The sequence below is a fragment of the Brassica rapa genome, chromosome A09 (genome assembly GCF_000309985.2).
Source record: "Brassica rapa cultivar Chiifu-401-42 chromosome A09, CAAS_Brap_v3.01, whole genome shotgun sequence".
Taxonomy (NCBI): Eukaryota; Viridiplantae; Streptophyta; class Magnoliopsida; order Brassicales; family Brassicaceae; genus Brassica; species Brassica rapa.
Window position 1 is genome coordinate 35,325,161 of NC_024803.2, and position 140,026 is coordinate 35,465,186.

The following is a 140,026-nucleotide window of genomic DNA, read 5'->3' on the forward strand; positions in this document are numbered from 1 at the left end:
ACTTTTGTTGACAATATCTACTAAATTTCTGCAATCTCCTTTAAATATAACCTTAGTGTAACCCTTATCCCAGGCTATTTGCATTGCATTAGTTAAACCTTAAAATTTTCCTTCTAAAGCTGAATTTGTAGGAGCTACTGCTGTAAATTCCGCTCCCTTGAAAACTCTTTCTGAATCCATGAAATGGCAACCTATCCTTGCAATATTTGTAGTGGCTTTAAAAGAACTATTATAATTGCACTTAATCCAGCCATTGGGTGGTCTTTTCCATTTGTTGATACGACATTATCTGGCTACCATCATGGTTGGAACTTGCGTTGTGTCAAGATAAGCTTGTGCATTTCTTTCAGCGTTGTCAATTTTTGCCAATGGAAGAGTTGTCGTCCATGTTGATCTTTTCTTTTGAAATATTAACATATTTCTAACTTTCCACTCTCCAAAGAATCCAAATACCCAATGTCTGAAACGCTTTAGGAAGTTTTGCATCGTCGGATAGCAGAGTTCTGAGTTTATCTTCATATGATGCCATAGGATCATATAGAACAGGAAGCGGTATATTTTATGCCCTCCATATTTGCTGTGTACAAAAAAAATCAAAGAAAGCATGTTGTGTTATCTCTGGTTCATGGCAGTGTGGACATTTAACCTCTTGAGTTATTCGACAGTATGACAGAATTTGACCAATTGGTAATCCATGTGAGACCATTTTTCATAGAAAATGCTTCAACTTTGGAGCAGTTCTTGTCTTCCATATCATTCTCTTTATTTCCACATTTCTTGGAGGTGGTATGATTTGAACAGGATCTGGTAGGTGAGTAGCCAACCAATACCCTGACTTCACAGTGTAGATTCAAAAATCGTTGTAATGCCAACCCAGTAAATCATGCTTTGCAGTTGACCTTATCTTCGGAAATTGAATCACTTCAGCGTCTTTCGACTCTACTTGTGTACAAACTACTGTTTCATTCCACCCTCTGTTGTATTAATCCATTGGTTAACTTGCGCTGGTTGGGGTTCGTTAAGTAAAAGGCTTTGGTGGCCTTGGTGGGTGCAGAGGCAACCACGGATCTTTTCAAGCATTCGCTGGTGTTCCATTGCCTATTACAACTCACATTCTTTTCACCAATAGGCCTCTTCCTTGGAGTAGAGAGCACCATGCATATGAATATAACTTTTTCATTTTAGCCGTCAAAATGGTTTCTTGTGCAAAGTATAGATCTTTTAGGTTAAACAAGTTGGGTTTTGAAAAATTCTCCAAGCATGCTTTTCTAAAAGTGCTAGACTGAAGATCTCTAAGTCTTTGAAGCCGAAACCACCTTCTTTTTTCGGTATACATAACATGTTCCAAGAAAAATAGTGCATTCATTTTCTTTCACCTTGACCCCACCAAAATTTAGCCATGATCCCATTGATCTCATCGCATATTGTCTTAGGCTTCGAATGTTTACAACCGCCCCGCACCGCAGTTAACAGTAACAAAAATCTCTACATATACCATATATCTATACGTTTTTATAACTGTTAAAACTGCACCGCAGTTGAACCGCTTGTCCCGCACCGCTCAAACCGCAGTCACCATTCGGAGCCTTAGGTAGCTTGAATATATTCATAGTAAAGACTGGTTTAGCAGTATCAACTGATTTCAACAAAATTTCCTTACCCCCGTGAGAGAGAAACTTTGCATTCCATCCTTATGTTTTGGCTTTAACAAATCCAATAATATATTGGAACATATCAGTCTTGGTTTCTAAATTGCTTAGGTATGCCCCGATATTTACCTCCCCATTCTTCATTATGAATTTCCAGCAGATTCTTCATGTATGTCTTGACCGCCGGTTTAACTCGATTTCCAAACATTATTGTAGATTTTCTCAGATTCAGAGAACTCTCTTTATTCCTAGACCATTTTTTTTGTTTACAAGAGTAATAAATGAAGAATCATCAGCAAATAAGAGATGATGTACCGAATGATATTTTCTATGTTGATATCCTGGATTTTTCTTTCATTTGCTGACTTATTCATTATATGAAATATAACTTATGCACATATAGTATCAAGAGATGAGGAGACAATGGGTCTTCTTGTCTTATTCTTCTCTATGGTTGTATGAGTCCTTGTGGAGATCCATTGATGAGTACAGAATAGCTAACCGTATTGACACAATGACACATCATATCCATCTGATCCATTTGAGATTAACTTCCATTCAAGTCGATAGTAAGCTTTTGTAATGTTTGTTTTCAAGGTCATATAGGAGTTTGTTGTCTCTTACGTGACAATTCATAGATGATACGACCCGATATGAAACTGAGTTAATTATTATAGTTTCTTTCTTTTTTTTTTGGTCAACGAATTATTATAGTGTCTACATGTATTATTTTTGGCAAAGTCAATTCGTTAAAAGCTACTGGCCAGACTTTCAAATTTACGTTTTCTCCAAGGACTCGAAACAAAAATAATAATAAACATTTCTAATAATTGAAGCCTCCTTTAAATTAGGACCCAGCCTCTTTCTCTTCGCCGCTAGCTTTTGTCTCTGTGTCGCCTTCCTCCTCCTAAGTTTGTAAACCTAATTTTGTAAGGAGATTTCAAATCGAAACAGTATTTTGAAAACCCTAGCTCTGTAATTATAGAAATCGTTGCGTTAAATTGATTCTCTAACCCTAATTTCGTCGCTGCAACATATCCCTTTTAGTTATCATCTTTGATAAAGATTTCACCTTTGCTTGCTTTGTTTACACGCAGGAGCAAAGTTCATAGCTTTTATCTTCCTCATGGCCACTCGTAAGTTTTCTGCTTATACTAATTGTGTGTGTGTGTGTTTACTTTACTCTGGAGATTGGCTTTTTTTTTAATGGGGTCTGTGAATATTGACAGGTCTTCAGTTTGAGAATAACTGTGAAGTTGGAGTCTTTTCAAAACTCACTAACGCCTATTGCTTAGTCGCTATTGGAGGCTCTGAGAATTTTTACAGGTTTTGCCTTCTTCTGTAGCTCTACATCAGTTTTAATACTTTGTTAATTAATGTTTTTTATGTTTGAGAATAGTGCTTTTGAGTCGGAGTTAGCTGATGTTATCCCTATCGTTAAGACCTCTCTTGGTGGAACACGAATCATTGGCCGTCTTTGCGCTGGTTATCTTTCTCTCTTTTCACCCTTTACTTCTTTTTCTAATCTTCTTGATATTTTTTTTTAATTAATCACTGCATCTATATTTTTTTTCTTTCCATAGGAAACAAGAATGGTCTTCTTGTGCCTCATACAACTACTGACCAAGGTATAATCTTTGTTATAACAGTCCGTTTCTTAGCTCAATTAAGAACTGTTCTTGATATTCCTGATAAAGAGAGAGATTTTGCTGAATGTCTTGTATACACTTGCTTTTTGCCTATACTTGTTTAAATTGATGAGTGGCTTCTTATATCTTAAATATTCTCTTGGGGAAGATTATATTGTCTTAGGATTCTGGAACGTTGTATTATATGCAGAGTCCTTTGATTTTTTTTTTTTTGAGAAATGTTATATTGGTTCCATGGTCTGTTGTAGTATATTGGTTTCATCTCCCAAATTTTAACTTATGTTTTTTTTTTCTTCTTCTGACAGAGCTTCAGCACTTGAGGAACAGTTTACCTGATGCAGTTGTGGTCCAGAGAATCGAGGAACGTCTGTCTGCTCTTGGAAATTGCATTGCCTGCAATGACCATGTCGCCCTTGCTCACACCGATCTTGACAAGGTAAACGTTTATGTCCTGATGTTTCCCAATGACTGTCAAGAAATGATTACTGCATGTTAATCGAGCTGCTGTACTTATTATACCAGTTGGTTTTGATACCTGATTCTTTTATTGGTCTGATAGGAAACTGAGGAGATAATAGCAGATGTGCTTGGTGTTGAAGTTTTCCGTCAGACAATTGCAGGCAACATTCTTGTTGGCAGTTACTGTGCCTTGTCCAACCGAGGTGGCATTGTAAGAGAACACAATACTTAGACCATCCCTTAAGCTTTTCATATCTCGCTAAAAAAATTGTACTGACAAAATGTTTTTTTTTTCTTCAAATAGGTCCATCCTCACACCTCAGTGGAAGACTTGGACGAACTGTCAACACTTCTTCAAGTCCCTCTAGTTGCAGGAACCGTGAACCGTGGTAGTGAAGTTATAGGTGCGGGTATGACGGTTAATGACTGGACTGCTTTCTGCGGGTCAGACACTACCGCCACAGAGCTCTCTGTTATAGACAGCATCTTCAAACTAAGGGAAGCCCAACCCAGCTCCATTGTCGATGAGATGAGGAAGTCTTTGATCGATACCTACGTTTAAATTTCGCTTTTTTTTTAATCACTACAACAACATCCCCGAAGTGTTACAATGTCTGAAAATTTCTCATCTTTTGTGGTCTTTTAAGTCTTTGAATGAACATCTCTTTACGTTTTGTTAAATCTTATCCATAAAATCTCTTGAAAATGCAAACTAGAACTAGACATATTATCTGGAATCAAATAATCGAACTGAAGAAATTGAAACCAAATTGAATTTCATGAATAACTAAACAGCTCCTATATAAAAAATTGAAATCGAACTGAAAACTGATTGAGTATCCGAATTTTTAAAATACAAATTATATATATAGAAATATTAACTATATTTAATTCTTTAATAATTAAATATTTTAAAAATATTATATATAAACCGAATTACCAAAAAATGAATTAACCGAATATTTTTATCAAATTATTTGAGTTATACAATTTTTTATCTAAACAATTTGAATTATCCGATGTTTTTACACACATCATCCGAAATTACCTGAAAAATTAGAACTGAATTGGATTTGAAATGTTTTTTTTATATTAACCGATTTCTAACTTTACCATCTGAACCAAACCGAAATAACCTAACTGAATTTTATGAATACCCAAATGGTTTCTAATTTCTAGAACCGAAAAACTGGAATCCGAAACCGAACCGAAAACCAAACGACCAAGCCTAATGCAAACTATTGTGTAATAGGGGTCCACATTTGGTTCATATTTTAGTGGAAATGAATCCATTAAGGAATGGATAACGGTTTTGTTCGGTATATATATATATATATATATGTAGAGATAAAAAAGCCAGCACCTTTATCGCTTAGATTGAATTGAAAGCTGAGACCTCTCATTACCAATCCCAATAAGATCACAAATCGCTTTTGGATTCGTTCTATGGCAAGCGGTAAGACATCTGTTTATCAATGTTCTATAATAAGATTTTGCTTGAACGTTAGCTTTTCTTACTTTATATATTCATCTGTGTTCTGTTTTACTTTCCGGCAAAAGAAGAAGATGAAGATGAATCATCAGCTCGTTACCAGAACGCATTGGATGCATTGTCGTCTCTAATCACAAAACGCAGCCTCTTTGTTAATAAAAACCAATCTCACCGGTTTCATCTGCTATTCCATTATCTCAAGGTTTCCCAAAAACCACTTCACTTTAATGTGTTATGAACTTCTTTGTAATGGTTTCATGAATCTCTTAGGTTCTTGAGCTTGAAGAAGCAGTCTCACAGTTGAAAATCATTCATGTGGCTGGAACTAAAGGAAAGGTAAAGGCTCATCAGTTCCTTGAGATTATATACAATGAAGGTTAAAAGTTTAGTGTGTATTTGTTTGAAGGGATCAACATGCACATTTTCAGAATCTATTCTTCGTGGTTACGGTCTTCGAACTGGTTTATTCACATCTCCTCACTTGATCGATGTCCGAGAGAGGTTCCGTCTGAACGGCATTGAGATAAGCCAGGAGAAGTTTGTGGACTACTTCTGGTGCTGCTTCCATAAACTCAAGGAGAAAAGCAGCAATGAGATTCCAATGCCTACTTACTTCTGCTTCCTTGCTTTGTTAGCTTTCAAGATTTTCTCAACAGAACAGGTTCTTGTGACAAAATCTCTTTTTCTAACTCATGTAGTTTAAGTCATATAATGTTTATTGATGTTTACACGCAGGTGGATGTTGTTATACTAGAAGTTGGCTTAGGTGGGAGATACGATGCGACTAACGTGGTAGGACAAAGCATTATTAAGATTCTATTCATTATGTTTTTCATCTCTAACAAAGCATTATGTTAATCATAGATTCAGAAGCCTGTTGTCTGTGGTGTTACTTCTCTTGGTTATGATCATATGGAGATTCTTGGTTAGTCTTTTTTCTCGCCATTGCTTTGGATCCAATGCGTTTTTTTTTCTCTTCTAATCAGCTATTTTTATTTAGGACACACTCTTGCTGAAATCGCTGCAGAGAAAGCTGGTATCTTCAAGGTGCTGACAAGAAGTTCTGTATTCGAGTTTCAGTTTCATTCTTAATGATCCGTCTCTGTTGCAGAGTGGAGTTCCTGCTTTTACAGTGCCTCAACCTGATGAAGCAATGCGTGTACTTAATGAGAAAGCTTCAAAATTAGAGGTATAAGGGGCTATACAAAACAACCAAATCATTAGATATGTAAATTTAGGCCTGTTATTTTGAACCGAACCGAAATTTCAGTTAGTTTGGTGAGAATTTCAATTCAATTCGGTATGTTTTCTGAAAAACTTTGGTTTTTGGTTCTGTTCGGTACGGGCAATCGGTTACTTCAGTTTTTTTTCTTTAAAAAAACTACCCAAACTACACAAAAAACCCGAACTAACCAAATTAATGGAATTTATCCGAAGTTTTTAACAAAATTAAGCCAAAATAACCGAAATCAAAAACTTCCTTAGGATTTCCAAAAACTGAATACCGAACCGAACCAAACTTTAGTTCGGATTAATTCGGTATGACTAAGGTTGAACCGAACCCGCAGGCCTACGTAAGGTCATTAATTAGTACTTGTTTCAGGTGAATCTTCAAGTGGTGAAACCACTGGACTCTAGTCAAAGACTAGGGCTACAAGGAGAACATCAATATCTAAACGCTAGTCTTGCGGTTGCGTTGTGCTCTACATTTCTTCAGAAGATTGGTATTGAGGACAAGAATGATGATACAGTACGTTGAAACAATGAATAAAACATTCTTGAGTAAGAGTGACTAACTATTACTTTTTGAATACAGAACGGTTTACCTGAAAGATTCATCTCTGGATTATCAAATGCTTATTTAATGGGAAGAGCTATGATAGTGCCTGACTCAGAACTACCTGAAGAGATTGTGTTTTACCTTGATGGAGCTCATAGTCCTGAAAGCATGGAAGCTTGCGCTACTTGGTTTTCACAACAGGTCAAGGAAAGAAACAAGAAAAGATCAGAGCAGGTAGAGTTTGTCTTAAATCTCAAAAATTTCTGATTTGATCTAATAATGTTGGCATTACAATATATGCAGATACTCTTGTTCAATTGTATGTCTGTTCGTGATCCATGTTTGCTTCTTCCAAGATTAAGGACTAAATGCATAGATGAAGGTTTAATTTGTTTTATGTTATGAGATTAAGCTTTTACAAAAAAATCTCAAATAGAGATGTTTTCTTTTGTCAAATGATCTGTAGGAGTTGAATTCAAGAAAGCAGTTTTTGTGCCAAACATGTCTGTATACAACCAAGTGGGATCTTGGTCAAAGATCGAGCAACGTGTTGATGACTCCATAACGTGGCAGTTCGGTCTTAAGAGGCTTTGGGATAATTTAGCACGTGGTGAAGCAAAAACTACGTCAAGAAGTGATTCCAAAGAAGAAGAGAGGAGTTTGGTATTTTCTTCACTTCCTTTGGCCGTTGACTGGCTCAGGGACAGTGCTCGCCGGAGTCAACAAGTTCGTTTTCAGGTAAAACAAAAAGGAAAACGTGTTAGGTCTTATGCATTTTTTCCTTGGTCTAATTGAGATTTTTATTGTGTATTTTTTTTGGGTGTGTGTTAGGTGTTGGTGACTGGGTCGTTACATTTGGTGGGTGATCTCTTGAGATTAATTAAGAAATGATTTTTTTTTTCAACTTGATGATTTGTACTCTTAAGAAGACATGATTTTATAATTAGTTTGAATTGATAATCTATTCTGTGTTTAGACGAAAAATAAACTCATAACTACAAACTGAGCAAAATCAAAACAAAAGCATGTCTGACTCTGTAATTTCTGAATCTGTTTTGATATAACTTAAAAAGGAAAGAAAAAAAAAAAGAGATCTTCGTACATGTTTTCTATTAACCAAAAGACACGTGCTAGACTTAGTAAGAGAGGTGACAATAAATATCTTCTAACAACGTTTTCAAATTCGTACCACCTACCCGGCTTTCAGATTGAGTGGATGTAAGAAAACAACTGTAAATCATTACAGAGCAACCATATTCCGACAAACGATAAAAAGGTAAAAAGGTCAAAAAAACAATTAAAGAAAGAGCTTAACGATCACGTGGCGGCAAACCGCTCGTTGCATCAAAACGCAGTCGTTTTAATGTTGCCGTGTAGGTGTGGCGTTGGAAACAAGCGTATCAGCTGAGAAAAGGAACCGAATAGAAAAAGAAATTGGAGAAAAGAGGCACACAAAAAGAAGAGATTACAGAAGACCAAAGCAAAACACCATTTCATACGAAACACACAAACATCTTTGATAGATTCTTCTTCTTCTTCATCAAAGTTTGAATCTTTCTGTGTCTGTTCAAGTGGGTATTGTATACAATCTTCTCCGGCGGTGAGATTGAGAAATTTCAATCGGTGAAAATGGTGATGCGGACGGAAGCTAGGGTCAGTGTAAGCTCAGGTCAAAGCGTAGTCGGCAACAAAGCCTCCTCTCATCGTCTAACGCAGGATCAGAGATCTCACATCGAATCGGCTTCTCAGCTCTTAGCCGGAGGAATCGCCGGCGCTTTTAGCAAAACCTGCACCGCCCCTCTCTCTCGCCTCACCATCCTCTTCCAGGTTTGGTTTCATCTCAGAAAGAGAGTTTCTTGATCTTCTTGACCGTAAAGTTTACATCTTTGAAATGCATAAAAATGGAGTCTTTTGTTTTTTTCTGGGGTTTGGACAGCTTCTTGATTAAGACACTGTGTGTTTGTTGTGTGTGTTTTAGGTACAAGGAATGCACACAAATGCAGCAGCTTTAAAAAAGCCGAGCATATTACACGAGGCTTCACGGATATTGAATGAAGAAGGGCTCAAGGCTTTCTGGAAAGGGAACCTTGTCACAATTGCTCACCGCCTTCCTTATTCTTCCGTCAATTTCTACACTTATGAACACTACAAGAAGGTCTGTAGAATTTTATATCCTGTTTCTGATTCATTCTTGTTTTTTACTTATGTATAGTTTCTTGTATTGTTTTTTTCCAGTTCTTGTATATGGTAACTGGGATGGAAAACCACAGGGAGAGTATAAGCTCAAACGTTTTTGTGCATTTTGTAGCCGGTGGTTTGGCTGGTATCACTGCTGCTTCTGCTACTTATCCTCTTGATCTCGTTAGAACTCGTCTCGCTGCTCAGGTTTGCAGTTTTTTTTATATGTTGATTTCATCACATTGTTGAATAGCTGGTTGTGGACGTTTTATCTTTGAATTGGTTGGCAGACAAAAGTAATATACTACACGGGTATCTGGAATACTCTGCGCACTATCAGTACCGATGAAGGTATCTTGGGACTCTACAAGGGACTTGGAACAACGCTTGTGGTATTTTGCACACATAATAAACGTTGTAGCCTTCCTTTTTCATATTTATCTTGACTAAGGTCTCATTTTTTTTTGTTTGATATAGGGTGTTGGGCCTAGTATAGCCATTAGCTTTTCTGCATATGAATCTTTGAGATCTTATTGGATGTCAAACAGGTAATAAATCCATCTTGAAGTTATAGTTCTGCATTTAACTATGTTGTCTCCTAATGTTTTTTTCTTTTTCTTTTTATTTTTTTCCTTTAAGGCCTCATGATTCTCCTGTAGTGGTCAGTCTAGCTTGTGGAAGTCTTTCAGGCATAGCATCTTCAACAGGTGAGTTGTTTCTGCTTTTCTTTGACCCTTTTTATCTCTCTTGTTCGCCATGGGACTTGATTGTAACTTATCTATCTATGCCTTTCTCTTAAATGCTAATTATATTAACATCAGCATCAATTTCATCACATCAATAGTCTCAACTTTAGGATTCTCTAGTTTCTACGTTGTTGATGCATAATAGGCTTCCACCATGGCCATATAATGAAAAACTATTGTCTGCTTCTCATATGAATGCTTTTGTCACTAGCATATTGTTATGATCAACTATGACCTTCTCTAGAACTCTTCAAGCATTGTAGTGGTTTTTAGTGTGAGGAGATTACTTCTTTGGGCATGCTTCTCGTTTAGTCTCACAGTTGCTTGATCAAACGCCTTGTGTTTCATCTTCTGATGTAAAAAACAAAACCGCAGCTACGTTTCCATTGGATCTGGTGAGGAGAAGGAAGCAGCTAGAAGGCATTGGTGGGAGAGCGGTTGTGTACAAGACAGGTTTGTTGGGAACATTGAAGCGTATTGTTAAGACAGAAGGAGTGAGAGGTTTGTACAGAGGGATTCTTCCGGAGTACTACAAAGTGGTTCCTGGGGTTGGGATTTGCTTCATGACATACGAGACACTCAAGCTTTACTTCATGGATCTTTCCTCAAAGCTATAGACAGGGTTTTATGTTGTAGAATTCTTAGGTCTATTTTTGGTGAAAGGTCAAAACTGTAAAAGCAGAGGATGGAGGATAATATACGAAACTGTAGTAGAAAATTTATATGTATTTTTGGTTATATCCAGTGAGTTTTTTTTAACATGTTACAGTCCTAGTTAATAGTCCATGTCATCAACAAACACTGTGCTTTTTGTTGAATTTTTTGCAAAGGATATGATGTTTTTTTTACCAGAAGGGATAAAGTATATGATATGAGTTGTTTGATCTTTGTTCGTAGTATCTCAATGGAATTTGATTGATTGATGAAATGAAATTACGATGCAAATGATGAACATGAAATTTTTAATAAAACGAAAAAGAAAACCATTTGCCAAGTAAGTAGTACACAACGATACTTTCAAAAACGTTCAAGAATGTTAACTTGCATAAGACAAGACAAGAGTTGTAACTAGGAGTTATGTTGGGTTCCACACAAAGGCAGAACCCTCCAAAAATAAGCGTATGTGATATCTTGCATATTTACATTGTTTTATCCATTCATCCATGAGCATTTTCATCATATAGATTAGGATTTAGCCATGTCTAGGTTGCATTTTGCATTCATTGTCCTTATTAGGTGCTGGAGTGTGCCATGGAGTGATTTGAGATGTTTGGGAGCATTGTGATCCAAAAGGGGGTGAAAGATGAGCATGGATGGAGCCTTTAGAGAAATCTTCTGTTGCTAAGATTTTGTGGAGACACAGAAAATTGAGTTAGCTTTCTAATGGAAGTGGTTTCAAGTCATTTGGAGATGTAATGAAGGAGTTATGATCAATTTACTAGAGGCATATCCATCCTGGTCGAGCATCGCAGAGTGACCTCTCAGAGCGACCTACCTCAAGTCACTCCCAGCCAGAGCGACCAGCTCAAGTCACTCGCGTTTTGACGCGTCGAGACACAAAAAAACGCGTCGGGAGTGACCTCCTGGAGCGACTATGCTAGGTCACTCCACATGTTTTGCTTGGACGATTTTTATGTTATTTCAGGGGCCTTTTGGTCATTTGTTTTGATGTTTTTACACTTTCTAAACCTAAGTTAAGTACTTTTGTAAGCCATTGGAGGCAAAATAATCTCTTTTCTAGAGAAGAACTAGTAAAAAACCTCTTTTGATTCAGATTTCATTGCTTTCATCTTGTATTCTTGTTGATTTCTTATCTATTTCTCTACATGGTTAATCTGAAATCCAATATGGGTTTAAGAGGAATCATGGAGATTAGTGAGTAATCACCTTTTGAATTCATGGGTTAGGGAGATTAAGGGTGATTAGGTTAGTTCTAGGATGTTTTAGTGTAGATCATTCTTGTTCCTTGCTAGTAGAGTATTCATAATGCATCTTCTGAGTTGGCCACTCAGTTGTTGATCCTTAGGCATTTCTCACCCGAAAGGTGTTCGATGAAATGCCCGAGACAACTCTCCTAGGCTTTTAGTATACTTTGCCAAAGACATTTGTTGTTAAAGGTACTAAGATAGCTAATAGACTTGTTAGTAATGATTGCTTTCATATTATTCAACCAAAGACATTTGATGTTTGAGATATGTTAGCAAATGAGCATTCATCTAGACATAGAGCTTGCTTAGAATTGTGTCTAGGCTTAAGGTTGATTGTTTGATTGATCATTTGCCATCCTTAGTTCGATACTTGATCACCCAAGGTCTAATCCCTATGCCCATGAGTTCTCTTTTCCTTTAGTCAAGAAAGTATCATTCTGTTATTGCTTTCTAGTTTTAGTCATAGTTTAAAACCCATCTAAATCATTGGTTGCACTTAGATTAAGTGAGTACTTGCATTCTCAGTGCTTTGATATCCCTCAGAACTGGTTCGACAATCTTCTATACTACAACATTTGTCTTAGGAGCCTTGAAAACTCCTAACATCAAATTGGCGCCGTTGCCAAATTCTGAGTAGATTTCAACATTGAGATTTAGTCACTTGCTTGAGACTAAGTCATTTTTATTTTCTTTTGTTACTGATTCTTCTTCACCTCCCTTTAATCTACAGGTATATGCACTTGAGGAGCAGGGGTCCATCAAACCTAGTTCCAAGAGTTGCAGATATCAGAGCTTTAGAGAGAGAGTGTGCTAGAAAGAGAAGAGAAGAAGAGCAACAGGCTCAATTGCAGAGATTGCACACTGATATGGGAGACATACATCAGCATGATGCAGGCGTAAATGGCGCTAATAACAATGCTCCAGCTAACCAACAGCGAGCAGCTCGACCCATTGGCACTTACGACCGTCCCAACATTCATGGTCATAGATTGGGAATCCGAGCACCCGCTGTGGCAGCCAACAACTTTGAGATCAAGTCAGGACTCCTCAACGTGATCGAGAACAACAAGTATCATGGCTTGGCTCTAGAGGATCCATTTGATCACTTGGACAGGTTCGACAGCTACTGTAGGTTGTCAAAAACCAATGGTGTGTCCGAAGATGCCTTAAAACTCAAGCTATTCCCTTTCTCTTTAGGGGATAAGGCACGTCAGTGGGAGAAGTCTCTACCCAGTGACTCCATCACTACTTGGGATGACTGCAAGAAAGCATTCTTGGAGAAGTTCTTCTCTACTTCAAGAACTGCTAAGCTGAGAAACGAGATTTCCAGCTTTCAACAGAAGAACTTGGAAGGCTTCAGTGAAGCCTGGGAGAGATTCAAGGGCTACCAAGCTCAATGCCCACACCATGGCTTTTCTAAGGAGAGCTTGCTGAGCACATTCTACCGTGGTGCTCTTCCTAAGTACAGAGCCAGACTGGATACAGCTAGCAATGGGTTCTTCTTGGGGAGAACTGAGGAGGATGCAGAAGAACTGGTTGACAACATGGTAAAGAGTGATGCAGTCTACAGTGGAGACCACGACAGAGGCAGTAGAACAATGATAAGCAGACGAGGAAAGAGATCAAAGCTTTGGAAGACAAGATCGACCTACTCATTGCTGAAAAAGCAACCCAAGAGCAGCTGAAGTTTGTTGGTAACTCCAAGCAGGAAGATCCACTTGCTGTCAATGAGGTTGAGGTTTGGAAGGTCAAGAGGAGTTGTGTTTCATCAACAACAATGGTAGCTGGTATAAAAAGGAGCCCAACTTTCAGTACAACAACTACCAACAGAAATCCTATCCAAACAACCAACAGAGTGGCTATCCGCCAAGAAACAACCAGCAAGGCAGCTATCAGCCTCAGCAAAACCCCTCGTCTGGTTCCTCTGCTCCTCAAGAGAGCAGCACTGATACCTTACTGAAGCAAATCTTGGAGTCTCAGACTAGAAGTGAGAAGCAAGTTGGTTATGAGTTGAAGAACCTTCATTCCAAGATTGATGGGAGCTACAATGAGCTCAACAACAAATTCTCACACCTTGCTTCTACAGTCAGGAATTTAGAGAATCAATTTGCTTCCATGAACACTCACCAGAATCGCCAGCAAGGATCTCTACCTGGAAAGTCTGACCAAAATCCCAAGGAGGCCAAAGCTATCACCCTTAGGAGTGGTAAGCAGTTACCTCCTAGAACCCTCACCAAGGATGCTGAGAAATTAGGTGAGGGGGTTGCCATCAACATAGATGATGAAGTGGTGATTGTTGATGAGAAGATCAATGACGAGATCTTGGAGAAGATAGTGGAAGCCAAAGGTAAAGGAAAGGTTGGAGAGGAGAAGAAGACAGTAAAGGATGGTGAAGTTGTTACTCCAGCAAGTGAAAGTTCTTTTGTTCCTCCTCCCTATGAACCCAAACTTCCATTCCCTGGTAGATTCAAGAAGCAGCTGCTAGAGAAATACAAAGCTCTGTTTGAGAAGCAAATGAGTGAAGCTCAGGTTGCAATGCCCATCATCGATGCTTTCATGTTGATTCCTCAATACAACAATTTCCTGAAAGATGTTGTAGCTGCAAAGAAGAAGGAGATGGAAAGCATGATGATTCTTACCCATGAGTGCAATGCCATCATCCAGAGGCTTGATGTTCCAGAGAAATTAGAGGATCCAGGAAGCTTCACACTACCTTGTGCTCTTGGACCTATGGTATTTGAGAAAAGTCTCTGCGATTTGGGAGCTAGTGTCAGCTTGATGCCTTTGTCTGTTGCAAAGAAGCTTGGATTCACTCAGTACAAGAAGTGTAGACTCTCTCTGGTGTTAGCTGATCGTTCAGTGAAGTACCCTGTGGGCATCTTAGAGGACCTCCCTGTGAAGATTGGAAGGTATGAGATACCTACAGATTTTGTGGTGCTTGAGATGGGTGAGGAGGCTCAAGATCCATTGATTCTAGGAAGGCCATTCTTAGCTACAGCAGGAGCTATTGTTAATGTGAAGGAGGGCACGATTGATCTCCATTTGGGTAAAGAGAACATCCTCCACTTTGACATCAAGAGGAAAATGAGGAAACCAACTGTGTTCGGGCAAGCCTTCTACATTGAAGAGATGGGCACTCCTGCTGATGAGCACCTTGAAGAGTTACCACCTGAGGACGACGAGGAGGGATCATCTCCCTCTACTCATTCCCCATAGAAGGTAACCCACCACACTCCCCTGTATATACCATTTTATTTTTGCATATTAGTCTTCTTTTCGGTATCTCTCTCTCTACTTGACGACACAGAGACTGTGTCACTCAAGTTTGGGGGAGGTACCAAGTATTTGATCATGTTTGCTTTGATGTTGTTTCATTGAGTCATGCATGGCATACCTATTTGCATATAAAAAAAAAAAAATCAATCATTTAGTTTGCATCATTTGCATTTCTAGGAGAGTCTAGAGCATATAGGTTGCATTCACTTGCATTGGGAGCAATGATTTTAAATGTCTTATAAAGAACACTACGTTGCACCTGAGTAGCTTTTGCACCTCTCAAAAAGACTTGTATGTTTCGAGCCTTGAAAACTCTTCCTGAAACTTGTTGATTGCTTAAACTCAGTCTTTGAAGCCAACTACAACCTTATTTGAACTGAACGAACTTAATGCTTCTTGCTCATGGTCCCTTGTGTACTGAGTCATGGCTATACACACTTGAGTTGTCACATCTTTTATACCAATTTTTTTTTTTTTTGACAAACTCTAGTGGTAGACCACTCCCAAAACCTTTTCCTCCTTTTAAGCTTTCATTGTTTGATGAGTGAGGCCTTTTTCGGAAAGTCTTACATGTGCATAATGTTGAGAGTATCGGGAACGACAATGCTTGATCTTCATTCTTGCTAGATTGGACACTCTATTGTCTAGCTATAGGTGGGGGTGAGTGTTGTGATTATGATTTGGGAGAAATGAAAAAGAAAAGAATAGACTCTTTGTGCTTAAGTGAATTGTTTTATTGGGACCAGTATAGAAGCCTCTAGCTCAAGTTTTGAAAAGTCTTGGCCCCCAGCCTAAAAAAAAAAAAAAAAAAGAGAAAAAGAAAAACGAAAAAAAAAGAGAAAAGAAAAAAAAAAAAGAGAAAAAGAAAGAAAAGGGGGCTAGCAAAGTTGTTAGGAGCTAAGAAATGTTTTGAGGTTGTGAAAAATCCCTTGTAGATTTCAAAGAGAAAGAGCTGATGTTTTTAGAATCTTTTGGTGAGAGATGTGAGTTGGGTTTGACATTGGGGAATGATTGTGTAATTGTATGTTTGGGAAAAGGGTAGAACAATGGAGATTGAGCATTGTATGCATGAGTTGATCCCTTTCTTAGATATATTATGTGCAATGTCAAGGCTACTTGTTTCGAGAGTAAACCACTTTAAAGATCATATGTTTTGAACCTCTTGAATCACTTGAATAAAAGCCTTCCCTTACCCAACCAAATGACTTGGACCAACTGACCATTTGCAAGAATTCACCTGATGTTTTGTGCTTAATGAATGTGAGAGTTGGTTGATTTGAATGTGTGGATGCTTGATGATGAGTGTAAGAACAAAAAGAGTTAAGATAGGCCTAGAGAAGCTAGAGTGTAATAAGAGAGTGTGCTAGTTGTGTTTCTTTTGGCTATGTGCTCCCACCTTCAACCTCTCTCCCTATGAGTTCTAGAAAGTTCACTTGTGGACAAGTAAAAGAACAAGTTTGGGGGAGTTGATATCTTGCATATTTACATTGTTTTATCCATTCATCCATGAGCATTTTCATCATATAGATTAGGATTTAGCCATGTCTAGGTTGCATTTTGCATTCATTGTCCTTATTAGGTGCTGGAGTGTGCCATGGAGTGATTTGAGATGTTTGGGAGCATTGTGATCCAAAAGGGGGTGAAAGATGAGCATGGATGGAGCCTTTAGAGAAATCTTCTGTTGCTAAGATTTTGTGGAGACACAGAAAATTGAGTTAGCTTTCTAATGGAAGTGGTTTCAAGTCATTTGGAGATGTAATGAAGGAGTTATGATCAATTTACTAGAGGCATATCCATCCTGGTCGAGCATCGCAGAGTGACCTCTCAGAGCGACCTACCGAGGTCGCTCCCAGCCAGAGCGACCAGTCCAGAGCGACTACCTCAAGTCACTCCCAGCCAGAGCGACCAGCCAGAGCGACCAGCTCAAGTCACTCGCGTTTTGACGCGTCGAGACACAAAAAAACGCGTCGGGAGCGACCTCCTGGAGCGACTATGCTAGGTCGCTCCGCGTGTTTTGCTTGGACGATTTTTATGTTATTTCAGGGGCCTTTTGGTCATTTGTTTTGATGTTTTACACTTTCTAAACCTAAGTTAAGTACTTGGTAAGCCATTGGAGGCAAGATAATCTTTTTTAGTAGAGAAGAACTAGTAAAAAACCCTCTTTTGATTCAGATTTCATTGCTTTCATCTTGTGCTAGTTGTGTTTCTTTTGGCTATGTGCTCCCACCTTCAACCTCTCTCCCTATGAGTTCTAGAAAGTTCACTTGTGGACAAGTAAAAGAACAAGTTTGGGGGAGTTGATATCTTGCATATTTACATTGTTTTATCCATTCATCCATGAGCATTTTCATCATATAGATTAGGATTTAGCCATGTCTAGGTTGCATTTTGCATTCATTGTCCTTATTAGGTGCTGGAGTGTGCCATGGAGTGATTTGAGATGTTTGGGAGCATTGTGATCCAAAAGGGGGTGAAAGATGAGCATGGATGGAGCCTTTAGAGAAATCTTCTGTTGCTAAGATTTTGTGGAGACACAGAAAATTGAGTTAGCTTTCTAATGGAAGTGGTTTCAAGTCATTTGGAGATGTAATGAAGGAGTTATGATCAATTTACTAGAGGCATATCCATCCTGGTCGAGCATCGCAGAGTGACCTCTCAGAGCGACCTACCGAGGTCGCTCCCAGCCAGAGCGACCAGTCCAGAGCGACTACCTCAAGTCACTCCCAGCCAGAGCGACCAGCCAGAGCGACCAGCTCAAGTCACTCGCGTTTTGACGCGTCGAGACACAAAAAAACGCGTCGGGAGCGACCTCCTGGAGCGACTATGCTAGGTCGCTCCGCGTGTTTTGCTTGGACGATTTTTATGTTATTTCAGGGGCCTTTTGGTCATTTGTTTTGATGTTTTATACTTTCTAAACCTAAGTTAAGTACTTGGTAAGCCATTGGAGGCAAGATAATCTTTTTTAGTAGAGAAGAACTAGTAAAAAACCCTCTTTTGATTCAGATTTCATTGCTTTCATCTTGTGCTAGTTGTGTTTCTTTTGGCTATGTGCTCCCACCTTCAACCTCTCTCCCTATGAGTTCTAGAAAGTTCACTTGTGGACAAGTAAAAGAACAAATTTGGGGGAGTTGATATCTTGCATATTTACATTGTTTTATCCATTCATTCATAAACATTTTCATCATATAGATTAGGATTTAGCCATGTCTAGGTTGCATTTTGCATTCATTGTCCTTATTAGGTGCTGGAGTGTGCCATGGAGTGATTTGAGATGTTTGGGAACATTGTGATCCAAAAGAGGGTGAAAGATGAGCATGGATGGAGCCTTTAGAGAAATTTTCTGTTGCTAAGATTTTGTGGAGACACAGCAAATTGAGTTAGCTTTCTAATGGAAGTGGTTTCAAGTCATTTGGAGATGTAATGAAGGAGTTATGATCAATTTACTAGAGGCATATCCATCCTGGTCGAGCATCGCAGAGTGACCTCTCAGAGCGACCTACCGAGGTCGCTCCCAGCCAGAGCGACCAGTCCAGAGCGACTACCTCAAGTCACTCCCAGCCAGAGCGACCAGCCAGAGCGACCAGCTCAAGTCACTCGCGTTTTGACGCGTCGAGACACAAAAAAACGCGTCGGGAGTGACCTCCTGGAGCGACTATGCTAGGTCACTCCACATGTTTTGCTTGGACGATTTTTATGTTATTTCAGGGGCCTTTTGGTCATTTGTTTTGATGTTTTTACACTTTCTAAACCTAAGTTAAGTACTTTTGTAAGCCATTGGAGGCAAAATAATCTCTTTTCTAGAGAAGAACTAGTAAAAAACCTCTTTTGATTCAGATTTCATTGCTTTCATCTTGTATTCTTGTTGATTTCTTATCTATTTCTCTACATGGTTAATCTGAAATCCAATATGGGTTTAGGAGGAATCATGGAGATTAGTGAGTAATCACCTTTTGAATTCATGGGTTAGGGAGATTAAGGGTGATTAGGTTAGTTCTAGGATGTTTTAGTGTAGATCATTCTTGTTCCTTGCTAGTAGAGTATTCATAATGCATCTTCTGAGTTGGCCACTCAGTTGTTGATCCTTAGGCATTTCTCACCCCAAAGGTGTTCGATGAAATGCCCGAGACAACTCTCCTAGGCTTTTAGTATACTTTGCCAAAGACATTTGTTGTTAAAGGTACTAAGATAGCTAATAGACTTGTTAGTAATGATTGCTTTCATATTATTCAACCAAAGACATTTGATGTTTGAGATATGTTAGCAAATGAGCATTCATCTAGACATAGAGCTTGCTTAGAATTGTGTCTAGGCTTAAGGTTGATTGTTTGATTGATCATTTGCCATCCTTAGTTCGATACTTGATCACCCAAGGTCTAATCCCTATACCCATGAGTTCTCTTTTCCTTTAGTCAAGAAAGTATCATTCTGTTATTGCTTTCTAGTTTTAGTTATAGTTTAAAACCCATCTAAATCATTGGTTGCACTTAGATTAAGTGAGTACTTGCATTCTCAGTGCTTTGATATTCCTCAGAACTGGTTCGACAATCTTCTATACTACAACATTTGTCTTAGGAGCCTTGAAAACTCCTAACATCAGTATGCCACTTAAGAATGGAGAACACACGGTATTCTTTAGTAAAAGGCGAAAGAATAGTTCGCTTTGTGTTCACCACATGGCTGCGTGAGTGTTCCATGAAAGGTTGCTCCTCTATTTATATCAAGATTTACAGTACCAAACTTTCTCTCCTCTCCGATGTGGGTGCTCTTAAGCGTCATTACTAATTTCCTCACTGATAACAGCCCGTTAGTAATCTCCTGACTGATAAGGGCCCGTCACTAGTTTCCTTATCGCTAACAGCCTATTCACCACATGTATGGAGCTAAGATTGGGTTACTGTAATTTAAAGTAATTATCCAGAATTGATCAAAAGAATAGCATCCAATAGTTGAGTAACGTGTAAGAAAATGGCCAAATATCTTTACAGTAAACACTAAAGATACTCAAATGTAATGTCAACCAAGATCACTGATTCATATTGGCAGTTTGGTCCCAACTTTCGAACTATAGGAGCAGAGAGAATATATGTTCAGCTATGCCTTTTTGATTTCTTATATAGGAGAAGTGTGGCTATGCTTCTTTCTTTAGCATTCTCCATGTCAATATATAGTTATGGTCTCCTTTTTATGAACAAGTCATCTTGTTATACAGTTGCAGTATTTGTATTCTGGATGTAGTTAATAAAAGTTATGTCCCAACCATACTAACTGCATATAATTTATATATTGTGGAACCACCACTTCGGCATAATAATCGGGCTGGGCCATGTTTACTTCAGCATAATAATCGCACCACTGCATGAACTAAATATAAATATTATATTTTAGATGTAACCACCATTTTTTCTCCGATCTATACTTAGAGGTTTCTGTCATCTTCTATTTGGTACCTAATTATATGGTCAATATCAAATTTAAATTCTGAGTATATTTTAATGTGTATTTGATATTTTTTTTGATAATCCAGGTAATTCAGGTAATTCGGACACTCCGAAGAGGACCCAACTAGAGCTTAAGTACAGTTTCACCGAAGGCATCCTGAAAGTATTTTAATGTGTATTTGATATAATTATGGAAGTATTATTTATAAAGATATATTCTAAGGACTTTAATTTAACAAGTTTAAAAAAAGTTATTTGATTAAAAATATTTATTAAATGTGATTTTACTTAAAATTAGTGAAAACCATATTAACCCATTTACACACACACATATAACATAATATATTACAAATTATGTTTTTCAAGTACATTTCAAAAAATTTGTTTGGTTTTCTGTGCGGGTTAGATTTAATATTAGTTTTCGGATATAATATTTTAAGAACCGCTCGAGTATATAGACCAGATCTAATAGAATAAGACTGTATGAGATTTTGATTTTAGGGTCGATTTCGAGTTAAGTTTTTTAGGTATGAATATTCTTGACCAATTATGTTAGGTAACTACTAAAAAAATCTAATAGGTTGCACACTTTAGGAATACAGTTTAAAAATAATTTCTGGAATACATATGGCATAAGTGTATAATTATGTAACTTGACATATTTAATATAGTTACCAAAAACTAAATTAAATTAATATTAAACACAAATATAATTGGAAAATTCTCACAAATACCACATTCATAGTACCACTTTTCATGTTTACACTAAACACTTTTATCCTCACTTTTGATGAAGGATAAAAGAAACTTATATCCATAGGGTTAACTAATATAGACTAAAAATTTTTGAAATGTGAAATTTATGATTATAATAAATATATAAATAAATACTTAAAAAATATAATTGTTTTTAAAAAATAGTTTCAAACATAATTTTTGATTTTCAAAAAGAATTTTTGAAAAAAAACTCGAAAAATTTCAATTTTTTTTTTAAAAAAATATCGAATTTGATAAAGTATAATTCGAAAACAATTTTTTTAATTTAAATAATGATTTATTATATATATAGAGAACAAGAATATAAGAGTCTTTTGCCACTTAATGAAGAATATATTTTTGAAAATGTCTCTTTAGTGATAACAAAGATGAAAAACGATATCATGTAAGTGGTAAATATGAAATTCCCCCAATATAATTACAAAAAATAACACAAATATAAAAATTAAATTTCTCAAAAAATATATATATATATACCCGCCCTTGTAGTATTGTATGTGTTTAAAATGCTATTCCATCCGTTCTTAAAAGATCCATATTTTAGAATTTTCACACTTTTTAATAAAACTTATTAAAACTTAGCTATGAATGCAAAGTTTTTAGTAATTTTATATTTCCTAGATTTTTAAATCAATAAGATTTTAAGAAATGCAATTAATGTTCTTGAACTTCACAACTTCTCATTATTAGTTGACAAAAATTACATTGGAAATTTAAAATATGTATCTTTTTGAAACAAAAGTTTTCTCTAGAATATTGATCTTTTAGTAACGGAGAGAGTACATTATAAAATTTCGAGCATTTTCAAAAGACTATATATTTTAGAGTTTTCAAAAATCTTTTTTTTTTAAGTTTCAAAGTGTTTTTCTCCAAAAGCAAAACTTCAAATTTAACTTTGAAATCATTTGTACTTTACACTATGGTTTTTATATTTGTCATAATTAATATAAATCCATAAAACTTTTATAAATAATAAGCACGTATAAGAAAATACTAAAGTAATGTTAATTAATAAAATCTTACACTAAACTATAAAATTATAAATAAAAATATATAACTAAATATTAAACTACAAGCAAAATACCACATTATTTCATAAAATTATTTATGTAATTCTTCATCTTCGGTAACACAAAATTTGTTTGGACAATGTTTTAGAGATTTTGGAGATTCCGGAGCAAATTTACTAGACTATTAAAATTCTTGCAATGTATAAATTTGTGTAACAATTATATCTTCATGTATCTTCTTAAAATATTTTTTTATTAAGTTTCTTTTGTAATATTCTTGCTGTTTAATTGTAGTTTTAAAATATTAAAAATCTTATTTAATTTTTTTATTTAACTTTATGTGTAAAATTTGTATCCAGAAAACAAATTTGAAATATTTATGATATACACAAGTTTTAAGGATTAAAAAAATAAATGAAAAATACTTAATAGTCATAAATCTGATGTGTAATTAATTATAATGACCAAAATGCAAATAAAAATAAAAAAAAACTTCAAAAGTACGAAACTTCACTTCTTAAAACTGTCAATTTGAAGTTTTGAAGTTTTTTTTTGGAGAGTAAAAAACTCTACTTTTAAAGTTATAAAGTTTTTTTTGGAGATACTCTTATACTGATAAAAATTCTTCATAAACCTTATGGTATTTTGAATTTTTTGCTTTTGCATGGTAATCTTATAAAATAAAACTCCAGATGTGGTATTTTTAAAAAAATGCTCTTGTTCTATGTATATGATAGCCATATGTATATCGAATACAATATTTGCTATCCTTTTTCTGTTGTGTTGATTCCAAGTTCCTTTTGTTTTGTATTATTGATATGTATCACAAGTTGCAAATTGCGAAGACAACAATAGAGTCAGCCCTTTGTTATTGATGAATCTTACATCACTTTAGCGAATCTAACTTGACCTTGATCTGGTCCTTTATATACTTATATTCCCCATCATATATACAGTTTTATTTTATTTTGCGCTCATCAGACTATAGCATTGATCAGTAACAATAGATTGGTATACAATGTCACCCCCTAGTTCTTTTCAAACCTCCATATAAACATCATTTTTGTCGTTGCTTCTTCAGTGTTTTCTTGTTTATAAACTAAACACGTTAAATTTTTATTTTGTTTTACATCAATGATCCTACTTATATGTCAGTCTCTTAAGTCTTAACAATGATTTTCAGCTGATACGTACTTAAGAATTATATTGAAACATGAGACGTTCATGGTGTCTACGAACGTGAGAAAACACGTACTGCCTAAATATAGCGAATGTAAGATTTACTATACCTGTTTTAGTAGTGACAAAAAACAGAATAAACAACACACACATAACATTTAAATTATGATTCTTAAAAGTACAATCTCTTTTTTTAAACACAAAAAGTATAATCTCATATATGCAATATTCTGTTCTGATGGAACTATACCGAACTAAACATAACAAACTTCACAACGAGCAAAAGGTTATTCTCTACAATGTTCTAGAACGAAAAGTCATTTGCAAATACTTTGGAAAGCATATTGCATATTATCTGCCTCGAAAATATTCATTGACTTTAGTGTGTGGGCACGCAATATGTCCCTCACGGGAATGATTTCGAGGATTCTACTTCAATTGATACGATTACCACTTTTGGCAGCGTACGTCCCGCGTAACCTTTTGGAAAGTATTCTCACTATTTTAGAAAAAAATCATAACTAGACACAAAACTAGTCTAACTTAACAGAAAGATAATTATATTCCCTCTTCGATGCCTGACTAGATCGAAAAGGCCCATCAAACAAGCAATGTATGAAGTCCACAAGCAGTTAGGCTAAGTTCGAAGTCAAAACGTACCTCGACAACCACACATAGTATGGGTTCAACAGTATGACAGTATCGCCTGCACGTTGGGATCATGCCCAACTGCAGCCTCTTCACGTGGGGAAAGTACATCAGAGAGCTTAACCTCATAGAAAATGGCATCAAACACATTGATATTGAATACAAACCACTTTCTAACCAGGTCATAACTAAATAAAATATTGACATTCAACTCTAAATTGTAAATTTTTTTTTGTTAATTGTTAAAATAAATTTATCTTTAACTCCCAAAATTATAAAACGGATCCTGTTTCGAATCACACACTTTAATATTACGAGATTTCCGATCTACTACGTGTCTTTTTATTCTCGAGTTAAAATTTACTCCTATAAACTATAAATTTCAACTTATATAAAAGACAGATCACAGATGTAGTCAAAGTTTTTTTTTTGGTAAAAATGTAGTCAAAGTTTTCAACTATAAATATGAAGACACGACTGTTAATAAGAGTCGCATAAAACAACTGTGAAATCTTCACGTGTCTTCTCTTATGTTTCATCACATGTTCTCTCCTTTCTTCGCCTCTCTCACAAAATTTAATCCTTTCTCTTTTTGGCATTCCTAGGCCCCTTTCGTAATCCATCTTCCGAAAACAAACCCTTTAAATTTTGCATACATACATATCCATCTACACAACTTTAGCATGGACAAGAAGAAGACTGTTGCTCCTCAATCTTCCTCCTCCTCATCTTCTTCGTCCTTTGACCATATATTTGGTCCAAGAGTCTCTTCTCCGCCTTCTTCATCAACCACTGGATTGTTCAATTCCATCTTCCCACGACCCTCTGAGGTACTTTTTCATTTCAGGCATACATGAATCATTCTGAACTTATGCATGTTACATATTCTTACGGGCTCTAGATTAATATATAAAATCATGGGATCTACTCTCTAATTAAATTTCTTTTGTTGTGAACTAGAAGAGGATGTTGGGAAGGCAAATGGACTTTGCAAGCCGAGGTGGACATGTGAAGTATCAATCTCCAAGTAATTTATCCTTTCATGATTTTTTTTGGTAAAATATATTATTAGAACTAGCTAGGTTAGGTTCCTTTTTAGCTTTTAAAATTTCAAATCAAGGTTGTGTTCTCTATTACAATAATAGTTGGTTACTGTAAACGATTCAAATAGTAAGAAATTTCAACTTATACACAGTTAAAATACTATTTACATATTTGTGATATATATAATCATCTTGTTTTTGGAAAAACCTTAATGAGACAAGAGTCTATTACATATTTGACTATAATTCTATTAAGAGTCTAAGCTTAGCTTTTTCTCTCATACCGAAAACTGTAATACGTTTGCGGTATTAATATGTAGGTGAACGAGGAGAAAGAAGCAACAAAAAGGATAAAAAGAGTTACCATAATGAGGAAACAGAACCACCATGCAACTTGAGCTCATCCATTTACTATGGAGGCCAAGAGAACTATTCCTCTACAACGACTACCACCAAAGATACTGTAAGTCGTATTCACATTTATCTCACACATAACACCTGCGTGACTGACAAAACTTATACTCTTTACATGTGTAGTCTCTATATGTACTAATTTCAAGATTTTGCTTTTCTCCTTTATATTTAACTAATTACTAGATTTTGGCGCGCGGGTGTATATTTTAAAAAATATGTTGATATTTGTTTTTCATGTAATTATTAGGATTTGGAAAAAAGAATCCGAGGAACATAACCGATACCGATCCAAAGATATAGTACCAAACCCAACCATAAATTGATTAAATATTCTAATTATTCAAAATTTTGTTATTTATAGAACCGAATCTGATCTGAACCGAAGTATTTGGGTATCCGAATTTATCTAAAAATAGATTTATATACTTATATATATTAATTATTTTTAGATTTAACGTATATAAAACATCAAAAATGATACTTTTAAATTGGTTTAAATACTTGAAAAATATATATAGATAGTCAAAAGTAAATATCTGAAATAGTTAAAGTATACTCAAATCACCAAAAATACTTAAAATAATTATTGATTTCGTATCCAAAATTTTAAATCAAGCCAGTTGATATGTTAAGCTTAAGTATTATGACATATGTTATTCAAATTTATACGTAATATATTATTTTATTTATACATTTTGAGAAATTTAAAATATATAATGATTTAAGACTTTAAAAATAATTTAAATTAGTTATCCAAACCCAAACCAAACCCGCAAAGATCCAAATCGAACTCAAACCAAAATTTAGAAACATTCTAATAAGGCTGAAATTTGACCCCGAAAACCCAAAATACAAACCGATCAGAACTAAACCCGTATGGGTATGCAAAAGCCCATCCCTAGTCATTATTATATATCGTATTTTATCATCATATAATTAATCGTATTTTATATGTACCATCATATAAGTAATCATATAATTAATAGTATTTTATACATACCATCATATAATAATTACATATATTATATTTTTAAAATTTAATATGAAATATGAAAACCATAATTTGAGTTGGTATTTCAAATTGGGCTTTGTATTATATTTTTCTTATATATATTGACAATATTTTTTTATAATGGTTATTGAAAAATAGTTTAGTAAAAATCCATTTTTGAATATATGTATATTTTTGAATCAATTTTTGATATAAATCAAATTTGAATTATTATTTTGATTTGAAATATGTATATAAAGTTTTTTTGTTTTATGGTTAGTTTAGAAAATTTTTTTTAGGGAATTAGATTGACCCATTTGGTATATTTTAAAAGTGGCCTAGATAACTTTCAATTTTTAAAAAAACATAAGTCCATTACTTTTTTTCTTAATACTACTATCCTTGTTTTCAAACAAAAGTATTTTTTTTAAAAGACTGCAATCCATGTTTCCAAACACTCTAAATTTTTAAAAGTCCTATTCAAGTTTCCAAACACTCTAATTTTGTATTTGAGTTTTAATATGATAGATGCAGTACAAGAAAGATGGAGATGAAGGCGATTCCAAAAGCGCATCAAGAGGAAACTGGTGGGAAGGTATCGTTTCGTTCCTATCCATATCTAAGATTTATATAATTTTTTTTTTTTTGGTAATCGATTTATATAATAATTACTGACAAGGTTCGTTTTACATTCTGTTGCACAATTTATCAGTTTATTTATGAAAACTCATTTATTTTGGTGCATGCAGGGTCGCTTTATTACTAACATGCACTGCATGTCTTGCAATCCTGATTTCGAGCAACTGCTAAGGTACCCATATACTATATACTAAATGAAATAGATGCGCCAAAAGCATTACGTAAGAATGTAAGATCTTATGCTTTTCGTAATTTCTTTACCTAAAAATATAAAAAAAATCCCAATATCGTGCATACAAATTAAATATCAGCTTGTCAAATAACCCGATGTTTTTTTTGGGGGGGGGGGGGGGTAAAAATGTTATGTTAATTGGGGGGGGGGGGGGGGGGGGGGGGTAAGGGGGTTTGTTATGTTTTAAATGTTATGTTAACAAATAACCCGATTGTTTATAAGTACTGATATATCTATGATCCTATCTTTGTTACCATTTTGCAGGATTAAGAGACGTCATGGTCTATCTTAATATGAAATGTAATAACAAGTAAAAATCATATAGCAACTATATATAACTCTGTTACAAAAAAAAACTATATATAACTACAAAATTAAAGAGTGTAGTATATATATTGTAAAAAGAAGAGTGACTTGTTCTTGACGTGTTGCTTTGTTTTGTTTACGGAAACCAAAGCATTAGGACACGCCTCTTTCTGATATATATAAATGGTTGTAATATTGTCTATGTGATGTGATGCTTTATGAATAATTGTAATAGTACTTTATATTTATATGGTAATGAATAATCATATTTTATTACTAGTATAAACAAGCACATGATCAATATATTTCTTGAAAAGGTCTGATAATCATTGTTTTGTTCTCCCTCCTATCCAATGTGTGATATTGTCCATATATATACACATATTCTCATTAAAGTTTGAGTGGTAATGTTTGGGCATAATTAACAAGAAAGATAAGATATCATAGATATAGTTGCGTCTTTAGCGAGAAGAGCCACTGAAGATACTCAACAAGTTCCTTCTTGAAGTTTCTGATGTTCTCGCTAGACCATTGTTTCCTTTTCAATTTCAACATCCTACAAGGGTGTCATCCTAAAAAGGAATATTAGAGTCGGACTAACTTAATATCGTAGGGGTGAGAGAGCTAAGTTAATGAGACAAGTATGAAGCTCCTCTGTTTTTGTATTTTGTTTCACTTATAGATATCCGAAAGTATATGCCACACTAGACTTGATCCAGTGGCTGAGAAGCAACAACTACAGAATAAACATGACAACAACATAAAGTGCATGTAGATCAAATATATCGTCATACAGTACATACAAGCGAATTGCTTTTTATATAGAAACAAATAATAAAATATGTTAAACTCAACAATATAACATAATAAAATAAAATAAAAACTCTGATTCTTCAGATTCAACCCCGGAGATAATTAGCCAACGCTTTCTTTGGACCAAACCCACAACGTTCTCTAATGTTCCTCCTAGAGAGAAACGGAGCTCTTTCTCCTCCTCCACTAATGGGGCTTATCAATGGCATTGGTGAATAAGTTGGAGTCGATGCAGAGAATGATGGAGTTCTGTAAGGAGTTGATGTGCCTGAGAATGACACAGAGAACAAAGATGGAGCCGAAAGTCTCTTCCTTAATGAACCTGCCGACCTACTTGATGCATCTTCTTTAGACAACAACCTCAACTTGTCTGAACAAGAATCATCATGATCTTCTTTGCTGATGTCATCCATATACAACACTTCCTCTATGCGTACACCAATGCTATACGCTAAACTCTCTAATACCCTCGAGTAGCTCTCAAGTATAGACTTTCCTACATCCTGCAAAAAAGTTCAAGGTTTAAAACTTGACACTGTTATGTTCTTAAGTATAGCTCTCAAATATTGTTTATATTATACTGGAACCATATATTTACATAAAAAAATCAAAAAATTATTATCTTATCAAACTGTGTCACATTTTACACCAATTCGGAACTGATGAGATTTTTAAATTTATCGTGTTTATTAATTTACTAGTATTAATTTATCGAGTTTTTACTATATGATGTGAAAAACAAACCTTGTTGAACTGGATCTTGCTTGTGTCCAAAGCTGTTTGTCTAAGTCCAGGGAAACGTTGCTTGAGGCTGATCAATAAGCTTTCAGCTCTTCCTGCAAATATCTGCCTCTTGTCACCATCGTTTTGATTCATCATCATCTCCCTCACTATCATCCCCCAAGTGGGTTTTGCACCCGTGGATCGATACAGTGAAATCAAATGCCTTGAATGACCTCTTCTCCTCCAGATATACATTGATGCTTCTACTCGATTCGCCATCTCCACAACCGCATGCTCAGATGAAAGATCTATTGACTCAAGCAAGTAATCCGCTGAGAAGTTATCTGATGTGATGTTTCTATAAAGAAAATCACCAAGACATGATCTCCCGTTCTGCAGACAAAACAATGTGATTCATTTCAGACACAAGTTCAGAAACTTGGCTATGAGTTTTTAAAAGCTTATTATTATTAATACCTTTGGGAGAGCTTCAAGGTATGCTTGTGGAACTTCCATGTCAGCTAAAGCAATGCTGTTGATTGACATACATGCTTTCAAGATTTGGTTAGTGAAATCTCGAGTGTGGTCTAGCTTCTTCCTGGTTTGCTCGGAGAGTCCATCAGATGGCACACGTGGCAGAGGGAGCCACCATTTGTCTCCATCTTCACGGAAAGAGTTGGACCTTGCGGATTCAGAAGCTACAACTCCTTGATCAACGTACCAGAACTCTGTTCCTTCAAAGCTATCTAATATCTCCTAAAGACATCAAAGAAGAAAACTCTTTTAAGCTGACGTTTCAAATTATTATTAGGCCATGTTAAAAATAATATTAACTGTATATCTAAAGATGTGACGAAATGGTTTTAAAAGTTAATAATTCTATAACACTTTTTTAAAATATTATAAGCTCTAAATTTAGCAGTATATCTAAAAATTTAAAGTTTAGACCATAATACATATATATATATATATATATATATATATTTATTTTGTTAAAATTCTTATTTTTATTTTAGATTCAGGCCCTGTTAGACCGCACCATTGCACATACTATTAGATGCACAAGGAGAAAGAGATGAGGTTTCTTACAATAAGCATATTGTCTAGCTTCCGAAGAGCGGGAAGACAAGTAGATAGATCTGATCTTGGTCTGCAGTTCATCACCTTAAACCCACCAAATCAAGAAACAAAACATACTTGCTCAGTTACAAACTATCCACAACCAACATGGACGTATTCTCACTAAAGTTATAAGTACCTCAATCTTGCTTCCATTGGGGATGTTCTGAAAGGAAGGCACCAATTCAACAATGTGATCACTAACGGAAAGAAGCACTTCGATTTCTCTTCTCCACATTGTTTTCTTCTCGCTAGGTAATGGCTCTAGCCTCCATTGTTGCCCCAGAATCGCAGCTTCGTATTGAAAGTTAAAAAAGTCAGAATCATGTTAATAATAATCATATAAACATCAATACTTTAAAGTTTAAGTACCGTAGAGATTGGTAATAGCGTTTGAGATGGCTAAAGCAGGACAAACTCCTTCACCAGATCCTGACATGTCTTCACCTAACAGAAGCTTCGCCATCCTCTCTTTCAGCAACTCAACTTCTATAGACAACAACAAAAATGTCAAAACTCTGTCGTTTTATTAAACAGAGAGATTGATTTTAATTTAACAAACCAGAAGTCTCTGTTCCGATTCTCTTGAACCCAAAGGTGTCGACTTTGGTCGGAGTTTTCTTCGTCATCTTCTTCCCTGAACTCTTCCTCCACGAGCTTTGCCCTAACGGCCATCCAAGGAGCTGCGATTTCGTCGGAGGAGAAGACAGCGAAGATACAGATCTCCCGGAGCTCGATCCAGCACCGCAGCTAGAGCTGCTAAGGCTCGAATCGGTTGTTGACTCGGTCACTGAGTCAGCAACGATTCGTTTGCTCTCACCGTATCGTTTAGATCCTTCAGACCCAATACAGCTACTCTCCATTTTTTGCTAACAAAGATCGAAACTTTTTTAGAAACCCAGAAAATGTATAAGAGGAAGGAGAGAGATCAAACTAGTAGTTATTGTTGTGGTCCATCGAGATCTATGGTTATTACAATTGTTTCTGTTGTTTTTTTTTGTTCTGTCTTAATATGTTTTTGAATTTTGCAAAGAGAGAGTGGTCACATGCAAATCTCAACGTCTCTCTGCTGAGTTTTTATAATTTTTTTTTTTTAACTTTTTTATTTGTGCGTGTCTTCAAAGTAGCCGTTATACTGCCACGTCAGATTTCAGACAAAGAGGGTTGGTTCCGTGAGCTTCCCGCAGTCTCAAGTCCAAAAATAACCAAACCAAGAACCCTTTCGAATCTCTACCATTTTATTGGTTTTGAGTTAATTAATTACTTTATAGGAATGTTTCCGTTAACAATTCTTGGTTACTTAGCTTTAATTTGGATTTTAATTTAAATATTATAAATATTTTTTGGATTGTAGTTTAAATATTTATAAATAAGATTATACGTGTCTTTGGACTTCGACCTTTTTTGAAGGGATGCTTCAAAATTTTCTTGATAGATCTATTGGTTTAAATGTTTTTATGAAGTGTAAAAACTAATTAAGATGTTAAGTTCAATGATTGAATAAGAACTTGTCAATGTTAATCCATGTAACCATGCCCGCCCATGGCACAAGCAGAATAAGCGACCGCTTAAGACCCACAAATTTTGTTGTCTTTTTTTTTCTTAACTTAGATTTATTTTTATAAAATGTTTAATTTTTTTTTTTACAAAGGAAAAATGACATATTTTGTAAATTAGAGTAGGGCCTCTACCAGGTATGGACCGTTAACTTAGTGTTGATGGTTAGTGTTAATCCATGGAGTTATGAGTTATCTTTTTTGTACGTGGAGATTTGTTTTCGTTTTATTTTGGAGCTCGTTGTTGAGATATGTCTAGCTAGATAAGTCCTTAGTTTGGGAAAATTGTATATCTTATTCCATCGGAGAAGGTTTCTTTATATACATACGTACATGATTCGAGATTTTCTCAACAATATTGATGCTTATCTACAATACTTGCATCATTATCAATTGTGCTCTCTGCGAAAATAAATATCGTAAAATTGTGCTTTCTGCGAAAATAAATTGAAAGGTAAATAAATTTGGACCATGTTGGGGTAATGGTGTGAGACCGATGTTGGGAGAAGGGTTTTATAGCTATGTTTTTGATATTTGGAAATAATAAAAATATAATATTACCATTTCTTATTTTGTATATTCTCTTATTTTAATTGGCCAGTTTACTTATTTAACTTTGTCTGTAAAACTAAATGTAAAAATTTAATATTATTATTTTCTTATGTTGTATATTTCCTTATTCTAATTTTCAAGTTTCTTGATCTAATATTTTATATATGAAATGGTAATATTGCATTATGGATAATGTCACATTGCTTCTTTTTAAGCTTATTTTGTATCGTAGATATTTTCTAGATCTTCAAATAGTTTATTTTACTAGGATAAGATTTGCGCCTTGTGCATGTGAGTTTATTTGTATATATTATCGATATTTTTTTATATATTTGTTCATTTTATTTTATACATATACAATGTTTTTTTGTTATTATTATATAATTTCTTTCCGATAGACCGGATCAATTTTTATTAAAAATTGTGAAACTAAACTATAATTAATATTTTTTTTGTTAAAGATAATTAATTACTTAATATATCATGGGTTGCTCGGGTTAGACATTAAACAAATTATGATACAAAATCTTGTTTTTTTCACCGAACACACTTTTGAAAAAAGTGAATAATATTGTTTCCAGAGTTGAATTATTTTGACATTTATCTTCCTTCTGGTTTTGAAAGGTTTCATATCAAACATCGAACTAATACATGTTATTTTAATACTTTTAGTCGTATGCTTAAGGAAATTTTACTTTTTGTAATTTAAAGTCGTTTTAAAAGTTTTAAATATAACATATAAGAAAAAATCTAACATATATGAAAAATATAACATATAAAGTTTCCTCGTTTTTGTAATTTAAAGTCGTTTTAAAAAACTTAATTAATAACATATAAGGTTTCCTCATTTTTGTAATTTAAAGTCATTTTAAAAAGAGAAAAAGACTAGGATAGCACCAAACCAAATTTTTGTTCTCAAACTTGCATTCAAGGCTAAGAGTCACAAAAATAGGTTTCATTAAAGAGGTAAATATACACTTATACCCCTTGGATTAATTAATTCAAACCTTAGAGTTTAGAGTTAAGGGGTGAGGTTTTGGAATTATGGTTTAAAATTTTATAAAATAAAAATAAATACTAAAAAATTAAAAATAAAAATTTAAAAACAGTTTCAAAAATTATTTTTGAATTATAAAAAGAAAATTTGAAAAAAGAATAATTTTTTTTTTGAAAAAAAAATAAAAAAATTAAAAAAAATTTGAATCTAAAAACATATAATCTGAACTATAAAAAAAATTCTTTTTTCATTTTTTTATTTTTATTTTATTTGTTTTTATTTATTTTTGTTTGTTTATTTAATTTTAAACCAAGGGTATTAGGGATATTTTACTTTTTAATGAATGTCGTTTTTGTGACTTTCTCCTTCTAGTGCCATTTTTGAGATAAAAACTCAAAAGATGCTATTATTGACAATTGCCATTTTAAAAAATTTAAAATATAACATATAAGAAAAAAAATCTAATTTTTTTATTATATGGTTAATGTGATTGTTTTTTTAATATTATAAAATTAAACAAAAATGAAGAAGGATGCAAAAATTGTTATCAAATCTTTATTATTCATAGTTATTAATTGTCATATATATGCTAATCATATTAAGTAATTTCATAGTTTTTATTTAAGGAAAAAATACATGCTTCTTATATTTTGGGTTAATATAATGTTTCATAATAACTGGATTTAGACCAACATTTTTTCAATTGATTCTTAAGATGCCACGTAAGCTAAATTGACATTCTAGTTAAATGACACCTAAATAGAGACGAAGACCAAAACAAATTATTCCTTCCCAAAATTATTCCTTCCCAAAATGACATTCTAGTTAAATGACATTCTAGTTAAATGACACTCTATTAATAATATATAGGGAATTAATATAGGTTAAAAAAGTCGTTAGTCATGACCAAAACAAATTATTCCTTCCCAAAATTATAAATCATGATATCTTATCTTACCAAAAATTGACAATTCATATTTTTAAAATAAGTAAATGTGTAGCTTCAAAAGAAAACAATAAAAACTTTTATGGACTAAAAGCATACATTCCTTTACACAAAGATATTTGTTTTTTTTTTTGTTAATATCTATTACTAGGGAACCAATATGAACTTGTCTAAAAAATCCAGTCCGCATGATTTACATAACAGTGGCTTTCTCTAATAAGCTTCATTGCATATCGATGTTCATGATCATCACCTATCTTACTCTTATTCTTTTTGCATCAGGGTTAGATGTCTCAAACACTGTGTCTGAAGCACAAACACAAGGATCGGGCCTCGGCGGCCTGTTTCCTCTATCACCTAAGCACGTTGTAATCCACAACACTTTAGCGAACGGGGGAGTTCTGAATGTATTGCAATTCTACTAATGATGATTTGGGGTTGCTCCATATCCCTTGGGATAAGGACTGGAGTTTCAGATTTCGTGTTAACATTTGGAAAAGTACGAAGTTTCGTTGCCATTTTACGTGGTGTGGAGGCAGATCTCATTATTTTAATATATTTACAGTAGCAAGAGATGATAGTCCATTGGGAGAGACTCCGGATTGTAGAGAATGCATTTGGGAGGTGGGAAAAGTGTCCACAGACGAGAAAACTCCTATGTGTCGTGTAGATGGTGATGGAGTAAAACGTTACTGTTTCGGATGGGACGATGATGAGTCTTCAGAACAATAATATAATATATTGTTAAAAATAATAATCTATTGTTATTGATATACTTTATTTAATAAATTTATCACAAATGATTGAGTAAAATAATACCATTTTAATAATTTTCGAATGTTCTAATTTTTTTCTTAGAATATTTTATGTTTCCACATAAACAAACTAAGGTTCTAATTCATTTGCATTTTTGCACTTGCTATTCCAATTTAATGGAACTAATTCAGAATAAGAGCTCCCATGACTATCTACAGAAACTTGATGAGCCAACAAATGTCACCCAATTTTCTCAAAAAGAAAGAAAGATGATAGAGAACATCAGAACAACCACTTTCGAAGGCTATATATTAAGAGACAAAAAGTAATCTTGTTCATGACTATATATACCTGCCTAGAGAGCTTCAGCTGAGTCTAATGTGACTTGATGCTTTTTTTTTTTAAATTTCATTCGATCTCAGATTTAAAATGATTTTATTCAATCTATTGTTTTCTGAAGCAGATTCTTGGCTATTCCTAGCAACAAATCTTTCTCGCTTCAAATCTGCTCTTGCAATTCCCTGTTTACACAAGAGGATATGTCATAGTGAAGTCTCTCTTCTCAAATTTTTATTACTTAGGCATTTCAATCCTGGGCTGAACCACTCTCTTGCTTCTTCCAGACGTAAATTAGCTTGCACAGGGCCTAAATTTGTGCGGGCCTAAATTTGTGCAAGAGGATATGTCACAGTGAATTCTCTCTCTTCTGTGAACCTTAAATCTGGTTTAAAAGAAATGAGCTTGCACAGGGATTATATTTACTTTGAGTCAGACGGGCCTATATATATATATATATATATATATATATATATCACAAAGAAGAATCTACACCAACCGTTATGGACCTAGACTCACTCTTTGGCATTCAATAGCATAGTCTTGTCTACAAATTGCATTGTTATCTTCTTTATTTCCTTTTCATCTTGAGGATGTTTAGTTACTTATGTCATCCCGATGTGATGGTTTTCTAACATACACGTTTTAACAAAGGACAGTCACATGCATAAACTAAGCAGCTGTCTAAAAGGACCACCATGCAAATTTTGACAAAGTCCAAAAACGTACGAGCGTTTCACTATCATGGTTACCGTCGAATTTTCACCGGCTTTTGTTCCAACTTTTTACACAGATGGCAAACTAATATTCATAGTAATCATAATATTATACTAGTGTTTCGTAGTATATTAGTCTCTAGTCGTAGTGAGAGCCTACAACAACGACATATCAAATACATCTTGAAAACCTAAAGTTTAAGAAGAAAAAATATGGAAGAAAGAAAAGGAAGGAGAATAATCATGTTTCCTGTACCGTTTCCGGGACACTTCAACCCAATGATCCAACTGGCTGGAATATTCCACCACCGTGGCTTCTCCGTCACGATCCTCCACACTTCCCACAACTTCCCCGATCCTTCGAGACACCCACACTTCACATTTCGAGCCATCTCTCACAAGAAAGAGGGAGAAGGAGAAGACCCTCTCTCTCGGTCGGAAACTTCGGGTCTGGACCTCATTTCATTCATACGTGTACTGAAACAGAAGTACGCTGAACCGTTTCGTGAGACTCTTGCGGCGGAAGTAGGTGGAGGAGAGACAGTGTGTTGTTTGGTCTCCGACGCTATATGGGGGAGGAACACAGAGGATGCGGTCAAAGAGGTTGGACTACGTCGAGTGGTGTTGAGGACAGGTGGTGCTGCGTCGTTTCGTGCTTTTGCCGCCTTCCCTCTCCTTAGAGATAAGGGCTACTTCTCTGCACTAGGTAAAATACATTTATAAAATTTATTTATATTACGGAATCCAATATACAAGTTTTTGACTGATAACCACCAGAAGAAATTTTTTAATTTGGAATTATGAGGTAAAAATGATGTTAGCAAAAAAAAAAAGATTGAAAAATGTTTGACAAAATCGAGATTTGAAAGTGAAGATAGTGAATTTTTTAATTAGTGTCTTGCTGGTAAAAGGGAATGAAACAAGGCTAGATACAATCTTCTTTCAGTTTCAGTTTCATTAGAAGAAAATATTAATTTCATAATTGCAAAGTTTTCAATTTTCTTTCTCGTTGTATCACTCAGGATAGCTAGAGACAGTTTGCAAAAAAAAAAACAAGTACTTGATGTAAAATCGATTGTCAAAATGTATATATATATTCACAAATAATTAGATATCTAAAATTAGTTATTTATCTTGTCACTAGAAATGTTGAGTTTGTTTAAAATAACTTTAGATTTATTTTTTAAATCCAAATTTTATAAAGCAATTTTTACTAAACGATTCTTAAACATGTAATTGGATCATAGAATCTAAAATTTCTTTCTTAGACATCTTTTAGAAATGTCAGAAATTTATTATTCTATTTATCCAGATTCTAGACTAGATGATCCAGTGATAGAGCTTTCACCATTGAAAGTGAAGGATCTTCCTGTAATAGAAACGAACGATCCAGACGAACTATACCGAATAATAACCGACATGGTGGAAGGAGTCAAGTCTTCATCAGGAGTCATATGGAACACATTCCAAGATCTTGAAAGAGACCAAATCATGGATTTGAGCAGCAACTTCCATGTTCCCTTCTTCCCAATCGGACCATTTCACAAACATAACAATGATCTTCCACCTAAAACAAAGAACAAAGAAGATAATGGAATAACAAATTGGCTCGACAAGCAAGAACCAAAGTCAGTGGTCTATGCGAGTTTTGGAAGCCTTGCAGATATAGAAGAGAAAGACTTTCTCGAGATTGCTTGGGGTCTAAGAAACAGCAAACAGTCGTTCTTGTGGGTGGTTAGGCCAGGGTTGGTCCGAGGGACCGAGGGGCTCGAGTCATTACCTTGTGGGTTTATGGACAACATTGGACACAAAGGAAAAATTGTGAAGTGGGCTAATCAGTTAGAGGTATTGGCTCATCCAGCAGTTGGCGTGTTTTGGACGCATTGTGGATGGAACTCAACGGTAGAGAGCATATGTGAAGGTGTTCCAATGATATGCACGCCGTGTTTCACTGACCAGCGTGTGAACGCGAGGTACATTACTGATGTTTGGCGAGTGGGGAAGGTGTTAGAGAGAAATATAATGGATAAGGGAGAGATTGAGCAGGTAGTACGAAGTGCAATAATAGATGGCGGAGATGGGATGAGAGATAGGTGCTTGGGCTTTAAAGAGATGGCTGAAAAATGCTTAGGGAAAAATGGGTCTTCGTCCAACTATTTGGACAAACTTGTGAGGCATGTCTTGTCTTTTGATTCATAAGCTTTTACAGGTTAGAAAAAATTATTGGGAAGCAATGTTTTGAAGCATTCATCAAACCTTTGGATGTTATGTATTTCATCCTTTCTCTTGAAATAATAATGTTAGTTTTTTTTTTTGAAACTGAAATAATAATGTTAGTTGTTCGAGTTTTATATGATTGTTCATCCTTGTGAAAATGAGTATTACATTTAGGGACGGGAAAGATAATAAAACCAAAGCAATTTGAATGTTGAAACAAATTTTATCCGGTATTACTTTTTCTTTCTAAGCTGAATCTGGTCCTGAAACAAATAAAGCATATATAAACTGAGATGAAAGTTTGAATCCTAGTTCCAACCTTATAACAAACCAATCGCTACAGTTATAGTGTTATACTTTCATCTATTATACCTCTTTGTCGGGGTCCACTGGCCCATCTAATTTCACTATCGAGTGTTTTGAGTGGTGCTCGGTAGCCTACGAAGGTGGCACAACTACTTGCCTAAGTGGTTCTTGGCGGCGTACTAGAAGTTTAAACCACATCAACAAAAAAATAAAAATACACTTCAAAGTCTCAAGAGAGAAGTATTTCTTTTTTTTTTGCCTAAGAAAAAAATGTTTTTTTGCAAAATTGACCCAAAACTCAAAGTCAAACCTAAAACTAACCTATGTTTTTTTTTGGATTTTTCGTTTGCCCTATTCACCCCACAAATTCATATTATTTACGAAAATGCCATTAGTTTTTTTTTTCTTTTCGAAAATGATATTTTTACTCTCTCAACCTCATCATCTTCAAATATTTACAAGATCTCTATTACCATCAATACATCAACCACCATGAACACTCAATTTGAAGCTCTTAATGCACCTCAAATCGATTTAAACTCATTATTTCTCAATTCTTATGAACTAAAAACAACACCTCTTTCACTTTCTCTCTATATTCATCCAAAAAAAATCCAAAATTTTGATTCTAAAATTTTTATGGTTCATAGAGCCATTGAAGCTTACGATTCTTGGTGGATCACTTTTGTTTGAGATTCTGGGTGCTTGCAGAAGACTTCTGTGTGCTAAACAAATTATCTCACTGGTTGAAACTATAAAATTAGTTTTTTCCAGATATGTTCGTCCAGACGACCTCCGGATAAGTCGTTTAGCTGTAGATGACTTACATGGAAGTCTTCTGGTCAATGTAGAGGTTAGTTTTGCAATTGACTTTTAAATGTGTTTTTCTAGACGACTTACATGCAAGTCGTCCATCTTTGTTTGTTAAAGAAAAATCCGAGACGAGTTCCATGTAACTCGTCTAAGGTAAACGGGTTAGTTTTGCATTTGACCGGATTGTGTCAGAAATTTGACTTTCTCTGGAAGACTTACATGTAAATCGTACAGTAAAAAATTAAAAAATCAATATTTTGTTATACCTAGACGACTTACAAGGAAGTTGTCCATCAGACGAATTACACGAAAGTCGTCCATTATTTTATTCCGAGATTCTGGTCAAACCTTGCTTATCTTGGACAACTTCAATGTAAGTCGTCGGACGGACGACTTCCGTGTAAGTCGTCTAAAAAAATATTTTTTTATTTTTTTTCAATTGCAAAACTAATCTGAGATCTTACATGGAAGTCGTCTAGGTATAACACCATATTGATTTTTTAATTTTCTACTAGACGACTTATGTGTAAGTCGTCCAGGAAAAGACAAATTTCTGATACAATCTGGTCAAATGCAAAACTAACCCATTTTTCCTAGACGAGTCTCGAATTTTTTTTAACAAACAAAAGATGGACGACTTCCATGTAAGTCGTCTAGGTTAAAAATCAATTGCAAAACTAAACTAAATGGATGACTTCCTAGAAATCTACCAGACGACATCCGTGCAAGTCGACTGCGTCAATGTTTAATAAACTTTCATTTTCTCTAAAACTATAAAGACTTTTAAATTTTTTGTTGTTAATTCATGTATATTGGGGCTACTGAATGAAATTTATAACTTAATTGGTGATATTTATGAGGTTACCAACATTCATGCTTAGTAAAGTTTCTAGCTAATTGAGAAGACTTCCGTGTTAGTATTCTAAGTTAGTTTTTGTAAATTTGTTAAGTAACTTTAAGATATGTTTATTTAATTTTCAAAAGTGTTAAGTACACTTCAAGAATATCAAGTAACATGGTTTAATGTGTCTTCTTAGATCATATGATATACTTTTTACTTATGTATCTAATGAAAATGTTATATCTTTGAACTTATGTAATGTTTTACTTTTGTGAATTTGACTAAGTTTTCTTGAGAATTCTTCTCCCTTAGTTGTAATAAATATGATTAATTTTTTGTGTTATTGTGTTTTGCTGTTGAAGTTGTATCAATAACTTCAATTAGGTCAAGTAAGTTTGGAAATATAATATTGTGGAAAATGAACAAATTTACCAAACATTTTCATTAATATCTCTTCAAATTTACAATAACAAATCACAACTAAAGGAGTACACATGCAAATCACAAAAACAGACAAAAAAAAACTAGTATAGATCATTCTTCTACAAGGACAAGCTTAGACTCCACTTGATATGGAAGAAGACTCCGTTAGAAGTCTTCTGGAAGACTTCCAGGAAGTCGTGTGGAAGACTTCTTTCTTCTTTGAAGCCGTGTAGAAGACTTCTTTCTTCTTTGAAGCCGTGTAGAAGACTTCTTTGAAGTCGTGTAGAAGACTTCTTTGAAGTCGTCTGGAAGACTTCTTTGAAGTCGACTGGAAGAGACTTCTTTGAAGTCGTCTGGAAGAGACTTTTTTGAAGTCGTCTGGAAGAGACTTTTTGGAAGTCTTCTAGCGCATTATATTTTAGAAGACTTCCGAGAAGACTTCTCATTAGTTTTCCAAAGTCTGATCCAGATCTGAAAAATATGTATATCAAACCCATATTTGAAAACTTGTAAATCATATAAAAAAACGTTCAAATGACTTAAAAGTTAAAACAGAGAAAATGAGTAAAAAATTAGATAGATATACTTTTATAGAACACACAAAGTACATATCCAAGTGGAAGATGAGAACCATCTGATTAAAAACCTACAACAAAAAGATAAATTAGTGAGAAAGACATGAGACAAAAATGAAAAATTCATATAAAGTTTAGTGTTTTCAAGTCAAAGAGATTAGAGTGGATTTGGAAAATTTTAGTTTGGGAAAAATGTATGAACTTTATGCAACATAAGGTTACCAAAAAAAAAAAATCAGACATAAAAACTTACCAAAACGCTCAGATCTGTTATGAAAGGGAGACATAAGAGAAGACTCTGTCAGAAGACTTCTTGGAAGTTGTCTAGAAGACTTCCTGGAAGTCGTCTAGAAGACTTCCCGGAAGTCATCTGGAAGTCTTCTATCTTAGAAGTCTTCCAGATCTGAAAAACTTGCATATCTAAATCAAGATCTGAAAAACCTGCATATCCAAAAACATTCAAATGGCTTTAAAACAGAGAAAATGAATGGAATATTAGATAGATCTACCTTTATAGAACACACAAAAAATACATATCTAAAATTAATAGATTTATCTTTAATAGTGGAATATGAGAACCATGTAATGAAAAACCTGCAAAAACAAAATAAATTAGTGAGAAAAACATGAGACAAAATCGTTTGACCAAAAAAAAAAGACATGAGACAAAAAAACAATAAATTGATATAAAGTTTGACGTTGATAAGTTCAAAAAGATTAGAGAGAGGTTGAAGAGTTATAGAATGAGGAACATTACATTTTTGTTGCAACCATTTGAGAGGAGGAGATAGAATGCGTAAATTTTTCTTTATATAGGGAGACATAAAATCCAATTAGGTTAAATATTTTCAATTCAGAAGACTTTCAAGTAAGTCTTCTAATAAAAGACTTTGTGGACGACTTACTTGTAAGTCATCGAGAAGACTTCAATATTTTTAGCGGAAAACTAAAATATTTTTAGCGAAAAACTTAAATAGAAGACTTCCTTGACGATTTACATGTTAGCCGTCTAGACCCTAAACATAACCTCTAAACTAAATTAACTAACTAAACACTTCATAAAATCAAATTAAACTTAAAAATGTTTATTATACACATAAATAAACACATATAGGTAAAATTTTAATTTTTCAAAAAAACATTTAAGCTTTCCAAAATTTAACCTTAAGAATACATACAATATTACAACATATGTTGTCAAACCCTAAACAAAAGAATATCATGAGTAACTACTTTCACTCATCTATGTTAAAAACTATTCAATTTTATTATATCTTAATTTACAACACTTAAAACTGTTTATAATTACATGATTTTAATTTTTCACTTGTCAAAATATTTTTTAAGCAATTTATAAATTATTTTTAAGATCAACAACACCAGACGGCTTACGTAGAAGACGACTTCCAGTATCTCAGAATACTCAAACGATTTACCGGAGATATATTCGTAAAATTGAGTTTTGTTTTTTTGTTTGGTCACAATAGGTTTAGTGTATTTTCACAAGGTTTTTAAGTTATTTTTGCATTTGATTCAAACATTTTAAATTAAGTTTTGAGTCATATTTGGCAAATTTTCCGGAAAAAAAAAGGAGACGAATGAGCAGAGGGAGACAAAAGAAAAGAGAATAAACATGTTTCCTTTACCATATGATTCATGAGAGTGAAGATTTTCCGGTAATGAAAACGAATGAGCCAGAAGAACTTTACGGGTAGTTAACAACATGGTGGAAGGAGCTAAGTCTTCTTGATGAATCATAATATCATATGGAAGTTAAATGGAACACACATTCCAAGATCTTGAAAGAATATCACTCATGGATTTTACCGGCCGAGTTCCAAGTTCCCATCTTCCCGGACCGTTTCACAAATATATAAATGTTTGATAAGTTTTATAAAAGATTGCTAATGTTCTATAATTTCTATTCCATGTTGGAAGCTTAAAATATTATATTTCGATCATGTAGCTAGGTATCTATTTTAGTACGAACTTGAAATTTAATATGTTCGATACTTTTATTTTAGATTGGATAATTAAACAAAATATTGGTGATTTATGGTTTATACGAAAGCGAATTTGGCGCTGAACACACACGTGAGAGAAAGACAAAACCCACGTGCGGAAGAAGGCAAACCTTGTTATGGGCGATTATGGTCTTGGGAACACATCAGTTCCTGCCCTCGTGTCAGCTTCATGAATCATCCGCAATCAGCGACACGATGGTCGGAACCTTGATTTTAATTTTTCAATTTTTTTATAGCGAGTGACTTTTCTCAGACCGCTGATTGTACAGAATTTTTTCTGCAAAATAGTGAATAAAATGCAAAAAATGAAACTTATATAGTTTTGTGTAACTTTATACATATTAAATTATTGTAATTTGCAAACTAAACTTACACACATGACAATATATGTAATTGGCATTTACAGAATGAAAAATTTCTTACACGCTATATAATTATATATTATTAGTTGGTTTCTATATGTATTATCAGTTAGGAATCTGATATTGGAACACATTTAAAATAATATATTTTGATAAATGATATGATAAATGATATAATGAATAGAGGGTTAATGGCATATATTGTAAATTTATAGTATATAAACAGTTGTTTAAAATGTGGTGTGAGAAAGCTTGCAGTGTTGACACATAAACATAATGATAAATTTGTTAATAATACATAAAATCAAGGTTGCGTTCTTTAAAATGATTCTCTTTTAATAACAAGAGGATTAAAAAAAAAAAGATGGTACAAAAATTATTGTCAAATATGTATTAGTCATAATTATTTTTTGGAAGACTGTTATCAGGATGCCCCCGAGAGACACCGGAAATCTGGGTATAGGCTGCCATGGAATCCACCGAAGGTATTTAGGAGGGCTGATGATCACCCCATGTTAAACCACCAGTGACCATATACAACTTGAACATGGGCTTCTCCGTATTAGGCCCAAAGGTCTCTCAAGATAATACCACAAATTCACCAGCAGCCGCGTTTCGAACAATACACATGTTGGGTGAAACCCTAAAGTGTGGTCCGTCCGCTTGCCACCGGACCACTAAGGCGTGGTTTATTGATAATCATTAATTGTCATATACTCCCTCCGTTTTTAATATAAGTCGTTTTAGAGAAAAAATTTTGTTCCAAATTATATGTCGTTTTCGGTTTTCTATGTAAAATTTATTAATAATTAATGTTGTATAATCAATGGTAATATATCTTCTATTTTTCTATTGGTTGAATTGTGGTTAGGCAAATAATTAATGATGTTTTTGTTTAGAAAATATAAAAAATAAATGGTTTTCTTAATCTACGTGCATAGCTGTAAAACGACTTATATTAAAAAACGGAGGGAGTATATGTTAATCATAGTAGGTAATTTCTTAGCTTTTAGTTAATGAAAGAAAGAATATTATTGTGTACAATATACTAATCAATTTGATAGTTAGTTTAATAAAAAGTATAATATAATTTATACGGAACAATTTATTTTTTAAAAAATTCTAAGAATTATCCTAGTAATGACACGTGTCTACGAAAATTTGTTATAATATTCTAGAATTAATATATTAGGGATTTTAGGCCTTCTCAGATTCTTGATATGGGGTTCTTAACAACTATTCACAATAATCTCATATATGCACCAGCTATTTCCATTAAGCAAATTAGCCCAACTTTTATTTGGTGGTTGAACATGCTAATAATGCATTTCGCTAATCAAAAATATAATACATTGACTTGAACCAAAACATTTAGTCTTTTCTTTCTGGTCTAGAGATCTAGGCTTTGTTTTATTGACATGTATGCAATGGAACTTGGTTAAAATCTTATTTAGCTCTTATTGAACATGGTTAAAAAATGGAACATGGTTCAAAATTGGAGATATATAAAGCACATACACATTCCAAATTTGAACTTAAACTATACGGCAGCATTTAGGGGTGGGCGTTCGGGTACCCGTTCGGGTTCGGATCAGGTATTTTGGATTTTCGGGTATTTCGGTATAGAGGTGTAGAACCCGTTCGGGTATTTCTGTACTTCGGGTCGGGTTCGGGTATTTTTAGTTCGGATTCGGATATTTCGGATCGGGTTCGGATATTTAGATTTTGAAAAAAAAAAATCATTTCTCAAGTTTCTTGTATTTAAAAATATAACTTTCAGTTAACTAATTTTTTATTTTTAATAGATTGAATGATTAATAGATTTGGACATACGTTTTAAAACTAAAAATGCACTAATTTAGTTATTTTTTTTTAATTTTAGATGTAACTTTTTGTTAATTTTTGAAATAAAAAACTTGACATGCATTTTAAGTGAGTAACAAATCATTTTTTTCCGTAATTGTATGTATATCATATGAACTTAAACTATGTGTAGTATCAATATAAATATTTTATATAAAATGAGAGATGTAAATTAGAAATATAAGGTTAATTATACATATGTTCGGCTATCTTCAAATATACATTCGGGTTTGGGTATTATCCGTTTGGGTTCGGGTATCCAATATCTCCTTATTCAATACCCGTTCGGATATTTTGCTACTTCAGTTTGGATTTCGGTTCGGGTTTTTCGGATCGGGTTCGGGTGCCATTTCGGATATCGGGTAAAGTGCCCACCTCAATCGGCACTGATACAAAGAATACAAAAAACTAGAAGCTATGAATTCAACTCGATCAATTAAACGTGCATAGACTATAAAGGAATTTACAATATTCATCTAATGATATAAAGTATAATCACCTTGTAGTACTCAAATATCAATCTGTCTTTTTCGTATGTCTAAGTTTTAGTACAAGTTCTTGGAAATCATACCATGGTCTCCTCCCGAGGCTATTTATGTCTATGTGTTTTTCGATCTTTGAAATTGTGTGGTTTGCTAGTTTATATCAAGAACTATAGGTCGTTCCAAACTGTTATGAAATATTGATAGTACATTACAAATCTTCATTATATGCAGCCTTTAAGAGATCAAACTAATATTGTGAAAACCGACTAGTTAACTGTTAAGGAGAAAGTACGATCAACAATCCTCAAAGCTCTTACTATGCTAACAAAAATTAAATCAATTGGATTTGGTAATCTCTCTTCCATAATTTGGTAGTTTGATTGAATTGATAGATTTTGTAACATATATTGAAGATAAATAGTGTCTTTGACCGGATTTTCCCCTAAACAATAACCAGTAACCATATATTATTATGAAGTCGCATTGTTTTACTTATAGACATTGAACTATTGTAACAACCTCACACGTACGTATAATCTTTAAGATATGATGATGATCAGGTCTAGATTTTGATTCGGATTTTCAATATCTGTTTGAACTGTTCTGGTATCGATAAGTGATCTTTATTCTACTAATGAGTTATGCAGACAAATTTCATATCTCTATAGAGATCGCCAACAGCGTGCATGTCATTATTAATCACTAATAATGCATTATATAGTATACGATACATTACTCTTGCGGAAAAAATCAAAAATATTATTTTTTACAAAAAATAATAAAATAAAAATATTGTCAAGATCATATTATCTAGATTGAACTCGATTGATGCATGATGATGCAACTAATAGACACAAGTATTTATATATTCGTTATAAATTATAATAACGTTTTGATTTGTTAATGTAACCGTAACGACAAGCAAATCAAAATTAAAGGGAAATATTAATAGTCGGTCTGATGCAACGCCGTCAGCCACGTTCGGCCGACAATTCATTTGCCAATCAAAGTGTCGTCTCTCTTCATTATCCATTTCTCATCGTTTTCTGCAAATACTATTTTTAGGTTAATTCATACGAAATTATGTATATTTAATAATTACTCTCATCTCTTACGACTTGGAAGTCACGTCCCTTGTGTATCGCTTTATGATGATCACATCTCTTACGGAACACAATTTACCAAGTTATAATATATAGAGGTACTTCGCATCACGTTAGCTTTCGTTTTGTTTTTATACTAAACACGCTATCGTTTTTCATTACAAAGCTTCCAGGTAACATCGTTTAATTGCGGAATCGCAAAAAAATAGTTAAGCTGTAATAAAAAATAGTTTTTTTCCTGATAATCAATAAATAAATAAAAGTTAAGTCACAATTTTTTTTAAAAAAATTACGAAATAATAGAATACATGTTAAATTGATTAAAATATTTTATACAGTATTTACTTTGTTATAATAAAAATAAATATCAATAATTGTTGCAAAATGTGAAAATATCTAAAATTTAGTAAAAATGCTTTAATTTTTATTTAAATATTTAGCTTATCTTTCAATACGTTTTAGTAATGGATTAACATTTTATAACACTATAAAATATATTAGTATAACTTTATTTACAACATAACTATTTATCTTACACCAAAAAAACATAACTATTTATCATTAAAAATTTAGTACTATTTATTTAAAAAATTAAATAGTATTAGTATATAATTTAATAATATAAAAGTGTTGATTTTGTAAATAATCTATTAAAATTCATTTTTTCTACTTAATAAAAATAATCTTTGTATTATTGTCAGCAATGCATTTTTTTTATTCCGCAATTTTTTTTGTTCATTGGTAAAATACTTGCGAAATCGTGTTTTCGCCATGCCGCAAGGTTCCCAATCAGAGCCAACGTAAAAAAAAGACTTTAAACTTCTTAACACAGTATATGGTTAGTAATTTTAGTCAAAATGGCTAGTAATAAAACGTACGCAAGATACTTTTTATATGTAAGGTTAAACATACGTGGAAAACAAAATTCAATCACCCTAAATAGGTTATTTTGTGAGCTATTTTTTTGTAACCTATATATACATACACATATATATATAAATATAAATATGTCCGTTAACAGTAAAATTGTTTAAAGCTTAAGAACCAAGTTGCTAAAAAGAAGCTTAAGAACCATAAAACTAATATTTTATATTGCTTAATTCATTGACAATACTAATTAATACATATACATAACCAATATTCATTGAATCTTATGAAATACATAATGAGAAATCATTGCGCTTAGAGGTCAAAAGAAGAAGCGGATAAAGGAGACGCATGATCTTTGCCAAATCAACCATTCTTGGTTTCCACTTCAATATATAAAAGTGAAGTCGTAGTTAGTTTTTAACATATAATATATTATATGAAAACGGTGAAACTTTCAGATTTTAGTCGAGAATCAGTTTTTAAAAATTCTAACTTAAAAATAATACTGTGCAAATAGTATTTATATTCAAAGGATAATAAAGTAACACCCTTGTATTATTCTACTAGACAAGGGAAACCTAGCTCCGTTGACAAATATATATATTATGAGCCAATTAAGCTAGACAGTTAAAAAAATAAGATTTCACATTGACCTTTTGTGATTAATAAAATCATATATGGCTAGTTTGTTCGGTGAGATACCAAAGTGTTGGTCGTAAAAGTCATTAGATGTGATAGACACATATAACTGCACCAACTGGCAATTGACACTCAGTCACTCATACCACATTGATATGTAACAATGTCAATAGTATTGCAGCAAAGGAAAACAGTGGTTCAAATACTTGTTGAAAATTCAAAACTGTGGAAAAGAAAAAAGGTTATTTCCACGCGTTTGTTTAGTAAATAAAAAGTCGACTTAGTTATTTACAACTAACCTTTCAATATGCGTTTACATCGGCGCCGTATATTGAACACGACTATATACATTAATAAAAACAAAAATACACATTACATTGAAGTGCACCAAAGGACAAAGTCCTCGTTCACCAATTAAAAGCTTCACATAACTCTTTTTTGTGCACAGTCTTCACATAACTTTAACCCTAATTTTCTAGTCAAGAATATTTTTGTTAAGAGGAAGGGACAAAACTCAAATGTCTATATCTTCCTCCACGACAAAAAGAAAATGTATTTCTCTTACTTTATATGGAAATATATATTATTTTATCTTAATATTAAATTGTTATAGAGAGCAAAGGGAGACATGAAGCGTGCGAACACGACAATACACAAATAGCGTCAGATCGGCTTCGGTCGGTTGGTCATCTCTATTTCTCTAATAATATTTTCATATATAAAAAGAGCCGACCCATGAGCTTATGTCATTCAATCTCTCATTACATTTTGAGCCTTCTCTTTTGCCCTTCGTTTATTTTAAGATTTATTACAAGAGTGGAAACATGAGAACGCTTTGTCCTAACTTCGACAGAGAAGATGGTCTAGAGACAGTGTTGGAAGTTCCCATGCCTGAGGAGTTGTTTTGTTCTGAGAACAACAAGACCGGCGCTTGGCGAAGTGTCAAGTCTAGCTTGCTCCGGTCACCGCCGGATAACAATAGCAGCCTCGCCACTCTGTTCGGTGGCCGTGACGCTCAGATTCAGATGCTTCTTGGAATCGTTGGAGCTCCGTTGATCCCTCTTCCTGTCTCCTCTGATCACGACGTTCTTGATCATCCCATCTCCAAACTCATCAAGAACCAATCTATTGTAAGTAAATAAATATATTCATTTAAACAGAACAAAATATTTAGACGTCGATTGGTTGTTTTTTTTATATATAATAAGATTTTTATTAGAGAAATGGTCTTATATATCACTAAACACACATTTTTGTTTCAAAATAGCATACAATGAAACTTTTTCTTAAAATATCATAATTTTTAAAAAAGATATTCATATGTAGGTTTCATATTTGGATTTGAGCTTAGCAATTTAAGTTTAGGATTTATTATTTAAAAATTAATATTACTTAAAGAGTTAAGGCTTGAAGTAGTTTATTCATTTTACCGTTTAATTAATATTACTTAGAGATTTTTTATTTTTTGTGATATTTTAATAATTATTTTTGTTATCAAAGGGATTTTCCTCTTTATTATAAGAAAAAAAATATTTTTTATATATGTAAATGCATAAATTAGTGTTATTAACTTGAGCAACAAGTTTTCTCATATTACTTTTGCTCTGTTCTTGGGTTATAATAGGAAGCAGCCATGGCTAAGTACATAGTGAAGCAATACACCGCAGCAGCTGGAGGAGAGACGGCATTGGCTGGAGTAGAGAGCATGTACGCGATGGGGAAGGTTAAAATGGGAGTCACAGAGTTTTGTGCAGCGAAAACCCTAATTGGAAAGAGGAAGAAGAAGATGTTAAAGATCAGAAACGTCAACGGAAACGGAGGAGAGGTGGGTGGTTTCGTGTTATGGAAGAAAGGCTCGAGTCAATGGAGTCTAGAGCTTGTGGTTTCCGGTTGTAAAGTCAGTGCTGGTTGTGATGGTAACGTGGCGTGGAAGCAAAGTCCTTGGCTAGAACATTCTCAAGCTTCTAATGAACCTTCTGGTCCACTTAGAAGGTTCCTCCAAGGGCTTGATCCAAAAACCACAGCGAATATGTTTGCTGGATCGGTTTGCGTGGGGGAGAAAGCGGTTAACGAGGAAGAATGCTTCGTGCTTAAGCTTGAAACGCAGCCTTCAGGGCTTAAATCAAGAAGCAAGAGAGGCATGGAGACGGTGAAGCATACAGTGTGGGGTTGTTTTAGTCAAAGAACAGGACTCTTGGTTCAACTAGAAGACACTTATCTCGTAAGGATCAAGACTGGTCCTGAGGAAGAAGATGTAGTCTTGTGGGAAACCACCTCTGAGACAATGATCCAAGATTACAAGAGCGTTGATGGGATTCAGATTGCTCATAAAGGAAGAACACGCGTATCGTTACTGAGGCTTGATGAGAGCTTAGAGAGTCACTCAAAGACTACAATGGAAGAGAGCTGGGAGATTGAAGAAGTGGGGTTTAATGTGAAGGGTTTGTCTTCTGATTTCTTCTTACCTCCAGGTGACTTGTGCGCCAAGGAAAATGAAGAAAGTGAGTTTAGTTTTGGAGACTATACTAGCCCTATGATGATTCCATTGAAGGTTAGCACAGATTCATGGAATCTCAAGTCCTCTAAAGTCACAGCTATTGAAGATTTTGGAGAATCTGAATGATAAACAATGAAGACGTTTCAAGAATACTTTTTGAAAAATTGTAAATTGATCTTCATACTCTGTTTTGTAAATACTTATATGTAAAAAGAAAAAAAAACTAAGGAGAAAAGTGCTTGTAAATGATATTATCAAGAAATATATAGCAAGCCTTCTTCCTTACTTCTCTTTTGTAATCTCTCTTTCCATCAAATCCGAATCAAAATGTCATCATCAGCTATGTGTCTTCAGAGTTTCAGCTTCTTGCACAAAAGAAATGTTGTCTAGGCATCATTCCAGAAAACCTGATTCGAGGATCACTGAAAGTGATTTGATCCATCTTCAAATTCTGTTCTGCTTCTCTGACAATGGCATTGTCAAGACCACTCTTTATCCACGCAATGTTGTTCAAATCAGTAGCTATAGATATCAGCTCTTGGTTAAAAACTGGACAAGGCTCTTCATAATCCACAAACTCAGCCCCCAACACCGACTTACCGTATTCAGCCGGATGAGTAGAGCAACCGTGACCACATTTCGAAGGTATGTTAGGTTCACCGCAAAGAGATTGTAGAAATTTACCAGCTAATGAGTCAGGCTTAGCCGCTTGAATCAACGGTCCCTCACAAGGAACCACATTGTGATCCCTGTACCCATTTCTCTGGCTGGTTGGGTTATACACCCTGAACGCGCCAGCACGAGCCACCGGGCGAAACACAGGAATGCTACTCTCTATAGGAGCCTGTTCTTGAGGCTCATTGGGCGATGCATCATCCATTGTAACATCATCAAGAACTTGTGTAGGCTCATCATACATTGTAACATCAACAACTTGTGGAACCTCTGGTGGTGAAACAATCTCTTCTTGAGGCAGTTGTTGTTCGACATTTTCGTTCTTGATGTAAGCAGTAGTAACTTGACTACTGTTCTTCCAAAGATCTGCGTATTTACGTCTAAGAGTCGAGTTCCAATGGTTCTTGATAGCGTTATCTGTTCTTCCTGGTAACAACTTCGCAATCACGGCCCATTTGTTACCGTGAATGGCGTGAGCAGAGATTATCATATGATCTTCCTCATCTGCAACAGATATCAAAAAGAAAAAAAAAGCATCAATTTCAAGAAGCCAAACCTAAGGAAATATGCAAAAGTTTTCTTCATTCATCTTTTGTATGCTTTATATTAACAAAGAAGAGACTTTTCAAGACTTATAGTTTTACATTTACACAGAGCCCGAGCTAAGATTTTGGAGACTATAGACGATTTAATAAGAATTTCGATAATTTTATATTTTTTTTATAAATTTGGGAGTCTATATTTATATTTATGGGGGCCTATGCTCAGGACCGGCCCTGCATTTACACTAAATTGCATCAGAATAACAAAACCTTTAACTAAACTCTCATTTACATCTCAATCTCTAACAAAACATCATCATGGAATCAATACAATCAGAATCTGATTAATAGATAGTTAACCGGTTCATAACCGAAGGTTTTTGAATTGAACTAACCGGAGAACGGTTTACGCTTAAGACAAGGGTCAAGCTGATTACACCAACGCAATCGACACGATTTGCCAGAGCGTCCAGGGATACCGCGAGCGATCAAACTCCAGTTCCTCGGACCTAACTTGCTCACAAGCTTCGTAAGCACCGCGTCTTCCTCCGTAGACCAGGGTCCTTTCACTTTGCTCTTAACCTCGTAACCACCACCGCTTGAGTCTCCGGCAGCTAACTCGGCAGCGGCGGTGGTGACATCATCGGAATCGGCGGATGATGGGAAAGGTAACGGCTCCGATCGATCCATTTTTCTTTAGAATTGAGTTTCGAAAAGAAAAGAATAATTGAATTTTGGGGTCTGTACCTGCTCCTCTCTCTCTCTCTCTCTCTCTCTTTGGGTCTTAACTGCTTTAGTGGGGAGGTTTTATTATTAAGGAGCAAGACTCTTGTTCGGTATTTTCTGCTGCTAAATTACCATTTAACCCTTTTTTGATTTTTTTCCGTAACGCCCAGTCTGTTATATGAGTCATCATTAGTCATAGACGACACAGAAAAAAACTCCACTTCCACGAAAAGTTTTTTTTTTCTTCTTTTTCGACATTTGCTTTTTATTAGCAAGCCCAATGGGCAGATACAACAGCCCATTCCATTTATATTTTTATATTTCCACGAAAAGTTCACTTTTTCAATATTTTTCATTTCACGCCTTTTCGTTTATTTTATTCTTTGTTAAATTTAAAAGTAAATGATTAATTTTACGTTTATTTTTTTATATAGGTCTAGTCTTTTTATTATTATTTTTTTTGAAGAATGATTTGCTATATAGGTTTAATCGTGTTAGATTTGAGTTTATTACGCACTTGTAACTTAAAATCAATCGTTGGTAAATGGATTGACATTAATTTTTTATATATTATTTAAAGTTTCATTGAGTTCCCGTTGTATGATAATTATCTATAATATCAATCTTTGAGATGATAGTTTTTATCGGTCAAAAATCTCAAAATTTGAAGACATTTATATTCGGTCGAATGAGTTTAATACGATAATTCTATCCCATCGAGAGGGATTTATGCTATGATACCATGTTAGATTCAGAATTATTATGTGCTTCAAAATTAAAATCAACGGGTAATAAATGAATTGGTTCTAGTATATATTAGTTAAAGTTTTTTTGAATTTTTGATGTGGGTTACTTATTCCTAATAAATCTTTATTTTTCGTTAGTGATAGTTATGTTTGAACCTAAAGCTGAAAACAAATTTATAGAAGATCTATGTTAAATTTAAAAGATATTCGTGTGAAGTTTTATAAAAGATGATCAGACGCTTAAAATTTAAATTAGTAACTAGGTGACCGGTCCGCACCCTGTGCGGACATAAGAACATGATCGGTCTGCACCCTGTGTTCTCTCTCAGCCCGTACCTCACGAGAGGAAACACAGTAACGTCAGTATGAAGAGGCAGATATTGTGTGCATGTATAATTGCAACGTCACAAAATATTTTGTGTGTTTACGAAGATACTTTCATTCAAAAAATGGAATAAATAGTGTATAGATTTAGAAGTAAAAGAATTTATATTATCATTAATTAGAATTGTATTGTATATGTTTCGTAATTCTTTATTTTAGGTGATAATATTATTTTTCCATAAATAATAAACAAACATTTATGTAGAATATTAAAAGAAAATATAATAAAAATCAAAATATTATCCATAAATAATATAAATATGAAGCACATTTCTCGATAAAAAAAAGCAAATTCAATTAGAAACTTGCAAAAAATTAAATAAATTTTGTAAGCAATTTGACGGTTTAACATTATTTGATAGATTTATACATTTCTAAATTTATTGAACATGAAATAATATTAAATTGACATACCGTCATCGGTCTCCTAACTCATCACAACCCATCTAGCAAATACAAAAAATAAATAAGTGCAACAGTTTATTCATTTTAAAATTTGTATTTGAAAAAAAAAAGTAAATTAAAATTACGTACCGTGACTACGAAATATTCTGAAAAACTTGTTTGTAGACAACATTCAATATTTTTGTCTGCGACTTCCCTTCTTTACCAGTTATTAGGATTTTTAATCCAGATCTCGACTTAACTCTTGAAAGTGAAACTTTGCCTTGCATTTTGTAAGCATTTTATAAATTATTTTAAAATTATGATAAATTTATTCTTTAAACAACGATAAATAATTTAAAATAATATTAATAAACATTTTTGGATTTTGTAATATTTAAAATAGTTATTATATAATTATATTCGAACACAATTCATCAAGTAGAGTATAAAACTATTATAATTATCTTATATAAAATTTCGTTCATTGTATTTTATAGTTTATAAATATTAAAAGTAATAAATAAAACATTATTAATCTTTGTATAATACTTCCAAGGTAAAGTGGGTGGCATAGTCGATGAAAGTGGGTGGCAGAGTCGATTCATCAAGTAGCATATAATACTTCCAAGGCAAAGTGGGTGGCACAGTCGATGAAAGATGAGGAGCCTTTGCGTCTAAACACATTTTTCTTAGCACACAAGCAACATCATCGTAATACCTTAATAGTATGGGAAAAGAGATTTGTGAATAATACTTTAAAGAATGAAAAGAAAATGTTTGTATTTTAAGACCTTGGGTGTCTCATATATATATACAGTCTATTTATTTCTCATATTAATGACGCACAATATTTTGCACAATAAATAATGAAATCGTTTAAAAAAGATATTAAATGTGTATTGTCAAAAAATGATTTGCATATGATATGATTTTAACTTGCGTAAGTAATCCATATTAGAAAGGTAAGTTATTAAAAACAAACAACCTAATTAGAAACATTAAAATATTTTGTAAGCAATGTAATAAATATGATATCAACATGCGCAAGTTTACCATTTGAATAAGAAGGAAAGTTTTTAATATTTGTCTTAATTCTAAATCTTACCCAAGGGTAAACTAAATCGATAATATTTAATGATTTCAACTTGCGCAAGTAATCCATATTGTGAATAAGTGATTTGCATATTTAATGATTTCAACTTGCGCTAGTAATCCATATTAGAAAGGTAAGTTATTAAAACAAATTTTGTCAATAAGTTATTTGCATATTTAATGATTTCAACTTGCGCAAATAATCCATATTAGAAAGGTAAGTTATTAAAAACAAACAATCTAATTAGTAGGGGTGGGCACTTTACCCGATATCCGAAGTGGCACCCGAACCCGATCCGAAAACACATGTCAAGTTTTTTATTTAAAAAATTAACAAAAAATTACATCCAAATTTTTTTTAAAAATAACTAAATTAATGCTCTTTTAGTTTTAAATTTTATTTCTAAATCAATTAACCATTCAATCTATTAAAAATAAAAAATTAGTTAAATGAAAGTTATATTTTTAAATATAAGAAACTTGAGAAATGAAAATATTAATTATTTTTTCAAAATCTAAATATCTGAACCCGATCTGAAATAACCGAATCCGAATTAAAAATACCCGAACCCGACCCGAAGTACAGAAATACCCGAACGGGTTCTACACCTCTATACCGAAATACTCGAAAATCCAAAATACCCGACCCGAACGGGTACCCGAACGCCCACCCCTACTAATTAGAAACATTATAATATTTTCTAAGCAAGTGTAATTAATATGATATCAAGTTATCAACATGCGCAAGTTTACTGTTTGAATAATAAGGAAAGTTTTTAATATTTGTATTAATTCTAAATCTTGCCCAATGCTAAACTAAATCGATAATTATTATTCCGTAGCTATATATATGGGCGTAACGAAATCGACAATAGTTTTGGGCTTGTCTACATATGCGATTGATTAAAATAAATGAAAAATAAAATTCAAAAAAATCGACCAATAGAATTATAACAATTTTTCTAAGAAGTTCTATATTAATGCCATGTAAACAGAAATCACTTAAGTGACTTCTCTTTTAATGTATAGGAGGATTAAAGGTTTCACTTGATTGAAAACGCAATTATTATTTAAAAAAAAAAGAGTCTAGATGAAGATGATCTTTCTCATAGTGGATTTTTATGGAGCTATCAATCCTATGATATTGGGATTGGGTTCGGCGGATCCCGGGACATGTAAGATGTGTAATTTCTTCAAGGCCCATCTTAAAGTAAGGTAAATCGAATTAAGGCCAAGTTGTAACTTTTGAGCTTTACTGATACGTAAGTATTTGGTAGCAATTGAACCCAATAAGAGAGAACGACAATAATTTAATTGTGTTTTCAACAGTAATGATATTAGCTAATTTTATATACATTTGTTTTGTTATATTTTTTCCCAATAAAATCAATAATGTAAATATGCGTAAAAAATACATATTTAGAAAAAAAATTGTTTTACATAATAATTTTCCAGTTGGTGATGTAAATAGATGATTTACATGTTTTTAAACATTTTTAGCTCTTAGGAATAAATAGTTCGGTATTGGATGATATCTTAAGACAAGATATTTTACATTAATTTTAAACATTTTTAATTTATAAAATATTGCACATTAATTTAAAATATTTTAGAGTATATCATATTTGGTTAGTTAAAATTTTATATTACGATTTTGTAATAGAACATTTAATTTTCTATTATAAAGTAGTTTTATAAAAGAAATATTAGTGTTTTATTAACGATTTAAATTGAAAATTTGACATTATTGTATATATGTGATTATATATATATATATATGAAAAGAATCTTGTTGTTCGTTTGTTTTTTAGGTTTTCTAATACTTATATGTTTATCTACTATATGGTTAGTCAAGAATATAGATTTTATACGAAAGATTTATTTATTTTTAGTTAATTTGATAGCAATGTATTAGGGATGTCTTAATTTGGAACGTCCTTGATATTATGAATATTTTGTGGGGTTAAATTTAAGATTTAGACATTTTTCTATTTAAAATAGATTTAGCACATACATTTATTAATATGTAAAAGACAAAGAAAACTTAAAGATAGATTCATTAAATATATCAGTGGTTTTGAAGTGTAAATAACTTATAAAACTAAAGGGTGTTTTTATTTTGTACTTATATTTTAATAAATTAGATATATACATATATATATATATATTATATTTAATCTTATAAAATAAAAGACAATATAAAAGTTAAAGAAAATATATGCATGGGTGTGCAGATAACAATCTAGTTGTCCTTTCAAACACGCGCAAATCCGTATAAGGGCCTGACAGGTGTAACTGCAGCTGTTGCGGTTGCGGGAGTTTGCGGATGCGCGGATGGTTGTGGTTTTATGCGGTTTTAAGAAATTTGTACGAGTGATACTACGGTTAGAAATTGGTGCGTTTGCAGGATACTTATGACTTAAAAACCACCAAATACAACATCAATTAAATAATAAATTAATAATATTTATATTTTAAATAATTAAAAATATTAAACAACATGATATTATAATAAATATAAAAATTACATTTTAAAAAAATTTAAAATATTATAGAAAATATTTTTATTTTAAAAATTTATAATAAAATTTAAAATATAATAGTTATATTTTAGTATTTCTATTATTTCAATTTATAAATATTATTTTTATTTTTGTATTTATACTGCTTAAAAAAATTACCTTTCCGCAACTGCAAAAGCTAGCTAAAACTAACTTTTGAATTTAAGAGGTTTAGAACGGTTTGAAACGGTTTAAAATGGTTTGGGTGATTGCTACAAAATATCAGCAACCACAAAAGCTGCGTTTGGTAGCATGAGTGCCCTAAATCATCATTATTAGCCTTTGAATAGATCTCCACTAGGCTTCACCATTTAATTAAAAATCCTTAAAAATAATCAAATTACTAAACCACGCACATTTAATTGATAGATGTAAGTTAGTTGTACCTCGTGGTTTAGCACGAGGAAGATGAACGCGACGTGTAATGGAGACTTCTAATCGACGCATTCACAACTGTGACGGCAAAAGGGACAACGACTGTGTCGAAATTAATGCTTTATGTTCGGGAGTTTTCAGTTGACAAAAAAAAAATGTTCGGGAGTTTAAATTAATCAGAAAATTTAAACTGTTTAAAATACATGTACTGAATAATCGAGATATATTTTTTGACTAGTAACATTTTTATTGTTTTATTATCCCGTTTACATTACTGAATAATCGAGATATATTTTTTGACTAGTAACATTTTTATTGTTTTATTATCCCGTTTGTTGTAAGTTTAGTTTATTGTTTTATTTGGAAAGTTACGAAACATACAAGTAATGGTTTGAAATTATTTAGACAGAATAGAAAACGACACGATCGAGTCTTACATACTTTTGCCCTAAATTTAGGACAACCGAATTTGGGAAGAAAATGACATTGTCTTCTTTTTATTAGACACTAAGTTAATGTTGCCATGTGGTATTAAGTCCTTATCAACTCTTGACACTTGCGTTTAGGTTCGAATCGTTTTGACTTTTGAAGAAAAAAGAGTACATGTTTACTCGATATATAACGCTAAGTTTCACAACCAAAGAGATTGATCATGTAAGTAAAACTGCACCTCCCTGTTAATTACAAAGTGTATATGTCCAATCTAATCTAAACAGGGCCGTCTCAAATTAATTTGAGGCCCTGTTTAAAAAAAATATTAATCGTACATTTTATCAAGTAATTTTAAAATTTAATAATTTTGTCTTATTCTTTTAATTATAAGTTCTAAATTTAGCATTATATCTAAAGTTTTAAAGTTTCTTACCATAATTTATCTATATATTTCCAAAAAGCTTTAAATTTTTTATTTTTATATTTCGGGGCCCTGTTCGACCGCTCCACTTGCGCGTGCTGTTAGACGGCCCTGAATCTAAACAATAAGAATTTAAACCTTACTAGTGTTACGTGTTAGCAAATTTGTGGATTATTCGTCGCACATGTATTTCCATGTAACATATAATAAATTTTGAAAAACTTATATATATAGTTGAGGAGTTGAATAAAGTTGATATCTATGTTAGAAAGTAAATCAAGAAATGGTCCCAGTCGAATTCATAGGTAGCTTTGAAGTTTGAATGATACATTTAATATCGTCATTCCGTTTCTGACCAAAATTTTTTCCTCATTTCTTTTCTAACAATCACACATCTATAGGTCCATATATATCTGCATTTATAATATATATATATATATATGTGTGTGTGTATATATATATATATATGTATTGCATTTAGTATAAATATATGTATTATCGTTGCCAGTAAACAGTTCGATGATAGTCGGTAGTCACTAATACTCATCTTAACATGCATGTATTATACATTTAACTTTTATTAAATCATAGGACATTTTTGACCTAAGTGTAAAACACTATTTTAATGTAATTTCTACACTCAAAATCTTTCTAACCAAACTATAAAAGTTACACTATGTTAGTGTCACACTATATAATTTTACACTAAATTTGGTGTGGTATTATTCATCACAGTAAAATATTGTTTACTCTATTAAAATATTATTCAATTATTTTTTTAATAACATATATAATTAAATAAATAAAAAATAAAAACTTAAATACATATAATATTATAAAATAACTTTTAATGTTGTGGTTGAAGAATAACATTTTTTAGTGCTGAAACTACATTAAAATAATATGATTTTAATATTAAAATACGTTATGGGTTAAAGATACTTGGCATATAACCTAACACTTCTTAACAAAACTGATACAAGATAACCCTAATAACGTTCGGAGTGGAGTTATATGCAATATCTTCCTTGTAAGTTAACACGAGTTTTTGAAAGCCTTTAAGCAAAAAAAAGTTTTTTAATACGAGCTGAGAATTGGAAGGTGGAAGAATTGATGTAGCAAGTAGGTCCATGAGAGTTGGTGCCGTCCTGTTCAGATTGTCCTTGTTTCGTTTCTGTGCTCAATACTTTTCAACATAGATAACCAAGCGGTGGTGAGAGGAGAATTTGATATAAATCGTAAAATTTGTCCCTCATGGGTTCCTGCCAAGAGTTGAGTTGTCATTTGCTTGGTCAAACGATATGAGATCATGTTTTCGATCTATAAAAAATCCAGAATTGAGCTATTCATTGGTATCAAAATTGTGAAGAATTATTTGGGCATCGACCAAGACATGCACAATTATCAAAAAAAAAAAAAATTCAACATAGATGTGTTCACTGCTCAATTTTATTTTTAGCTGAACTGCATAAAGGAAACCAAAAAAAAAAAAAAAAAAAAAAAAAAAAAAAAACCAAAATTATGCACGGAACAGGAAGTGCATGGTCTATCGAGGAAAGTCACCAGAAAAAAAAGCTATATATAATTAAATTAAAATTCATTTTGAATATGTTCATTCGATTTCTAACTATTCAGCTACCTGGAAACTTTGAACATATTAGATATGATAATAATCAGCATGTTGGTCGATACTGTGGAACAATCAAAAACGGAACTTACTGTTTCAACCTATAAAAATTTAATAAGTACATTTCAGAAACTAATCTAAAATCCGACTTAAATCTCTTCTAGTTTAATTTTTGTATAGAATGAGCCAGCCGAGACTAACGAAACTCCTATTAATGCAAATTTGTTTTCCAACAAACAAATTCAAGCTTATAATTTATAAACACCTATATATATTGCAAAGTTGAAATATATAAGACTTAACAAGTCGTGACGTGGTAATCAGTAACCATGGCATTCGGTTTTCGGTTCGATTCTAGAGGTTCAGGATCTATTCGTATATTTAGAAAATTCAGTTTAGTTTTGGTTCCAATGTTTTAGTTTTCGGTTCGTTTTGGGTGATAAAGTTGAGAAACGGCTAATTAGCTAATATCCGAGATGATGTTGGATTCTATTTTTGGTTAATTTAATTTAAAAAGTCAGAAAATTTAAATTTTCGGATTAAATATCAGATTTTTCAGGTTTTCAGATAAGTTTTAGATTATTCAGATAATTTTATATATTTCAGATAAAACATATTCTGGTAAAAAAAATTTTTTGGGTATTTCGATTTATAGATATTATTTGATTATTTAAAAACTAAATATATTTAGTATTTATAAGTATATAAATTATATTATAGAAATTTAGTTTTCGGTTTGATTATGGTTCAGTTTCAGTTTTTGGTTTTAGAAATATGAGATATGTTCGGGTAATTGAAAAGATCCAACGTGAACTGAGCCTCATATTTTGGTATGTTTCGATTTGGTTTTTCCCTTCCGGATAAATGTGTTCAATGCGAAATAAGGAAATGGAAAGAACGACAAAGAGGTGTGCAGAACTGGGTCCAACAAAGAAGAGACATATAATATTATGTTCTCTACGTTGGGATCTTTTCAAAGTGACCCACTTTTGTTTTGCTGTCTTTTTGTATATCTCAATTCCATGATCCATCTACAACTAGAAACCATGCATCCACATTTTACCCTACCATATGCTCTACATCCATACGTGCATCTCCAAATACACACTATATAATATGGTTAAATGGATTTTTGTTTTGTTTCAAATGAGAGAAGTGATTTAAAGATCACTAGATTTTGATCTACACTTTTAAAATGCGGATTTACTTTGGAAATTAATTCATAAATAATAAGGAAATCTTATATTTATAGAATCGATAACCGAAACTGAACTGGAATCAAACCGCGAACCAAATGGATATCTAAATTTTTTAAATAAAAATTATATACTTACAAATATTTATTATATTTGACTTCTAAATAAACAATATACTAAAATATTATTTATTAACTGAATTACCCTAATATTTTTTTATCCAAAATTTAAAAATTATCCTAATCATCCAATATTTTAATCAAACTATATGATATTTAAATTGAAAAACTTGAATATAAGTATTTTTTTAGTTATCCAATATTTTTATTCAAACAACCCTTTACTTTCTATAATATCAAACACACTAATATTCAAACAGTCCGAACCGACTTTATATTTCTGCAAAACATGTAAGTAATTGTTAATTAGTTTTTAGAAATGGAACTGAATTTAGATTGTTAGATAAAGATGACTTATGTCAATTATCTTGTTATGACACTCAGAATTATAGGGATGTTAGTAATTGCTAGTTATATGTACATGAACAGTTAGAAATGACAATATGAATATAAATATTATTCATTGTTATTTATATGTACATGAACGGTTAGACCCGAACCGTATAGTTGTATTTCAGAATGTCATAGTGGATACAAAATTTTCATATTGATATTATACATACCGAATGGTATCGGGCATGAAGAAAACAAAGCTGCTAATAGATGAAAATGCTTGCTGTCAATGATTGTCATGAATAATGTGATTAATTAGAAGTAGTTGTTAAATATATTGTAGTCGATCTGTTGATGGTCAATTGGTCATATTTCTTTCTTTGCTCAGATATATAATGTATATGTGAATTTTATCTATTTATAAATGAAAGTAATGGTCCTGATATTATAGGAAGTAAAGGAAAATTTATAAAACATTAAAGTCTTTAAATAGTGGCAGTTAGTATATTTTAATATAAGTCAGATGGCAGAAAAATAAATATTCCAAAGTTTTATAGGGGTAAAAGTTGACAGTAATCCTCTTTTAATGGAATATATTCAGTTCTATTGCGATTGCTTGTTCAATTTCTGTTTCTAATAACTTACATTCAAACAACTAGTCATTATTTTCTGAAAACCTTGCACATATTGGCTATGATCTCATTAGTTTATTTCCACCCGTCCCATCGTACGTCTTAATTATTTGTTTTCAGGTTTCAAATAATTTTCTAATTTAGTGTTCAGTGATCACTGTTAAATTCAAACGAAAAACTTCACAACTCATTTGCCGCAATTTTTCTCTTCCTGTATTTATTTGTAGTCAGTAATCATATCTTCTTTTCTTTAATAAAAGCTTTCAAATTAAAAACATAAACGACTACAAGATAAAAAAAAATGAATCTTATAGTTGGGTTAAGGTTAGCATGAAACAAGATTCCATTCCAATCATGTAATTTATTATTATTATATATATATATATATATATATGTTATCTACACAATAACGTTTACATATAGTTGTTTATTCTGCAGCAAAGTAAACAAGGTTCATGTTGTTGATAAAGGTTTCATTCCAACCCTATGGTAACACGTTTTTTAGTGACAAAATATAACAGCACAACAATAAATATTAAATATAATTAGTTAGTGACATATTTGATTGGTAATTTTTTTGCGGGATCAATGATGTTTACAGCACAAAATAAAATTAAAACTTATAAACAATAGTTTTCTGCCTACAACTGTGTAAAGTGGGCATATGAAACCGCCAAAAGCATCTCTCTACCACACGTTTTTCATATTTTGCTATAGTTATCTTGACATCTTGATTTTCACTAATTTTTTTCGCTTCATCAGTTGTTGGGTTGTAGATGTTAAGTTATAACTATAATTTTAATGTTTTTGAAGAAAAAACCTTACAACTGATATATATGTAATATAGTATTTATTTACTTATTCAAAAAACGAAGATAATCCACAAATGATGCGAAATCATTTTTAGTTTTTGATGAATACCAATCGTATAGTAATCATAAACCTAACAAAAAGATTGATGCAATTTTTTTTTGTTATTTAGAGTTCTTTCTAATTATATATTTTCCTTACGAAACTTGAATATTAAGCCCAGTTTATATCATATATATTAGACAAGGAATATATGGAATTCTCATGATTCATTTCAGGTACACGCTATTACCAAATACTTAAAGGCTTTGGAATGGTGACCATCGTTCGTTTAACAGTAACAAATTTTTTTACATATACTATATATCTATACATTTTTATAACTATTAAAACCGCACCGCAGTTGAACCGCTTGTCCTGCACCGCTCAAACTGCAGTCACCATTCAAAACCTAAGTTTTTTCCCTAACCCCATATGGGTTGGCGTGATGATGATTAGGCATAATCATGATGACCGCAAGAAGTACTAATTTATCTGTAAACAATGTTTTAGGCCCTTTAGTATATGCCTTGAAGATCTATTCAATAATTTATGCAGAGTGGATATGCTGAAAATAAACTACTGACTAAAATAAATGAATGAATTTTACCTGCCAAGATTTTAGGTCATTTCCACTAAAACACCAAAACACCAAATTTGATGTAATTTCATCTCTAACAAAATACTAAATTTGACATTATTCCACCAAATTTGGTGTAATATGAATAATGTTACACCAAATTTGGTGTAATATGAATAATGTTACACCAAATTTAGTGTAATGCTATTCATCACACCAAATCTTTAAAGTATATATTTTATTATGTTTCATTTAATATTATAGTTCTATTGCTATCAAATTTGTAATTAAACATAAATATATTATGTTATTTGTATTTTAAATTTATTTTTACATAACTAAAAAAAATTATTATTTTTTATTTTTGTTTTCAAACTAAATCACTAAATGGCTATTATTATATATCACTTGCAAATAATAAAAATATAAGCTTTCAAATAAAATAAGCCAAGAACAAATAGAAAGATAATATAAACGACAAAATATAATTAATAGTGACCCAACTTGCGGGGAATATCTAAGATGGGATAGTTTGAGAAAAGACAATTAAAATTTCAAATAATTTTATTTCTCTGTGATATGTTTTTTTTTTATTAATAGACTGCAACATCGATACACGTTAATATAAACTTGCACCGAATATTAATTTTTCAAAAAATAAATTTATATTGTTTCCTACAGGCTTGATTTTCAAAACTAGTAGTAATAGAACATTTTTATAATTGATTTTCCAACCACATCACTATTTATAGAGATTTGGTTTTGAAGAAAAGTATTAAATTATGTAGCCTTTTGTAAGTTTTGATGTTTACTTCTTTAATCCATCGTAATAGGTTTCCAACAATCCAAAAAACTGTAAAATTCACCACAAAAGGCATAAGTTTATGACTTAAATAAATTTGTCCGAATAGTAGAAATAAAGGTTTTGATGTAACTAACTGCTGTGAAAAATACGCATCTAACTTTGAACTTCATCTATACTTCTGCACCATCTGAGAAATAGAATAATTTTTCTACTAAAGGTTAGATGAGAAATAGAATATAAGTTTCAACACCAATATTCTTCTACTAAAGGTTAGATGATTGCACCATCTGAGAAATAGAATAAGAGAGAAATCTTCTCTCTGTTTGTTCTTTATATAAGAGATAATCAGTTAATCATCGGATTTAATTATTAGTTATCATAATCTGTTCCACTTATTTGTCAAGATTTTAGTAGAAGAATATTGGTGTTGAAACTTATATGCTAAAATCCTTGTGATGAATGAGATATGTGTTATGATTTTCATTGTAAAGGATAAAAGTTCAAGAAATATTTGATGATTTTCTCAAAAAATTAACATAATCTTATATCTTCTCAAAATCACAACCAGCTATGAAGAAAAAAAACAGATATGCCCTTATTTTACATTCTTAATGCGCATTGTGGTGATTTCGTAGTTAGCATGCACATATATGTATCACCACAGTATAATTTGTTTCACTGTAATGGTGACAAAATAATTTATGAATTGTTATAGTTACATGAATAAAGTTTGTTGGATGTATGGGCATTACGTTGTTGAAGCTTGTGTGACCCACCAAATTAGTTTCATCGGCAATGAAACCACTAGCTAGATATAGGTATCAAATGGCATCAACCAAAAACCACTTTAACTAGCGTCATTTATTTGATTGACAGAAAATCAGCTAACCCACTTCTATTTCTTTTCTTCTTTTTTTTTTAAGAAAGAAATGCTATTAAAAAGGTGAATATTTCTTCAATGTATAATTTTATAATAGAGTTAGTCTATTATAAAGGAAAATATAAAAGAATGGTATTCTTTTACTCTAAAAATAGAGACAAAAATACAACACTCAACCTGTTAGAGATTTGTGACAGATTGCAAGGACCTGATCGCAATGATAGAAGACCCACAAGCCTGGCTCAACTTCTCAACTGAGCTGAAAATCATTCAAACTCTTCGGTTATGGGTTTTTGGATTTTAAGTTTAGCTACATTCCAAAGACGCAAAATGAGATTGCAGATTCACTATCTAGGAATGCACGTTCTTTTCATATATCTTTATGTTTTATTGGTTGATCTCTTCCGGTCTGACTACCCAGACCATCTCAAGTTTGAGTAATAGAGACAAAAATTAGTTTTCCCAAATATTCCTTTCTACAATAGAGTTCCCTATTATAAATAACTAGATTTGGATCCGTGCGTTGCAACGGACTTTATTTGATTTTTTAATTTAATAAAAAATTAAAATTCATTTTAAAATTGTTTTTGCATATGTTATGTGAAATTTATTTTATAGTTAAGAACTCGTTTTCACACATAAGTTTCAGTTAATATTTTTTAGAGCTAGAAAAAACATCCAAACGTAAAAATTTAAACCGGATCCAACCCGAAATAATAATTATAATGAAATAAAAGGAATTTGGAAGTTAAATAAGACCAAGAAACAATGACAACATTATACACTTTCTTATGTACTAATTTAATGTTTTATTAAACTTGTTTGATGTTAAATAATTTTCTTGATTCAAGATTCATTAATGATATATTTTCATAATAATATTTTAATTAAAATTAATTATAAACTACTACATAGTAAAAATAAAAAATAAAATAAGATAATGATGAAGCTTGATTTGTTTTTGACTAAACATTTGTATAGTGACCAGGGTCGGCTCATAAGGGGGACAAGCGGTGCGACCGCTCCGGGTCCAAGCTCGTGTCCCACCATATAATAATAATTAAAGGGTCCATTTTTTTTACAAATCTATATATTTATATATATATATAATAAATAAAATTGAAAAGGGCCCAAAATTATTTGATTTGTATATAGTTTGTTTTCATTACAAATATACAAAATATGACTGATTAAATTTTAAAAATATTTTAAACATTATCAACATATAAATTTTAAAAGGTAAATTTTTTTTTTTTTGCTTCTAACAATGTTGAGCCTGCCTTAAGAGTGACAATAATAATATCAAATTTTTATGATTTCAAACATGAAAATATATATATCAAACATGTGTTTGATTTTCATATAATCAAACACATAAATACCAATCACGACAACATCCTAAGTTTTGATTTTTGTTAATTTAATAGCTTTATCATTATAGTTGTCATCAAATTCTTTTTTTTTTAATTACATAATCATTTATAATTATTTTTTCTAGGATTTAGAAAATAAAAATACTATCAAATAATTATTTCCAGCAAATATTAACCATTTTTTAAAACTTCCTATTTTTAAAATTCATTTTCTCAATATCATTAATATTTTTAATTAAATATTTTCATTATCATATTATTTTCAAAATTCGTTTTCTCAACATCACTAATATTTTTAATTAAATATTTTCATTATCGTATTTATCATTAAATTTTAAAAGTAATTTTTTACTTTTACAATTCTATATGGTCATGATTTAAAAGGAAAACAAAATCTTATTTGGTTAAGATTAAAAGACGAAAATTTTATTTTTCAAATTTCTTTTATTTAGGATTTTAAGAAAAAATTATATTTTCACATAATGATAGATTTTTATTAATACATACACAATGTTTCTTTTTGTACAAATGACACAATCATATCAGGTGAAATATTTAAAGTTGTTTTTGGTTTATAATTTTTTAACACAAAATTATCTATTAAAAAGAATAGTTAGTTATTTATAAGAAATAAGTTACTTTAAAAAAATTTAAAAGGGAAAATTCCAACTATAATTTATTCTTGTTTTTTAAGATTTTTATAAAACTAATATATTTTCAATAAAACAAATTATGTTTAGTTAATTATATATTGTGTCTTACATATACAAACATATATTCCTTATATTTACACATACTTATGTACGATAAAAACATCAAAATTAAATAAAACTTGTGTTAGCATCATAAGATGTAATAAGGATGATAAAAACAATTGAATTGTTTAAAAAAATAAAAAGAAAATACTCAGATAATATTTTTCTTGTCAATACTATTTTTGTGAAAATAATATGAAGAATCTTAAACCTAAATATAGATGTGAAAATAATATTTATTTTGGTTTATATTTTTGTAGCATACATTTATCTGTTAAAAAGGAAAGTTAGTTATTTATATGAAAATAATAAGAGTACTTTTACATTTTTGTTTTCTTAGTTTTTAAAAAGGAATCTCACTTATTTTATAGTTAGTTTTCTATTTGATTTTTATTAAATAATTTCTTGTAGTTGTAGGATTTTATAATTCGTTTTTATTTAATTATTTTTTTTTAAAAATAAATATTTTCTCTTATAATATCTTTCTTTAGTATCTTTAAAATGAAAATTATATAAAAAAATTTAAAAAGAAATAAAATACTTTCAAATAGCTTTTCACAATTATTCTATGTTTATAGAACTTTCAAAAATTAAATTTACTATCAAATATTTTTGAAAGATTATAAAAAGAGCCATACAAATATAAGTGTAAAAGGCTATGTGATAGTAATTTTTCTTTTCTTAACTCCTAAAAAGAATAATAAACTATATTTTGTAATAATTATTCTTTTATAGCGTCCAAAAAATGTAATAATAATTTTCTTTTTCTAAATTTTTTAAATCCTAATAAAAGAGAATTGTAACATATTTTTGACACATGTCACAATCTTAATAAATTAATTGACACTTGTCGCAATCATATTAGTTAGCAACTTTGAAAAACCAAGCCTTATATAATAAGATAGAAGTATACATTAAAGCAAATCCATATGTATAATAGTGTTTATCTATTTTAGAGGCAAATATATAAGAGAAAATAGTAGTGGGTTGGAGATGATTTAATTGATTAGAAAACAATGTCAAAAACTCATATAGACAATGTTTTAAATATGAATAGACATTATTTGCAAAATGATTTGCATGTCATCACCACATTCATTCTTAATAAGAAAAATAACATGATTTTTTTGAGAATTATAACATGGCATTAATCTAATTATGACTTGTACAATTTTCCAAATCAAACTTTATATTTTTGACAATGTTTTTAATATGGTAATGATTTATAACTCTAATATCATTATTAATGTAAACTTTTTGTAAATATATTTTTAGCAAAAAAATTGAAATATATTAATGACTGATAACTCATATATCACCATTAAATTATTACAATTTTGTTTAAATGTATCTGTTAATAATTTAGATATTAATTTTTACCAGTTTAACGTATATTAACTATTTTAACCAAAAAGCTAATTTTTTTAGAATTTATATATTTAAATAAAGTATATTTAAAACTAAATAATAAGAGAAATATTTATAATAAATATTCATTAAATATAACAAATATAAAAATAATTTTAACTTTACTAAAATTTAAATAAAATCAAACTAAAATAGTTAAACCTAATGAAAAACAAGAATACAAAAATAAATTTAAGATTTTTTTCTAAACCAGTGAAGTTAAAATATATAAAAATAATATTAGAATGTAAAATAATTTTAAAATAAAGTAAAATAATAGTATATTTAAAATTATTATATTTGCACATGATGGAGAAAAACCCTTAGGTGAGATAACACACTAGTATAAGAAAAAAGAATGTTGCCGTCAGACCTAATTAATAAAATAGAATATCGTTATTCGTTACTATTTCCTAGCTGTTAATGCTAACTCGTTTACTATCTGGATTTGTGTCAAATTGTATAAAACGGTATGGTAGTTGAGAGGGTCCGAATGGTAACCGCGGTTTTGCTAATAAAAACGGTACGAAATTGAAGTGTGGTACGGTCTAACTGCGGTTTGGTTTGCGGGATAAATGCGGTTTTGATAAAATTAACGGTGCGGATTTGTGTTTGATTGGTGAAAATATAATTTGCGGAATTGAAAATTTTACTGTGCATAATATAGCACATTTGTGGTTTTCAAAAAAGAATTATTTACTGTGCATAATGGTTCAAAGTTATTTATTATTTACTGTGTATAAGGGTTATTTTTATATGTGCTAGTAGTTAAGATTTTATTCTAATACAACAAATCAACAGAATGTATATTAATGTATTTCAAATATTTTATGAATATATAAAAAATACAATAGGAGAGAAGTGCGTTTTTTATTCAAATACGCTGGTTTGTTACGGCGGGTGCGTTTTTCATAAAATGTACGTTATCCAATAAACAATTTTATCATTTGCGGTTTTACTCTTTTTCTCTTTCTAATACCGCACTTTTACAAAATGATTTATGAATGGTGATCAAAAGGCGTTTTTGAGAATACCATTCACGCACTAAGTTTTGTAGAAATTACATATTCAGTATTCCCATACAGGGTAGTATATTGCTACGTGTATATTTATGAAACGGTGAAAGAAAAATAAGAACGGTAAAAAATATTAAAATAGTATGGCTTAAAGGCCATTAAGGCCATAAGAAATCGTCGACGTCTTTTTTACTCATTCGAGTCAATTATTAAAATTTTAACGAACGAGAGAGTGGAAATATTTTTTATAAACGTATTTTATCTATTTATTTAAGAAGAAGAAGAAGAACATGTCCATCCTTTATATCAATGACCTTAGAGAAAAAAACACCATTGCTCCCACTTAGAGAGAGAGAGAAAGAAAGAAAGAGAGTTCTTCACAGGCTCATAGCAACTAGAGAAAGGATCCAAAGGGATCGCATTGATCCTAATTAAGCTGAATTTATTCCCAAATAATTGTTATATTTTTCTCAATCTAAAGAAAAAGTCCCAAAAATCTGCTTCGTTTTCAGGATCATGCGATCTATTTGGATTCATCCTTTGGTTGCTTCCATTTTGGTCAACGTGTTTCACTGCCATGGTAAGTGGGTCGATCCATGGTAAGTTTGTTTCTAAAGATAAGCTTCAAAGATTTAGGATACATGCCAAGAACAGAAGAACCTAATTATCTTGTTTCCTTTTCTGGCATTGATTTGTGTATGTAGATTAGGGGTGTTCAATCTGGATATCGGTTCGGTTTCGGTTCGGTTTTTTCGGTTTTCGGTATTTCGGTTAGTAAAATATAACTACCATTCTAAATCCATATTTACTTCGGTTCGGTTCGGTTTATATACTGTCGGTTTTCGGTTTATTCGGTTTTATACCAAAAAACATAATTATTTTGTTTGAGATCATATTATATGAATTTTAGAGTCATATTGTCAATACAGTCATTTATTAAAAATATATTACATGTTCAAATAAATGAACAAAAAAGTAAAAATGCCTCTACCATCAAATAAAATAATCAAATCTATAACTAAAATCAAAGCTTGAAATTTTGAAAATAAAAATATGAAACAAAATAGAAACATGAAAGAAAAGTTTTTCCACTCTTCCATATTTAGTGTTCATTAAAGTTATACTTTTTCAATTGAAAATTTTCCATTAATTATTGTCTATCAAATTTATAATCTTCATATTAATTTAGTGAAGACTAAAATAAATAAAAAAGATCAAAAAAGACTTAGAAAATAAGATGTATGAATTACGATGTATTGTTATTTAGTTATAGTTCAAACGTTTTACAAATTAAAGTTTTTTATTACTATAAAATTATGGTAATAGTTATTAACACAAATTTAACTTATGTAACAAATAGATTTTCATGTATTGTTATAAAATAGATACATATTTACATGTTTCTACTTTTAATCGGTTTTGTTCGGTTTATTCGGTTTAATCGGTTATATACCAAACCATATCCAAATCCTACGGTTTTTATAAAATTATATCCATTCGGTTTATATGGTATATACCAAAACCAAACCATATTGTCTATTTCGGTTCGGTTCGGTTCGGTTCGGTTTTACCATATTGAAATGTGTGTTTTTTTTAAAACAGGGATTTGTTGTTGTTAAGCAAAATACATATCATGGATATATATTTTTAGAGTGTTTTTTTTCTGTAACTGATTTTTAGGGTGTTTTTGTTCTTTCTATAAACACACTATTGGAAAGTATGTAGTATAAACTCAAAATTAATTTTTATTAAACTAACTAATTTTTTTGAAAGCATTAAAGTTACGAGTTCGAAATCCTAGAAGAAGAAGTAATTGGATCCCGTAAGTTAGTTTTCACACTAGTGAGAATCCGGTCCATTTTGACTTTACACCATTTGTGTCGACATTAAAAAAATAATTAATTCAGATTTTTAACATTAACTATAAGTATAACTAATTTACAAAAAAAACTATTTATAGCCATGAAAAATTGGTGAAATCCAATGTAATGGGGCAATTGTTAGCCATTTTCATGCTTCTTTTTTTCTTTGTTATTCGTTTTAGACAAAAAAATTGCCTGCCTAGAGATTTTTGTAAATCGAATGTGACATAGCATTTGTTTTCCGTTTCTAAGAAATGACTGTCAGATAAATCTACTTGGTGCTAACTTATGTACAACTTTTTTTCTTCCGAATGAAAACTTTGAAAGTAATATGTTACATTATAGTAGCTATATATTATTTATTTATATACCTGTTTAATATTGTATCCCAGCCTTCCCTGTCTATTGTGTAAGTTATACATTACAACTTATGTTTTGCAAGGGTAGTTTAATACACAACTTGGAACATATAAATAATAAATAGATTGAATTTAGACAGGGAAGTTAAAATAATATTTGATTCTGCTAAGAGTAATTTATAAGGCTACGTTCGCTGTATTTTAAATGAAAATATGTGACCATTGGTATAAAAGTTTCCTCTAATTATGCGATGCTTTGTAAAAGTGTAAAGAGGCTTCCAATACAATGATTAATCGTAAATGATATTCACTGGTCAAGCTTTCTTTCCCCCCCATTTGATCCTTTTTAAAAGGATTTCAGCCACTTACTTTTCCCGTTGTGGGTCAATCCATTAGACGTAAGATCTCGATCAATGTCAAATGCATGTATATAATATATTCAAACTAAAGAAATGTTTACTGCTTTGTTGTTGCTGTTTTTTTTTTCTGACATCAAAAGTAAAAGAACACTTATGAAACTAGTTAGCAGCCTCTTGGCTAGCGTAAAGAGCTAGCCAACTTGGTGCAAACAGTTGACAAATGGGGACCCAAAAACTCGTGATCTTCCTCCTTTAGCAAGGGAGTCCGTGTTCATCGATTTTGGAATATATGCTACAGAGACCTCAGTAAAAACAGCAGAAAAGACTTTAATCTCATATACTACTTTGTTGTTTTTAAGTTTATAACTTTGGTTTTTCTTTCTATTTTATGTAATTTCTTATATGTTAAAAAGAAGCATTTGGAATAAATGTGTTCATACACATTGACACGTGTCAATCCTACAATCTTTTCAACTTGAGAATGCTTAGGTGTCAGCCTTACAAACTCTTAGCAATTATTATATTCACACATTAATTTTCTTAACTCTATCGCAGAAGATTTAACGTGTTCACACACTAAATATTTTATTCAACTCATTTTTAGTTTTCATACTTTTAACCTTTGTATTAGTGAATTGAAGTGCTCTCCAGACAAGTATTGAATAATATCATTATTAAAAGAAATAAATTACAAAATCATTAAGATACATCAACTAAAATACCGGAATGAGACTGTTTTTAGAAATTGATTGTTTTGTATCTTGTCGAACTTGGCCATGGTTGATGTTTTATGCATATGAAAGCAAAAAATAATTATGATTAGTTATGAATTAAAGAAACTGAAGTAAAAAATGCCACACACAAAGTTGGATCTTTAGTTTAGCTAAGTATTGCTTTTCCTTACAGAGTTTTCATATCAAATCAAGAATTAGAAACACAATCAGATTGTTAGAATCAGAAATCATAAAAGCTTTAAAAAAACTCGTGAAATCGATTGAAAAACAGAATTCATGTACCGAGTGAAGAGATGACATTATAATAAAGCAACTTTAACCCATTTCACTCGATTGTATCATGTTTTTCATATTTACCATAAACTTTTATAAGAGAGTATACATTATTGGTTATAAACTACGTCAAATTTTACATGTCGAAATGTATTGACACGACACCCAACCATTTTTATTGGTATTCTTAAAGTGTGTTCCAATAATTATGTATGCAAAATAATCTTAACATGTTTGTTTTACATTTATTTATTTTTCTTTACATTTGTAGAAGAAATTAAGTTTGGGCAAAATATTTGGATCTGAAGAAACGACCGAATTTGATTTGAAAGTAATACTAAACACAAACTAAAATTGATTAAGTATTTAAATGGATCTAAAAGTTTAAAATCCGGATAACAAGACCCGGATCCGATCCAAACTGAAATATTTGGATACCAAAAATATCTAAAACACAATTATTTACTTAAATATATTAGATATTTAAAAATTTATATCTATTAGATATTCATTAATATAAAAATATCTAAAATAACAAAATATGTTCAAAATACCGAAATATATATATTTTTATCCATCTAAATATTTAAATTGAACTAGTTTTATGTAAATTTTATATTGTTTTTATTTTCGGATTTTAAGGATTAAGTATATTTGGATTTTTGTTAGAAAATTACATAACTAAAATAGGTACGTGAACTCAAACCCGAACCAAACCAAACCTAGAATGATTCAAACCAAATCCAATCCAAATTCAAACTGAAATTTGTAAATATCCAATCATATTTAAATTTCTAACTCTAAAAATCAAAATCCGAATAGGTCAACTGAATCCGAACGAATATCTGAATACCCATGCCTTGAAAAAGTTATACGACAAATCTCTTATTACATCGTAAAATAAATAATCTAATCAGTTATTTTACTCCGCGCACAGCGTGAATTATTACCTAGTTCTAATATTACTATTCAACGTGCAATAAATTATTGAACAATACCAAACGCTTGTCTAGAAGTGATTAAAACGCAAACATGGTAAGATTGGTAATACTGTGTAACATAGATGCAACCTTCATAAACAAGCACGAAGAGGAAAACCAGAGATGCATCAACCAGAGAGTTGACAAACCAAATAGTAAAAAATGGAGCAAACTTCAGTACCAGGCATAAAGGAATATTTGCTTAAGACCATATATAAGTTTGTGAAGGTGAGAAATTTTATCAGGTATATCACAGATAACAAAAAGAGGTGGTTGTATCATATAAACGTCTTCTTTTAGAGTCTCCTTTGTAGAAAAGCATTGTTAGATTCAAAAACAAAAAGGAAATGCATTGTTAACAATAAGCCGACAAATAGTCATATTGCAAGCCACATCAACATTAACAAAAATGTGAATGGTAGCATGTTTAGCAACATGATTGGATGATTCCTCAAAGTTTACTCTTGGCTGTTGAAGAAAACATTTGAGTGTTAGTAGAGATTTGTACTTGTTAATAGAATAATCAGAAAACACTGTGAATTGCATCTGTACGCACATTAGATCCCAAGTTATGTTTTGAACAAAAGAATTGTATTTCTTTTCTTCAGAAGCACATTACTTCTCATCTTTTAGAATTTGAAGAAGTGTCATTAGTTCAAATGTTATTCATGGATCGTGTTGTAATACCTGAGATTGATGACTCAAAAACATTAATTGATGTTATGGAAGTAGCAATGTATGATACTGACATTGGTGAAGATGTTTCAGCTAGAGTAGGTGGTGAAGTTGCCTCTGTCAAGGAAACAATTGAGAAGCTCTTAACAGAGTTATGAGTGGTGAGCCAAATAACGGAACAAGAGAAGCAGATGGTGTAACGTTTTGTGACAGTCAGAAACACATATGAGCTTAATATAACTTTATCTTGTTAGTAATGAAAGTCGACTGCATGTGAAAATGGGATATCAATAATAATTTTGGTAAGACTTGCCATGTCGATCAACGAAACTAAGTTCCAAAATCATGACTCAAGTGTTTCATCATATACCTTTTTAACAACTTCCATCATAGATCATAATATCGGAAAGATGTAATAAACTGTTCCCTGAGTGTTGATTTTTCAATTTCCATAAAGTCAAGCTAAGTAGGTTGCGTAAAGGCTTTTATTTTAAAATTCGGTTTCTAGACATTCATTTTTACTCCCAACTTTAGCATATTCTAAATAATCAACTTTAGTAATTCACCTTCCTCACCGTAAGATGTTAAATATACGTAGTGTTTGAGATCTCAATATGAGTATTGGCCAAGTATTTTTTAAACAGTTTTAAGAAAGATATAATATTGACATTTACATAAAGTGGTTTACAATAAATATGATATCAACTTCCGAAAAATACCTTATTCAAAATAAGGTAAGTTAATAACAAACTAATTAACGAATGAGGTTCATTAAGTGCAATTACAAATAAACAATACTTTTACTATATCAATTTATATTATCTTGTACCTTATTCAGTTTCGTGATAAGGAAACTTGTTCCAATTATTCAATATTTTATTTAAAATATTAAACGAATTAGAATATGTGTCTATAAGATATTTTATTATGAAAGAAATTAGAGTATGTAGTTGTAACTTCGAAAAAAAGAGTTGTTGTGTTTTTGTTGTCCTTATTTTGTTTACTTTGCTTGTACAAAACTATTTTCCAAATAAATGGATAATAATTTAAAACATAAAAATCCCAAACAAATTAAACAAAATATAATCGAAAAAAATTACGACAATTGTTTAAAAAAATAGCAATCGGCAAAAGAGAAAAGCGTAGTGTTTTGTCTTTATTCCTTGAGAGTGTTTGGAAACCTAAATTAAGTAATTCTAGGTTAACTCTTTCCCGCTGATTTAAAAAAAAAAGGAAAAGAAATTATCAAAAATCAACCAATAGGATTAAAAGAAATTTTCTGAGAAGCTCTGTATGATTGCCACCTATTGAGAAGTCATTAAAGTGACTTCTCTTTTAATATATAGGGGGATGAAAATCTTGAATTTCTTTTATGGATCAAATCTAATCTCATCTATTAATTTATGGTCCAAATTTTTATCTACTATACTACAAGACATTGAATAATAACTTAAATAATTAGTTAATATGACATATTTTATTATTTTCATTAATAATAAATCAACTATAAATTTAAATTTTATTTTTTAATTATAACAAAATATGTTGCGAAAGAATCTAACAAAATCTTACTAAATATTTAAATTTTTTTTATCAAATAACACATTGATTTCATTATTAGTAATATAATATTATTATAAATTAATTTTAATTAAATTTTTATTCAAAAAAAAGAAAATAAAAATTATACACTATTTTCTATAAATATATAATTATATTCTGTATTGTTTAAAAATGTTTATATACAAAAATATAACAGTAGATAATAACTTTTAGTTCATATACTATTTAAAATATATATTATTTGAGAATTATGAAATTTTAATAATTTATTTAAGATATTAATGACACATTAAAATTTATTTATAATTTATTTTATTTTAATTGTAAAACAAAATCTGTTGAGAAAAGTTTAGAAATTATTACAAAAAATAAAAATATTTTTTATGAAATAATGTATCAATGTAGTAACAAAAAAAATTAAAATTCATGTAATCTTCCAAACTCAAAAATAGTTGTGTAATTTCCAAAGTTTTCTTGACAATATATACAATTTTGAAAATAAATATTCAAACTCAAAATGATAATATTTCAAATTTTACAAAATATAAAATCATAGATAATAAAAAAATACTTTTTAAATTGCACCACCAAAAATAAACTATATATGTTGTAAAAATTAAAATAATCTAATATTTTGAAATCTTAATTAAAAAAAAGAAACTTAATATCGTAAGATCCAAAAATATCATATATCAAGAAAATTTATAATAATATTATAGATACTACTACGTATAAATTTACTTAAACAATAGAACTATATTATTTAAACAAAACATTGCTTTTACTTATAAATCATGTACTAATATGATATATGTTAAATCATATTTTTTAACACAACATGTAAGTATAATTTATATTAAAAATATATATTTTATAAATATAAATAAATAAATTTTATAAATGTATTATATACAAAATATATAAATTAAAGAAAAAAACATATTTTGAAGGGGGTTCTCTATTTGATTATCTCAGATTGTTATTTAATGTATTTAATTCGAAATATATTAGTAAGTAATAAAAATTTATAACAAATTAAAATATATTAAACAAACCACTATATATTAATGATGCCGAATAAAAATATAAACAATAATATTATAGAGTTACATAATATAGAACACTAAAATGAAAATTATATATCTGAAAAATTGTAATAATATCAAATACATTTATAAAATAAAAAAATATCCGCACGAACGTGCGTGTTAAAATCTAGTATTCATTTAAAATATAGAATTTGTTGGATATTCAAATATCATATTTCCAACATCATGACTGAATAAATCAAATAGTTAAAATATTTACCATGACAAAATGGAGTGAATCACATATATTTTAAAATTCTAAATAGCTTCTCCTCACCTATTCTTCATATTATATGTCTTTTAAATTTTTTTTACACATACTAAAATAGTTAAATGTTCTGTTTTGTCCCTGGTCAAAGTATTATTTTGTTTGAATTTAGTAATAACAAGTGGAAAATTGATAAATATATGCATTGAAAACTAAAACTAACTTGGGGGCGACTGGTTTTCCTGCTACCACCCGCAAACGCAGCTTTTGCGGTTGGTAGCGGCTGTCGGCGGTTTGCAACAATCACTCAAATCGCTCTAAACTGCTTCAAACCGCTTCGAATCTCATAAATTCAAAAGCTGGCTCCAGCTAGCGTTTGCGGTTGCGGGAGGGTAAAAAATTTTTTTTTTTTTAAATAATATATAGACAAAAGTAAAAAAATTTAATAAAAAATTTAAAATTGAAATTATGTAAATATTAAAATATATCTATTATATTTTAATTAATATTATAAAATTTTATAATAAAAACAATTCAATAAATTTTCAAAAATTAAAATTATAACTTTCTAAATATAAATTTTATATTTTTTATAATTTTATGATTTTTGATATTTTTATAATTATATTAAATGTAAATATTGTTAATTTATTATTTGACTGTTACCGCATTAGGTAGTTAACCAGTCATAAGTCATCCGCAAACGCACCAATTTTTAACCGCAGTACCAGTCGTACAAATCTCTTAAAACCGCTAGAAACCGTAACCACCCGCATCCACAAACTCCCACAACCACTGCGTTTGAACCAGTCATGCCCTTAGTAGTCTATTAAGATAATTAATTTAGTAGCATCAAAAGTAGTCAAATAAATTCAGTGTCATTATTAGTAGTCAAAATAATCAAACAAAAGATGTAAGCTGAAGTCAAAGAAGAATTGGAATGAATTTAATATCATTATCTTTAGTCAAAAACAATCCAAACAAAAGATGTAAGCTAGACAGCTAGCGTGTGTGCTTCTCTGACCTTCTCAGGAAAGCCCCATTAGGGAGTAGCTAAGGAAGTAAACCAAAAAAAATTGGAAAAGGTGGAGATAGCAACCAGGAAAAATTGTAAGATACTTTATCCATACTTGTTGCTTTGTGATTGGTTTATACTAATTATGTAATTTAAATAGAAGGATCTATTAAGTGAAATAAATCATTGACTTTCCAAAACTAAACAGATCTTAGAATCTTAGATATGCCAAAGATTCTTTTCTATTAGAGAAAAATATTCTTCACTGAAAAAACGTTACGTTGTCTATCTCTGGTTGTATCTCGTGCCAAAATAACTCTCTCACACACACATAGACGTATCAATCTTTCTGACACATCAATTTAAAGTTGACTAAAAGGATCAGACACCTATAAAACAGAATACTCCACATCTTTACATTCTCCATTTCACAGTTTTTCTATATTAATAACTTTGTTTATTACGCGACAAAGGCTGTCTTTTTATATATTTCTTGAAATCCAAAGAGGAAGATAGAGACAAGACTTAACTGATTCTTGTCGGAGTCATTGATACAAGTGAGGCTAAGAACCGTAAAGTCGTTGCAATGAAACAGTTCGATCTCGAAGTCCCTGAGACCGCTCACAAGATTAGCAGCGGTTCGGACTTCTTTCTCTTTGAAACTTTCATTAACTATTTTTGTCCTATGTTCTTTCTCTTTTCCCGTTGTTATGTTGAATAAACTTGTCGTTGATCTCGAGCTTTTTTAAAGAAAAAGATTTTCCTTTGTCTTTGGAATACCGAAAAAAGACTCAACAGAGTTTATTACCTATTTGTCGTCTTTGTCAGATTAACTGAAACTTTGTCAGTTTATTTTACGTGCATATGTCACTGATGCATGCATAGCAAGTGTAATATTTTTACTTCAGCTGCAGAAAACACTAAAACGTAAACCAACTGTGATGACTTTTATGATGCCCACTTGTGAAAAATGTTGTCTTTGGTGATTTTGATGGTGCCTATTCAGGCAAAATGTTATATTTTGGTGACTTTGGTTTGTATAGATTCATGGTTTCAGGTATCATTCGTTTTGACAACGAGTATAAACAGCGCCTATGTGTTGGGATATTCCGGGACAGTCATGGTTCCTTTGGGTTGGATTGGTGGTGTGGTTGGTCTCCTTCTCGCTACAGCAATCTCCCTTTACGCAAACTCTCTTATCGCCAACCTTCATGAGTTTGGTGGTAAAAGACACATTCGTTACAGAGATCTCGCTGGCTTCATATACGGTAACAAAGTCCCATCTCTCTCTCTATCTCTTTCAAGTGCTATGTTAGTTTCAATGTTCAAAAATCATTAGGCTCAATATAGAGGATTTGTGCTTAGGTGAGCAATTTAAAATCAGTCTTAGAAAATCGTCTGGTTATAACCGATTTGCCACCTATGCTTGTTTGATCAGGTAAAAAGATGTACCGTGTTACATGGGGATTGCAATATGTAAATCTTTTCATGATTAACTGCGGCTTCATCATACTTGCTGGTTCAGCCTTAAAGGTATAACAATAAACAAAACAAATATATTTATTGCAAAAAAAAAAGTTAAGTTAGTTTCCCTCATTGCTCTGTTCTTGCATTATCTGTAGGCTGTCTATGTACTTTTCAGAGATGACAGTGTAATGAAACTACCTCACTTTATCGCCATTGCTGGTGTTGTCTGCGCGATTTTCGCAGTCGGTATACCTTATTTATCTGCTCTTGGAATCTGGCTAGGAGTATCAACAATCCTCAGCATGATCTACATTGTTGTTGCAATAGTCCTATCAGTTAAAGATGGTAACGATTCTTGATATTACTTACAAACCTCATAAATTGTTCTAATAAATTGACTTCTCTAGGAGTAAACAAACCTTCAAGAGACTATACCATACAAGGATCATCAGTAGACAAGATCTTTACCATAACCGGAGCAGCAGCAAGTCTAGTTTTCGCATTCAACACGGGAATGCTGCCTGAAATACAAGTCAGTCTCATCTATTTTCATGCTACAATCTTTTCTCTGTTCTTGACACTAACTCTTCTGCAAATGATTAGGCCACAGTGAAGCAACCAGTGGTTAAAAACATGATGAAGGCTCTGTATCTTCAATTCACTGCTGGTGCATTACCTTTGTATGCCGTTACGTTCATTGGTTATTGGGCTTACGGGTCCTCCACCTCGACTTATCTGATGGACAGTGTCAGTGGACCTCTCTGGGTCAAAGCTCTCGCTAACATCTCAGCTTTTCTTCAGTCCGTTATCTCTTTGCACGTATGTTTATCTTCCTACACTTGTCTTTAGTAAAGCCTAAACCATATTAAAAACAAGATGAAGGTCTCCTTGCTGTTTTTGTAGATATTTGCAAGTCCGACTTATGAGTTTATGGATACAAAGTATGGAACCAAAGGAGGAAGTCCATTAGCATTGAAGAATATCTTGTTTAGAACAGCAACAAGAGGAAGCTACATTGCTGTGAGCACTCTTCTCTCTGCGCTTTTGCCGTTTCTTGGAGATTTCATGAGCCTCACGGGAGCGATAAGCACGTTCCCTCTGACGTTTATACTAGCAAATCACATGTATCTTGTAGCTATGGACAGTGAGCTTAGTTCCGTTCAAAAGCTATGGCATTGGCTTAATGTTTGTTTCTTTGGGTTAATGTCTCTTGCGTCTGCTATTGCTGCTGTTAGACTCATATCTGTTGACTCCAAGAACTTTCATGTTTTTGCTGATGTTTGAATGTCTTGTATCATTTGTTTAATGTTGTAATCTTTTGTAACAAAAAATAAAATCATAATCCTATTTATTATTACTTGTAGTCTCTCTTTACAAACGCAATTAGACATTTTATAGGGTAAACGCAAGCAGAGTACTTAGTATTTTCGCTATACTTAGGAAAATACTATGATTTGGGAAAATATGTTTTGGTTCATTAACAAAAACGAGTTTCAATCCAAACAAAGCCGAGTACTCGACCAATACTTGATATTTGATACTTGATATTTGTCTTATACTTCCGAGTAATTTATTATTTTTTTTTATCAAAGAGTACTTCATTCATAAATAAAGTTTACGCTCTAGTAGAGGAGGCTGATACAATGGAGCTGGCAAGAGCCAACTTAGCAACTGAATCAGCATCAGAGTTTTGCAAGCGGGGAATAAAATGGAAGGAGATTACATCAAAGTAGGTATTCAAGTGATAGATATCGAACAAAATCCCATACAGAGCCGGCCTTGATTCCTTCTGTTTCAGCATGTTGATGAGAGTAAGAGAATCAAACATAATCGCAAGGGTTTTAATGTTCGAGAAAGAAGCAGTCATAACTGCCAGACGAATTGCGAGGGCCTCAGCCATTAACGCAGATGATACTAGGATCCAAGTAATTTAAATAGATTAATTTATATTCGATTTGATCAAACCAAGTATTCAACTTTATAGGTCAAACGTAGCAAGTAATAAGTAATTGTGCCTACCCCTGCTTGCATGCACACTCTCCCAACTGATGATAAAGCAAATACTAGCATGGTATAAAAACATTGTATTGCATAAGTTGTATGCTTTTGTTAATGTAATTTGTATAAGTGATTGGTAGAGTAGTAAACTATATATAAAATGATCAGATTATAATGTATCATGCATCAGTTACAAAAATATCCAAACAATTTATATATCTCTATTAATCGAATGAACGTAAAACTAGAAAAACCAAATGAGAATCGAAAACCAAAACCAAAACCAAATGGTTAGACCTACTATATGTCATATGATCCACATCAGACATAATTGACTCCGGCCCAGTGTACTAACTTTTGTTAACTTCAATGTTGGGCAAGCTTTACTACTATTTGGGCCAAACAGTATGAGAAAACCTAAACATAGGCCCAATAGAGCATCGTAGTGTGCTTATTTATGAATCCACATATATAACGTTTGACCTAATAATCTCGAAGCTAGGGTTCTTCTCTGTAATTCGCTCGCCGGCACAAAAGAGGAGGAAGAAGACACCCAGCATCAGGAGTGAAAATGAAGGGACGCCAAGGAGAGAGAGTTAGGTAATTAGCGTTTCGGACATGAACAGACTTCTTCTCTGTTTCAAATGTAGTTCTTATTCGGCTGATCAAACCTGTGTGTTTGCTGTTTTTTCCTTTTGCAGATTGTATGTTCGAGGAACTGTCCTCGGCTACAAAAGGTACTTGCGACGTCCCTCTTGCCCATTGTGTTTCTTCGGTTGTTTTTTCATAACTTGATGTTGCATCTGTGGTGGGACATGATCATTGCTTGTACTAGTTGTGGTCTTGTTAGTTACATAACTTGCTCATATGTGTTTTATCATAATCTTGCTTTTCGCTAACTTTGTTACGGTTGCGCCTTTTGTTTTTGAAGTTATAAGAAAGTCTTGTTTGATCATAGAGACAGAGAGAGAGAGTTATAAGATTTGTTATTAATTATTAAGTGAATTTTCAGGTCGAAGTCAAACCAATACCCCAACACTTCTCTCATCCAGATCGAAGGTGTGAACACTACAGAGGAGGTTAATTGGTACAAGGGAAAGCGTATGGCTTACATCTACAAGGCGAAGACAAAGAAGAACGGTTCCCACTACCGTTGCATCTGGGGGAAAGTCGCTAGGCCTCATGGTAACAGCGGTGTTGTCCGTGCCAAGTTCACTTCAAACCTACCGCCAAAGTCAATGGTAAGTTCATTTTTGTTGGAAGATATCTTGGATTCTTGGTTAATATGATGTTTTTTCTTTTCTTTTTTAATGGCTCAAGTCTGTGACACATGATTTGTTTTTTTGTGTGTTATTCTCAGGGAGCTAGAGTGAGAGTGTTCATGTACCCCAGCAACATATGAGGTAAATTACTCTACATCCATCTTTGTAGCTTAATCACAGTTAGGATTACGTATCACTATTACTCAATAAGCATGTCTTGTGCATAGGAGATTAGTTTAGATTAGCCGTTTTGTTTCGTTTTGTTTCAATCGTGTCTTTATCATGTTAACTTATAATAATCGAAAGGTTTGAGACTGTAGTTTCAGAGCCATTAGATTCATCCATGTAATGTATTATTACATGATAGTGTTATCCTATGTCTTCTGAATCGATACAGATCCTGATTTTATTTCATGACTGCAGAAGGAGAGTAGATTCAGGACCTGGGTCTCATTTCACAAGTATCAGAAGGAAGCTCCCTTTATCATTTCCTAAAAGCTATAGTTTATCCTTTTATTCACATTTTGTCTTAAACTCTCTGTTGGTTTTGTTCATCTCTAGACGAATTAAAACATTATTTTTGATGGAATCCGAGCAGAAAAGAAATTATCTAAATGAGTTCTTTAATTGTTTACTAGGATCCCATTTATATTCTTCATCTTTTAATATCAAATTTACAGAAGAAAATGAAAGTGGTCAAATCGAAATTTCAAAACTTGATCATGATGGTAACTTGTCTAGACTCGTTCTTATATTCAACCTTTTAACGAATTGTATTAGCCATCAAATCTAAAAACAAATTATTATTATTTTTGCAACAGACGCTCACTAGTCGTCGCATATTTATTTTTGATTTCTCTGTGTACGATAGAGCGTATTAAACTCTCTCTTTGGTACACGAAAGTGCTAAAATATAATAAAAAGACTAAAAAATCATCATATTTTATGGTAAAAGAAAGTGCAGGAAATCTAATAACAAATACTTAAAAATCATTTATATTTTGTTAGATAATTTAATTTTGAATAAACAACAGTTGTAGTTTTCATTTACCTAATTTTGGAATTTTTAGAAAATGGAACATATTCCAGGAGAATAAACAGGTAATTAATCACTTTATTTGGTAAAATTACAATAAGATTAGTTGTTACATTCTCTAATTAAGAAAAAGGCGATTAGACAAAAGCCAAAGTGGAACCCCACTGTCTCCTCCAGCAAATAGAATCCATAAAAAGGCGAGATTTTTCACCCCAATCTCCGATCTTTTTATTCTTCTTCATCGCTTTGATCGTCATCACACAGATCCTCCATTCTCGTAAGATTACGCAAAACCTCTCTCTTCTTTCACTATGTTTGACTTTTGCTTTCTCTCAATCTTCTTGGGTATGTTTTTGCAGTTTTCGTTCAGATCTTGGAAGGTCCTCAGCTCAAGGAGAGGTAAAAGATCCATCCTTTATACCAATTCCTCTAAAGGGCAATCATATGTTTCAGTGATCAAACGGATCGGTTTTGATTTTGAGCATTTGAAAGTATATATGTGTTTAAAATGATGGGTCTTGTTATCTTACGTCATTGTTTTATGGGTTTTGAATATTTTTTAAAGGAGAAGAGGAACGTAAAGACTTTGAAGGATGTCTTCATTCACAGGAACTCAGCAGAAGTGCAAGGCTTGCGAGAAGACGGTGTACCCTGTGGAGCTTCTCTCAGCTGATGGTGTCAGCTATCACAAGTCTTGCTTCAAATGCTCTCACTGCAAATCCAGGCTTCAGGTATCTTCTTCTTCACTTTCCATCTCTGTGTTAGTAGTTGCTTTTGGCTGCATGATCGAGTTTACAAAATGATCAGTTGTGTCAATAAGCAGATATTGATGAAGTCAATGTGTTTTTTTTTTAATACAGCTGAGCAGATACTCATCAATGGAAGGTGTGCTGTACTGTAAGCCTCATTATGAGCAGCTCTTCAAGGAGTCTGGTAGCTTCACCAAGAACTTTCAGTCCCGTATGTACTTCTCTTCTTCTTCTTCTTCCTGCTGCTTTCCATCTAATTTCCCTTCTTGTTGTTGATATCCTATTAATATGGTCTTACTACTTTTCCTTACCTACAGCTGTTAAACCGGCGGCTGAGAAATCAAGTCCTGAGCTGGTAATTGTTTCTTTATCTGGTTTTCACTGTAAGCTCTTTAGATACATTGAAGTTTTCTCTTATATCGTCTTCTTCTTCTTCGTTTGTTCTCAGACAAGGACCCCTAGCCGAGTTGCCGGTATGTTCTCAGGGACACAAGAAAAATGCGCCACCTGCAGTAAAACTGTGTATCCTATCGAAAAGGTTAATATTTCATCTCTTCCTTCTTGCATTTTCCATTAACTTAACCTTAGAATCACCTTTATGTCCTCTATGCATCTGTATTAGGATACTTTACAGTAAAACATAGTTGGATCTTTTGCGAGAATCCTTCTATGCTTTCTCTTTCATGTTGAGATCAAGTACTAAATCCCCTTAATTACAAGGAACATAATGTTTTATTAAACAGATGCATAGACGCTGGAAACATTGATTCTTGTCGCTTTAGTTTGCGCGTGTGCTTGGTTCTCTTATAGCAGGCCTTAATCTTCTTTCTTGATGAAATATTGACAACATGACTCTTTGGTCACAAACTGCAGGTAACAGTGGAGAGCCAGACGTATCACAAGTCCTGCTTCAAGTGCTCACATGGAGGCTGCCCAATCTCGCCTTCAAACTATGCAGCTCTTGAAGGAATCTTGTACTGCAAGCACCATTTCGCTCAGCTTTTCAAGGAAAAGGGAAGCTACAACCACTTGATCAAATCCGCTTCCATCAAACACTCTGCAGCTGCTGCAGTTGCTGCTGGTGCACCTGCAGCCGCCGTTCCTGAATCTTAAAACTCAATAATCCTCTCTCCTCTCTCCTCTCTAGTCTAAAATTGAAAACTCAATGCCAAACTGATTCAGTTTGTTTTCTCTTTCGTGTCTTTGTGTGTGTAATCTATCTCTTTGTTTCCATTAATCTATCCTAAAGATTGTTTGTTGTCGTTATTTGGTATCTATAAAAAAACTGAGACTTTCCTTTGTGTGGAAGCGTTCTATTTCAGTGATGTTTCGTTGTGCTTAAGTTGAAAGCCACTGCACCAGTTATAGGGTTTATATGACAACGTATTATTTTTGGTCAAACAGAAAACCTCTGAACCAGTTAGAAGGTTTATGATAACTTATTATTTTTGTCAAATAGAAAGCCTCTGAATAGATTAGAGGGTTTAGATGATACCGTATGACTTTTGGTCAATCAACTATAGAAGACAGTCAACGTATGATGTTACGAGTAAGTCTACAGTATCAAATATAGACTGCACCGCACTGAATCTCTAACTCCTCTAACAGAATCCTCCCGCCAATTCTCACACAACTTCTTCTTCTTCAACCTCTCGTCTCCTTCTCTCTCTCTTCCAAGAAAGTAAGCGAGTGAAGAAAAATGAACTCCGTCGCGTTTTATCTCCTCCTCCTCCTCCTTATCTCCGTCGCTACCCCGCCGTCAACCACCGCAACAACGATCGGAGTCACCTACTCAACACCACCGTCAATCTCCCCCTCCTCAGCCACTCTCTCCCCGGACAGAATCGCCGCGCAAGTCGTCTCCATGAAGATCCCGGCCGTTAGACTCCTCGACTCGAACCCCTCGATGATCCGCGCCTTCGCCTACACCAACGTCTCCGTCTTCCTCTCCGTCCCCAACCCCCTCGTCCCCCTCCTCGCCTCGAACCGCTCCCTCGCGATGCGCTGGTGCTACCGCCACGTCCTCCCTTTCTACCCTCGCACGAAGATCACCATCATCTCCGTCGGAAACGACGTCGTCTCCTACTCCCCCGACGTCTCTCCCTTCCTCCTCCGAGCGATGCAGAACGTCCACCTCTCGTTAGCTGATCTGAGGATCTACAAGATCTCAGTATCCACGACGTTCTCCTTCTTCAACGTCGTCCCCACGGCTTTCCCTCCTTCCTCCGCGCAGTTCCAAGAACCTACCGGAGAAGTCATCATCCGCCCGATCTTGCAGTTCTTGGAAAGAACCAACTCCTCTTTCTTGATCAACCTCTTCCCTTACAACATGTACCGCTCCAGCTTCTCGATTCCGATAGGTTTCGCTCTGTTCGAGGAGGGGCCTTTCAACTTCAGAGACGATCTCACCACGGGGGTGAGGTACCGTAACTTGTTCGATATGATGGTTGACGCTGTGATCAGCTCGATGGCTGTGATGGGACATGAGAATCTCCCGGTGATTGTTGCGGAGACGGGGTGGCCTAGCTCCGGGATTGATGCTGGTGAAGTTGATGCGACGTTGCTGTATAGCGAGATGTTCTTGAAAGCTTTGTTGGCGCATTTGAGAAGTGGAGGTGGTACGCCGTTGAGGAAGGAAGGTGTTGCGGAGGTTTATGTCTTTGAGCTTGTTGAGAAGGAAGCTAAGCAAGGGGTCAGGAACTGGGGGCTTTTGCATCATAACATGACTAGCAAGTACAGCTTTGAGTTCTCGGATGGTGGGAAAGGAAGAAGATTTGTGGAGGTTTTGGTTGGGTTCTTTGTGGAGGTGGTGATGCTTTGTCTGTTGATGTAGACGAGAGGTATACTTACTATCTCTGATGCTTTCTTTGGTGCTTAGGTTCAGATAGATTAGTGCTATGTTTTGCTGAAACTAGAGGCTAATTGTTTGTTGTGTTGAGTATTGATATGAACAAAGATGAAAGCTTTTCAAGCTTTTGGAGAGAGTGTTTGGATTAGTTAGTCAGGGAATTTCAGTTTGATATTGAGGCAATTATGTGTGAATCTTTTTACTAATCCTGAGATTGATCAATGGCAGATAAATATGCTCACATCAAAACCAGTGAAGTTGCAGCACACCAAGATTCATTTGACAGAGCAACCATGTCTTGTGTATTCTTAGCTTGAAATGGTAAAGAGTGTGTTTTCTGCGGTTTTACTTTTTCAGTATACTTCTTCTGCCAATAAACATTGTCTTTGTTATATGAACTTTAAAGAGAATTAAAAAAAAACAAATGTTTACTCATATGGAGCAATGGAATTGAATCATTTGGATGCAGTATAGCTCTTTTGCCTCATATACAACATATTGTGGATATTCATTGCTATAGTTATTTGGAATCCTCATAGCTTATTGCAACCAAAAAAATAAGCTTGGACACTAATTCTAACTCATTTTGTTTGCTTAAGGAGAGAGCTTGGAAACTTGCAACTTTATTTTTGTTTCCACCACTCCTGTGTCTTTGTTTCGGCCATGTTTTGCTTTGTTGTTTCACAATTTTACTTTCAAACGAATTCAAGTTTGTTTAGTTTCTTTGAGTTCAAGTGACCAATTGTAAAGTGGGGTTTATAAGCCGTCTAGCTGCATATATATGAGACAAACCTTGCAAAATAAAAAATTAACCAATTAAATCTATACAGAACCAACTCAGTAACAGTAGTCAGATCAATGGTTCTTACAGTCTTGATGGATTTGCTGTATTGGAAACTGAGGAGGATTTTTCTTGATCATTGGCGCATAGTAACGCGTTTCAAATAAATAATCAGGTGGTATAGTAAAACTTTCAAAGTCCACATTTGGGAGAGATGTTAGAGCATACTTCATGTGTTGTTGATTTTTTTTCCCATTGCTTAGAACGATTCAAACGTTTGACAGAAAAACGAGTAAAACATACAATTATTCAGTCTGCAAGGAACATTATATATTCATGTCTTTTTCTTTGAAAGTTCACCAGAATAGTTCTTAAAAGTTCTCCTACTTAAATAATAATAATAAAATTCAAAGATAAGACATTGACAGGATGAAATTCATATAAATAGCGATCTCCTACTTAAATAATAATAATAAAATTCAAAGATAAGACATTGACAGGATGAAATTCATATAAATAGCGATTTATAGAAAGCAAGGCAAACACATATTGTTCTTCTCGGTTAGTGATAAACAACAAAATGGCAATGTGCAAATCAATTAAACCAATGGCTCAGATGTTGCTATTACTACTAGCGATTCATTGGCATATCTTAACTGTTGGTTCAACAACCGAGACCTCTGCCTCATTCGCCAAACATAGTTCCGTCACCGTAAATAAACCGTCTTCTGAGATCGATTTTATAGTTTGGCGGCGAGAGCTAAGAGGTGGTGGAGGAGGAGGTCGTGGTGGTGGAGGCGGTGGAAGGAGTGGTAGCGGCGGTACAAGCAGCGGTAACTGCCTCAAGCACTATGGTCTGTCCAAAAGCCTATTATTCATCGGTATATTAAGCTATTTGCTTGGTGTATGGTAGAAAGTTTTAAAAGGTCATTTAACTTTTTAAGAAAAACTAAATAATGTATCAAGATGTTGATTATGTGGTTTGGTGCACTGATGCTTGATTTGTAATACTCTTTTCCATCGTATGTTTTCTATATTATGTAATAACCCAATACTATTGTATATATTGTGCGTCATACGTTTTGTAATAACCTAATACTATTGTATATATTGTGCGTCATAGGCAAACGTTTGCGTGTGTTATTTTTTTTTTCCAATATTCGTTATATTGCATTTATTAATTCAAAGTTTTAAGAGTCTTGGTTTCTAATACTTTGAATAGGCCAAATGATGTAAATGCAGAACCTCTGAATATGATGTTTATGATTGATTTTGGTAAAGGAAAACATTGTGACTTTGTATGAATGTTATCATGGGCTCTAGCCGGTTCAGGACCTTGTACAAATAAAACAATCCGGTTCAGGACGAATGTATTATTCGGTTCATTTTCATAAAATATTTGAATATCTAGTCTGTTTGGAAGCCCCGGCCAAGTCTTGAAAGGTCACACATATCATTACCAATTTTTTTAATCCTATTTTTGTGTTTAATAGCGGACGAAACCTTAGTTTGATTTCTTCTTAACGGTTATTTAGAAAACCATGTGGATCAAATCCGCAACGTATTCACATTTTCACATTAGTTCAAACGGTATATAAAATATGTAAAGGCGTCTATAATAGAAATAACTCAGATAAGACCCAGCAAATATTTGTTAAATATTCTAACATCTCCACTGTCTTTCCATTAGATTATATTGATAACAAAAATTGTTCTATCAATAAATCAGAGTGGCGCAGCGGAAGCGTGGTGGGCCCATAACCCACAGGTCCCAGGATCGAAACCTGGCTCTGATAAATTGGTGAACTTTTTTTTAATTTCTCGGTTAAGGATATAACTGAACCGAAATCTAGCGTAATTAGACCGTACCGGCCTTTATGATATAATCTCAAAATGATAAAACGGACCATGACCACACAATAAATGAATGATGGCAAATCAAAGCCTCAGCGAATCTCTTTGCATCACTCTCTCTCATTCCCCAATTGTCTATCACCAGAGCCATAACCATATCTTCTCATATTGCCACGTGTCAGTCTCAGCGTTAACCATCCTTTATCTTCCCCAAGACAACTTGAGTTTGGTTTCTTGTCTCCACCATTATCCTCTGTATAGAGCTCTCTGCTTCTTCTTCCTCTTCGATCAGCCTCTTCAGAAAACATTATCAATGGAGACTAGCGTCACGTGCTACTCACGCGGGGTTCTCCTCCCACGCGTGTCTTCTCAACGTTCCTCTTCATTGGTTTCTCCTCCTTCCTTCTCCACATCATCCAGCTTCAAGGTTAGTATCCTCTACAATTATACATATGACTTGACTTGAGTTCACACACAGGAGAATGTGTTCACTGCTAGACTAGAGAGTGTGACAACTTATTTTTATATGAGCAGGGTCTTAAGTCAAGCTCTATCTTTGGAGATTCACTCAGAGTAGCACCAAGATCGCAGTTGAAAGCCACCAAGGCTAAGAGCAATGGTGCTTCATCTGTGACCAAATGTGAAATTGGTCAAAGCTTGGTAACAAAAAGACTCAAATCTTTATTTCAAATCTTGTGATGATGATACAATCTTTGAGTGAATGTTTCTTACTTTTGAGTGTGTGTGTGTATAGGAAGAGTTTTTGACACAAGCAACACCAGACAAGGGATTGAGAACGTTGCTGATGTGTATGGGAGAAGCATTGAGGACAATAGCTTTCAAAGTCAGGACAGCTTCTTGTGGTGGAACAGCTTGTGTTAACTCCTTTGGTGATGAACAACTCGCTGTCGATATGCTCGCTGACAAGCTTCTCTTTGAGGTTTGTTTCAATAACGTGTTTCTCAAGTTTCATAATAATTAGGTTTTGATTTCTGTGTTTTGTTTTATAGGCTTTGCAATACTCGCATGTGTGTAAGTACGCGTGCTCTGAAGAAGTACCTGAGCTTCAAGACATGGGTGGTCCAGTGGAAGGTGGGTTTAGTGTGGCGTTCGATCCATTGGATGGTTCGAGCATTGTGGATACAAACTTCACTGTGGGAACTATCTTTGGGGTTTGGCCTGGTGACAAGTTAACCGGAGTCACGGGAGGAGATCAAGTGGCTGCAGCCATGGGAATCTATGGTCCAAGAACCACTTATGTTTTGGCTGTTAAAGGGTTTCCAGGAACTCATGAGTTCTTGCTTCTTGATGAAGGTACTCCTCTGCTTTTGTGTCTAATCTAGGGTTTAAAAAGATTCACTCTTTTGTAGCTTTAGACTTAAGGTTGAAATGTTTCTCAGGGAAGTGGCAGCATGTTAAGGAGACAACAGAGATCAATGAAGGGAAAATGTTCTCACCAGGAAACTTGAGAGCCACGTTTGACAACTCTGAATACAGCAAGGTTCTTGCTTTTTGTTCTGCTTTAATCTAATCACTAATCTATACGAATCTCTGAATGTTTTTCTTGTGAAAACCAGCTGATTGATTACTACGTTAAAGAGAAGTACACACTTCGGTACACAGGAGGAATGGTTCCTGACGTTAACCAGGTTTGTTCCTTTTTGCCACTTAATACATGCATAGCCGGTTCTAGGCACATCCGGATAAAACATTCGGTTTAGTAACTACATGGCTTCCAAATTGTAAATTTTTTAAAATTAGTTAATTTAAAAATATTTATGACCCCTTAATCTCATATCCTGGCTGCAAAGAGCTTGAGTTAAACACTTCATTTGTTATGGCATGTAGATTATTGTGAAGGAGAAAGGAATATTCACGAACGTGACTTCGCCTACGGCTAAGGCAAAGTTGAGGTTGTTGTTCGAAGTGGCTCCTCTTGGCCTGCTCGTTGAGAATGCTGGTGGGTTCAGCAGTGATGGACACAACTCTGTGCTTGACAAGACCATCGTCAACCTCGACGATAGAACTCAAGTTGCTTATGGTTCAAAGAACGAGATCATCCGTTTCGAAGAAACCCTTTATGGAACATCAAGACTCAAGAATGTTCCCATTGGAGTTACTGCTTAGAACCTCATTTTAAATAAAAACTGAAAGCATGTTTTTTTTCCAAAAAAAGGATAATGTATGTACTTTTGCTATTGGGTTATATGAGAAGCAACAAAACTATTGCCATTGTTTTAACTAGGTAAGAAACCATGCAATATTGCATAGAAGCTCATTTTATAAAATAAAAATATATCACGTTTTATATAATTACTTTTGGAAAATACATGAATTACAAAATTATGTTGCATACAGCTATATTTCTTTATTAATATTACTAAAAATCTATATTTTATTTTTAGGTTAGTTGTAATGAAATTACAAAGATGTTAATACCAAATAAAATATATGTTTTATTATCCGTTTAGCCGAGATATTTAGAAATCTCAAAAACAACTGAATATTTGAAACTAATTAGAAAGTAAACACATTCTAATATAATCATTTACTAAATTAGTAAGGTACAATGTGGGACCTGAAATATAATTACTGCTTAGAACCTCATTTAAAATAAAAACTGAAAGCATGTTTTTTCTCCAAAAAAAAAAGAATGTTTATTTTTCCATAAAACGGATAATGCATGTACTTTTGCTATTGGGTTATATGAGAAGCAACAAAACTATTGCCATTGTTTTAGCTCGATATCACGTGGAAACTAATTTTATAAAAAAATATGCCATATTTTATATAATTACTTTTTGATATACATTCATACGATATAACAATACATTCATACGATGACAAGACACATCTAAAAAAAAATCACAATCATTTGTAATATTTACATAATGAAAAACGTAAACTTTCACATTAATTGAAATTCTCAATATATTTTTACGAAGAAAAGACACTTCTAAACATTTTCATGTAACCATTTTTAATAGTTTCATGGTTGAAAACATATCACAAAACCTAGTACCTCGTTCACCTGGCTCGCGAACAAACTGCTGAAGCTTAAGACTGTTGTATATCCGCTGATCAAACTGAGACTGCAGAATGGCACATCAGCAAGGTTCTGGACTGATAACTGGACTCCATTCGGTAGTCTAACAACCTTCCTCAACAACTCTTCCTCCAGGCTTGGCATCCCTGCAGCAGCTACGGTTGCCTCACTCTCTTGGAATGGAATGTGGCAGCTCCCATCAGCGAGAACAGAGCAACAACTGCAGCTTCTCACATACCTAACAACAGTTACACTTAATCAGGAACAAGACTACTATGAATGGGAGTTGGCATGCAAGACTGTCAGTAAATACAGTACAGGAGATGTCTACACTTACCTTCGTGGAGAGATAGCTGATGTCAATTGGTCGAAGTCAATCTGGTCTTCTTATGAAATTCCCAGACATTCTTTCCTCGCTTGGCTTGTAATCAATAACAGATGCCCCACTCGTGATAGGCTTATCGGCTGGGGAATTCAGGTTTCACCTCTCTGTCTCCTATGCAATCTTCACTCAGAATCTCGAAACCATCTGTTCTATGAATGTGGTTGTTCTATGAATGTGGTTACAGTTTTGATCTCTGGAACCTCGTTGCAGCTAAGTGTGGCTTAACGCCTTGTCGTGATTGGGATGGCACGGTTTTTCAGATGATTGCACTTCCTCGATCAAAATCCCGCCGGCACAGCACTCTTTTAACCCTCCTAGCGTGGAAATCAACTATCTACTGGACTTGGAATGAAAGGAACTCCAGGCTTCACCAAAACAGCTTCCGATCGGTCGACTCTCTGTTTGTGGCGCTTGATAGACAACTTAGGAACAGAATCCAGAGTTTCAGAGAAACAAATCCAACCCTCTCTTCTGCGATGATTCAACTCTGGTTTCAATCCCCATAGCCAACCTCTCCTGCTGTTGCAACTGCATATCGGCACTCATCGCTTCCGTCGCAGTCAACGCTTTGATCGTTTTCTCACAAAACTAAATTATGGGTTCACTTGGGTTTTTACTATGAGTTTTTAAGATTGGGCAGGGCCCTGTAACTTTAAGCCCATGGCTTGTAAACATTTTATTTCTTAGTTTTATAAATGAAAGCCCCAGTTACAAAAAAAAGAAAACATATCACTTTTCAATAATTAGAATTCATAGGAAAAAAACACAACATTTCGTATTAATTGAGATTCCAACTATATTTTTATGATAAAAATGCACATCTAAATATATTTCTATAAAAAATTTAATAGTTTTATGGTTGAAAAGACACAACCTTTCAACATTATATAAAATTTATTTGAAAAGACACAATCTTTTAACCTTAAATTAGATTCAATATGTATCGACGACGTGTATATGCAATATACGAAACAATTTAATAGATACTAGGGATTAACCCGGGCTACGCCCGGGATTTTTTTTTCTTTAATTTAAGTTGTTAAATTATTTATATTTAGGTTATGATATATATTTATATAAATGTTAAGATGCATGTCATAATTAAAATTTATTTTTAAATTATAACACATTAAATTAACATATTTTTTACTATTTAAATATTTTTTTTGAATTTTGTTGGCTATCTAGTTATCATATTTATCAAAACTATCTGTTGAGTGTTGGAATAAATGTTTTAGAAATTTAATCAAACTGCAGAGTATTTTCGGATCGACCACATGCTCAACAATCGATCGATCCGTAAAAAGATGGTCGATCTACTTAGCCAAGTAAGTACAAATTTAGCAAAAATATCTTTGATTTTTAAATATTACTATTCTTTTGAATATTGTTTTTTTTGAATTGTATTTTCTGATTAAATCATTGTATTATAATGTTTATGTAAATATTTTTTTGTGATGTTTGAATTTGTGTTATTCGTATACTTAACCTAAGTGATATTGATGTTTAACAATTTATTGTTTTCTCGAAATAGAAAATAATGCTATATCAAAACGTATGTAATACTTATTAAATGATAGTATAATGTAAATTATATCTACATTAAACATATGTAAGATTACCATTTTACATTTAAAATAACAATAATATGTAAACATACAACATAAAAAATGGAAAATTTACATTAAACATATGTAAGATTACCATTGTTCACTAAAAAGACTGTCAGTAAATACAGTACAGGAGATGTCTACACTTACCTTCGTGGAGAGATAGCTGATGTCAATTGGTCGAAGTCAATCTGGTCTTCTTATGAAATTCCCAGACATTCTTTCCTCGCTTGGCTTGTAATCAATAACAGATGCCCCACTCGTGATAGGCTTATCGGCTGGGGAATTCAGGTTTCACCTCTCTGTCTCCTATGCAATCTTCACTCAGAATCTCGAAACCATCTGTTCTATGAATGTGGTTGTTCTATGAATGTGGTTACAGTTTTGATCTCTGGAACCTCGTTGCAGCTAAGTGTGGCTTAACGCCTTGTCGTGATTGGGATGGCACGGTTTTTCAGATGATTGCACTTCCTCGATCAAAATCCCGCCGGCACAGCACTCTTTTAACCCTCCTAGCGTGGAAATCAACTATCTACTGGACTTGGAATGAAAGGAACTCCAGGCTTCACCAAAACAGCTTCCGATCGGTCGACTCTCTGTTTGTGGCGCTTGATAGACAACTTAGGAACAGAATCCAGAGTTTCAGAGAAACAAATCCAACCCTCTCTTCTGCGATGATTCAACTCTGGTTTCAATCCCCATAGCCAACCTCTCCTGCTGTTGCAACTGCATATCGGCACTCATCGCTTCCGTCGCAGTCAACGCTTTGATCGTTTTCTCACAAAACTAAATTATGGGTTCACTTGGGTTTTTACTATGAGTTTTTAAGATTGGGCAGGGCCCTGTAACTTTAAGCCCATGGCTTGTAAACATTTTATTTCTTAGTTTTATAAATGAAAGCCCCAGTTACAAAAAAAAGAAAACATATCACTTTTCAATAATTAGAATTCATAGGAAAAAAACACAACATTTCGTATTAATTGAGATTCCAACTATATTTTTATGATAAAAATGCACATCTAAATATATTTCTATAAAAAATTTAATAGTTTTATGGTTGAAAAGACACAACCTTTCAACATTATATAAAATTTATTTGAAAAGACACAATCTTTTAACCTTAAATTAGATTCAATATGTATCGACGACGTGTATATGCAATATACGAAACAATTTAATAGATACTAGGGATTAACCCGGGCTACGCCCGGGATTTTTTTTTCTTTAATTTAAGTTGTTAAATTATTTATATTTAGGTTATGATATATATTTATATAAATGTTAAGATGCATGTCATAATTAAAATTTATTTTTAAATTATAACACATTAAATTAACATATTTTTTACTATTTAAATATTTTTTTTGAATTTTGTTGGCTATCTAGTTATCATATTTATCAAAACTATCTGTTGAGTGTTGGAATAAATGTTTTAGAAATTTAATCAAACTGCAGAGTATTTTCGGATCGACCACATGCTCAACAATCGATCGATCCGTAAAAAGATGGTCGATCTACTTAGCCAAGTAAGTACAAATTTAGCAAAAATATCTTTGATTTTTAAATATTACTATTCTTTTGAATATTGTTTTTTTTGAATTGTATTTTCTGATTAAATCATTGTATTATAATGTTTATGTAAATATTTTTTTGTGATGTTTGAATTTGTGTTATTCGTATACTTAACCTAAGTGATATTGATGTTTAACAATTTATTGTTTTCTCGAAATAGAAAATAATGCTATATCAAAACGTATGTAATACTTATTAAATGATAGTATAATGTAAATTATATCTATTATTTGAAAATACCATTTGTTGTTTTTATTTTATTTTTAAATCAGAAATGATTTTTATTTAAAAACATTATTCATATATAATATAATAGTTTAAGTTTGGAAGATTAATATATATATATATATATAAATTATGTATATTTTTAAAAAATAATTTAAGATATTATATATTGAGTAACTGAATAAAAGCTGAATTTCTTATCTTGAAAATCAAATATTTATATTTTTGTCTTCATGTTATACTCACCAATCCATCATTGATATTTATAACTCAGTATGTTTAAAAAAAAAATAGCTTTAAGTAATAAACAAATTTAATAAATTAAATTCATCACCTATAATGTTATGTAAACTATATTTGAAAACTCTCTAAAATTGTATTTTAAGCATAATATTACTATTATTTAATTTAAGTTATTTTAATCATAAAATATGCTAAACCAACTTAAATTATATTTACAATAGGACCATCCTAAACCGGTTACTAAACCAAAAACAATACTAAACCAACATGATGTAATGGTTTCGGGATAAACGCTTGAATAGTTATTAATTGTAATGGTTTGATCATGAAAGAGTTAGTATGAATATTAACAATAAAATTATGGATTAGATTAATTTAAATTTGTAAGAATACCTTTGAGTCTATGAAAAGCAATTCAATTCCCATGAATAAGTTTGGCTTTTGGAAGTTGCGGGTTTCCCAACAATGAATCCACCTAACAAAAAGTTCGTTGTTATAAAAAATCTCCTTCAAGGTCATTAAAAGTTTTTGGGACGGCAAGAGTTGATGGTGGAACCATTTTTTTGCTCGAGTGTTTTGAAGTTTTCCTTGATAGTGTGAGGTTGATGTTGATGGAACAGTGAGTTTTATAGAGACTTTCTTGATGTAAAACTATACATTTTTATTTTTTTTGTTTAACATGGTATTTCCATTTTTATATAGTTTACTACCATTTTAAAATAGATGTACATTTTAAGATAGATGTTTAAATTTTAATGTACTTTTTCCATTTTTTAAAATGTTTATTTCCATTTCTTATATTTTTTATTTACATAATATCTATATTTTATATGTTAAAATAGATATTTAAATCTTAATGTACATTTTCCATTTTTTTAAATTGTGTATTTACTTTTATTATATAATTTACATTTTACATTTTAAGATAGATGTTTAATGCTTCATGAACTTTTCCATTTTTTTAAAAAATTGTATATTTACTTATTATTATTTATATAATTCATATATTATATATTTATATTATTTACTTATTATTTATTTTCCTGTATATGTATTTCCATTTCTTGTACTTTTTATTTACTTAATGTCTCTATTTTACATTTTAAGATAGATGTTTAAATCTTAATGTATGTTTTCCATTTTTTTTAATTGTATATTTCCATTTGTTATACTTTCTATTTACGTAATATCTATATTTTAAATTTTAAGATATATTTTGAAATCTTAATTTAGTGTTCCATTTTTTAAATTGGGGATTTACTTATATTATATATTTACTTAATATTTATTTTTCTTTATATTGTGTATTTCTACTTCTTATACTTTCTATTTACTAATAATTTTATAATTTAAGATAGATTTACATTTTAAGATAGATGTTTAAATACTAATGTAATTTTTCCATTTTTTTTCAAATTGTGTATTTCCTTTTCTTATACTTTCTATTTGCGTAATATCTATATTTTTCATTTAAAGATAGATGTTTAAATCTTAATATACTTTTTCCAATGTTTTTAAGTTGTGTATTTCTTTTTCTTATACTTTCTATTTACTTAATATCTATATTTTACATTTTAAGATAGATGTTTAATATTTAATGTACTCTTTCCATTTTTTTAAAATTGTGCATTTACTTATTATTGTATATATAATTCGTATATTAATATATTTATAATATTTAATTATTATTAATTTTCTATATATTGAGTATTTCTCTTTCTTATACTTTATATTTAGTTAATATTTATATTTTATATTTTAAGTCTTAATGTATTTTTCCATTTTTAATGTAAAACGGTAATATTTAATAGAAGAACTTGGACAAATAGTCAAATAGTTATATTTATGTTTTTTTATTTTTTTAATAAAATGGTAATGTTACATTATGGAGATAAGCCGTTTTTTTAAGTGTAAAATGGTAATATTACATATGTTTAATGTAGTATTTTCATTTTTTTATCTTGTATGTTTACATATTATTTATTATTTTTAAAATTATATATAATGTTTTTTTTACAAAATAGTAATGTTACATTATGGAGATAAGACGTCTTTTTTTTAGTGAAAAATGGTAGTCTTACATATGTTTAATGTAGTTTTTCCATTTTTTATATTGTATGTTTACATATTATTTATTTAAAATAAAAATGTAAAATGGTAATCGTACATATGTTTAATGTAGTATTTCTATTTTTTATGTTGTATGTTTACATTATATTTATTATTTTCCAAATTATATATAATGTTTTTTATTTTTTTTATAAAACGGTAAAGTTACATTATGGAGATAAGCCGTCTTTTTTTCAAGTGAAAAACTATAATCTTACATATGTTTAATGTAGTTTTTCCATTTTTTTATGCTGTATGTTTACATATTATTTATAATTTTCGAAAATTAGTAATATTAAAATGTAAAACTATATTTTATGCCATGTGTCATCTTACGGGAGAAGTTTTTTTTGCTGATGTGGACGCTTTATGGAGCCTCAAAAGGTCCTTTTTATTAGTAAGGATTCTATTTCTTATACTTTATATTTAGTTAATATCTATATTTTATATTTTAAGTCTTAATGTATTTTTCCATTTTTAATGTAAAATGGTAATATTTAATAGAAGAACTTGGACAAATAGTCAAATAGTTATATTTATGTTTTTTTATTTTTTTATAAAATGGTAATGTTACATTATGGAGATAAGCCGTTTTTTTAAGTGTAAAATGGTAATATTACATATGTTTAATGTAGTATTTTCATTTTTTTATGTTGTATGTTTACATATTATTTATTATTTTTAAAATTATATATAATGTTTTTTTAACAAAATAGTAATGTTACATTATGGAGATAAGTCGTCTTTTTTTTAGTGAAAAATTGTAGTCTTACATATGTTTAATGTAGTTTTTCCATTTTTTATATTGTATGTTTACATATTATTTATTTAAAATAAAAATGTAAAATGGTAATCGTACATATGTTTAATGTAGTATTTCTATTTTTTATGTTGTATGTTTACATTATATTTATTATTTTCCAAATTATATATAATGTTTTTTATTTTTTTTATAAAACGGTAATGTTACATTATGAAGATAAGCCGTCTTTTTTTCAAGTGAAAAATTATAATCTTACATATGTTTAATGTAGTTTTTCCATTTTTTTATGCTGTATGTTTACATATTATTTATAATTTTCGAAAATTAGTAATATTAAAATGTAAAACTATATTTTATGCCATGTGTCATCTTACGGGAGAAGTTTTTTTTGCTGATGTGGACGCTTTATGGAGCCTCAAAAGGTCCTTTTTATTAGTAAGGATTCAAAAAATAATTTTGGAAGTCTAATAAAATTACACCCAAAATAATAATAATGTTGTAAGCTGGAGAAATGAAAAATGGAAATGTAAAAAAAAAAAAATTAATGGAAAGAAAATTGATTTAGAGCGATGTGATCTTGATGTTATGCAATATTTGTTTGTTTTAAAATTTTAAAAACGATTTTGTGGTATTTTAAGTTTTCTCCAAAATATAATAATAATTAATTGGGATCCAAATAAATTCAAGTCAGATAAAAATATGAGTCGGGCCAAAACTGCGAGAAGCCCATTTAAATCCAAATAACATTTAAAATTACAACTCCTCGTTGACCTCCCTTCTCCTTCTTCTTCTACCTCCAACACAAGAGAGCTTCAATCGATGAGATCAGTGCAGATAAAAGTAGAAGAAAAACGATGAGGAGACTTCTCATCAAGAAGAATCCAGTGTTCTTCCTATTTCTCCTCATCACTACTTCTTCTTTAACTATTCTCATCTTCTCTTTACTTCGATTACCGGATTCACCTCCGATCATCTTCACCGGGAAACTTAGAGCCGATCTCTCCGACGAACTTGGATTCTTCGGGAATATGATTATCGAAATGCTCCCTGAAGATCTGGTTTTCACTGCCTTTGTACCGTCAGAGAAAGCATTCGATCGAGATCTGGGGATGACGAAGCCGAACAACACAAGGAAATCAAAATCACTTGAAGACGAAGAAAACACATACGCCGTCGTATCGAGGATCTTAGGTTTCGCTGTTGTTCCGTATAGAGTGGAGGCGGGAGACGTAGGGAAAGACGAAACGGCGTCGTATGAGTCGTTGAGTGGTTTCACATTGAAGATTTGGAGGAAGAGTGGTGGGCTTGTGGTGAATGGCGTGGAGACGGAGAAGATGGGGTTGAAGAGAGGGAAGATAATGGTTCATATCATGGATGGTGTGATAATGGATTCTGATTTCGCACAGTCAGTTGCTTCTACTGATACTACTCCACAAGATGAAGAAGAACCTAAGCCATAGAGACGAGGAAGCAAGAATAGAAACAATCCTTTGTAATTTGTTGCTAAAATAGGAAAGCATACACAAATTGTTAAAACCTGTTATGATCTGAAAAAACTTGTATTGACAATAGACAGTGACGTTTTAATCTTTGCAACCAGCTCCAATAACCAATATAACTCTAGTTAAGAACATAGTGCGACTATGGAGATTTACTCAACTCACCTGATTTGGTAATTTAGCAGTTTTGGATGAAACTAACATTACTTGTTACTAGTTTGAAATAAATCTTAAACTCAGCTAATACGTCTTCTTCTATTTTTCAATTAATTTAGCATCAGCTTAAACTCAGTATTTTTTATTTGTTTTTAAAGCATTTTCAACTCATCTTTACAAACACAGAAATTACTATGTTCTCTATATGTTTAACAGAAAAAAATAACACTATTTTCTACTAAAAAAACATATATGAAAGTGAAATTTATTTTTATTTTTTTTAAATAGCAAAATAAATTGTTAACCGTCTTACCTTCCGCATACATAAGAGAGACAGTTTACGACGTCAACAAGGAATCGGGAACGTCAAGAACGTGGTTAATGAAGCTAACAGTAACGCTTAAAATCCTTACACGTGGCTCTAAACTTCTCTCTTACCGTGCGCCTCGCCGCACCAGATAACTCCGTCGTCTCTGATCTGCGATAAGTCGCCGCGATGACCAAAAAAAAGAAAGAAAAACCAAAAAAAAAAACTCCGCCTGAGAACGAAGACTGAGTCGACTCGCTCTTCAACACGGTTTGACCTCAAACTCATCTTCCTCTTCCTCTCAAAATCATACGCATCGCATCTACTTTCTGTACGACCTCAAACTCATCTTCGTTATTTTCAGATGGGAGGAGGAGACGTCTCTAAAGAGATGGGAGCATACCGCCGCGGAGATCACAAGCTGCGCAAGTTCGTTACGGCGAGGAGCACCAAGTTCCTCCTACTCTCCTGCATCGCCTTCGCGTTGATCACACTCGCTTGCCGATCTTCACGGCCGTGGTTCAACACTTCAATCGCCGTCGCGGATCAGATCTCCAGATCAAGGTGTCCTTTAACTGCAAATCTTACTAAGTTTGGTTTAGATCTATAAATAGCAACTCTCGGATTCTTAATTAGGAAAGTAATCTCTCTTCAGGAAAGGCTATACTCTGTTGATGAACACATGGAAGAGATACGATCTGTTAAAGAAGTCTGTTTCACACTACGCGTCGTGTTCTCGGCTTGACTCTATCCACATTGTGTGGAGTGAGCCTAAGCCTCCTTCAGAGTCTCTCAAGGAGTATCTTCAGAAGGCTATAAAGAAGAAAGCTAGAGATGGACATGAGGTTGAGCTTGTGTTTGATGTAAACAAGGAAGATAGTTTGAACAATAGGTTTAAAGAGATTCGAGACTTGAAAACAGACGCTGTGTTCTCGATTGATGATGATATTATATTCCCTTGTCACACGGTCGATTTTGCTTTCAATGTTTGGGAGAGTGCTCCGGAGACTATGGTTGGGTTCGTGCCTCGTGTGCATTGGCCTGAACAATCGGTATGACCCCTTCTTTAAGAAGCTTACAGTACCAAAATAGTAAAAAAAGCATTCTCTTTTAAGTTGTTTGCTCTTAAGAGCTCTGTTTGGAACCATCTTTCTTTCATTATACCTGGAATAAGAAAGTTAAGTTCAGTCTCTGCAGAGTGGTAAAGCGGAGTACTACACGTACAGTGGATGGTGGTCTGTTTGGTGGAGTGGTACATATAGCATGGTACTCTCAAAGGCAGCTTTCTTCCACAAAAAGTACCTCAGGCTTTACACGAACGACATGCCTGCATCTATCAGAGAATTCACAACCAAGAACAGGTTCCTTGTCTTGTTTTCTTTGTATGTCTGGTTATTTGATTGAACACACTGACTAAGCATGAGATGCATCTAATAATAGGAACTGTGAAGATATTGCAATGTCATTCCTTATCGCAAATGCTACAAACGCTCCTCCTATATGGGTTAAAGGTAATCCATTGCAACCCTTTTTTTATGAAGAGTGTATCCTGATCGTTTGGCATGATTCTTGTAGGTAAGATATATGAAATAGGTTCAACAGGAATCAGTAGCATAGGAGGGCACACAGAGAAAAGAACACACTGCGTAAACCGGTTTGTAGCAGAGTTCGGAAGAATGCCACTTGTATACACTTCAATGAAAGCCGTGGATAGTCGTAGTTTATGGTTCTGGTGATTGTTCTTTCTCTTCCACTGTGGTTACTGCTGCTCTTCACTTTCTAGCCTAGTGTATGATGTACCCTATTGTAACTGTTGTAACATTACTGTGAGAAAAGAAACTCGTTTTATGCTAAGTAAAAATGAGTTTTATATATATATTCGTATACTGATCGTTACATGTTTCAAAAAATTTCAGTAGTGTTACAATATCTGTGGATAGTGTTTTAATTTAGTCTGTGTCAGTGTCGGGAAACCAAATTGCTCCAGAACTCTCCTAGGAAAGTCTTTGCAGCGTCTAGGCTCGGGTAATACGTTGGCTCCATAAACACCTGAGTCAGCGAGTCACACGTCTCGTGATGACTCGCCGCCGTTCTATTCGCGTTAGCCTCCGCGCTTCCCATCATCGTCGCCGCTAGCTTCTGGTACCCGAAGAAGAATCTCTTGGAAGCAGACTCAACCGCCTGCATCCCCTGTAGCAAATGTATCTTCTCGTACTCAGTCTTACTCGAGTAAAGCTTCATCGCAGCTTCTTGCAACCTCGGACCTCCTGTAGGGTCCACCTCAACCTGGAGGACAGCTGGCACTTTCTGTCTGAGCTCTCTAGACATCTTGGCCATTTCCACTAACCCCTTGGACCTGAAACAAAACGCGTCGTTTTGTGATGTAGACTTGATCTTTAACTGTTTCTTGACCTTCAAGAAGTCTTCTGGATCCATCAGAATGTGTAGATCCTTTATCTCACTCAGAAGGTTCCATATCGTCTCTAGCAAGTACACGTCGGAAGACGCTTTTTCAAACTTCGCCTCGTCGATTCTTGATTCGATTCGGTTTAGGAGATTCAGTGAAACGTGAATCCAAGATTCAAGAATCTGGTGAATCGTGTAGAGCGTTTGGTTTTCTTGATTCCCGATATGATCAGCGTAAGGGTTGTTCTTGAGGCTTTGTAGCTCTTCCGGGCGGCAAACGACGTCGTATTGGAGATACGGTTTTCCGGCTAGGTTCGGTTCACCTAAACCGAGTGTATACTTACACCAACGCATTTCGTTCTCGACCGTACACAAGATCTTCTGACCAATGCTCTCCGTTGTCCGACACGTGGCTATCTCGGACAGCAGGCTCATTGAGCTCCAGCCATTGCTAACCGGTACGCATTCGTCATCGTCTTCGCAGAGTGACGCAACGATCTTTATCTGGCTTGTGACGAGCGAGTCCAAGCGTCGGGTCCACTCTTGTCGGTTGATGTATGGACGTGTGTCGGAAGCAACGGTCAAGATCAAACGGAAAGTGATCTCAAGAGCCTGAAGAGCTGGTTTGAGGACCGGCTCGGTGACCCATTGAGGAAAGCCAAGAGAGGACCAGATGTTTCTGAGTTCCGGCAAACGGAGGTAGAGTTCGTAAGCGGCGGCGGAGGATGAAGAGGAGATGGGAGAGGAGACGGAGATGTCAAAAAGCTCCGGAATGGTGACGTGGAGCTTCTTGGGAGATACCATCTTCCTCTCCATATCCAAATCAGCCATCTTCTTGAAATAACGATATGGTTTTTTGATGAATATATATATTAACAACGAGACGAGTATGCATTGTATATATAGATATTATGAGACCATGTGAGAGGGAAACAGATAGGAAACAGAAAAACACGTCATTTATGTGGAAAAATTATCAAAGAACAAAGATTGAAAGTCAACGTACAACAACGGCTGTTTCTCTTATTGTTCTTTCCCTTTTATTTCATTGTTTTTGGAATAATGGAAACTTTCAATAGTGTATTCAAGTATACATTTAGTTATATACGGTACGTTTACCTTACTTTTAGGGATTTATTCAAAATCTTTCTTTATACAGAAATGTTTTTTTCTTCTTCATTTGAAACTTCCTTTATAGAGGGATATCGAATGATCTGTAAATAAAACTTGTTAATTAATAACTAGGGGTGGACACTTCACCCGATATCCAAAGCCGCACCCGAACCCGATCTGAAAAATCTGAACTAAAATTTGAACCGAAGTAGCAAAATATTCGAACGGATATTGAATTAGGAGAGATTGGATATCCGAATCCGAACGGGTAATATTCAAACCCGAATGGATATCCAAAGATAATCGAACATGCATATGTATAATTAACCATATATTTCTAGTTTATATCTCTCATTTATAAAAAAATATTTATATTGACACTACACATACTTTAAGTTCATATGATATACATAGAATTACGTAGAAAATGATTTGCTATTCACTTAAAATATATGTCAAATTTTTTTATTTGAAGAATTAACAAAAAGTTACATCCAAAATTTAAAAAAAATAACTAAATTAATGTATTTTTTAGTTTCAAAATGTTATGTCCAAATCTATTAACCATTCAATCTATTAAAAATAAAAAATTATTTAAGTGAAAGTTATTTTTTTAAGTACAAGAAATTTGAGAAATGAAAAATTTAATTTTTTTTTCAAAATCTAAATATTCGAACCCGATCCGAAATAACCGAACCCGAACTAAAAATAACCGAACCCGACCCGAAATACAGAAATACCCGAACGAGTTCTATACTTATATACCAAAATACCCAAAAAATCCGAAATACTCGATCCGAACCCAAACGGGTACCCGAACGCCCATCATTATTAACAACTACGAAGAATACCACCAAGGCACCAAATAGTGATAAGCTAATGCAAAAAGTTGGTTTGGTAAAAGTAGACTTATGCATATCATTCATAATTTTGAATTCTGCTAAAATAAAGTTAGCTAACTTATTTGTCATTTTTTATTAAGATAAATTTATAAAAAGTGGTATTTTCTTAATTTTTGTGCATTAACCTTAAATATCAAATAAGACGAAACAAAGAGAGTATTTAACTAGAAGAAACTATATCTTAAGATTTATTAGAAAATTTGGAGCAGGATTAACCATCAGTATTGTTTTTTCTAAAGAATTAGTTGGGTTTTGAACCATGCATTTTTATTAGGAAAAATTGTTTTTTTATGCCAAAAAATGATAACTATATCTCATTAGGTTAATTTCTATTTTGTACCACTTTTGCATCTAATGCCTTTTAGTATTTTAAAAAAAAATCAAATAAATAGTTTTACAAACTAAAAAAATTAGAAAAATAGTAACTACTGATAAAATACATATATGAACTTAGTGGTATTTTATTTCAGTTCTAAAAATATTTAAATCATAATTTCAAATTATGTTCTACATAAAGTAGAATTGACATTCTACTAAGTAGAAAATAAAATTCACTTTTTTTCATTAAATCTACTATGTTTAGAATACATGATCTACATAAATAATAGTACTCTAAAAATATTTAGAATACACATTCTGCACTTAGTCTATCGCTCTAAAATATGTAGAAATCGGAATCTACAGATCACTATAAATTTAAAACCTGTAGAAATTGAAATATATACATTACTATAAATCTAAAAACTTGTAGAAAACAAGTTCTACAGATTTACTGTAAATCTAAAATATGTAAAAATCAAAATCTACACATTACTATAAATCTAAAAACCTGTAGAAACCGAGTTCTACAAATTTATTGTATTCTACGGATAAGAATAATCAGTTTCAAAAAATATGAAAAAGAAATATTTGGAAATATCAGTTTCCATATATGAAAAAATAGAATTTTCAGAAGAAAAAAAATCATAGGACATAAAGTGTAGGTTTAAGTTTTTTTTATTCGAGGATTTTTGATGTTTTCTTTTATTTTAATTACTTTAACTATTTATTATATTTTAATATTTACAATTGTTTTGATAATTGTAATTTCGAATTTTTAATTGAATTTGAGGGCATTATTGTCATTTTGAAAATAATTAGTCTAGTGGGACATAAAGTATGTGAGATTAGTCTAATGAGACATAGTTACCATTTTTTTGGCCTAATTTGTTTTTCCTTTTTATTATTAAAAAGTTAAAAACAACCATGTGGAAAGAGTATCGAAGTTTTAATTTTGTTGGGTTTCTTATGGTTATTATTTTAGAACAAGGGATAAGATCTAACGAAGTATGACTTAAACTATGTCAAGTCTAGCGACCAGCATAAAGAAATTGAAAAATCAAGCAAAATAAAATAGGGAAAATTGTTTTTTTAGAGTAAAAAATGATAACTATGTCCCTTTAGACTAATATCTATTTTGTGTTATTTTTACCGTTAATACTCTTTAATATTTTTGAAAATAAATTTAATAAATAGTTTTACAAACAAAAAAAATTAGAAAAATAGTAACTTTTGATAAAATACCAATATGAACTTAGTGGTATTTTTTCAGTTTTAAAAATGTTTAAATCATAAATTTCAGATTATGTTCTAAATAAAGTAGAAATGACATTCTACGAAGTATAAAACAAAATCCACTTTTTTTTCTTGAATCTACAATGTTTAGAATACGTGATCTACGTAAATAAGAGTATTCTAAAAATATTTAGAATACACATTCCGTGCTAAACCTACCGATCTAAAATTTTTAGAAATCAAAATCTACACATTAATATAAATCTACAACTCGTAGAAACCGACTTCAACATATTTACTGTAAATCTAAAACATGTAGAAATCAAAATCTACATATTACTATAATTTTTAAAACCTGTAGAAATCGACTTCTACAAATTAGTTGTATTCTACGGATAAAAAATCAGTTCCTAAAAATATGGAAATAAAATATTTGGAAATATTCACTTTCATATTTTGAAAAAAAAAATCGATTTTTTATAAAAAAAACAAAAAAAAACCAAAAAAATTACAAATTTAAGGGCATTATTACCATTTTAAAAATAGTTAGCCTAATGAGACATAAAGTATATGAGATTAGTCTAATGGAACATAGTTATCATTTTTTTGCTCTAAAAAACAATTTTCCCAATAAAATAAGAGGACACATGAGGTTGGTCGGAATCCCTTTGAATGGCGTTTAAGGACTTTGGTGAAAAAAGAGTGGAACGGGTCCTAATGACTTTGGTCTTCCTTTTTCCTGTTTCTTAATCCCCGTTTGTGTAAAAGTCCAACATTCCTAACGTGACGTTCCAATTATATATCTTTTTATTTTGTCGGTGTCATCCGTTATTTATTATTTACAAGGATTTGCACCCAAAAAAATAGTACATTGATTTGGTTATTAAAAAATTAATATCAACCCTCCATCTTTGAAAGTTATTTGTGCTTATCGTATCTACTTAAACGGGACCGATATTTGAAAATTATATACAGCTAACCAGATTTGTATCCCTCGTTTTAATAAAGCATTTTTAAGAAATGAATTCAACTAAACTTTATCACGTTTTTAGCTTTAGTTAACAAACTGGTCTATACCAACTAATTTAAAATATAACATTTAACTCTTATAATTGTTTCGTATCAGAAGTTAACATTTTATAGTTTTAAGGATCAAGCAATTGGTACGGATACACTAATGTATAGTTGACTCTGAAGAATATAAGAGCATGATCGACGCAATATACTTCCATTGTAGTTTGAAGTGGTTTATGGTGCAGAAGTGGACACCTAACTTTAGAGGTTAGATCTCGGTTATAAATGTCTACATAAAAAAAGAAGAAGGTGAAGCCTTTTTACATAAGAGAAAAATAAAGAAGAAGGTGTAGTTTAGTAATTGGTTGGATTTTTAAGGAATGTAAAAGCAAAAGAAAATTTATAATCACACGTCGAAGACTTAGAATACTACAGTAAGAAAATTATCGACAGTAATTATTATATTTTGAGTCAAACTATAATGACATCCAACTGGATAAAAGTAATTTTATGTTTGTCAACAGTGAAAGTAATTTATGGGTTTAGTTTATATATAAACATTAAACTTTAAACCCTATAATTTCATATGTAACCAATAACACCCAATCATACTCCTTATATTTCAATTATTTGATTCTTAAGGTTTTAACAAGTTGATTATAAAAATATGAAATTTATTTTAGTTTATTTCTTGTACACTTTTTATATTAGTTTATTTCTTGTACACAAAACATCATTAACTAAAACAAATTCAACTAATAAAGAGTACACTGCATAATAGTCATAAAAAAACAAATGTAACTTTAATATTTTGTAAATAAATTTGAAAACATCATTTTGTTAAAAAAAAATAAAAAATTTAAAAACATCATTTAAAATAAAATTTTAAAATTTCCTAAAACATCAATTATATTAAAACGGATGGAGCATTATACTCCAAAGTCTTGCATTTTTGAAGATTCAAAAAAAAAAAAGAACTCCCTGGTTAGACACTTATAGGTGAAGAGAGAACAAATTAAATAGAGAAAGGAAATCATTAATATCGCTTAGCTGTTATGAACACTGAAGATAAGTCATCGACATCAGTTGTGGTGATAGGATACGAATGGGAACGTATTCCATTCAATACCCAATATCGAAGTTGGAGATCATCATATTGAGCAACCAGCCACCTGTCACCGAGACAATATATGCTACTAGTTACTAAAGATTTATACTAGTATAAGCCAGTTACGAGAAAAAAAAAAGGATTTATACTAGTATAGTCGACATGCACACTACAAGAAAACATCGGGATACTGAGGGAAAAAATCGTCGGTATGTCGTCGGAATAACGCTATTCCGACGACATACCGACGAAAAAAGTCCTCGGAAATATCTCCTCGGAAATTCATACTTCCTCGGAATTCCGTCGGAAATTTCCGACGGAATTCCGAGGAAACAAAATTCCGAGGAAACTCCGAGAAACATATGTTCGTCGGATGGTTCCTCGGAATATACCGATGGAATTCCGATGGTCAAATCCTCGGAAGTTTCGACAAAACATTCCTCGGAATGTTTATCGGAAAATTCCGAGGAACATATGTTCCTCGGAAAATTCCGAGGAACATATTTTCCCTCGGAATATTCCGAGGGAATGGAGTTCCTCGGAAAATTCCGAGGGACAAAACTCCCTCGGAATTTTCCGAGGACTCCATTCCCTCGGAAAATTCCGAGGGAATTATGTTCCTCGGAATATTCCAAGGGAAGAAAGTTCCTCGGAATATTCCGAGGAACTCCATTCCCTCGGAATTTCGAAAAAATTTATTTTTTTAAAAAAAATTTAAATTTTTTAAATTTAAATTTAAAAATTTAAAATTAAAATTAAAATTGAATAAAACATTAAATAAAACATAGTAGATAATATTCAAAGTTAAATAAAACATTCAGAGTTTTTGGTAAAAAAAAAAAAAAACTACGGGTCTTGGATGTTCGGGAACACCTCGTTCGGGTACATCCTCTTCATCATCTCCATCATCTGCTCGTTGAGCCTCTTCTGGGTCTCATAGCCCGCCTGTTGAGCTGCCATCTGGGTCTCCAACGCAGATATCCGATCATCCTTGTCCTTCAGCTGAGCCGTAAGAACTTCCGGATCAACATATGGCGGTGGTGCAGAAGAAGGAGCAGCCGACCGGGAGCGACGACCCAAACCGACCATACGTCCCTTCTTCTTTGGAACCGACTGAAATATAAAAAACCAAATTTAGATAATATAAATTGATGATAAAATAAAAATCAAGAAATAAATAAATTGAACTTTAAAAAAAAAAACTTACCGATTCAACGATTTCGTTGATTCGAACCCGGGACAAGTTGGTCGAAGCCGTCGAATCGTCATCATCGGTTTGAAGCTGAGACACTTCGTCGTACACCTGAGTTTGGACCAGGTCGACCACGTCCCTCACAAGACCATCATCAATCTGACCGGTCTTCTTGTTGGTATACGCCCTTTTCATTAGGGCGAGATCATCAACCGGCTCGCCCTCATTTTCTTCCGCCTTGAAAAAAAAATAAATTAAACAAACATTAGAAATTTGAAAAAATGCATAAAAAATAAAATTCTGAAACTTAAATAATTAAAGAAAAAGCGGTTGAACTTACCATGCGATCCGCGAGAGTGGCAATAGATTGGGCACCCAAGTTATGCTTGTAGATGCCCTTCCCTTTACGGTCGCTCCTGCGGTTGTTGGAGTTGGTGGAAGAAGTTTCTTTCGTCTCTTCCTTATCCCAATGCTCACACAACTCCTTCCATACCGTGTCGTTCATCGACTTTGGGACCTTTTAATTTAAAAAAAAAAGTTTAATAATTTAAAAAAAGTTTAATAAATTAAAAATTGTTAATAAATTAAAAACTACCTTGTTTACTTCCCACTTCTTCTTCCACTCGTACATCTGCTTCCCATAGTTGTCCATAACTTTATGGACAAAATAGTTATAGATAGAGAGCGTATCATCGGAATTCCAGTTGAATTCTTGCTGAAATAGTTTAAAAATAGTTTTTAAGCACAAAAATATAAATAGTTTAATAATTACAAAAAAAGTTTTAATAAATAAAAAATAGTTTAATAAATATAGAAAATAGTTTAATAATTACAAAAAAAAAGTTTTAATAAATAAAAAATAGTTTAATAATTAAAAAAATAGTTTTTAAAATATTTAAAATGTTTAATAAATATAGAAAATAGTTTAATAATCACAAAAAATAGTTTTAATAAATAAAAAATATAAGTAAAAAATTTGAATACTTACCGCAAACTGACGAAACCACAGATGCTGCTTCTCGACGGGGAAGTGAGTGAAAGTCGGATGTCCCTTGTCGAGGGCAGAGTACATCATACGGTTGATCCATGCGCTGATCCCATTCCCGGATCGGTTGAACCTAATAAAAAGAACAAATTATTAATAATCAATCAAATTTAAAGGAAAAAAAATAAAAGTTTAATTACCATGTTTGACCATGTCCATGTGGATACTCAGTGAGATAGGGAAGATGGTCACGACCGGGCTGTCGAACCAACTCCGCAACACTCATCACTCCCGGAGGACCCGTAGGAGCAGGAGCGGGTATAGCAGCGGGAGCGGGAGCAGCAGGAGCGGGTAATGGAGAAGGAGATGTATGGTAGGAGCTGTGGGGCGAAACGGAATCCTGAACATGGCTGGACGAACCCCGAGACTGGCTCCCCATACCACCCCGGCTACGACGCTGGCGAGGCCGGATATGATCATCATTAGACCTGTAAATTTAAAAAAAAATAGTTTTAATTAAAAATAATTTTTAATCACAAAAATATAAATAGTTTAATAATTAACAAAAAAGTTTTTATAAATAAAAAATAGTTTAAAAATTAAAAAAATAGTTTTAATAAACCCCAAAAACAGTTTAATAATTACAAAAAATAGTTTTAAAAATATTTAAAATGTTTAATAATTACAAAAAATAGGTTTCCAACACCATCTACCGGAAAACGCTCATGTCCACCGACGTCTGGCGTCCTTTCTGCACCAAAATCTCTAAGTTGTGTCTTCAAATCTTTCCCACGAATTTCCGGAGGTGGACTGTCAAACACCCTCTTGTTCTTCGTAAACAAATTCCTACTTCTACGATATGGATGATCTGGTGGTAGAAATCTCCTGTGACAGTCAAACCAACACGTTTTCCTTCCGTGTTTTAGTTGGAAAGCATCAGTGTTATCTTGACAATATGGACATGATAGCCTTCCATGCGTTGTCCATCCAGATAACATACCATATGCTGGAAAATCACTTATTGTCCACATTAGTACTGCCCGCATTTGAAAGTTTTCTTTACACGAAACATCGTATGTTTCAGCACCTTGAGCCCATAGTTGTTGCAACTCATATATTAGTGGCTGAAGAAACACATCAAGTGATCTCTTAGGATGCTCTGGTCCGGGAACGAGAATCGAGAGAAACAAAAACTCTCGTCGCAAGCACAAGTTTGGGGGTAGGTTGTATGGTGTAAGAATGACTGGCCATAGAGAATACTGTCTTCCACTCTTGCCAAACGGGCTGAAACCATCAGTACATAATCCAAGGTAGACATTTCTTCTCTCATACGCAAAGTCGGGATACTTTGATTGGAAATGCTTCCACGCTTTTGCATCTGAAGGATGTCTGATCTCACCATCTGTTGAGTGCTCCGCATGCCATCTCATTGGTTGCGCTGTGCGTTCAGACAGATACAGCCTCTGCAACCTTTCCGTCAAAGGCAAATACCACATCCTTTTATATGGTACTGGAACTCTTCCACTCGTATCTTTATAACGAGGCTTCCCACAAAATTTGCATGAAACCCGCTGTTCATCCGCCCTCCAATAAATCATGCAGTTGTCTCTGCATACATCTATTACCTGATACGATAAACCAAGACCAGCTACGAGTTTCTGAACCTCGTAGTATGAGCCAGGAGCTACATTATCTTCGGGTAGAATACCTTTTACATAATCAGCAATCGCATCCACACAGTCTTCAGCCAAATTATAATCCGTCTTAATGCCCATCAATCTTGTAGCAGATGATAAAGCTGAATGACCATCTCTGCAACCTTCGTACAATGGTTGCTTTCCAGCATCCAACATATCATAAAATCTCCTAGCTTCGGCATTGGGTAAATCTTCCCCTCTAAAATGATCATGTACCATCTGCTCAGTACCTACACCGTAATCTACATCCGTTCTAATTGGATTCTAATCTAACCGCTGGCTGAGGTTCGCTAGTACTACCATGTTCATAATCAGTTTCTCCATGATGATACCAAATTTTGTAACTTCGTGTAAACCCACTCAAATATAGATGAGTCCAAACATCCCATTGTTTAATAACTTTTTTATTTTTACAATTAGAGCAAGGACATCTTAACATACCTGTTTTTGCTTCCGGTTGTCGGTGAACTAACCCCATGAATTCGGTTATACCTTGTTGGTATTCTTCCGTAAGCAATCTCGTGTTCAGATCCAAATGAGGTCGATCGATCCAAGAACGAAAATAATTTGAAGAAGACATGTTTTTTATGAATCAAATTCGTGTGTAAAGAAAGTGAGAGGGAGGATGAAGATATGGAGTGAATGAAGAGGAAGAGGGGTGCTTGTATTTATAGTTGAAATCCTGCCGACAGTCCGAGGAAATTCCGACGGAATTCCGATGCAAACGGCTAGTTCGTCGGAATTTCCTCGGAATTTTTAAAATCCCCCAACGGCTCTCCAACGGCTCTCTAACGTCTATAATATTTCCTCAAAATTCATCGGTTTTTTCCGAGGAATACTAGTTTCCTCGGTATTCCGTCGGAATATTCCGATGAGATGAATTTTCCTCGGAATTCCGTCGGAATATTCCGAGGAAATTCCGAGGAAGCCAAATTTTGTGTTTCCTCGGAATTGCCTCGAAAATTCCTCGGTATATTCCGAGGAATTCATTTTCCGTCGGAACGTCCGTCAGAATACCGCTGTTTTCTTGTAGTGGCAGTTCAACAATTCACGATTTTATACACGTTCCCATCGTGACATAACATGATGTCACACATTCCTCTCATGACGTAGACTCTTTGTGTTATCATGTTTTGTGTGTATTTTGGTTACCTAAAGAATGCCACAAATTAAAATATGTTTTTAGTTTTTTTCTTTAAGCTTGTTTGTCGTTAATTCGTTATATTCTATAAATGTCTCAAGAGGGATTATGTAACGCCCTGATGGGTCTTACGTCCGTTCACTAAACCTATAAACTTCATAACATGTGCTATGATCGGCATGTTATTTTTCGAAAGTTTAAGACATTTGTTAATTGATCATATAATTACCATATAACTTTTTCTGTGCTTTGGCATAATTCACATTATCTTATTCTTCCACTGCCCCAATTCAAATATGCTTAGCTTTGAAGTTTTTTAAAACAAATAACCGAAAACGTGAACACATGTTTGTAATATAAATAATTAAATTAATTAACATAAATTACCATATATCACAGACTGAATTTTTTTTTTGTAACACCAAACTTATATTAAAAAGTTGAAAAAAAATTTCCTACCTACACGAAGTTTACCATAATATGGTGAAAACCATCCAAGTTTAATAAATCATTAAGTTTAATAAATTACGGATTGACCCATTAACTTAGCTTAAAATCAATTAAACCCGATTGTGATGTTGCCACCATATTATTATTTACTTTGTACATGTGACATGTATTAACATAAACTTCGTGTAGTTATTGATATATTCTCATATATTGGATGGTTTCTACCATATTAGTGTAAACTTCGTGTAGCTAGAAAACTTTTTTTCAAAAAAGTTCAAAGAGCATAAAAGTTTACAACTGAAGCAGAAGATCCCAGAGACATGCTCGACGGTAGAATGAAGCTAGAAAACATTACAAAACAACCATCTAGGAGCGAGTCATGCTTAACGAAATGAAGAAACTCAAAGGAAAGCTCCACTTTTGTTCCCATTGCAATTGTTCGAAAAAAATAATTGATAGTCGAAAATGACGTTGATACATCTATAAGAAATTGGAATGTTGACTGGCAAAAACTTTAGGTGAGAAGCTCCAGAACCGTAGGCAACATTGACAGTACGAAGTCCTATCTGACTTGATATGACGTTGAAACAAGCACAATCAATTTTAAACCCAACAAAGCTTACCGAAGAGATTAGGTGAATCTCAAGCTCTAGCTTTGCCTCCAAAGAGTCTTTTAGGATGAAGTTTGATGACAGAGCTGATGATTTAATTGGATCCAAACCTCGAAACTCAACATTAACGTGTCGAGTCCAATAGTTTGTAACCGAAAGAGATCTAAACATATACAGTTATCACACTTGTACAACCAGATCATGTGTGAGCAAACATCGGACAAGGGGTAAAAAGCTTCGGGATGGTTGGGTTTCCGTGCAACAATTCTGATTTAAAGGTAGCGTAGTTGACTATGTGAAGAATCGCCGATGTTTGAGACGGCGTATTGTGATGGAGGCGCAGCAGTGATGTAGTTAATAAATTTGGAGAATCCACACTCTTGCACAATAATTCTAACGATGAAAAGATCGAAAAAACTACAAATCCAGTTTTGTGAAGATCCGTTAGTTTAAAATTGCAATCTCATTTCTAGATACTATGACTATATATTACAGAAGTAATAAAAAGTTGTATAATCTTTGATTTCCTAAAGATAAACTTGATTTGAATTTGGATACGATATCAACTCCGTAGGTGGCCTTCACTCTAGCTCGCGTGAAAAGAACAGAATCATCAGATTTGTACGTGGCGAAAAATTATGACTTCGACTAGGAATCCATGTGTATTAAAAGTCGACCAATCAGGTAATATCGCGCGTGACCAAGCCAACACGTGGGGGCTCTGGTCAGTATTAAGTGCCACGTGGTGGAACCAAACCGAGTTGACGGCTGGAACCAGATAGCCACATTAGTAAATACAGCTAGCTTCACATCTCATTGGCTTTCTCTCTGCCGCGTCTGACTCGTGGGTGGACCCGGGACCCTTCACTCAGCAACCTTTTTACAAATGTTGTTGTCTCTTTTAAGCTGCTCTTGTCTCACCAAACAACCTTTTTTGCTTTATCGGCCGACACCAACAACTTTTTAAAAAAAATTGTAATTAAGTACGTATTTTGCATTTTACCAAAAAAGTACGTATTTTGCATTGTCTTAGATACGACATGACAGAAACCATTGTCTTAAACCGTTTAAATTAATTGTTTGTTCAGTGTCTTGATGAGATCAAAGACTTTATCATACCAGATCAACGAACTTACGTTTCATATCTTCTGGATAGCATTCATTATCGTTACAATGTCACACCTTTTGATGTTCAATGGTCCAGTGTGAATTTAAGAGGCTAGAAGCAATGGTTCACCTAATTAAATTAACCATCCATTTTACAATTTAGTGTTTAATATGTCGACTATATATGTAACTGATAAATAATCAAATTTTATATTTATGTATATATAATATTTACCATGCAAAGAAAAACAGAGAACTTACCAGATATACGTTATCTCATTATCTGAAACTTACAGTCAGACTGAAATAGATAAGATAAGAGAGACTGAAATAGATAAGACTATTTTCGAGATCAAAATCGAGCTTTTTGGGAGCAGCCGAGTAGAACCAAGTGGTGGTAGTCTAGTGGCAATTTTTTGGGGCTTGGTGTATACCCACATCATTATGAGTTCGATTTCTCGTGGGAACTAAATTATCATTACTTGGTCAGTCTAGGCTTAGGATTCGGCCCAAGTGGTTTACATGGATCGTTTCACCCCCTGGCATTAGTCGGGAGACCAAATTTGAGTCAGACAATGTAATAGCCAGTCTACTATATAGCACAAAGTGTGTTCCTCCTGAAACCGATCGGATCAGACTTATCAAGCAGCCGAGCAGTATCAGCATCGTCTAGCAAATGATCTAGCTGTTCACAAGCTTAAGATCAAGTGAGTTCTAAGCCCAGATGTTCCAGTCTTGGGCTGGGCCTAGAAGTGACTAGCCTGCACTGAGGGCCTGAAACACATGTAATTTAGCAAGCCAAATTATTTGACAACATTAAAGTACAACATAAGCTAGGCCACAATATTGGCAAAAATAGCTAGGCAACAATTTTCTAGACGTACTCAAAAAAGCTTTGACCATCTAGCACTTGACACTCAGAAAAAAACATAGAAAAAGCTTGCCTTAAGCATCCGTATAGTATCCACTGAGAGATCAGAAACAACTAAAATACAATTAACAAAACGTTCAAATCACAGTACATGGGCTAAAGGAAATTGAAAATGAAGATTTTATAGAAGAATAATAATTAAGACCTAGAACTTGGTAGTCATGTAAAGTAAATTTTGAACAGATAGATAGAAACATCATAAATTAAAACCGGGCCTCATGGTCTGGTGGTAAAGGAACCTCGGCTGAGGTACCCGCCATCACGAGTTCGAGTCCCGGCCACATCGGATTTAACATGGTTTATGTTTGGCCTCCAGGACCTTCTTCGCCAGTTCTGGTTGGACGCGGAGGGATAGTCGGACTAAATGAGAGGTCCGGATACCTGAATTACCAAAAAAAAAAACATCATAAATTAATGACAGAACTTGGGTTCACCCCCTAACGTGAATTTTATAATTCACTCCACTTCTTTACACCAATCACTGCCACATAGGATTAATGAAAGAAGAGATTAAATTTAGAAGAAAAAAAAGAAATATAGCTTTAAGAAAAGGAACTAACGTTGTTAAGCTACGCCGCCGTTAGTTTTGATCTGATTTTTTTCTTCTTAATCCATCGGCGTCTTCTTCTTCTTCCCAGAAACTCCTAAATAATTTTTCACATAACTTACAGGTTTGTTTGAGATACGTCATCACTCAATTAACATAATTAATCTCAAGTTTAATTATGGTTTGTTATATACATCTCTTGATCATATTAGAGAGATTGAGTCAATTAGGTTTTATTGCTTTATTTTGATCGTGACAAAAAATCAATGACTAATGATTATACACCATTAAAGTCACAATTGTTCTGGCAATAACTAATAACTATGGGAAGAAAAGAGTTTTGATGACTAATGATTATTACGTTTAGTGGGGCTCCAGTGAATGAATCAAAGTTATTTATTGGGAGATTCTATTGCTTATCTTGTCATGGGAGACATCTTAAATTATTTTTCATCAATTCCCACATGCCTCTACGCCATCTGTTCATTTATTCATTAGTTAATTTTTCAAATTTTGATGAATTTTTTGTCATGTATAAGAGCACATAACTAAGGTCAAATCGTGATGTAAGAGCCTTTTTGTTTCACTCATAATTGTTCTATGTTATCTAGACTAATTTTTAACTACTTTTTATATTTTTCTATATAGTTGCAATGGAGAGTACTCATTTAAGTGGTAAAGAAATTGTTTCTGCTAATCAAGATGAATCTGGTTTGCAAGTCTTAGGTGAAACTAGTTTCTTAAGTCAAAATTCAGATGAGTTTTTAGCCGAGAAAAAAGATGCTACACTCAATGATGACGATGCTTTAGTCAGCGATGAAGATGCTTCTATCAGTGATTTCAGTGAAGAAGAGGACATAAGCAACAATGAGAATTATCTTCAGGTTGAAGATGTTGATGCTTTAGAGGCAAACAATGAAAATCAGAAAAACATGAGCTCTGTATTAGAATGGATTTCCGTTCTGATGAGTCTGCATATAAAGCTTATAGAAAATATGGAGGCAATCATGGTTTCGGCGTAAGGAGACAGCGGACTGCGAAGAAAAACAACAAGCTAGTAAGGATGGTTTATGTATGCTCAAAAGAGGAACTTAGGCAATAACCTAAGGTCAAGAAATCATATGCACGACCAACCACAAGGTGTGGTTGTAAAGCTCGCATATCTTGCTATCTTCAGAGTAACGGAAAATATAAGATTGTGAGTTTTGAGCCGAATCATAACCATGATTTAGTGAAGACACCTATGAAGCATTTGCTGAAGAGTAACCGAGCAATTTATATCTCTCAAAAACAACATGCTGATAATGCTGATATGTCAGGAATTTCAGCAAAAACAACCGTTGAAATGATGAGCAGAGAAGTTGGAGGGCGAGCAAATCTGAGTTTTATGGATAAAGTCCTGAAAAACTACATATACCGTAAGCGAATGGCAGCAATGGAAAAGAGAGATGCTGGAGCTGTTTTGGAGTACTTTCAGAAAAAGAAAGAGGATAATGCATCTTTCTTTTACTCAATGCAACTTGATGAGGACGATATGATCACTAATATCTTATGGGCAGATAATCGGTCAATTAGTGATTACAATCTTTTTAGAGATGTCATTTGCTTTGACACAACTTACAAGACCAACGAATTTGATAAACCGTTTGCTCCATTTGTTGGCGTCAATCATCATAAGCAGACTATTTTGTTTGGTGCTGCTCTCATATATGATGAAACCACAGAGTTTTTTGAGTGGCTTTTTCAGACTTTTCTTGGAGCAATTTCTGGAAAATAACCGCAAACAATTCTTACAGACATTTACCAATAGGGAAAGTGTTCCCTGAAACAAAACATAGGTTATGTGTTTGGCATATTTACCAAAATGCTGCAAAGAGGTTGAGTCATGTATTTCATGGACCAGATCAGTTTGCCTTAGACTTTGGAAAATGTGTATATGACCATGAGAATGAAGTAGAGTGGTTATCAGCATGGAGTGAAATGCTTGAAAAGCATGGATTGACAGAGAATAAATGGTTGAAGAATTTGTTTGAGTTAAGAGAAAAATGGGCAAGGGTATATGGTCGCCAAACTTTCACAGCTGATATGATGAGCACACAGCGTAGTGAAAGTATGAATAATATTTTGAAAAAATATTTGAAGCGCTGTCATAACTTGTTGCACTTCTTTGAACACTATGAGAGAGTGTTAGACGATCGGCGATTTAAAGAATTAACTGCTGACTTTGGCATGATGCATACTTCGCTGGTCTTATCGGCTCCTGTAGAAATGTTACAACATGCAGTAGATGTGTATACACCAGAAGTCTTTACCTTGTTTCAGAAGGAATACACAGCTATTGGTGATTATGTTGCCAAGAGGGTCAATAAGTCTGAGATGGTAAGTGCTGAATACAATGTATCTTTTCGTGGTGTTGGGAGAAATCATTTGGTTTACTATGTTGCTGCAAACGAAACGATACACTGTAGTTGTATGAAGTTTTCTTTTGCTGGAATCTTATGTCGTCATGCGTTAAAAGTGTTGGCCAAGAAAGATGTTAGAAGAATTCCACCTACCTACATTTTGAATCAATGGAGTAAAGAGCTAAAGCACGAACCATATCTTTTTATCATTCAGTGACACCTAATGATACAGTGAAGCAATCAATCGGAAAACGATATAGTCATATATATCGTACTTTTTGGGAGATAGCATTTGTTGCTGCTGAACATATAGAATTGACGTTGTGTGCAGATGAAGCTGCCTTTCAGTTGCTTGACACATTGAAAGAAAAGAAAAAGGAACTTGTGAAAGCTAATAAATGGATGCTTTCTACTTCAGATTCTGAACTTGTGGAAGAAGAAGAAGAAGTTCTAAATGCACGTGGAATAAAAAGAAAAAATCGTCCTGGGCGACCAAAGAACCAAAAAGTTGGTCGCCATGATCGGTATTTGAGTGTGCTTGAAACGAAAAATCGTGGAATATCAAAATCATCCAATAATGGTAGAGCAAAAAAGAAGTTATCGTTTCAGGTATTTGATATTTTTTTTGTCCAATATTCATATAATTTTGGGACTTAATCAATATATATATATGTTTCAGGACTCAAGTCTTCCTCATGATACCCAGTTATCTGTTTCTGCCACTAATCTGACCTTATACAATGAGTCTTCTTTTTCACAACTGCTCCAGGTTAATACTTCATTCTTTATACTATATATATTTGAGTTATCTGTCATTTTCTAAATTGTTTTATGTCTCATTTTTGTAGGGATTTGACAAGAATCATGGGTTTGACAAGAGTCATGGTGGATCAACGTAATACTCTGCTATTTTAAATGTGAAAGGAGACAATAGTTATGTTTTTGTCAAACCGTTGTTCTTACTTTTGGTGTTTATTCATTATCATAATGAAAGTACTCTGTTATTTTGATGTCTTAATTAATCATACTCTGCTAGTGTTGTAATTGATGAACGTAGATTGGCTACACAGAACAAATTGGTAAGAGCAATTTTATTAGACTATTTAGTTAGCTAAGCTGTATGAAGAACATGATGGTGAACTCTTCTGGACGTTTATATGAGTCTCCTGGATGTCTTGATGAATCTCCTGGTCGCCAAGGTCTTGTTTGCAATTGATTAAACCAGTGAGCTTCCTTAAATAGAACCCATTCGGATGAACTGTATGTCACCTGACTTGTAAATGGTATATCTCCTAAACCATTAATATTTTTGGTATGAAACCAATTCGCCGCGTGCTCTGGTTAAGTTGAAAATCTATAGCAAGTAGTTTCACGGTCAAATTCCTTATGGTTGAAAAGATATAGCATTTTGATTGCACCTATGTCCTGGTTGGCTTCTTTAGCTTTCCTCAGCTTCATGTTCTTCACTGATTTGTTCCTGGTTCCTTTGATCGCTTCAGCTTTAGTATTTATCATTTTTAAAGCATGATCAGCTGGTGAGTAAGCCTCTGGACGTGGCTCCTCCTTACCTAGACCTTCGTCAACTTTCTGAACAAAGTGCAAGTGCATCATACTAGTGTTTGGATAAGTAGGATTAACCACTTTAATTTCAGAAATCACATTATCAAGTGTAGGACTTTCTTGCGCAGCAAGGTTGGGTTCTTGTTCCTTGATTTCCATGTTAGTACCTGAAACATTTTCAACCTTTTGGGCATTAGACAAGTGTGTTAAGACAATCATGGTATTACTAGAAACAGAATTAGACCCAGCTTTAATCAAGTTGATAAGATCATCAAACTTTTTATCTATTCTAGCGAAGGAATTATCCAAGCTCAACTACTCTCGGCCAGCCTCTTCATCATATTTGTTTCTTTTGTTTACTCACTCTTAGTCTCTATTTTTGTTCTCACACTCATGCTTCTTCTTCACTCTTCTGTTTCTTGCGGCTCAGGCTCTTCTTCTTCTTCCTTCTTTGTATTTTCTTCTCTGCTACTCTCCTTTGTAGCTTGTTTGATTTGGCTTGGAGAAGGTTAAACTGAAATAAGATTTTGAGAGAGAGAGAGAGAGAGAGAGAGAGAGAGAGAGAGAGAGAGAGAGGCCGCCTGGCTGGAGACTAAAGTCATGGAATCAGAGCTACATTATAAAATTTTATAGCATAATACGTAGATCCTGGGAAGTGAGGATGGTTCAGAGATCGCAACAAGAACGTTTTGAATGGAGATGCGTTACTTGCATTACTATGGAGGCGTGTTGCGTTAAGTGCCTCTGTGACAAGACTTCAGAGACAAAAATATAAAGGAAATCAACTCCACCAAAAAGTGCATACTCTCACAACAATACAACGAAAAATAATTATTGAAGACGTTACAATATAAATTCAAAACAATGGAGATGATTATAAGATGGTAGATAATTTGACCACAAAAAGAAAAGAAGAAGACAATAGATAGATACTATCCGGCAACTGATGCTCTGTTAAGCAAAAGAGTGAAAAATCCTCATGAACCAGTAAGGTTTATATAAAGTCAGAATGTGGCCAATGGTGAGTCCACAGAAAACAGCTGGTACATAGGCTATTGCAACAGCAATCCAGCTCAACACTTGATCATTTTCTTCCTTTACTATTTCATATACTTCTTCTCCTCCACTACCGCATGTTTCTTGAAGAGGAGCACCGCATAGGCCAGGATTCTCCGCGAATGAGGAACTATTCTGGCTTTGAATCTGAGTGCCTCGTGGTATTGGACCTTCGAGCATGTTGTTGGAGAAGTTCATCAACGCTAGAAACGAGAGTTTACCAAGCTCTGGCGGTATATTACCAGATAATCTGTTTTCGGACAGATCTAGTGATTGGAGATTGGTCAAGTTTGATATAGATGGTGGAATATGGCCAGTGAAAGCGTTGTTTGACATGTTGAGCACAATCAGTCCCTTCAGCAAACCGATGGATTGAGGAATATCTCCTTCCAGTCGGTTTCCGGAGACATCGATGGTTTTGTACATTCTGAAACCACTCCCAAGCAACTCCATCTCCGAACCTTTGATTGCTAGAACCACCGACTTGTGATAGTTCGAAAAGCTAAATCCCATAAACCTCTCTTGTTTGTTATCTGTAACGTATGCAACTGAAGACATTGCACTCCAGTTAGCAAAGTAATCCAACGGCATGACTCCAGTGAAGATATTTTTCGAAATATCGAAGATTCGAAGCCTGGGGAAACTCAGAGAATATATTGGCCCGTGGAACTCGTTAGAACGAATAACAAGAAACTGCAAATCAGGCAACAAACTCAACCAAGAAGGAAAAGTGTCGTTGAACATGTTGTCTTCAACGTTGAGAAACTCGAGGCGAGTGCAGTTCATCAAAGACCTGGGAAGCTCTCCTGATATCTGATTGCCACTGACATCAAGTGAAATCAATCCCACGCTGATAGATTCCTCAGGAAACTTACCAGAGAGGTTGTTGTTCCGGAGATGCAAGAGCGAAAGCATAGTGTTGAAACTCTTGAAACACCGAGGTATAGAGCCGATGAATCCGTTGTTGCTCAAAAGAAGCGTGTCGAGAGAAACCAATCCGCAGATCGTCGTCGGAATCTCTCCCGAAAATTGATTATCAGAGGCTGAAAAGAACCTAGTAGAGTTTGGTAACAAAGGAAATGGATCTTGAAAAGCGTTTGAACTTATATCGAGCATTTCTAATGGACTTGTCTGAATAGCATCTTTTGGTCCGTCAAAGCCGGTTAGAGCATTCTTCGAAATGTCAACGTACACCAGCTCTGACATCCATAACCAATCCGGTACTCGCCCTTTGATCCGGAAAATGAATTTGACCGACATCAAAGTGCACCAGTTTGGAGAAGCTACTCATGTTAGATGGGAGGTTACCTTCTAAATTGTTAGAACGTAGGTCGATCCACGTAAGCTCGGTTAAGTTGAGTAGTGCATGGTGAAAGTTCCCACTGAGCTTGCTCGTCGAGAGTAGCAGCTTTGTTAGTCGGTTTAGTTTGCCCATAGATTCTGGTAGCTCACCGGTGAAACCATTGCCTTGAAGATCAAGATGAGTGAGATAAGAAAGGTTTCCTATAGAAGAAGGAATATTCCCGAAGAAACCACATCCGTAGAGTTGTAAGACCGTCAAGTGTTTGAGGTTGCCGATGGAGTCCGGTAGAAAACCCGCGAGATTATTGGAGCTGAGATTAAGGCTCTGAAGATGTTGTAGTTTAAACACACCGCTGTTTGATAGCAAAGAGCCGTTGAGAGAACTGCCGCAGAGATCTAAATCGATGACGTTCCCTGTCTTGAGATCACAAGAGACACCATCCCAGAAACAACAATCAGTGTTGTTTAGCCACCTCTGTGTCTTCTCGTTAGGGGCCATCCCACTGAAGTGAAACTCACTCTTGAACTCCCAGAGAGCATCCCTCTGGTCTGGACGACACAAGTGCTTAGCAGGAGAAGAAGCGAAAGCAAGTATTGAGTAAGATAGTGAAAAGACTAAAAACGAGCTCCATACTATCATCTTCCTCAGAGAATGCATTGTTTTTCTTTAGCTTTTTTTTTTTTCTTTTTGTTTCCTTTGCTGTGAAACGAGAGAAATATGAAAGCTTGACTTAAAAAGTCTCCTGCGAAGTCTTTTTTAGATCAAAAGTCTCCCGTGAAGTCTTAGTCCATGAATGGTCCAAACAGTCATGGGTCCTCCACTGACTCTTATCATCATTTTGTGCCCATCTGGAGAAATTTTAGGGAAACTTCTTTCGGTTATTAACAAACAACTTATAAAACTACAAAGCTATAGTTTCCTGAAAAGGTTTACTATTAACGGTTTAGTGATAGCTTTATAGTTAATTTGTCTTCAAAACATTTAGGAGTTGCTTGTAGGCCTGGAATATGATTCTTTACCCGCGGGGCCCGGCCCATTTGACCCGCCGCGGGGCGGATGCGGGTCTAACAATTTAGAAAAATCAATTTGCGGGTGCGGGTGTGCGGATCATGAGCATTTTATGCGGGGTGGATGCGGGCTGGTGGATTTTGAAACGCGGGTACCCGCCAACCCGCAATTTTTTCAATTTTTTTAAAATATATATATATATATATATATATATATATATATATATATATTCGTAAAAATGTATATTTTTTAAAGAAAAATATGGGAATTTTAAAAAATAATAATCAAAATATTTTAAAATATTTAAAATTTTAATTATAAATATATTATTTATATTATATTTTACAAAAATTTAATTAAATAAAAAAAATTAAAATAAAAATTTAATTCGCGGGTCCCGCGGGTTACCCGTAAAATTAAGCGGGGCGAATGCAGATACAAATTTATTTGTTCGCGGATTGTGCGGATCAGATTTTTTGACAAAAAAGGACTTTGTAATCCGCGGGTTGGCGGGTCAGCGGGGCAGGTTTGACCCGCAACCTAGTCCTAGTTGCTTGGCCACAATATGTTTCAAACTTTTCAGGAAAGTATAGTAACAAACATCTTATTATAATGGTTTAGGCAGGATCCGGCCTAAGCCGAGATTCACGGATCTAACAGAAAAAAATATCCAATAAATTCTTTACTATAAATCTAGACCCGAACTAAACCTGTATTTTTGAGTCGGTTGCGGTTCAAGTTTTTGGATATAGGTAAAAATGTAAAATGACCATGCCTAGTTGACAAGTCATTCCACACACAGAACAAAAGACTATGAAAGTCTTTACAGGAGAGCTCATCTGTAGTGCGAGGATCGTATCTTCCAATCCAAGGTCAATAACAGTTGTCACGCTCACACATCTAGTCAAAGCATGTTTCCTAACTCTAAGAAGTGCTTCCCTACCTACTTTCATCAACTGAGATTTCTTGAACGAAGGAAGAGATAAGCTCCATCCCAGCATCGATCAAAAGACCCGTAGGATCTCCATGATCAGGGCATTTATCCATAAAAGCAAATGCCAACTGATTTTTACTATACGAACCACAATTTGAGAGCTTCTCTACAATTCAAAGTATTGGAAGCAGGCTAAGTGATATATCAATATACATTGCGCTTGACATTAGCATTATCATTCCTGATTCCACTAGTTGGATCTTTCGTTAAACTTGTAGATGCGAGTGAATGTCAACAAAGAGGAGAAAATAAAAGGAAAAGAAGTAGAGAGAGAGAACATCTGAGACGCCATCACAATTCTGATGAATATGTCAGTTTTGATAGAGATGTCAAAGAGTCACCATCCCATAAACCTGGTAATGATCGCAAAAAAGAATCAAGAAAGGTACTCCCAAGTCCCAATGGTTCCATCTTTACGATCGGGTCCTGAGCAAAGTTGCAAAATCTAGAGTGTTTTCTTTTCTATGTTGGTTTTAGTTCTTTTTATTTCAGCTAATTATATACAGAGTCGTAGCTTTGATCAAAAAAAAAAAAAATTCGTAGCCATAAACCACATATCACTAAACCGTTAACAGTAAGATGTTTTGAAGACAAATTAACTATACTTTTCTGAAAAGTTTGAAACAAACGGTGCACGAAGAGAACTAATATCTTTATGACAGTCATATCTCTTTCTAAAAACTACATAACAAAATGAAATACGTGGTAAGCCATAAGCAACTACTAAATGTTTCCAAATGTTGAAAGCTTTGTAGTTTTATAAGTTGTTTGTTAATCACCAAAAAAAGTTGTCCTAAGATTTCGCCAAATGGCCGCTAAATGATAACTATTACAAAACTTGTCCAAGTGGACGATGTAATACGAGCAAAATATATGGCATTATATTTGGTGACGCTACCCGTTGGAATAGACCAAGGTTCCTTCCTGCAACGTAAGCGAAGCTCAAAAGAGACACGAAGCTGATGTCGACGGTTCATTGGGCGCCCTTGCCCTCCGGTGGCTTACACATGGCTCAACTTCTTTTTGTTTTGGCTCAACCTTTTCGTTTCTCTCTGACTTTTCTTTTACCCTATGATTACAATGTTTTCAGTTATATTTCTGGCAATTTCGTTTTTTTTTTCTTATTAAAACTGAGTCTGATGTTGACAACATCAAAACACTATATGAATCTTATACCATCTTTGTCAACATACCAGTCGTTTTATTTAAATCACCAGATGAGTTTGTTCAAATACAGTAAATTACTATAAAACAATGCTAAAACTTTCAAATTTTATTAATATAAAACATTGTTTTAATTTTTCAAACATATGTTTATAATAATAGTATATTCAAACTTAAAATGTTAATAAAAATGATAGTATATATAAAACTGAAGCTATAATTCAAAATACGGATAAAAGTTATTATTTTATATTCTTTCAGTATATTAAATAGTAATTTATATATTATATTTGAATGCGGATTTTAGATGGATTTACAAAAATTATAATCTTATAGACAAATTCGAATGATTAGAACTAACATCATAAATATATGTGAGTATATATCAGAAAATGTAGAAATATATAGTATATAATCATATAGTCAAGATCCCTGAATAGGAAAAAAAGTTACATATGCAAATTTTTTTTTTTGAATAGGAACAAAAACTTACATATGCAATTTTCTTTTCTTTGAAAATATCAATAAATATTTCAATTGAATAGAATGGCAGCTACGTAATTAACATTTTTCAATAAAACAATAATTGATTGATTTTTTATTAATACGTACCCATAAAGGCCAATAGACATGCCTCTTGTGACTTGTGAGTGCATAGGTACGAAACTTCTTTCAAATTGCCTCTTGTGAGTTTCATAGCTAAGAAACTTCTTTCAAATTACTAGTCGCTAGTCAACTCCCGCGGCCCTCAAGTTACGCTTCGATACTTAACCTCGTTTTAAATGGGATGCTAAATTCTCAAGTCTACTTTGATCTTACAACATTTCATCCAAATCAATCATATACATATATCAAATTTTATTCAACTAATTATTTTCCTTTATAAGAAAACATGTTGAACTTTTTACAAGGAAAAAAAAAACATGTTAAAGTCAAACTATTTCTTGCATGCAAGATTAATTAAGGAAAAACATAGTTTACCATGTTTTTTGGTTAGTGCAGTCTCTTGAAGTAATCATTTTCGGGGTTCACAAGAAAAAACGTAATCATTTTCGATCTTGAGTTTCTAATATCACAACATTTTGACATGCATAATTTCAAAAAGTTATACAACTGAACCAAGCGAGGACGGCTCAGTCATGAGGGAGCTTTGGCCCCAGTTCGAATTCGGATTCGAATTTTGCTGGCCACCTTCGATTAAAATGAGGTAAAAAATGCGGTTTTCCATAATGTCTTCTATGGAGGTATATCTAGGCGCTAATCAGGTTCTTTTCGGGATGTCCGGATTACCTGGATTATTAAAAAAAAAAAGTTATACAACTGTTTGTTGGTCAAATGTATTGAATAGAACTAAAATATACTTAGCTTAAAGATACTCTTTCAAACAAGTTACATGAGAAAATAGCGGCATGTGTTTAATAAGTGCTCACATGGTGAAATTGTTCGGTTCCTCCATATCAGCTTTAGTTTTGCTAACGTACCTCTTTCACTTTCCTACAAAATGTCTAGAAATAACAGTATTTTATAACAACATTTTTTCTTTCAATCAACGCCTGTGGTCATCTTTTAATTTATGTTTAAATACACTAGAGCCTTTCTCCGCGCTACGCGCGGAAAAGTGGGTTGATGGTGTACTCCTCGATGATAAGTTTCAATATTTCTGTTTGTAATAGGAGTGTGTTGATGGTGTACTCCCCGATGATAAGTTTCAATGTTTTTGTTTGTAATAGGGGTACTGATTTATCCAAAATGAAGAGAAGCTTGAGTGCCAAGCTTTATTCGGAGAAACCATTGTTGAGAAATGGTTGGAAGGAATGTAATCAGAGAACTGGTTGCCTGATGAATAAATAGATTTCAGACCGGTTGACCGGTTAATCTCAGGTATGTCACTGGATAAGGAGTTTGTTCATTATGCTAATGGTGCGTAAAGCCGAAAAGTCCATTATGGGTTCCTGAGTATGAGTTATATGAGGCACTAACGCAGTATCGTTTGTTATGTTTGACTGGATCGTGTATCTTTATTATTCTTGAACTATTATTACTTAACCAAAAACATATAAGATTTGAATGCTCGTAACCCGTTTGCGTAAAGCCAAAAACAGTAATGTTTTAGATCACAATATTTAAAAAAAAAAAATTAATATATGTGAATGCATAGGTAATATATAACCCAATCCTTCAAACATCCAAACATCAATGATGTGGAAACATTCAAACATCACATATTCATTATAGTTCATTTGACTATGTATTTGTATTAATAATTAATTTTTTATTAAGTATTATTCTCAGCTTTTTTTTGTGAATATATATTTTCTAGATCAGTTGACAAAAAAATCAATTAAACATTTTTTAACTTTATATAAAACATAGTTAATAAAACTTTATATAAAACATAGTTTAAAGTTCAAAAATATAACAAAGCTTTTATATTCAAATATAACATAGCTTACATATAAGTCGTAAAAAAAAAAGCTTTCATATTAAAAAAAAAAAGCTTTTATATAAAAACGGCTGCTCTCATAGCTACTACAAAATACTTAAAAATAATGTGCATGTATCTACTGCAAAATAAACACATTGACTGCATCACTTTCTTTTTTTTCTTAGTCATTTTAAAGTTTGATTGGTAAAACACAGCCATTCTCTGTGCCTACTAACAATCTTAGTTTCTTCATTTTCAGAGAAATGATTAAGTGCAGGCTCAGTTATAACATGTTCTGTTTAAGGGAGTATCGAAAGAAAAAAATCAAGCAAGCAAACTAAAAGTTAAAGGCTCAATCAAAGATGGAAAAAGCATCAGATATAACAAAAGTAAAATAACCAAACATCAAACTTGAAGAAAAAACATTAAAATGAGTGTAACCATCGTTATTTTAAGAAAGATAAGTTCAATGTTGCAAAACCAAGGTCTGAAAATGAAAAGAAATGAAGCATAGAATTTTAGTAACCATAAAACCACCACTAATCACACCTTAGCCACATTTGGCTCTCTTAGGCTCTTCTCCCTCAATCTTTTCAGCAGCCCTTTTCACCCTCTCACCATCGGATTCTTCTAAATTGACTCCAATATCTGGGTCTTCTGGAGTGAGCACCTTTGTCACAGTCAAAGTTTGGGTCTTGCCAGTCAAATTGTGGGTTGATACCTTCACAATGAACTTGCGAGTCTGGCCTATGGTATCAATCAGAGCTTGAGGGACCGGAACCAAGTGATCAGATCCTTCATCCTCGTTGGCCTAATATACATTTAAACAATTGTCACTATACATTTTTAAATATATTGGGAGTATACAGTTAAATAACAAAGCCAGACAGGTTTGTAACTACCTCGAAATAACTCTCAACCAACTCAGAAGCCTTCTTCCCAGACAGCTCATGACCAGAGTCACCAAGGAGCACAAAAACCGCCTGGTCATTATTGTCGTACACAGATATCTTGGCTAGGTACCTGTATTATGAGAAGATTAATAGTGAATGCATCGAACGCATGAGTATAGGTAAAATGAATCACTTACTGTGCAACACCAACAATATCACTCTTCTCACACTTTTTACACATAAGGGTGGTAGGCCCTTTGGTTGCCTTTGTGTGGCACCCACCACAGCCTATGTAATACCATCCCGAACCATGTACAACATCACCAATGGTGGCTATGCACTCAAACCAAGCAACCTGCACAATACTTTTTATCAGAAACTAAGACTATCCTACTGAATATTTATACATTGATAATGCACGACCTTAGCATCTGCCTGCTTCATATAAGAAAAGAGCTCGCCTATGGTCACTGTCTCAGTCTTAGTGACAACGTCTGCATCAACTCTCTTAGCAACATCCAAGTTCGAGTTCAACCTGAAGACAACCTCCAAACATCAATTGCGATACTGAAATAACAAAAACGATATTTAAAACAGGAATGCTTACCAATTGAGATAATCTTGGGTTGCTTGAACATCACTGTCCATAAATATCCTTGACGACACCATAGAAGAGAGACATAGGGCACCTACAACGGTTGCAATGTTATAATACATAGGAAACTATAGTGTAAAACGAATCGTGGAGTTATGCATATATATATCTAACATTTGTTATTGCAGAACCTATTGGGGTTAATCAACTATCAATTATTCACATACTTTTCAAATGTCTCATAGCTGATAAGCTCTAAATTCAATTAACGCAGGTCTACTGCTCAAAACTAACCTAACCAGATAAGATTCCTTGACCATCCTATGCAACTTCTTAAAATGATAAGAAAAAGCTGATGATACAAACCTCCATATCGTTTCGGGTTTAAGGTGGTGACTAAGATAACACTCGCAGTTCCTCCAGACGCCTTGAATCTTTCACCAAAGTCTGAAGCAGCCTTGTCCCAGAGGTACATCTTCATCACCGGACCACTATAACATCCAATATACATGTGGTAAGAGAGTCGATATATGAACATGAAATGAGATATAGAGTAGCTTACTCATGTGTTTGAACATGAAGCAGAACTCGTCGGGTTGAAGCTATCTCGGCTTCATCTACCACGAGACTGTCATTGAGGACCTGCCCATTCACAAGTTTGATGTGGCCAACATAATCTGCAAAAGAAAAAAATCAAACTCAATACTTTATATTTTATAAACCCAGCCATGAAACATAAATACCTAAGACTGGATCAAAACATTATCATAGCCTAACAATGCTGGATATATTTCATCGAGTAAGAACACATCATATATGATTAGATTAAACATGATACTATACAAACAGTGAGAACTTACCATAAAGATCCCCTTTCAAGTCGCAGGCAGCATTGAACTCCTCATATCCATAGAATCGGAAACGGTCCTCAGGGAAACAAACCGAACTGTCCTCTAGATCAGAGAGGACAGAGGTCGATGAGAAGGTGATGGTGACACTTGGCTCGGATACCCGATACAATGTCTTGTTATTAGACCCGAAAAAATTATGGAGCCTGTAAATGCCACCAGCTCTCATGTGTGGCAAATAAGTGTCCATCCTCCCAGCTGGGATGAAGCCCTGAATAATAGTTTCCTGTTAACAACATTAAAGAGATTGAGTTGAATTAGAAAAGTTAGTCAGTAAATCTTTTTAAAAAAATATTATCATAAGCTTTGAATAAACGGCTTATACCTCTTGGTCGATGAGAAGCATTTCGAGACCGATAAGCAACTTCGTCCGAACATTGCGAGCTTCCCAAAAGTGGATCAACCGAAACCTCAACTCGCCTTCATGAGCTCCAAATTTCACATCTTTGAAAGACATCACTCTTCCAACGTTGGCGGAGACAATAGCTTTTCCCCTGACGCCAGAGGAGACAGCAGCTTTGCTTCTTACGCCTGAAGAGACACTGGTCTTCGTGGTCTGAATGATCGGACCTACAGAGAAATATGAGCGTTGCCATCATCATATAATTAGTTTCATCTCTGTAACACAATTGTATATGTTTTTGTATGTACCGTAGAAAAACTATTAGAAAAAAATTTACTTGTTTGATCTCACTGTCCTAAAACACAAACTCAAACTGAATAATTTTTTTTTTGGGTTATCAAAAGGATTTGGTCGGCTATATGGTATCAGAAAAAAATCATTTTCTAATATAATAGCTAGAAGCACTTTTAGCAAAAATCAAACGAAACGATTCGGTTCTTACCATTAACACAATTGTATATGTTTTTGTATGTACCGTATAAAAACTATTAGAAAAAAATTTACTTGTTTGATCTCACTGTCCTAAAACACAAACTCAAACTGAATAATTTTTTTTTTGGGTTATCAAAAGGATTTGGTCGGCTATATGGCATCAGAAAAAATAATTTTCTAATATAATAGCTAGAAGCACTTTTAGCAAAAATCAAACGAAACGATTCGGTTCTTACCACTGGGATTCTTCGAATTAGGTGAGCCGATCGAGACGCCGGAAGAGACACCTCTATTGCCGCTGGGTTTGGTCAGACTTGGAGAGGATACCAAAGCATCGCCTTTGGCTTTCTTCGAGTGGGGATTGCCGATTGAGAGGCCGGAAGAGACATCGTGTGTGCCGATAGGCTTGATCGGACCGGAAAAGTCGCCAGCCTCACCGTCTTTTGGTTTCTCCGAGCGGGAATCACCAGAGAACGCAGATTTTCCGTTGGAACTCATTGCAATAGCGATGTACTAATGAGAATATAGAACGAAGTTTGATCGAAATAAAACTTCGATCGAGAGCTTTATAAATAAAATCTTGATGAGAAGAGCAAAGCGAATCCATAAATGAGAGTAAAGAGAGACGAAGTGGAGGATGTATTGTTGGTTCGAGGATCGAATCGTGAAACGGAACGGAGAAGAGGAAGATCAAAAGGTACCGAATTGATAAAGGGAAGTAGGGTTGAAGGACTGACGAAGGATCTCGAGTCGGCACTTCTCGTTCTCCGTCTTTAGAAATAGTGGGCTTTATGGCCCAGCTAATATCACGTCAAATTTTTATGAAACCGCGAGCTTCATAGCCCAAACCATATCACGTTGGTTTTTAAAAAAAAATGCAAAGCTCAGATGACGTGTCAAAACATTATAAGGTGATTGGTTGATTAAACTGTCCGACGTAGACAGCGTTTCTGATCAGTATATCGCCCTTTTAATACTTGTTTGATGCCGCAAAAAATTTTATAGGCGTTGATTGGAAGAAAAAAAATTGTTATAAAGTACTATATTAATTTTACATGCCGCAAATTTCTAACAAATTACTCTCTCTATTTTACAAATAATTTTTAATTATATATATTAAAAATAATTAATGCTCAAATATAAATATATATAGTTTTCACTAAACAATTTTCTATAACTAAATCAACAGTAATTTTTACAATATAACTTTTGTCGCTAATTATTTCTGATATCTAATCAAATTATGCCAGGACCTAGAAAATACGAAAGCAATAATAGGATTAAAAATTTACAGCTACATCCATTCTATATACCCAACCAACAAAATCAATCGGAAACGAAATGAAGCAGGCACGTATAGAAAGTTCTTGTCGATTAATTCCTATAACACGTACCCAGTCATATTATAATGTTCTAGAATAGATATTCCTTGGAAAAGACGTACAAAACAACATCATCTCAAATGTTATACTTCAACAGAAAAACGTCATTATCATTACCAAAATATTATTTATTTATACACAAATCACACATCAGCATTATCGTCAGCATCGTCAAATTGTTGTATTCTTCAATCCTTTTAAAAACCTCTCAAGAAAAGTCTCTTTAAAACAAATAACACTTGCATCAATTATAAATCCTCTGTGAATAACAAAAACCCTAGAGAAGAAACTCAAAACATGGGTCTGATTAGCAAAGAAGAAGTTAGCAAGACCAGAAGATATTCATCTTCTCTATGGAGAGGAGTCAAGACTATCTTCGTTCTCTTCACTATGCTCCTCTCTTTCATCCTCTTCTCTGCTCCTATCTTCCTCGCCGTCGCAGACGCCATCCTCCCCTCCGCCATCCTCTCCTCCTCCTCCTCTCTCCTACGCCTTTCTCCGGCGACTGTTTCTTCTCATCTAAGCAACTACGACTTCAGATACTCCCTCATCGATATTCCTATCATCTCCATCATTAGATCTGCCATTATACTATGTAAGTACCCCACAAGCTAAGTGACTAGAACACTAAAAGTCCATAGCTCTGTTCTTGAAGTTTGTATTTTTTGTATAACAGGTGTTTATGGGCTATGTGACGGACCAAAGTTATCAAGAGGTCCGTATCTGACAATAACGATGTTCTGCTCGATATCTTCGTTGATCTACGTGTCTTGTAAGGCAGCGTTTGTGTTTGGTGAGCCAGTGATCGGAGGAGGAAGTTTCAGAACAGAGGAAGTGGCTCTGTTTGTGTGTTCGTCGGTCTTAGCCATCGGTCATATCGTTGTGGCGTATAGAACAAGTTGTAGAGAGAGAAGAAAGCTACTAGTCTTCAAGATCGACATCGAATCCGTAAGTTTCTCAACTTTTTTATTTAATTATATCAACTTTAGCCGTTACAGAAACATTATGGGGAGAACATTATTAGTATTTAAAAATTAAAAGGCAGTTTTGAATTGCTTAATATTCAAATCTTGTATTATATATTTTGATTTAAAAATATATATGTAGATATGCTCTTCTTCTACCACTAATAAAAATCAGACTCGGTCAGGAATAGCATGTGACTTTAGATATTATTTATATAGTCAACGATTTGAATTAATTTACACATTTTTGGCACTATAGGGTTCTTGAAGTTCATATGTAGTTTATAGGTTAGAAAATGACTGGTCAATTTAGAAGGTTTGATTTTTCATCCCCAAAAAGAAAAATTGAATTTTGAGTAACAAGACACATTTTCATATTTAAAACAATTTAATTCAAACCTAATTGGATAGTGACAGTTAGGGGCCCTCAAAAGAATAAATCACATTAGAGTGAAACGGATGTTTCCGAGTGGGAACCGTGTGGGATGAATAAAATAAATCATGGGCTGCTTTACTAATCTTCTAAGATATTTATAAAAATTAAATCCCTTATATATTATTTGAGAAGCATTGTAACATTTTTTTGTAGCCACATGTCATCACTAGAATGATTTTTAGAATCCTTAGAAAAATAGGTTGGTCCATCTAAATATATAATAAACTTTTTATTAAACCACAATAAATACATTATTAATGTGCTTTATTATTTCCTTAAATAAGATTACGGAATTGCCTAATAAGGCTAAAGTATATATGACAATTAATGATTTTGAATAATAAAGATTTGATAAGAATAAGTGTGTATTATAATAATATTTGTTTAATTTTAAGCTATTAAAATAAATTAAACAATCATAATAACCATATAATAAAAATTAAAAAAATTATTTATATATTATATTTTGAATTTTTAAAAACGAGTATAAATTCACATTCAAATTTTGTGATCTATCATTTAAAAATTTTGTAGTTATGACATGATACAAATAATTAAAAAATAATATAAGTTGAAAGTCTCATTTAATAAGTATCAAAAATAAAAGATATATAAATATATGTATCATTTTAAATTAAACTATATGCCATATAAAAATACATAAATATCTTAATTTTGAAATTTACTTTGAACATTTTGATAAAAAATTTGAAAAAATATTGAGAACTTAATTTTTTAAAATATTATAAATTATTTAAACCATAAATCTCACAGTGAAAATTTTGTTATCACTAATTTAGATTTTTTGCTATAACAGATACAAATGATAAAAAAAAAAATATGAGCAAAAAGCATCATCTAATAAATATTAATATTAAAATATGCCGTATATATGTTACTATCATTTAAATTTAGTTAAATTTATATATTATATGTTCGCACCAATTTAATTATATAAGTAATAGATAATGAATTTTTAATTATTCAATATCTATTTATTATTTCATAATATGTTATAAACATATAATATATAAAAA

The 140,026-nt window shown here is 33.0% G+C and overlaps 20 protein-coding genes, 2 long non-coding RNA genes, 2 other non-coding genes and 2 pseudogenes across 32 annotated transcripts in view; 19 read left to right on the forward strand and 7 right to left on the reverse strand.

The window, feature by feature from the left end:
- The first annotated feature begins 2,368 nt into the window (after positions 1-2,368).
- On the forward strand, positions 2,369-4,452 carry LOC103841473 (eukaryotic translation initiation factor 6-2). Of its 2 annotated transcripts, none has more exons than XM_009118015.3 (8): positions 2,369-2,578; positions 2,747-2,785; positions 2,879-2,975; positions 3,049-3,134; positions 3,233-3,277; positions 3,604-3,734; positions 3,858-3,968; positions 4,062-4,452. In XM_009118015.3, the coding sequence occupies exons 2-8, from the start codon at positions 2,776-2,778 to the stop codon at positions 4,317-4,319; spliced, it is 738 nt and encodes a 245-aa protein (XP_009116263.1). In that variant the 5' UTR covers positions 2,369-2,578; positions 2,747-2,775; the 3' UTR covers positions 4,320-4,452. The 2 variants fall into 2 exon arrangements, with proteins under 2 accessions (XP_009116263.1, XP_018509625.1); XM_018654109.2 differs by having other exon boundaries at positions 2,445-2,556.
- A 590-nt stretch (positions 4,453-5,042) lies between these two features.
- Positions 5,043-8,004, forward strand: LOC103841474 (folylpolyglutamate synthase). Of its 2 annotated transcripts, none has more exons than XM_009118016.3 (13): positions 5,043-5,213; positions 5,318-5,451; positions 5,520-5,585; positions 5,656-5,910; positions 5,985-6,041; positions 6,114-6,174; positions 6,250-6,296; positions 6,361-6,438; positions 6,853-6,999; positions 7,066-7,263; positions 7,333-7,411; positions 7,496-7,767; positions 7,861-8,004. In XM_009118016.3, the coding sequence occupies exons 1-13, from the start codon at positions 5,204-5,206 to the stop codon at positions 7,918-7,920; spliced, it is 1,464 nt and encodes a 487-aa protein (XP_009116264.1). In that variant the 5' UTR covers positions 5,043-5,203; the 3' UTR covers positions 7,921-8,004. The 2 variants fall into 2 exon arrangements, with proteins under 2 accessions (XP_009116264.1, XP_018510506.1); XM_018654990.2 differs by having other exon boundaries at positions 5,097-5,213; positions 5,321-5,451; positions 5,678-5,910.
- Positions 8,005-8,237: 233 nt separating this feature from the next.
- LOC103841475 (mitochondrial substrate carrier family protein B) lies at positions 8,238-10,807 on the forward strand. Its single transcript, XM_009118018.3, has 7 exons — positions 8,238-8,856; positions 9,008-9,184; positions 9,265-9,414; positions 9,498-9,599; positions 9,685-9,755; positions 9,847-9,914; positions 10,329-10,807. Exons 1-7 carry the CDS (start codon positions 8,659-8,661, stop codon positions 10,568-10,570), a joined length of 1,008 nt encoding a protein of 335 aa, XP_009116266.1. The 5' UTR covers positions 8,238-8,658; the 3' UTR covers positions 10,571-10,807.
- Positions 10,808-13,188: 2,381 nt separating this feature from the next.
- LOC117128629 lies at positions 13,189-13,295 on the reverse strand. Its single transcript, XR_004452023.1, has one exon. It is a non-coding gene; the product is annotated as a small nucleolar RNA R71 (small nucleolar RNA).
- Positions 13,296-19,590: 6,295 nt separating this feature from the next.
- Positions 19,591-28,113, forward strand: LOC103841476. Of its 4 annotated transcripts, none has more exons than XM_009118020.3 (6): positions 19,591-25,039; positions 25,173-25,236; positions 25,573-25,715; positions 27,186-27,252; positions 27,407-27,468; positions 27,793-28,113. In XM_009118020.3, exons 1-5 carry the CDS (start codon positions 24,893-24,895, stop codon positions 27,421-27,423), a joined length of 438 nt encoding a protein of 145 aa, XP_009116268.1. In that variant the 5' UTR covers positions 19,591-24,892; the 3' UTR covers positions 27,424-27,468; positions 27,793-28,113. The 4 variants fall into 4 exon arrangements, with proteins under 4 accessions (XP_009116268.1, XP_009116270.1, XP_009116267.1 ...); XM_009118022.3 differs by having other exon boundaries at positions 19,594-25,039; positions 27,192-27,252; XM_009118019.3 differs by having other exon boundaries at positions 19,620-25,039; positions 25,170-25,236.
- On the reverse strand, positions 19,727-19,837 carry LOC117128806 (annotated as a pseudogene).
- A 471-nt stretch (positions 28,114-28,584) lies between the features above and the next one.
- LOC103841477 (rop guanine nucleotide exchange factor 6) lies at positions 28,585-33,344 on the reverse strand. Of its 2 annotated transcripts, none has more exons than XM_018654090.2 (7): positions 31,052-33,344; positions 30,862-30,975; positions 30,629-30,783; positions 30,460-30,534; positions 29,848-30,126; positions 29,392-29,763; positions 28,585-29,150 (listed from the first exon to the last, which is right to left on the reverse strand). In XM_018654090.2, exons 1-7 carry the CDS (start codon positions 31,350-31,352, stop codon positions 28,734-28,736), a joined length of 1,713 nt encoding a protein of 570 aa, XP_018509606.1. In that variant the 5' UTR covers positions 31,353-33,344; the 3' UTR covers positions 28,585-28,733. The 2 variants fall into 2 exon arrangements, with proteins under 2 accessions (XP_018509606.1, XP_009116271.1); XM_009118023.3 differs by having other exon boundaries at positions 30,862-30,978; positions 31,052-33,333.
- A 710-nt stretch (positions 33,345-34,054) lies between these two features.
- Positions 34,055-35,407, forward strand: LOC103841478 (annotated as a pseudogene).
- Positions 35,408-36,325: 918 nt separating this feature from the next.
- On the forward strand, positions 36,326-42,166 carry LOC103841479 (UDP-glycosyltransferase 76F1). Its single transcript, XM_009118024.3, has 2 exons — positions 36,326-37,054; positions 37,661-42,166. Exons 1-2 carry the CDS (start codon positions 36,562-36,564, stop codon positions 38,545-38,547), a joined length of 1,380 nt encoding a protein of 459 aa, XP_009116272.1. The 5' UTR covers positions 36,326-36,561; the 3' UTR covers positions 38,548-42,166.
- A 3,603-nt stretch (positions 42,167-45,769) lies between these two features.
- On the forward strand, positions 45,770-51,655 carry LOC103841482. The gene is made up of 2 exons (XM_009118026.3): positions 45,770-49,999; positions 50,494-51,655. Exons 1-2 carry the CDS (start codon positions 49,613-49,615, stop codon positions 51,490-51,492), a joined length of 1,386 nt encoding a protein of 461 aa, XP_009116274.1. The 5' UTR covers positions 45,770-49,612; the 3' UTR covers positions 51,493-51,655.
- Positions 51,490-54,503, reverse strand: LOC103841480 (transcription factor MYB25). Its single transcript, XM_009118025.3, has 2 exons — positions 52,979-54,503; positions 51,490-52,545 (listed from the first exon to the last, which is right to left on the reverse strand). Exons 1-2 carry the CDS (start codon positions 53,271-53,273, stop codon positions 51,725-51,727), a joined length of 1,116 nt encoding a protein of 371 aa, XP_009116273.1. The 5' UTR covers positions 53,274-54,503; the 3' UTR covers positions 51,490-51,724.
- A 14,691-nt stretch (positions 54,504-69,194) lies between these two features.
- Positions 69,195-83,259, forward strand: LOC103841483 (proline transporter 2). Its single transcript, XM_009118027.3, has 8 exons — positions 69,195-71,878; positions 80,941-81,033; positions 81,439-81,663; positions 81,834-81,928; positions 82,018-82,207; positions 82,270-82,394; positions 82,466-82,681; positions 82,766-83,259. Exons 1-8 carry the CDS (start codon positions 71,857-71,859, stop codon positions 83,144-83,146), a joined length of 1,347 nt encoding a protein of 448 aa, XP_009116275.2. The 5' UTR covers positions 69,195-71,856; the 3' UTR covers positions 83,147-83,259.
- A 1,056-nt stretch (positions 83,260-84,315) lies between these two features.
- LOC103841484 (60S ribosomal protein L35a-2) lies at positions 84,316-85,756 on the forward strand. Its single transcript, XM_018655166.2, has 5 exons — positions 84,316-84,460; positions 84,562-84,597; positions 84,873-85,101; positions 85,221-85,263; positions 85,546-85,756. The coding sequence occupies exons 1-4, from the start codon at positions 84,432-84,434 to the stop codon at positions 85,260-85,262; spliced, it is 336 nt and encodes a 111-aa protein (XP_018510682.2). The 5' UTR covers positions 84,316-84,431; the 3' UTR covers position 85,263; positions 85,546-85,756.
- A 436-nt stretch (positions 85,757-86,192) lies between these two features.
- LOC103841485 (LIM domain-containing protein WLIM2b) lies at positions 86,193-88,208 on the forward strand. The gene is made up of 7 exons (XM_009118028.3): positions 86,193-86,435; positions 86,518-86,557; positions 86,724-86,889; positions 87,019-87,118; positions 87,225-87,262; positions 87,356-87,445; positions 87,781-88,208. The coding sequence occupies exons 3-7, from the start codon at positions 86,752-86,754 to the stop codon at positions 88,018-88,020; spliced, it is 606 nt and encodes a 201-aa protein (XP_009116276.1). The 5' UTR covers positions 86,193-86,435; positions 86,518-86,557; positions 86,724-86,751; the 3' UTR covers positions 88,021-88,208.
- Positions 88,209-88,395: 187 nt separating this feature from the next.
- LOC103841486 (glucan endo-1,3-beta-glucosidase 2) lies at positions 88,396-90,244 on the forward strand. The gene is made up of 3 exons (XM_009118029.3): positions 88,396-88,442; positions 88,603-89,747; positions 89,984-90,244. The coding sequence occupies exons 1-2, from the start codon at positions 88,396-88,398 to the stop codon at positions 89,738-89,740; spliced, it is 1,185 nt and encodes a 394-aa protein (XP_009116277.2). The 3' UTR covers positions 89,741-89,747; positions 89,984-90,244.
- A 779-nt stretch (positions 90,245-91,023) lies between these two features.
- On the forward strand, positions 91,024-91,841 carry LOC108869748. Its single transcript, XM_018654589.2, has one exon. It carries the CDS (start codon positions 91,117-91,119, stop codon positions 91,447-91,449), a length of 333 nt encoding a protein of 110 aa, XP_018510105.1. The 5' UTR covers positions 91,024-91,116; the 3' UTR covers positions 91,450-91,841.
- A 419-nt stretch (positions 91,842-92,260) lies between these two features.
- Positions 92,261-92,332, forward strand: TRNAM-CAU. Its single transcript has one exon. It is a non-coding gene; the product is annotated as a tRNA-Met (tRNA).
- Positions 92,333-92,541: 209 nt separating this feature from the next.
- LOC103841487 (sedoheptulose-1,7-bisphosphatase, chloroplastic) lies at positions 92,542-94,627 on the forward strand. The gene is made up of 7 exons (XM_009118030.3): positions 92,542-92,817; positions 92,925-93,050; positions 93,145-93,330; positions 93,401-93,704; positions 93,791-93,891; positions 93,968-94,039; positions 94,239-94,627. The coding sequence occupies exons 1-7, from the start codon at positions 92,704-92,706 to the stop codon at positions 94,515-94,517; spliced, it is 1,182 nt and encodes a 393-aa protein (XP_009116278.2). The 5' UTR covers positions 92,542-92,703; the 3' UTR covers positions 94,518-94,627.
- Positions 94,628-103,197: 8,570 nt separating this feature from the next.
- LOC103841488 lies at positions 103,198-103,942 on the forward strand. The gene has a single exon (XM_009118031.3). The coding sequence runs from the start codon at positions 103,198-103,200 to the stop codon at positions 103,801-103,803; it is 606 nt and encodes a 201-aa protein (XP_009116279.1). The 3' UTR covers positions 103,804-103,942.
- A 394-nt stretch (positions 103,943-104,336) lies between these two features.
- Positions 104,337-106,201, forward strand: LOC103841490 (glycosyltransferase family 64 protein C4). Of its 2 annotated transcripts, none has more exons than XM_009118034.3 (6): positions 104,337-104,575; positions 104,670-104,869; positions 104,961-105,357; positions 105,503-105,666; positions 105,746-105,816; positions 105,881-106,201. In XM_009118034.3, the coding sequence occupies exons 2-6, from the start codon at positions 104,670-104,672 to the stop codon at positions 106,039-106,041; spliced, it is 993 nt and encodes a 330-aa protein (XP_009116282.1). In that variant the 5' UTR covers positions 104,337-104,575; the 3' UTR covers positions 106,042-106,201. The 2 variants fall into 2 exon arrangements, with proteins under 2 accessions (XP_009116282.1, XP_009116281.1); XM_009118033.3 differs by having other exon boundaries at positions 104,351-104,575; positions 105,494-105,666.
- LOC103841489 (nematode resistance protein-like HSPRO1) lies at positions 106,156-107,813 on the reverse strand. The gene has a single exon (XM_009118032.3). The coding sequence runs from the start codon at positions 107,540-107,542 to the stop codon at positions 106,265-106,267; it is 1,278 nt and encodes a 425-aa protein (XP_009116280.1). The 5' UTR covers positions 107,543-107,813; the 3' UTR covers positions 106,156-106,264.
- Positions 107,814-109,100: 1,287 nt separating this feature from the next.
- Positions 109,101-109,969, reverse strand: LOC117128139. Its single transcript, XR_004451332.1, has 2 exons — positions 109,472-109,969; positions 109,101-109,429 (listed from the first exon to the last, which is right to left on the reverse strand). It is a non-coding gene; the product is annotated as an uncharacterized LOC117128139 (long non-coding RNA).
- A 426-nt stretch (positions 109,970-110,395) lies between these two features.
- LOC117128140 lies at positions 110,396-112,309 on the forward strand. Its single transcript, XR_004451333.1, has 2 exons — positions 110,396-111,603; positions 111,642-112,309. It is a non-coding gene; the product is annotated as an uncharacterized LOC117128140 (long non-coding RNA).
- Positions 112,310-121,716: 9,407 nt separating this feature from the next.
- LOC103842311 (protein FAR1-RELATED SEQUENCE 5) lies at positions 121,717-122,840 on the forward strand. Its single transcript, XM_009118929.1, has 2 exons — positions 121,717-122,004; positions 122,241-122,840. Exons 1-2 carry the CDS (start codon positions 121,717-121,719, stop codon positions 122,838-122,840), a joined length of 888 nt encoding a protein of 295 aa, XP_009117177.1.
- A 2,953-nt stretch (positions 122,841-125,793) lies between these two features.
- LOC103841491 (receptor-like protein 47) lies at positions 125,794-128,408 on the reverse strand. The gene is given in 2 exon segments (XM_033278724.1): positions 125,794-127,348; positions 127,350-128,408. Coding segments are annotated over 2 exon segments (2,061 nt in total). The 5' UTR covers positions 128,042-128,408; the 3' UTR covers positions 125,794-125,979.
- A 9,335-nt stretch (positions 128,409-137,743) lies between these two features.
- LOC103841492 overlaps positions 137,744-140,026 on the forward strand; it is a 3,190-nt gene continuing 907 nt past the window's right edge. The window contains exons 1-2 of one of the 2 annotated variants that reach the window (XM_009118035.3): positions 137,744-138,183; positions 138,265-138,536. In XM_009118035.3, coding sequence (XP_009116283.1) covers positions 137,886-138,183; positions 138,265-138,536 — 570 coding nt within the window. In that variant the 5' untranslated portion in view covers positions 137,744-137,885. The remainder of the gene's footprint in view (positions 138,184-138,264; positions 138,537-140,026) is intronic. The other variant, XR_627818.3, reaches the window with a different exon arrangement.

Coding starts and splice junctions, on each gene's coding strand:
- LOC108869748 (XM_018654589.2), top strand. CDS start 91,117: ATGGCAATGTGCAAATCAATTAAACCAATGGCTCAGATGTTGCTATTA.
- LOC103841479 (XM_009118024.3), top strand. CDS start 36,562: ATGGAAGAAAGAAAAGGAAGGAGAATAATCATGTTTCCTGTACCGTTT. Junction 37,055..37,660: donor GGGCTACTTCTCTGCACTAG/GTAAAATACATT, acceptor CTATTTATCCAG/ATTCTAGACTAGATGATCCA.
- LOC103841489 (XM_009118032.3), bottom strand. CDS start 107,542: ATGGCTGATTTGGATATGGAGAGGAAGATGGTATCTCCCAAGAAGCTC.
- LOC103841486 (XM_009118029.3), top strand. CDS start 88,396: ATGATACCGTATGACTTTTGGTCAATCAACTATAGAAGACAGTCAAC. Junction 88,443..88,602: donor AACTATAGAAGACAGTCAAC/GTATGATGTTAC, acceptor AAGCGAGTGAAG/AAAAATGAACTCCGTCGCGT.
- LOC103841483 (XM_009118027.3), top strand. CDS start 71,857: ATGGTAAGTGGGTCGATCCATG. Junction 81,034..81,438: donor CGCTCACAAGATTAGCAGCG/GTTCGGACTTCT, acceptor TGGTTTGTATAG/ATTCATGGTTTCAGGTATCA. Junction 81,929..82,017: donor TTGCTGGTTCAGCCTTAAAG/GTATAACAATAA, acceptor CATTATCTGTAG/GCTGTCTATGTACTTTTCAG.
- LOC103841474 (XM_009118016.3), top strand. Junction 5,586..5,655: donor TGGCTGGAACTAAAGGAAAG/GTAAAGGCTCAT, acceptor ATTTGTTTGAAG/GGATCAACATGCACATTTTC. Junction 7,000..7,065: donor AGGACAAGAATGATGATACA/GTACGTTGAAAC, acceptor TTTTGAATACAG/AACGGTTTACCTGAAAGATT.
- LOC103841484 (XM_018655166.2), top strand. CDS start 84,432: ATGAAGGGACGCCAAGGAGAGAGAGTTAG. Junction 84,461..84,561: donor CGCCAAGGAGAGAGAGTTAG/GTAATTAGCGTT, acceptor TTCCTTTTGCAG/ATTGTATGTTCGAGGAACTG. Junction 84,598..84,872: donor ACTGTCCTCGGCTACAAAAG/GTACTTGCGACG, acceptor GTGAATTTTCAG/GTCGAAGTCAAACCAATACC.
- LOC103841485 (XM_009118028.3), top strand. CDS start 86,752: ATGTCTTCATTCACAGGAACTCAGCAGAAGTGCAAGGCTTGCGAGAAG. Junction 86,890..87,018: donor ACTGCAAATCCAGGCTTCAG/GTATCTTCTTCT, acceptor TTTTTAATACAG/CTGAGCAGATACTCATCAAT. Junction 87,119..87,224: donor CACCAAGAACTTTCAGTCCC/GTATGTACTTCT, acceptor CCTTACCTACAG/CTGTTAAACCGGCGGCTGAG.
- LOC103842311 (XM_009118929.1), top strand. CDS start 121,717: ATGGAGAGTACTCATTTAAGTGGTAAAGAAATTGTTTCTGCTAATCAA. Junction 122,005..122,240: donor ATCAGAAAAACATGAGCTCT/GTATTAGAATGG, acceptor TGCTATCTTCAG/AGTAACGGAAAATATAAGAT.
- LOC103841477 (XM_009118023.3), bottom strand. CDS start 31,352: ATGGAGAGTAGCTGTATTGGGTCTGAAGGATCTAAACGATACGGTGAG. Junction 30,535..30,628: donor CCAATGGAAGCAAGATTGAG/GTACTTATAACT, acceptor GGTGGGTTTAAG/GTGATGAACTGCAGACCAAG. Junction 29,764..29,847: donor ACCTTGAAGCTCTCCCAAAG/GTATTAATAATA, acceptor TTTTGTCTGCAG/AACGGGAGATCATGTCTTGG.
- LOC103841476 (XM_009118019.3), top strand. CDS start 24,893: ATGGACAAGAAGAAGACTGTTGCTCCTCAATCTTCCTCCTCCTCATCT. Junction 25,040..25,169: donor TCTTCCCACGACCCTCTGAG/GTACTTTTTCAT, acceptor GTTGTGAACTAG/AAGAGGATGTTGGGAAGGCA. Junction 25,716..27,185: donor CGACTACCACCAAAGATACT/GTAAGTCGTATT, acceptor TTAATATGATAG/ATGCAGTACAAGAAAGATGG.
- LOC103841473 (XM_009118015.3), top strand. Junction 2,976..3,048: donor GGCTCTGAGAATTTTTACAG/GTTTTGCCTTCT, acceptor GTTTGAGAATAG/TGCTTTTGAGTCGGAGTTAG. Junction 3,278..3,603: donor TCATACAACTACTGACCAAG/GTATAATCTTTG, acceptor TTCTTCTGACAG/AGCTTCAGCACTTGAGGAAC.
- LOC103841475 (XM_009118018.3), top strand. CDS start 8,659: ATGGTGATGCGGACGGAAGCTAGGGTCAGTGTAAGCTCAGGTCAAAGC. Junction 9,185..9,264: donor CTTATGAACACTACAAGAAG/GTCTGTAGAATT, acceptor GTTTTTTTCCAG/TTCTTGTATATGGTAACTGG. Junction 9,756..9,846: donor TCTTATTGGATGTCAAACAG/GTAATAAATCCA, acceptor TTTTCCTTTAAG/GCCTCATGATTCTCCTGTAG.
- LOC103841482 (XM_009118026.3), top strand. CDS start 49,613: ATGTCATTCAATCTCTCATTACATTTTGAGCCTTCTCTTTTGCCCTTC. Junction 50,000..50,493: donor TCATCAAGAACCAATCTATT/GTAAGTAAATAA, acceptor GGGTTATAATAG/GAAGCAGCCATGGCTAAGTA.
- LOC103841487 (XM_009118030.3), top strand. CDS start 92,704: ATGGAGACTAGCGTCACGTGCTACTCACGCGGGGTTCTCCTCCCACGC. Junction 92,818..92,924: donor CCACATCATCCAGCTTCAAG/GTTAGTATCCTC, acceptor TTATATGAGCAG/GGTCTTAAGTCAAGCTCTAT. Junction 93,705..93,790: donor GTTCTTGCTTCTTGATGAAG/GTACTCCTCTGC, acceptor AATGTTTCTCAG/GGAAGTGGCAGCATGTTAAG.
- LOC103841488 (XM_009118031.3), top strand. CDS start 103,198: ATGAGGAGACTTCTCATCAAGAAGAATCCAGTGTTCTTCCTATTTCTC.
- LOC103841480 (XM_009118025.3), bottom strand. CDS start 53,273: ATGGATCGATCGGAGCCGTTACCTTTCCCATCATCCGCCGATTCCGAT. Junction 52,546..52,978: donor TAAGCGTAAACCGTTCTCCG/GTTAGTTCAATT, acceptor TATCTGTTGCAG/ATGAGGAAGATCATATGATA.
- LOC103841490 (XM_009118033.3), top strand. CDS start 104,670: ATGGGAGGAGGAGACGTCTCTAAAGAGATGGGAGCATACCGCCGCGGA. Junction 105,667..105,745: donor GAATTCACAACCAAGAACAG/GTTCCTTGTCTT, acceptor ATCTAATAATAG/GAACTGTGAAGATATTGCAA. Junction 105,817..105,880: donor TCCTCCTATATGGGTTAAAG/GTAATCCATTGC, acceptor TGATTCTTGTAG/GTAAGATATATGAAATAGGT.